We start from the raw sequence: 144,179 nt of genomic DNA, 5'->3' as shown, positions 1-144,179 counted from the left end.
TTATAATTCAAGTGCCTCTTATATTAGCTCACCAGGGGGGAGCGGCAGTAGTGGAGCGGCTCAGGAAGGTCACAGGAGGCAGAGTTGGTGATACTGCGGGCTCGGAGGAGGGGGTGTCGCGGCTCAGGAGGGTTGGAAATACTGTGGGCTAGGAGGAGGGTGTGTCGCGGCTTAAGAGGGTGAGTGTGCAGAGAGTTGGTGATACTGCGGGCTTGGGGGTGTCACGGCGGCGGGCGCCATTGATCTGCCAGCAGGCTCGGAGGAAGGGGTGTCGTGGCTTGAGGATCAGCATGCAGCAGTGGAGGGTTGTCAAAACTGTGGGGTCATGGGGTGTCACTGCGGTGAGCACCATTGATCTGCTGGCTGACTGTGTGCACCATTGAATTGCCAACCGTTAATGCAATGGACTTCAAGAAAATGGCCGCAGAGGCAGCACATGCGAATTATTGCCTCCGCAGCCATTTTCTTGAAGTCCATCGCATCAACCACCAACAACTCAAAGCAGTCAGCAGATTAATGGCACCTGCCGCCACGACACAACACGAGTTCGCAGTATTCGCAGTATTGCAGACCCTCTGCTGGCACATGCTAACCCTCTTCAGCCGTAACACCCCCTTCTCCGCGTCCGCCGACAGATCAATGGCGCCCACCACTGTGACACCCCATGAGCCCGCAGTATTGCCAACCCTTTACTGCCGCACAATGACCCTCCTGAGCTGCTCCACTGCAGTGACACTATCTAAAAGCTCTCTGAATTGCTGACCGTATGCAGTTTGTAAGACGCACCCCCATTTTTCCGCAGTTTTGGGGGAAAAAATGCATCTTACAAACCGGAAAATACGGTACATCTTTTTATATAAACATGCAATATAAGCTTCCCATGTTTAATGTACCTGAAGTAGAGGTGAGCACAATGGAGGACTGAGTTCAAGTCAAATTTTCTGAATTTTACAGGTTCACGTGAATTTGAACATTCTGAGATTTGATTGAGGTTCACAAATAAAAACAAAACTTGCTCAGCACCATTTCTCACAGGGCTGAAGTATCAGAGTTAATGTTAGCTTGTTAAATAAAGCCTATATAAGAAGATACCAAAATCAAAACCCAAAGGAAATGTATTAAGAATGCACGCAACATATGATGACAAGCACCATTAAAGAACACAACACACAAAGGAAATGATAAAAACCACTATAAAATAAGAAGGAAAGACGTTGTGCCATGATTAGAATATTTGTTCTTCAAAAATATACGGAATAAAAATAAGATTTTTGTACAGACACTGCATAGAAAAATATGAGAAAATATGTACAATAATATATTACAAAAATATTCTGAAATATACATAAATTACTAAATCAATGTGAATTTATAAATTATTAAATATGATTATTAAATATAATTATAAAAAGTCATATATACGACTTAAAGTTCCTAAATATCCCAGTGATAAAGATCAGACAAAATTTGGTTAATAAGTAGTGCATAAGCCCTACACTAAGATCCCATGTCAGGAATCTAAAAAATGATGATCAGAGTAAAGGAATAATTCTGACCAAAGATGTTATACCACAATCCACTCTCACCACTCCAATGTGCGTTTCACTTCTGCTTTGTCAGGAAGTGCAGTGGAGGGAGAGAAACAACAAGGTTATAGATAACTAAATGGAGAACGTAATCTTACTGGGTGCTGCTACATGCACATTCATGTGTCATCACCCAAATACCGTGGGCAAGACCAACGTTACTGAAGTGTGATAGTTTCACAGTGACAAGATACGATGCCAAGACAACCAGTGCGTGAGCTAGCCTAGACGAATTCTCAGAGTAGTGCTCAACGTACCCCACAGCCATAGAAAGAAGGGGAAAACACATGCTTATATTATGAAATGACATAATAGCAGAATGTGTATGAGACAAAGTAGACAAAGATAAAGAGGTTGTTTATTATAAACCTCGTAGTCTTTTAATGAAAAGTATCTAAATCTAAAAATATAAGTAATGTTCAGCTGGATATGTGGTACTAAAGAATGTAAAATTAAAGTTCTATGATAACTGAACAAAATAAATGTGTAAAAATATAAAACAAAGTGCATATAATGGAGAAAATACATGTAAGGTGTCACGCTTCCCGGTCCCCGTGCCCCGCTCTCCGGTCCCCGTGGTCTGCCTCCCGGTTCCCGGCGGCGTTCCCTGCTCACCACCCCGGTCCCGGCCTCTTCTTCCTCATCTGCGCCCCCCATGTGTCCTGCTTCCCGCTCCCGGCGCCCCTCTGCGACATGGGACACTCACCCGGGCACTCCTGCTTCCTCTGCACCGCTCCCTGGACTGGCTTCTGGCACACGGGCCTCGCGCATGCGCATTAGGGCGCGCGCGCGGTCATTGACCCTCTCTTAAAGGGCCAGCACCTAGAAACAGGAAATTGCATAGACAGGTACAGGGTATATTAGGATTCTCTTTTCCTGGTGGGCGGGGCCTGTTCTACGTGTTTAGTAAGCTAGGAGTTCAGGTCCCCGTATTGCTGTGTCCAGTATTAACCCCTGTCTGTCTCGCAGAGCCTGTCCTGCCACGCCAGCCGGTCCTGACCACGTCTGTTCCAGTCCTACTGACGGTGACTTCGGCGGAACTTCCACCACCTCTGCAGCTCCGCCAGTCTCCAGTCCCTGGCTCCGTTTGGTGACCCGTCCCCTCGCTCAGCAGGTTCTGGATTCCGCCTGACCCTTCAACCTAGCCTCGGACCCTGAGCCTCGTCACCCGGACTGCCTTCTGGAACTCCGTGTTCTCAGCGACAGCTACTTTCCCGCTTCCTACGGACTGTCTTGCTACCAGTAGTGCTTCGGCTGCCGTGCATCAAGACCCTCTGGCGGGGTGACCGGCCTGGCTGCCTCACCAAGGGAACCCGGTGTACGGTCCAGTGTTTCCACCACCCGGACGTAAGAGCTAGAACAGGCCATGGATCCCGCCGAAGCACTAGCGGCCCAGCCGGGCAACTTGCAGCAGGAACTCGGACGACAGCGCGAGACCCAGTCCCGCATGCTGGCCTTCATGTCCTCGGTGGATACCCGCCTGAACACGCTGCAAGCAACAGCCACGTCCCTGGCATCTCAGGCTTCTACAGCACAGTCCACGGCCGCTGTTCCCGTGGCGGCTTCCTCGGAATCTTCTAAACTCCGCTTGGCCTCTCCACCCCGATATGCTGGAGATCCTAAGACCTGCAGAGGATTCTTGAATCAGTGCTCCCTCCACTTTAAGCTGCTTCCACACCTGTTTGCCTCCGACCAAGCCAAGGTGGCGTTTGTGATGTCCCATCTGGAGGGAGAAGCACTGGCCTAGATGAACCCTTTATGGGAGAAGGAGGATCCGGTAACCACCAACATCCAGGAATTCCTGCAGGCTTTTCGTATTACCTTTGACAAGCCCGGACGCGCCTCCGCCTCATCGCTCCTCAGGCTACGTCAGGGGACTTTGACGGTGGGCCAATATGCTATCCGCTTCTGCACCTTGGCCTCAGAATTGGGGTGGAACAATGAGGCCCTAACCGCCGCCTTCTGGGAGGGACTCTCGGGCCGTATTAAAGATGGGCTGGCTGGTCGTGACGTGCCTTCCACCCTGGATGCCTTGATCGCTCTAGCGACCCGAGTGGATCTTCGCTTCCAGGAACGATCCAAAGAGGTGTCCCGCGAGAGGCGTCCGATACGGCACTCCTCCCCACCACTGAACCCCATCGCTCCCCAGTCGGCATCACCTGGCGCTTCTACCTACGAGCCCATGCAGATTGACCGCCTGAGGCAGTCTGAGCAACGCAGAGCAGAACGACTAGCAAAGGGTCTCTGCTTCCACTGCGGAGATGGCACACACCTGCTACGTTCCTGTCCCGAGAAGCCGGGAAACTCCAAAGCCTAGGATTGGTAGGAGAGGCCACCCTAGGTGCTGGGACTCTCTCAGACTCCGTCACATGGACTGTTCAAGTGACTACAGAAGAGACCCGGTTCACGGCAGAGGCATATCTCGATTCCGGAGCAGCAGGCAACTTCATCCAGCAGGCCACGGTGGATAAGTACCAGGTGCCTGTCCTCCCACTAGAGAAACCGCTGGTGATCGCCTCTGTAGATGGGAGACCCCTCTCTGACACCGTCTCGATGATCACCCAGCCTGTGGAATTACGGATCGGTGCCCTGCACACTGAAAATATTACCTTCTACTTCCTCCCACGCATGTCTCATCAGATCCTTCTGGGACTCCCATGGTTACGGGCACACGAACGGTCGGTCAGCTGGAGTACAGGTGAAATTACCCGATGGGGCTCCTCGTGTCACGAGAGATGCCGAAAATCCATACAGCCCATCCGACGACCTCCGGTTCCAGAGTCTCTACCAGGACTGCCTTCTGCTTACTGGTCCTTCACGGACGTGTTTGATAAAAAGGAGTCAGAGGTACTACCCCCTCATCGTTCCTACGACTGTGCCATCGACTTACTGCCGGGAACTACGCCTCCTAGAGGTAGGATATACCCCTTGTCCCCTGCTGAAACACGGGCCATGTCTGCCTATATCACCGAGAGCCTGGCAAAGGGGTTCATTCTGAGGTCCTCGTCCCCTGCCGGAGCAGGGTTTTTCTTTGTCAAAAAGAAGGAAGGTGATCTGCGCCCCTGCATTGACTACCGAGGATTAAGCCAGATCACCGTAAAAAACAAATACCCTCTGCCACTCATCCCCGAACTCTTCGATCGGCTCCGAGGAGCTCGTGTATTCACCAAGTTGGACCTCCGTGGGGCCTATAACCCGGTTCGCATTCGCTCTGGAGACGAATGGAAGACCGCATTCAACCCTCGGGATGGGCACTACGAGTATTGTGTCATGCCCTTTGGTCTGTGTAATGCTCCGGCAGTCTTCCAAGAATTGGTGAACGACGTGTTCAGAGACCTCCTCTATGTTTGTGTCGTGGTGTATCTTGACGACATCCTGGTCTTCTCTCCGGACCTACAGACCCACAGAGAGAACGTGCAGCTAGTACTCCAAAGGCTTAGAGAGAACCGTCTGTACGCCAAGTACGAGAAGTGCGTCTTTGAAAAGTCGTCCCTTTCCTTCCTGGGTTATGTAATCTCGGACACTGGCCTGCAGATGGACCCAGAGAAAGTGTCTTCCATCCTCAACTGGCCTCCTCCTTCTGGACTGAAGGCCATCCAACGCTTTCTCGGCTTTGCAAACTATTATCGTCAATTCATCCCGCACTTCTCTGCCCTGACTGCGTCTCTCTCTGCCTTGACTAAGAAGGGAGCTAATCCTAAGGACTGGCCACCTGCGTCCGATGCCACGTTCTGCTCTTTGAAACAGGCGTTTGCTTCTTCCCCGGTTCTCCATCGCCCTGAATTGAACCGACAGTTCACCTTGGAGGTGGATGCCTACCCCTCAGGGGCCGGGGCAGTGTTGATGCAGAGATCCTCCACCGGGAAGATGGTCACGTGCGGATTCTTCTCCAAGAGCTTCTCAGCACCCGAACGCAACTACACCATCGGTGATCGGGAGTTACTGGCCGTCAAGCTGGCCTTGGAAGAATGGCGCTACCTCTTGGAGGGAGCAGTATACCCCGTGATCATCTACACAGACCACAAGAATCTGGAGTACCTACAGTCAGCCCAAAGACTGAACCCACGACCAGCCCGCTGGTCCTTGTTTTTTGCTCGATTTGATTTCCAACTCCATTTTCGGCCCGCGGATAAGGACGTGCGGGCAGACGCCTTGTCTAGGTCCTTCGTGCCCGTGGAGCTGGAGGAGGAGACGTTCCAGCCCATCATCATCCCCAGTAAAGTTATTCCAGTGGCTCCTGTCGCTCTGACTCAGATACCCCCAGGGAAAACCTATGTCTCAGATATTGACAGACAGAGAGTCCTGCACTGGGGTCATGCCTCGAAGATCGCCGGCCATTCTGGTCAGAAGAAGACTTGGAGCATGATTGTCCGTCACTATTGGTGGCCGTCCCTCCGTAAAGACATCGCAACCTTCGTCTCAGCCTGTCCATCCTGTGCCCGGAACAAGACACCCAAGCACCTACCATATGGACGTCTTCTGCCCCTGCCCATTCCTTCCGTTCCATGGCAACATATTGCAATGGACTTCATTACAGACTTACCCTTGTCCTCTGGACACACGGTCATATGGGTTGTGGTGGACCGTTTCTCAAAGATGGCTCACTTCGTTCCCATGGCCAGGCTGCCCTCTGCCCAGGAGCTAGCTGACTCCTTCATACAACACATATTCCGATTGCATGGCTTTCCTGCACACATTGTGTCCGACAGAGGAACTCAGTTTACCTCGCGCTTCTGGAGGGCTCTCTGCAAACATCTGGGAGTATCCTTGGACGTTTCTTCGGCCTACCACCCTCAGTCGAATGGCCAAGTGGAACGGGTCAATCAGATCCTGACTTCCTTCCTGCACCACTACGTCAACACCCATCACGACGATTGGTCCACGCTTCTTCCTTGGGCTGAAGTCTCCCACAACCAACACATCAGCGAGTCCACCTCCAGCTCTCCTTTCCAGGTCGTTTACGGACTTCAGCCTTCTGTCCTGTTGCCAGTATCCTCGGCTTCCGATGTCCCCGCGGCAGATGCTCTGGTTCGGGACTTCTCAGCTATATGGAGCTCTGTCAAGACTTCCCTAGAGCGTGCTTCTTTGCGGATGAAGAGACATGCGGACAAGAGGCGCCTGGATCCCCCGTGTTTCTCCCCAGGTGATCTGGTCTGGCTTGCATCCAGATATGTCCGATTGAAGTTGCCATCGTACAAGTTTGGTCCTCGTTACATCGGGCCGTTTAAAGTCATCAGCAAGATTAATGCTGTCTCCTACAAGCTGCAGCTTCCGGCCACGATGCGGATACCCAACTCCTTCCATGTCTCCTTGCTCAAGCCTGTTGTCCTTGGTCCCTTCTCCGCTGGTGCCGGTACTGCTCCTCCTCCCATCGCTGACGATGACATCTATGCGGTAAGGGATATCGTGGCCATGAAGACCGTGCGAGGTCGGCAATACTTCCTGGTGGACTGGGCGGGTTATGGTCCCGAGGATAGGTCCTGGGAGCCCCGGGAGAATGTTGGCATCCCTCTGATTTGTGCCTTTCTGTCCCGGTTGCGGGGAGGGGGGCGTGGGGGAGGGGGTACTGTCACGCTTCCCGGTACCCGTGCCCCGCTCTCCGGTCCCCGTGGTCCGCCTCCCGGTTCCCGGCAGCGTTCCCTGCTCACCACCCCGGTCCCGGCCTCTTCTTCCTCATCTGTGCCCCCCATGTGTCCTGCTTCCCGCTCCCGGCGCCCCTCTGCGACATGGGACACTCACCCGGGCACTCCTGCTTCCTCTGCACCGCTCCCTGGACTGGCTTCTGGCACACGGGCCTCGCACATGCGCATTAGGGCGCGCGCGCGGTCATTGACCCTCTCTTAACCCCTTAACGACCCATGATGTACTAGATACGTCATGGATCGTGTGCCGGTAAGCCCCGCCCCCTGCCGCCGGCAGGCGGCGGCGAGACGCGCACATATCAGCTGTTATCAACAGCTGATATGTGTGCCTGCTAGCCGCGGGTGGAATCGCTTCCACCCGCGGCCATTAACCCCTTACATTTCGCTGCCAAAGTCTTGGCAGCGATATGTATATGGGCGCCGCCATGACAGTGACTTACCCCGCCCCCACCGGAAGTCACGTGACATGATCACGTGACTTTCGGCGGTTGCCATGGTAGCACAGGGTCATGTGATGACGCCTGTAGCTAACATGAGTCACTTCCTCTCAATGCCGGAATACAGCCGGCATTGAAAGTGAAGCAGCAAATCTGCAGTTCTCAGCTCTGTAGCTGAGATCTGCAGATAGTGCAAAGCGATCGGATTGCTGATCGCAATAGCCCCCTAGGGGGACTAGTAAAATAAAAAAAAAAAGTAAAAAAAAAAGTAAAAAAAAATTAAACAACCTAAAAGTTCGAATCACCCCCCTTTCACCCCATTGAAAATTAAAGGGTTAAAAAAATAAAAAACACACACATATTTGGTATCGCCACGTTCAGAAATGCCCGATCTATCAAAATATAAAATCAATGAATCTGATCAGTAAACGGCGTAGCGGCAAAAAAATTCCAAAAGCCAAAATTACGTTTTTTGGTCGCCGCAAATTTTGCGCAAAATGCAATAACAGGCGATCAAAACGTAGCATCTGCGCAAAAATGGTATCGTTAAGAACGTCAGGTCGAAATGCAAAAAATAAGCTATCACTGATCCTCAGATCCTGAAAAATAAGAACGCTACAGGTTTTGGAAAATGGCGCAAAACGTGCGCCACGTTTTTTGGACAAGCTTGTGAATTTTTTTTAACCCCTTAGATACAAGAAAACCTATACATGTTTGGTGTCTACAAACTCGCACCGACCTGAGGCATCATACCACACATCAGTTTTACCATATAGTAAACACGGTGAATAAAATATCCCAAAAACTATTGTACAATCCCACTTTTTTGCAATTTTTCCGCACTTGGAATTTTTTTGCCGTTTTCCAGTACACTATATGGTAAAACTTATGGTTTCATTTAAAAGTACAACTCGTCCCGCAAAAAACAAGCCCTCATATGGCAAGATTTATGGAAAAATAAAAAAGTTACGCCTCTCGGAAGAAGGGGAGCAAAAAACAAAAACGCAAAAACGGAAAGTGCCCGGGGGCTGAAGGGGTTAAAGGGCCAGCACCTAGAAACAGGAAATTGCATAGACAGGTACAGGGTATATTAGGATTCTCTTCCCTGGTGGGCGGGGCCTGTTCTACATGTTTAGTAAGCTAGGAGTTCAGGTCCCCGTATTGCTGTGTCCAGTATTAACCCCTGTCTGTCTCGCAGAGCCTGTCCTGCCACGCCAGCCGGTCCTGACCACGTCTGTTCCAGTCCTACTGACGGTGACTTCGGCGGAACTTCCACCACCTCTGCAGCTCCGCCAGTCTCCAGTCCCTGGCTCCGTTTGGTGACCCGTCCCCTCGCTCAGCAGGTTCCGGATTCCGTCTGACCCTTCAACCCAGCCTCGGACCCTGAGCCTCGTCACCCGGACTGCCTTCTGGAACTCCGTGTTCTCAGCGACAGCTACTTTCCCGCTTCCTACGGACTGTCTTGCTACCAGTACTGCTTCGGCTGCCGTGCATCAAGACCCTCTGGCGGGGTGACCGGCCTGGCTGCCTCACCAAGGGAACCCGGTGTACGGTCCAGTGTTTCCACCACCCGGACGTAACATAAGGTACTGAGCATAAATGAGTACAACCACTTTGAAAAGTAAGATATTAACCCCTTAACGACCCATGACGTACTAGATACGTCATGGATCGTGTGCCGGTAAACCCCGCCCCCTGCCGCCGGCAGGCGGCGGCGAGACGCGCACATATCACCTGTTATCAACAGCTGATATGTGTGCCTGCTAGCCGCGGGTGGAATCGCTTCCACCCGCGGCCATTAACCCCTTACATTTCGCTGCCAATGTCTTGGCAGCGACATGTATATGGGCGCCGCCATGACAGTGACTTACCCCGCCCCCACCGGAAGTCACGTGACATGATCACGTGACTTTCGGCGGTTGCCATGGTAGCACAGGGTCATGTGATGACGCCTGTAGCTAACATGAGTCACTTCCTCTCAATGCCGGAATACAGCCGGCATTGAAAGTGAAGCAGCAAATCTGCAGTTCTCAGCTCTGTAGCTGAGAACTGCAGATAGTGCAGAGCGATCGGATTGCTGATCGCAATAGCCCCCTAGGGGGACTAGTAAAATAAAAAAAAAAAGTAAAAAAAAAAGTTTTAAAAAATTAAAAAAAAATAAAAAAACCTAAAAGTTCAAATCACATCCCTTTCACCCCATTGAAAATTAAAGGGTTAAAAAAATATAAAATACACACATATTTGGTATCGCCACGTTCAGAAATGCCCGATCTATCAAATTATAAAATCAATGAATCTGATCAGTAAACGGCGTAGCGGCAAAAAAATTCCAAACGCCAAAATTACGTTTTTTGGTCGCCGCAAATTTTGCGCAAAATGCAATAACAGGCAATCAAAATGTAGCATCTGCGCAAAAATAGTACCGTTAAGAACGTCAGGTCGAGACGCAAAAAATAAGCCATCACTGAGCCTCAGATCCTGAAAAATGAGAACGCTACGGGTTTTGGAAAATGGCGCAAAACGTGTGCCATGTTTTTTGGACAAGCTTGTGAATTTTTTTTAACCCCTTAGATACAAGTAAACCTATACATGTTTGGTGTCTACAAACTCGCACCGACCTGAGGCATCATACCCACACATCAGTTTTACCATATAGTGAACACGGTGTATAAAATATCCCAAAAACTATTGTACAATCCCACTTTTTTTGCAATTTTTCCGCACTTGGAATTTTTTTGCCGTTTTCCAGTACACTATATGGTAAAACTTATGGTTTCATTTAAAAGTACAACTCGTCCCGCAAAAAACAAGCCCTCATATGGCAAGATTGATGGAAAAATAAAAAAGTTACGCCTCTCGGAAGAAGGGGAGCAAAAAACAAAAACGCAAAAACGGAAAGTGCCCGGGGGCTGAAGGGGTTAAACAATATGTCACCAAATACAAGAGCAATTTCCAAAATTCTGACCAGACTGAGTTTCAGTGAACATTTTTTTAACTCAAAATATAAAAGTAAGGTTAATAATATGACTTTTATAGCAAAATCTTTAGGTTTAATAGAGTTACGGTTGTTTATGAAAAAAATAAATACATCCTACATTTTAAATGTCTTCATTTTATATATTGTATAATCTCCATGATTATATCTCAAGTCTATGCATCCAGTGAACAAGTTGATGGGCTGTTGCAATATTCATCTTTCTTCATTCTTCAAAAACAACCTCTTTTAGGGCTCTCGCACACCTGCGTGGGAAATATTTCTCAGTTGTTGCTCATGAAACCATCTTTCAGTGAGATATGATTGACATGCAAGTGTTATTCCGTAAGACATGCAAGTGCATTTTTCCCTCTCACCTAGACTCTGTGGGACATCCGTGTGACGTCTGTGTGATGTCAGTGTGATGTCCGTGTAGTGTCCATTAACATAATCTTTTACAGTATATTAGTCAATACTGAATGTACATTTTAGATGTAGCACCAATACCAAGCGTATAAAGTTCTTGATAGCAGATGATCGCTCGATAGATAGATTGATAGATGCTAAATGAAGGTTGAAAACAACTGAAATAATGCCACACTACATGGGCTATGAAAGTCCACTTTTCCTATTTTTTTTTCTGGAGTGCTGCCTGTTTTTTTTTCTAATATATTATCTACCTTTGGATATATTCTATTTTGAGAAGCCTTACACCCATCTCTGATTTTCTAGTGTGTTGTTCCAATTTTCTAGATAGATAGATAGTTAGATATCTAGATAGATAGATAGAGGTCAAACAATATAATGTTCTACCATCCTACATATTCTTAACTTGCACCCTTTAGTGCCTTTAATGTGGCACTAAAAGGTATTTAGCAAACAAAATAAATAATTAAATAAAAAAAAGACATGGGGTCCTCCCTATTTTTGCTAGCCAGTTAAGGTAAAGCAGACCGCTTCAGCCTGTAGACCACAGCTGGCAGCTTTACCTTTGCTGGTAATCCAAAACAGAGATCACCCCATTTTGTATTTCTAAATTAATTATTTTTAAATAATACATTTTTTAAAAAAAATGTGGGGTCCCCCTCAAATTGGATCACCAGCCAAGGTGTAGCTGACAGCTGGGGTCTGGTATTCTAAGGGTGGGAAGGGCCATGGTTGAGTGCGGTTCATGGTTCGTGGTTCTCCAGTTCGCGGTTCGAGTGATTTTGGGGGCTGTTCTAGATCGAACTAGAACTCGAGCTTTTTGCTAAAAGCTCGATAGTTCTAGTTACATTCGAGAACAGTTCTGGCAGCAAAAAGCCAAGCTAATTACTAGCTGGCTTTTGCTGTAATAGTGTAAGTCACTCTGTGACTCATACTGTTATGAAATTTCAGTGTATAGTGTGCGGGGACAGCGCGTTCAGATCACTGCTGCTGGGATAATGGCGATCGCCATTTTTTTTTTTTTCCTTGTCTTCCTTCCCTAAGCGCGCGTCTAGTGGGGTAGGCCAGCATGTCAGCCAATCCCAGACACACACACAGCTAAGTGGACTTTTAGCCAGAGAAGCAACGCCATGTGTGATAGGATGTCCATGTCACATGTCCCTGCATTATAAATACGGGCATCTGCCCGTCTGGACGCCATTATCTGCCTTCTGCGTCTGGGTGTCAGTCACCGCAGGTGCATCTCCTGTCTCCGATACTGCTGTGTATGCTCTACACACAGCGCTATACAGAATAGGGATAGAAGTTTCTTTCAGCCCTTGCAAGGGCTAATAACAGCAGGCTCAGAGCCATAGGTGACAGTCAGGTCCGTGGAAAGAGGTTTTAACAGCTACAGATAAGAGCGTCTGTGTAGCTAAGGTCAGGGAGTTCCTTGCTGTATTTAACCATTAGGAGGGATAGAAAGTGAGGCTTCCTTTCCTCTACACTGACCCACAACCCGGCCACTGTACCCTCCTGCCCTTTGCACACTCAAGCTCATTGTTACTAAGCCATTATACTAGCAAACACTGAGGAAACTTAGTGGCATACTAAAAGTGGGTCTTGGACTTCCATTAGTGTCCTACTAGTGCAAATCTATTTGCAGCATCTCTGCATTGCACACTCAAGCTCATTGTTACTAAGCCATAATACTAGCAAACACTGAGGAAACTTAGTGGCATCCTAAAAGTGGCTGTTGGACTTCCATTAGTGTCCCACTAGTGCAAATCTATTTGCAGCACCTCTGCATTGCACACTCAAGCTCATTGTTACTAAGCCATTATGCTAGCGAACACTGAGGAAACTTAGTGGCATCCTAAAAGTGTCTGTTGGATTTCCATTAGGTGGGGTTTGCACACTACGACATCGCAGGCCGATGCTGCGATGCCGAGTGTGATAGTCCACGCCCCCGTCGCAGCAGCGATATGTGGTGATAGCTGGCGTAGCTTTTGCGCTCGTTAATCGTATCATCCAGCCTTTACACACTGCGATGTCGCATGCGATGCCGGAAGTGCGTCATTTTCAATTTGACCCCACCGACATCGCACCTGCGATGTCGCAGTGTGCAAAGTGCCCCTTAGTGTCCCACTAGTGCAAATCTATTTGCAGCACCTCTGCATTGCACACTCAAGCTCATTTTTACTAAGCCATTATACTAGCAAACACTGAGGAAACTTAGTGGCATCCAAAAGTGGCTGTTGTACTCCATTTGTGCAACACTGGTGCCAAGCTATTTCTACCACCTCTGCATTACACCCTCCTGCACCTTTTTGTAAAGCCATTTTAATTTAAAAGAGTGCTGCCAGTTAGTGGCATCCAAAAAGTGGCTGTTGTACTCCATTTGTGCTACACTGCTGCCAAGCTATTTCTAGCACCTCTGAATTACACCCTCCTGCTCTGTTTTTAATAAGCTATAATAATAGCAAAAAATGCTGCCAGTTAGTGGCATCCAAAAAGTGGCTGTTGTACTCCATTTGTGCGACACTGGTGCCAAGCTATTTCCAGCATCTCTGCATTACACCCTCCTGCTCATTTTGCTATGCAAATTTTATAGCAAACTATAAAACTATATAACTATAGCCAACAAGAAGGTGCCCAGTCTTTAATTATGCTCCGAAAGAGCACACCTCCATATGTTGAACCCATTGCGGCTTTAGGCCAGAGGTAGGCAGGGAGAGGGCATCGATGCAGGCCACCACCACAGTTGGTAACGCAGAATGTTTAAGAACAGCTCCTGTCCTTTCAGTCCTGCTAGTGCAACCCAGTGGCATAAACAGGCCTGCTGCTGCTGATGCGCCTGCTGTCCACAGGTGTGTCCCCTACGCACACGGACAGCGTACCCAATGGCCCCTGTGTTGGTAACAGTGAGTTCCGGGGCTGGGTGGTCATGTGGACCCTGTCACGCTAACAGGGCTCCCAGTCTCCAGATCTGAGTGGCGTCTAACTCGGTTCAGGCTACTATTTGTTTCAGAATCAACCTGCTCTGTATCCTCCACCTAACCTTCCAGTTGTCAACCTCTCCTTTTCCATCTGTGAGCATGGTGGACACCGAATGGCGATTGGGATATCTACCTTTCTCTTTCTTTTATTCTTAATATTTTTTATATAGCGGTAACATAGTATATACCACCCTATCCAAATCTGCCAGTCCCACCATACCAGATGTTGTTTCTTCAGCAAATGTTAATGTTGCTTAACCACCAAACCCACGGCACAAACTTTTTTACCCTTTCCAACACACCTGTTCCCCTTTTCACCAGCATCTGTCCTTTTTCAACTCAGTTTGTATATGAGCAAAAATGCAAATCTGTAGAGACACCGTACTCAACGCCGTCTCAGCACAGCAGCCAGCCCTCGGTCCCTCAGATGTGGACAAGTAAGACCATTTCCTCCTATCGATGAAAAAGCGTTGAGATTCACTCTGTGCACCACTGGTGTTTAGTGGAAAAGCAGATGTAAGATTGCGTAACACCTTCTGCTGATACTCCTGCATACGTGCGTCCCTTTCTATGGCAGGAGTTATTTCGCAAAATTTTGTGTTGTACCGGGGATCTAACAGTGTGGCAACCCAGTAGTCAGCATGACTTGGAATTCGTACAATCCGAGGGTCATGTTGTAGGTAGTGCAGCAAGAAGGCGCTCATGTGTCTTGAGCATCCAGGAGGACCAAGTCCTTGGCGTGTTGGTGGCGGAGAGGTGAGTATCGTGCCTCCTTTCTCTGCCCTTTCCCCACAACCTCGCGCAACCGAAATGTGAGCAAGCTCTCACTAATCTGCTGAGTCTTCCATGCCCATCGCCAGTTCGTCCTCCATTTCTTCCTGGGCTCCTGCACCTTCCTCAACTGTTTTGCTGATACTATGCGCCCTTGATAATCCCTCTCCCCCACCGTACCATGACTGCCGCCAAGGTGCCGCTGACCGTCTGGACCTTGTAGATTTTGTTATCCCTTCCGCATATGACTCCTCCAGTACTTCCTCCCTTCCTCTTGGACCAACACCTGACTCCGAATAATGCTTACAGTGTGCTCCATCATGTAGATGACCAAAATTGTCACGCTGAGAATGTCATCGCCAGTGTTAAACATCTGCGTCAACATTTGTAAACTGTGTAGAACGGTGCATATGTCCTTGATCTGACACCACTCCAGCAGCATGATCTGCACCACCTCTGGATCAAGTTAGCCCAGGGTATACGTCATAACGTATTTCAGCTGGGCTCTGCGGTGCTGCCACAGACGCTGCAACATGTGCAGATTCCAATTCCTGCGTGTCGGAACATCGCATTTCAGACGTTTAACCGCCAGACATTAAGACTTCAGGAGCGATGAAAGTTGTTGAGCTACTGGGTGCGAACGATGGAAGTGAGCACATAGCGAGCGTGCCCGCTGTACAAGGCCATGTAGGCTGGGATGTTGTTTTAAAAATTGCTGGAGAATCAGATTAAACACGTGAGCCATACAAGTCACGTGTGTCACATTGGCCTGACGAAGGTATGCTGCCATGTTTGCATCATTGCCGCACACGGCTGTTAAGTCACCACCGTAGTCCGCTACGTCAATTTGTACTCCTGTCGCAAGGTGACAACGTGTTCCTTTCGTGCATAGTGCTGATGATGAGAGAGGAATCGACACCAGCGGCGCAGGTGGACGCAGGTTATGCTCACCCACTGGGCTGCATTACCTTGACAGATGCAGAATCTCTGGCTGAATGTAGCTGGTGGGTATCTCACAGATGAAATACCATCATTCAGCTACAACCAATGGGAAGACACCACACCCTTTTTTATGCACATCCTGTCTGCAGACCACTGCCAGGCATAGCTATGAACCTCTGGTTAATTTTACCCCCAGTTCAGTTTTATGATTTTGTGTGCTTGTTACCTGACTACTTTTCCTGCTTGCTGTTTATGTACCTTGTTGGCCGATCCGCATTTCACCTCTGCTTGTTTTCTGATTAAGTCCTGGCCGTCCCATTCTGTTCCTGTTCCTCAATTAATGTTTTGACCCTGCCTGACTACTATTCTCTGGAACTGCAGCCTTCCACAGGTATTAATCACCTTGGGCCCTGTGCAATTCCTAATCCCTGTATAGGGGTTAAAGGGTTTCAGGGTTCTAGGGGTCCAGCTTGGTGAGTGGCTTCCCTCTAGCCTATCATTAACAGCCCATCTGAGTGTGTGGATCAAGGAAGGCGTTACACAGAGCTATGATTCCTAAACCCTTTCTCCGATTTGGATGTGAAAACTCTCATATTGCACCTGGGAGTGTGCACTTTCAGCCCATATTAAATATATAATTGTATTTCTGAACATGTTTTTGTAAACAGCTAAAATAACAAAACTTGTGTCACTGTCCAAATATTTCTGGACCTAACTGTAGCTATGAACCTCTGGTTACTATTACCCCCAGTTAAGTTTTATGAGTTTGTGTGCTTGTTACCTGCCTACTTTTCCTGCTTGCTGTTTAGGTACCTCGTTGGCCGATTTGCATTTCACCTCTGCTTGTTTTCTGATTAAGTCCTGTCCCTCCCATTCTGTTCCTCTTCCTCAATTAATGTTTTGACCCTGCATGACTACTATTCTCTGGAACTGCAGCCTTCCACAGGTATTGATCAACTTGGGCCCTGTGTCATTCAAAATCACTGTATAGGGGTTAAAGGGTTTCAGGGTTCTGGGGGTCCAGCTTGGTGAGTGAGTTCCCTCTAGCCCATCCTTTACAGCCCGTCTGAGTGTGTCAATCCAGGCAGGCGTTACACAGGGCCCTCGACAGAAGGACATGTAGGCCGGGATAGTGTTTTAAAAATTGCTGGAGATTCGGATTCAACACGTGAGCCATACAAGGCACGTGTGTCACATTGCCCTGAAGAAGGGCCGCAGACTGTTTAGCATAATTGTCGCGCCCGGCATTCCCTGGCTGCTGGTTGAGTGGAGACAACCATTGATGAAACTCGGTCTCACTCTACACAGCTAACCGTCCACAACTCCTCAGCGGTGTCTCACATTTCCCCTACATTTCAAAGTAAACATTTGACCGCCTGATGGCCTTGACCTCTGCAGCCAGCATAGTAAGGAGGTGTGTGGGATTCCTTGGGCGCAGTTACAAGGAAGGGTGGCCTGACCACACAGGGTCTGGGCTGAGGTGCAGGAACAACACGAGGTTGATGAGGCAGAAGCAGTGGAGGAACTTGTACATACAGAGGAAGGATTGAAACACACAACTCGTGGGGACTGAAAGACTTGTACAGCAGACACTTCTCCATCTATCATCATAGTTACCCAGTGCCCAGTCAGCGACATGTAACGCCCCTGTCCATGCTTACTGTTCCAAGTATCTGTGGTGAAATGCACCCTGTCACACACAGAGTTTCTCAAGGAAGCGGTGATGTTGTGTGCGACCTTCTGTGTTAGAGCGGGCACCCCTTTCTTGGAGAAGGAGTGGAAAATGGCCATCGGCTCTTGGGGCACTGCAATGGGCATAAGGCCTCTAAAATCCTTGGTGACAAAAGGGTGTAAAGGCAGCCTTTCTGTAGCCAACAAGTTTGAGATGCTGAAACTAAACCTCTTAGGCATGTCATGCACTTCGAAAATCATGTAAGAAACAGCGAGGGGACTCCAACCACAGTCTCCCTCGTTGCCACTAATTGGGCCACACACACCCCACTTGACTGTCATCAGTTGATCCCCCTTTTCAAAATGAAAAAGATGCTTTGCATGAAGCACTCTCAAAAATACGCGTGCCTTTCGCCTCCCCTGGATGACCCAGGGGTAGAAAAGTCCTCTGAGAGCCATGACTTGTTCATCTTGGTTCTTTGAGAAACACAGCGAGGGGACTCCAACCACAGTCTCCCTTGTTTCCACTAATTGGGCCACACACACCCCACTTGACTGGCATCAGTTGATCCCCCTTTTAAAAATGAAAAAGATGCTTTGCATGAAGCACTCTCAAAAATACGCGTGCCTTTCGCCTCCCCTGGATGACCCAGGGGAAGAAAAGTCCTCTGAGAGTCATGACTTGTTCATCTTGGTTCTTTTAGAAACACAGCGAGGGGACTCCAACCACAGTCTCCCTCGTTTCCACTTATTGGGCCACACACTCCCCACTTGACTGGCATCAGTTGATCCCCCTTTTCAAAATGAAAAAGATGCTTTGCATGAAGCACTCTCAAAAGTACGCGTGCCTTTCGCCTCCCCTGGATGACCCAGGGGATGAAAAGTCCTCTGAGAGCCATGTCCACATTGTCAGTGGACAGACGCGTGTGCTTATCTGTCAGCAGACCCCCAGCAGCAGTGAAGACAGGTTCCGAGAGAACACTGGCTGCAGGACACGACAAGGTCCCCAAGGTGTACGTGGCAAGCTCAGGCAATTTATCCAGATTGGAAGCCTAAAATGAGCAAGGCTCAAGTTGCACAGAAATGGTATTGATGTTCCCTTGCATATACTCATATATCTGTGTCTCCTCCTCTTTTTCCTCGTAACGCTGTTTTGTTTTCGCATGAGAATTTGTTCTTGTCACTTTCCCATGTGTTTGTGTTGTGTTGTGAGTTGTTTGTCACCTTTTGGACACCTTTGAGGGTGTTTTCTAGGTGTTTTTATGTGTTTGTGATTGCCTCCCATTGTTTCCTATGCGGTTCGAGCGGTTCGCCGAACCGAACTCGAACGAGACCTCCGTTCGGCGAACCGAACTCGAGCCGAACCATGACCGGTTCGCTCATCTCTAGTTATTAGTCCCTTCTCAGCCTAAAAATAGCAGGCCACATGGACCTCAAAATTTAAGCATCCATTAGATGCACCAATCCTGGCACTTTACTTTTAGCTCTTACCTTTGCCCTGGTACGGTGGCAAACGAGGTAATATATGGAGTTGATATTGGCTGTAAAATGACAGATGGTATCAAGACCTGGTATTAATAATATGTGGGCATCTATCAAACACTCCACTTACTAACCCAGTAAATGTAAACAGTAAAAACATACAAAAAATCTTTTTATTGCCAAAACCACAACGCTAGCCCTCATTCACCAATTTATAATAAAAAAATAAAAAGCCTTGAAGTTCTGCCCTATTCCGCATGGAGGTCCCAAGAAATTCCTCAACTCGAATGAGCATTAGGGTGCTCGAGTGCTATGCTCGAGTCCCCACCATGCATGTTTCTTGGCTGTCAGACAGCAAATCAACATGCGTGGTTTGCTTGTCATACGCGGTAATGCCATAACCATGTTGGCTATTTGCATTACTGTGATTGGCTGGCCACATCGTGTCTTTGAATTTTGTATGAAAGCTGGGGGCACAATGCTTGACACACTGTCCTCTGAAAGCAGTTCAGGAGAGTTGACGTAGGATGGAGAGTTTAGATTATAGCAGGCTTTTTACACTTACACCCTTTAGTGCCACAAGAAAAGTGAGTGCGATGCCCCTTGACTGTGCATAGCAAACATGTGGGAGAAGGTGCTCTGGTCAGATGAAACCAAAATCGAACTTTTTGGGCACAATGCCAAACGAGATGTTTGGCGTAAAAGCAACACAGCTCATCACCCTGAACACACCATCCCCACTGTCAAACATGGTGGTGGCAGCATCATGGTTTGGGCCTGCTTTTCTTCCGCAGTGACAGGAAAGATGGTTAAAATTGATGGGAAGATGGATGAAGCCAAATACAGGACCATTCTTGAAGAAAACCTGTTGGAGTCTGCAAAAGACCTGAGACTGGGACAGACAATGATCCAAAACATAAAGCAAAATCTACAATGGAATGGTTCACAAATAAACGTATCCAGGTGTTAGAATGGCCAAGTCAAAGTCCAGACCTGAATCCAATCGAGAATCTGTGGAAAGAGCTGAAACCTCCTGTTCACAAACACTCTCCAGCCAACCTCACTGAGCTCGAGCTGTTTGCAAAGGAAGAATGGGCAAGAATTTCAGTCTCTCGATGTGCAAAACTGATAGACACATACCCCAAGCGACTTACAGTTGTAATCGCAGCAAATGGTGGCGCTTCAAAATATTAACTTAAAGGGGCTGAATAATATTGCACGCCCCAATTTTCAGTTTATTATTTTTTACAAAAGTTTAAAATAAGCAATAAATTTTGTTCAACTTCACAATTGTGTCTCACTTGTTGATTCTTCACCATAAAATTTAATTTTTTTTATCTTTATGTTTGAAGCCTGAAATGTGGGAAAAGGTTGAAAAATTCAAAGGGGCCAAATACTTTCACAAGGCACTGTATCGGTCAGGACATTTTTGCCCAATTTCCTCACAGCTCGGATCCTCTTCCCTGTTGAACCTCAAGTTCACTTTCCATCTTTGAACTTGTCACAGAAAAAAAGCTATCAGGCTCTTTGCTTCTTCTTATTCTTCAACCAGTATCAATGACCTTATTCCCTATTAGTCCCTCTCCCCAGCTGACAATGCCAGCTAACAATGCCAACATAACTAAAATATTTGACCTCTTCCTTCCGGAAGTGTTCCCTCAATTATTCAAACATGATATAACCTCTTTACTAAAAAAAGTCATCAACCAGAATTGCACTACTAAATACAGACCTGTTGCTAATTGCCCCTTAATTTTTAAAATCCTGAAATGCTTGTCCCGCTATCATCTAATCCCCTGCTGGCTCTCCTCGATTTCTCAGTTGTGTTTGACGCAGGGGATCACCAGCTACTTCACATTATTTTCCAGTATTTGACCTCAAAGAAACTACTCTCTTTTGGTTCTCCTGTATCAGACTGCTCCTTCATTGTATCACCATCAGTCTTCTTCCACTCTCTTCCCCTTATTGTAGGGGTTACTCAAAGTTTGGTCTTTTCTCTCTAAAAACTGCTCCAATTGGACAAACCATCAGCAGATTTGGTTTAGAGTACAATCTATCTATACGCTCATGCAAATAAGACCCAATTATACACATCTTCTTCTGATAACACCTGCACCTTAATTTAAAAACAACAAAAACTAACATAATGTCCTCCTTTTATCTTAAATTGAATCTTTCAAAAAGTGAACTTCTATTTCTCTCCTTTACTAATCTACTTATACCCAATAATGCAATTTTCTAGAGGGGTTCAACCATAACTCCTAAGCAGCACACTTGCTGTCTTCCAGTCATATCTGACATAGAAGTTTTCTTTATTCTCTATATCATCCACTTCACTTGCTCATGTCACGTGATCATCTCTAGATAGAAGTAAGACTTTTGTTTGGAATTTTTTGCCTCATAGTATAGAGTTAATACAGGAAAGTGTATTATGTAGAAATATGTAATATAAATTGCTACCTTTGGCATGTGTTAAAATGTATTCACCCTCTACATGCTTAAATTATAAAGAACATTATATTCACATAACATTCTCATGGAACCACAGAGAGATTTGTCCCTAGATTGGGTAAATTAAAGTTTTGAATAGCTCGCTGCCTGTTCAGATTTGCTTCACTGTTGTTATACAGTTAGGTCCAGAAATATTTGGACAGTGACACAAGTTTTGTTATTTTAGCTGTTTACAAAAACATGTTCAGAAATACAATTATATATATAATATGGGCTGAAAGTGCACACTCCCAGCTGCAATATGAGAGTTTTCACATCCAAATCGGAGAAAGGCTTTAGGAATCATAGCTCTGTAATGCATAGCCTCCTCTTTTTCAAGGGACCAAAAGTAATTGGACAAGGGACTCTAAGGGCTGCAATTAACTCTGAAGGCGTCTCCCTTGTTAACCTGTAATCCATGAAGTAGTTAAAAAGTCTGGGGTTGATTACAGGTGTGTGGTTTTGCATTTGGAAGCTGTTGCTGTGACCAGACAACATGCGGTCTAAGGAACTCTCAATTGAGGTGAAGCAGAACATCCTGAGGCTGAAAAAAAAGAAAAAATCCATCAGAGAGATAGCAGACATGCTTGGAGTAGCAAAATCAACAGTCGGGTACATTCTGAGAAAAAAGGAATTGACTGGTGAGCTTGGGAACTCAAAAAGGCCTGGGCGTCCACGGATGACAACAGTGGTGGATGATCGCCGCATACTTTCTTTGGTGAAGAAGAACCCGTTCACAACATCAACTGAAGTCCAGAACACTCTCAGTGAAGTAGGTGTATCTGTCTCTAAGTCAACAGTAAAGAGAAGACTCCATGAAAGTAAATACAAAGGGTTCACATCTAGATGCAAACCATTCATCAATTCCAAAAATAGACAGGCCAGAGTTAAATTTGCTGAAAAACACCTCATGAAGCCAGCTCAGTTCTGGAAAAGTATTCTATGGACAGATGAGACAAAGATCAACCTGTACCAGAATGATGGGAAGAAAAAAGTTTGGAGAAGAAAGGGAACGGCACATGATCCAAGGCACACCACATCCTCTGTAAACCATGGTGGAGGCAACGTGATGGCATGGGCATGCATGGCTTTCAATGGCACTGGGTCACTTGTGTTTATTGATGACATAACAGCAGACAAGAGTAGCCGGATGAATTCTGAAGTGTACCGGGATATACTTTCAGCCCAGATTCAGCCAAATGCCGCAAAGTTGATCAGACGGCGCTTCATAGTACAGATGGACAATGACCCCAAGCATACAGCCAAAGCTACCCAGGAGTTCATGAGTGCAAAAAAGTGGAACATTCTGCAATGGCCAAGTCAATCACCAGATCTTAACCCAATTGAGCATGCATTTCACTTGCTGAAATCCACACTTAAGACGGGAAGACCCACAAACAAGCAAGACCTGAAGGCTGCGGCTGTAAAGGCCTGGCAAAGCATTAAGAAGGAGGAAACCCAGCGTTTGGTGATGTCCATGGGTTCAAAACTTAAGGCAGTGATTGCCTCCAAAGGATTCGCAACAAAATATTGAAAATAAAAATATTTTGTTTGGGTTTGGTTTATTTGTCCAATTACTTTTGACCTCCTAAAATGTGGAGTGCTTGTAAAGAAATGTGTACAATTCCTACAATTTCTATGAGATATTTTTGTTCAAACCTTCAAATTAAACGTTACAATCTGCACTTGAATTCTGTTGTAGAGGTTTCATTTCAAATCCAATGTTACATAGTTACATAGTTACATAGTTACTTAGGTTGAAAAAAGACCTAGGTCCATCTAGTTCAACCTTCCTCCACCAGTTCTACATTTAGTCACTAAGTCATTTATAACCAACAATGTTATGTGTACTGAGGAAATCATCCAGCCCTTTTTTAAAAGCTGTTATAGTATCTGCCATTACTACCTCTTGTGGTAGTGTATTCCACAGTCTGACCGCTCTAACTGTAAAGAACCCTTTCCTATTTAGGTTTCGGAATCGCTTTTCTTCCACTCGCAGTGAGTGCCCCCTGGTCCTTAGTACTGTCTTTGGAAGGAATAAGTCATGTGCCAGTCCTTTATATTGACCACACATGTATTTATACATATAAATGAGATCTCCTCTGAGACGTCTTTTTTCTAAGCTAAACATATCTAACTTTTTCAACCTGTCATCATATGGGAGGCCTTCCATTCCTTGTAATAGTCTAGTTGCCCGCCTTTGAACTGACTCTAACTTCTGAATGTCCTTTTTAAAATGTGGAGCCCAAAACTGGATCCCGTATTCCAGATGTGGCTTTACAAGTGATTTATAGAGGGGTAACAATACGTTGGGATCACGGGATCTAATCTCTCTTTTTATACACCCTAAAATCTTGTTTGCTTTAGCAGCTGCTGCTTGACATTGAGTGCTGCTGCTCAGCTTATTTGTAATGAGAATACCCAAGTCCTTCTCCTGTTCTGTAGTCCCGAGTTTACTTCCATTTAATGTATACGCATTAAATGTGGTGGCATGCAGAGCCCAACTCGCGAAAATTGTGTCACTGTCCAAATATTTCTGGACCTAACTGTATATATATATTGACTACTATCATTGTAGGTTCATTCTATTTTCTTGCTCTCTTTTACCCCCTCACTTGTCTTTCTCTCACCTTGTTACTTGTCTGTCTTTATTCTCATCTGTGATTTAAACTGAATCCAGTGTCCTGACATCCTCGATGGACCTTTAATCTTTTTTTACGATCTCCCAGATGAGAAAATACAATTTTGTCTGTACAACCTATCAATGACTTTAGTGGAAGGAAAGACTATAATGAAATATGTTGTGATGTAAGGTAAATGTAAAGTAAATCATAAAGTTTGTATTTATAAATATAGATAACTTTTTTTCAGGGAGCTTTGAGCAATGGTTTACTTATTTTCTAGAATAATTATATATACTAAATAAACAATACATTGTGTAAATAGTGTAAAAATAATTGAACATAAAATGTGACCAAAATACATACATAGCAGATTTCAGTATATCTTGGTAGCTGTATTGTTATTACTCCTGGTTCTGGTCTGACATGTGCGTTTTGTTTGGCTAATTATTTGCATTATATGTAGGGTTGAGGAGACTGGTGGAAATTCAGGTTCTCTGGAGTTGGCTGGACTTTAGTTAAAAGTTCAGTTTGGGACCTGGACTTGTCTCAAAGTTGACTTTGGACATTGAACTCCATATAAGTCAATTGGGACCAAAATGTCTGTGCTGTAAAATGGCTGTAAAATGGTCATATTTAGGGCTAGATGGCTGCAAAAGGAAACACAATGGGGTTAAGAGCAGGAAAATTGCCCCAAAATGGGGATAAGGATTAAATTTTAAAAACAATACTTGGGGTTCCCCTATTTCTGATAACAAGTCCAGGTAAAGCAGACAGCTGAGTTTTTCAACCTGCAACTGTCTGCTTTACTTGGGCTGGTTATGAAAAATAGGGGAATCCACAAGTAATTTTTTTTTATTTATTCCCTATCCACATTTACCTTGGCTGGTTATCAAAAACAAAGGGGATTTCATGATGTTTTCTAAATTATTTAAATAATGTAAAAAAAAGCTTGGGTTCACCCCTGTTTTGATAACCACCCAAGGTAAAGCAGACAGCTGGGGGTTGGTTGTCCATGGTTATGGAGTTTTGTTCTGAGAGTGTTCTAAGAATGACGTCACTGCCGGTCAATGGCAGACTCAAAATTTCTCATGAGAAACTTTGGGTTTGCCACTGACTAGGAGTGATCTATTGGGCTACATTATGAGAACGTTCTCAGTGCAAAGCTCTATAGGAATCGATTGGCATTGTTGGACATTACACCATTAGATTATGTTAGAAATTCCAGGATTTCTTTTTAATTAATAAATTAATGGAGGAGGGATTGAGGGGGGAGTCTTTATTCAACTTTTTCCCTGTGTGTCTTTCTTTACTCTACACTAATTGGGATAGTAATGCGGTTGTCTGATAGATGCTTCTCTATTACTAACCCCTGTGCTTAATGCCAGATGTCAATTCACAGCTGACATTAACACCAAAAGTATTACCCCGATTACCACTGCACCTGGGCAATCAGGAGGAGTTGGGCAAAGTGCCAGAATTGATGGATGTATTGGATGTGCTACTTCTGGGGGGGATGCAAGCTGCTATTTTTAGATGGGAAGGGCCCAGTAATAATGGGCCTTCTCAGCCTGATGATACCAGCCTCCAACTGTCTGTTTTAGCTTGGTTGGTTATCAAAAATAGGGTGAATCCCTCATCATTTTTAAAAATGATTTATTTAAATAATAAAAAAACGACATGGGATCCCCTCTATTGTTGATAACCAGCCAAGACCGCTGTCTGCTTTACCAGTGCTGGTTGTCAAAAATAAGCTTGAGCCATATCTTTTGTTTTCTTTATTGTTCATAACAATGCACAGGCATCTTCTGCATGCAATAAACCTTGTTGATTGGCTGCGCTGCAGCCTTTCAGCAAACCTTATTAGCATACAAACAGTACCCGAACTCTAAACTCGGACACAGACTTTGTTTAAAAGTCTGTGTTTGAGTTGGAGCACCGGCCATCCAGTGTTTGGTGTGAACCCTGATATTTACCGTTCTGGTTCGCTTATTCCTAGTTTTGTCTTTCATAGTATCATAGTATCATAGTTTTTAAGGTTGAAGGGAGACTCTAAGTCCATCTAGTTCAACCCGTAGCCTAACATGTTGATCCAGAGGAAGGCAAAAAAAACCCAATGTGGCAAACAAGTTCCAATGGGGAAAAAATGTCCTTCCTGACTCCACATCCGGCAATCAGACTAGTTCCCTGGATCAATACCCTGTCATAAAATCTAATATACATAACTGGTAATATTACATTTTTCAAGAAAGGCGTCCAGGCTCTGCTTAAATGTTAGTAGTGAATCACTCATTACAACATCATGCGGCAGAGAGTTCCATAGTGTCACTGCTCGTACAGTAAAGAATCCTCGTCTGTGATTATGATTAAACCTTCTTTCCTCAAGACGTAGCGGATGCCCCCGTGTTCCAGTCGCAGGCCTAGGTGTAAAAAGATCTTTGGAAAGGTCTCTGTACTGTCCCCTCATATATTTATACATTGTGATTAGATCCCCCCTAAGCCTTCGTTTTTCCAAACTAAATAACCCCAAGTTTAATAACCTGTCTTGGTATTGCAGCCCACCCATTCCTCTAATAATCTTGGTCGCTCTTCTCTGCACCCTCTCCAGTTCTGCTATGTCCTTCTTATATATCGGTGACCAGAATTGTACACAGTATTCTAAGTGCGGTCGCACTAGTGACTTGTACAGAGGTAGAACTATATTTTTTTCATGAACACTTATACCTCTTTTAATACATCCCATTATTTTATTAGCCCTGGCAGCAGTTGCCTGACACTGTCCACTAAAGTGAAGTTTACCATCCACCCATACACCCAAGTCTTTTTCTGTGTCTGTTTTACCCAGTGTTCTACAATTAAGTACATAATCATAAATGTTATTTCCTCTACCCAAGTGCATGACCTTACATTTATCTACATTAAACTTCAATTGCCACTTCTCAGCCCAATCCTCCAATTTATATAAATATCCCTGTAATATAAAATTATCCTCCTCTGTATTGATTACCCTGCAGAGTTTAGTATCATCTGCAAATATTGAAATTCTACTCCGCATGCCTCCAACAAGGTCATTTATAAATATGTTGAAAAGAAGCGGGCCCAATACTGACCCCTGTGGTACCCCACTATGAACTGAGACCCAGTCCGAGTACGTACCATTATTAACCACCCTTTGTTTCCTATCACTGAGCCAGTTTTTAACCCAGTTACACATATTTTCACCTATCCCCATTATTCTCATTTTATGTACCAACCTTTTGTGTGGCAATGTATCAAAAGCTTTTGAAAAGTCCATATACACAACATCCACTGGATTTCCCTGGTCCAGGCTTGAACTTACCTCTTCATAGAAGCTGATCAAATTAGTTTGACAGGATCGATCCCTCATAAACCCATGTTGATACTCTGTCATAAGGTTATTTTTCTTGAGATACTCCAGTGTAGCATCTCTCAAGAAACCCTCAAGGATTTTACCAACCGTAGAGGTTAAACTTACCGGCCTATAATTTCCCGGCTCAGTTTTTGTCCCCTTTTTGAATATTGGCACCACATTTGCTATGCGCCAGTCCTGCGGTACCGACCCTGTTATTAAGGAATCTGAGAAGATTAAAAATAATGGTCTATCTATCACAGAACTCAATTCCTGTAGTACTCTGGGGTGTATGCCATCCGGGCCCAGAGATTTGTCAACCTTAGTGATTTCGAGGCGGCGGCGTACTTCCTGCTGGGTTAAGCAGGTAATATTCAAGGGTGAATTTATGGTATCACTGGTCATGTCATCTGCCATGGCATTTTCTTGTATAAAAACCGTAGAAAAAAAGTCATTCAGCAGGTTGGCTTTACCCTCATCCCCTTCCACCATTTCACCAAGACTATTTTTAACGGGGCCAACACTATCGCTTTTCAGTTTTTTACTGTTTATGTAGTTAAAGAATATTTTAGGATTATTTTTACTTTCTCTCGCAATGAGTCTCTCTGTCTCAAACTTAGCTAACTTAATTTGCTTTTTACATATTTTATTTAATTTTCTATAATTATATAATGCCTCATCACTACCTACCCTCTTTAATTCTTTTAAGGCTTTCTGTTTTTCTTTTATTGCTTCCCTTACAGCTCTATTTAGCCATAGGGGTTTCCTCCTATTTCTAGCATGTTTGTTCCCATAGGGTATATTTTCTGCACAAGCCCTATTCAGGATGCTCATAAAAGTCTCCCATTTGCTTTGTGTACTTTTATTACTTAGTACATCATCCCAGTTTATTGCACTAAGATCATCTCTCAACCGTTTAAAATTTGCTTTCCTGAAGTTTAGTGTCCTTGTAGCCCCTCTACTATACATCTTACTAAAGAATACATGAAAACTTATTATTTTGTGATCACTATTCCCCAAGTAACCCCCAACTTGTATATTTAATATGCGGTCTGGCCTATTGGTTAGTACAAGGTCTAGTAGTGCTCCCCCTCTTGTGGGGTCCTGTACCATTTGTGAAAGGTAATTATCTTTCATTGTTATCAAAAATCTATTTCCTTTGCTGGAACTGCAAGTTTCTGTTCCCCAATTTATATCAAGATAGTTAAAGTCCCCCATAATAATTACCTCTCCGAGACTCGCTGCTTTATCAATTTACTTTATGAGGAGATTCTCTACCTCTTCCATAATATTCGGCGTCTTATAACACACCCCTATCAGTATTTTATTATTCATTCTCCCCCCCCTTATCTCCACCCATAGGGACTCTACATTCTCAGTACCCTCACATATGTTGTCACGCAGGATGGGTTTTAAGGATGATTTTACATATAGACACACACCTCACCCTCGCTTATTTGTACGGTCATTCCTGAATAGGCTATAACCCTGTAAATTAACAGCCCAGTCATAGCTCTCATCCAGCCATGTCTCTGATATCCCCACTATATCATAATTTTCTTCCAACAATATTAATTCTAATTCCTCCACCTTATTTGTGAGGCTTCGGGCATTAGTGTACATGCACGTTACGTATGACTCTGTACCCGTATTCCTGCTTACTGTATTAACTGTCCTAACCCTTCCCCCCGTACCACCCCCAATTTCATTACTTGTGCCCTGGTCACTATCTGCACTACATTCCCCTTCTATAAAGTGAATACCCTCGCCCCCCATTCCTAGTTTAAACACTCCTCCAACCTTCTAGCCATTTTCTGCCCCAGCAGAGCTGCACCCTCCCCATTAAGATGCAGCCCATCCCTAGCATAGAATCTGTAGCCAACTGAAAAGTCGGCCCAATTCTCCAGGAACCCAAAACCCTCTTTCCTACACCAATTCCTGAGCCACCTGTTAACCTCCCTGATCTCCCTTTGCCTCTCTGGTGTGGCTCGTGGCACAGGTAGTATTTCCGAAAATACCACCTTTGAGGTCCATGCTTTAAGCTTACAACCTAATTCCCTGAAATCATCTTTAAGGACCTTCCACCTACCTCTAACTTTGTCATTTGTGCCAATGTGTACAATGACCGCTGGGTCCTCCCCAGCCCCTCCCAGTAATCTGTCAACCCGATCAGCGATGTGCCGAACTCGAGCGCCAGGAAGACAACACACTGTTCGGCGATCCCTGTCTTTGTGACAGATTGCCCTATCTGTCCCCCTAATAATTGAGTCCCCCACTACCAGTACCTGTCTTGCCTGCCCTGCACTCCTATTCCCCCCCTTACTGGAGCAGACACTCCTCTGGCGTTCAGAGGTCATGCCTTGCTGCAGCAATGCTACCCCTGTAATGACATCCCCCTCATCTGCCAAGTTTGCAAACCTATTGGGGTGTGTCAGTTCACGACTAGCCTTCCTAGCACTTTTCCCTTTACCCCCCTTTCTAACTGTCACCCAGCTACCTACCTCACCGTCCTGCCGCTCCCTACTACGATCCTCCCCCACATCTGACCCAGCAAGCTGCTGCTCAGTGAGCAGCAAACTCCTTTCCATATTGCTAATGCATCTCAGAGTTGCCAGCTGCTCATTTAGATCCAGTATCTGGGCTTCCAAACGTGCAACTTGCGCACATCTCGAACAACAGTATGCACCCTCGAACGGATTTTCAAAGACTGCATACATGAGACAAGATGTACACTGGATCGCATTAGCAATAGTTGAGCACATTTTCTAATGGGGATAGCACTAAACAAATGTTAAGTAATTAAACAACTAAATACAAACAATTCTACTCACACTTACTTTTGCTCACACTTTGCTCACTCACGCTCACAATGAAGAAGACAGGCTAAAATTTTTCAGAAGTCTTCCTTCCGGCTGTAACGGCCAAAACCCGGTTCTCCTTGAGCTCGCGGTGACTCTTCACTTATCCCAGAAGGCACTGGGAATATGCAAATTATCCTCGCAAGACTCCTTCCCTGGCTTTTTGAAGAACAAAAAGTTGAGTAGTCGATGTGCAATTAGAATAAAAGAGGTTTGGGTTTAAAAAATCCAATGTGGCCAAATATTTTCTGTATTTGAATAGAAAACAGTTTGTGGTTTCTTGGTTTCAATGAGAGTGACAGTAGCCATGGATGACTTAAGAACCCACAGACAGATGGCTGTTGGACAAATGATTCCTTGTATGATTGTCTGGCCGGCAGCAATTGTGCCCAGTTCGACTAAGTGCTTGTGTGTCCTCAGTGAGAAAATAGCTAGTTGACTTGTCTGTTGGTGACTTATCTCCGGGAGAACAGTACAGACATGAAGATCAACATCTCCCTCCACCATCATCCAGTGCCACCACACATGTAAGGTTGGTTTCACATTTGCGTCTTTTTGTCGGAAACGGAATCCAGCACAGATGCAGTACAGTTCATTTATTTACAGTGGAAAAGCAACACTATGTGGTTGTGTGCTTCATACACAGCCGCATGTGTCCACATGGTGTCGCGCTTCCACTGTAAATAAATGAACTGTACTGCATCTGTGCTGGATTCAGTTTCTGTCAAAATGACACAAATGTGAACCCGTCCTAAGACTGTTGGCCAAATCTGTTGATGTTTACTTATGTGACTTGATAAAGGAAGCATAATAATATTTTTTTTCCTATAGCGCCAACATGTTCTAGAGCACTTTACAATTCTTAAGGGAAATATACAGACAACATCAGGCATTAAGGTCCAGTCACACTAAACAACTTACCAGCGATCCCAACAACGATAGGGATCGCTGGTAAGTTGCTAGGAGGTTGCTGGTGAGATGTCACACTGCGACGCTCCAGCGATCCCACCAGCAACCTGACCTGGCAGGGATCGCTGGAGCGTCGCTACACGAGTTGCTGGTGAGCTCACCAGCAACCAGTGACCAGCCCCCAGCGCCGCGTGGAAGATGCTGCGCTTGGTAACTAAGGTAAATATCGGGTAACCAACCCGATATTTACCTTGGTTACCAGCGCATGCAGCTACATGTGCAGAGAGCAGGGAGCAGCGCACACTGAGCGCTGGCTCCCTGCTCTCCTAGTTACAGCACACATCGGGTTAATTACCCGATGTGTGCTGCAGCTAAATGTGCACAGAGCAGGGAGCAGCGCACAATGCTTAGCGCTGGCTCCCTGCTCTCCTAGCTACAGCACACATCGGGTTAATTAACCCGATGTGTCCTGCAGCTACATGTGCACAGAGCAGGAGCCGGCACTGACAGTGAGAGCGGCGGAGGCTGGTAACAAAGGTAAATATCGGTTAACCAAGGACAGGGCTTCTTGGTTACCCGATGTTTACTGTTGTCACCAGCCTCCGCAGAAGCCGGCTCCTGCTGCCTGCACATTTAGTTGTTGCTGTCTCGCTGTCACACACAGCGATGTGTGCTTCACAGCGGGACAGCAACAACTAAAAAATGGCCCAGGACATTCAGCAACAACCAACGACCTCACAGCAGGGGCCAGGTTGTTGCTGGATGTCACACACAGCGACATCACTAGCAACATCGCTGCTACGTCACAAAAGTAGTTCGTTAGCAGCGATGTTGCTAGCAATGTTGCTTAGTGTGACGGGGCCTTTAAAGAGTAACACAATTCACCAGAAACCAAGAGCAGTGAGAGCCCTGCTCACAAGCTTATAATCTATGAGGAAATAGGGGAGGCATAAAAGGTAAATAGTAAAAAGTGATTGTATTGCATGGGTCAGCCATCAATAGGGTTTTCAAACAATGCTGTATGAACCGGTCACCAACTGATAAAACATTTATTGATCATGCTAACAATGTGATGGCTATTTGTTTGTATTCTGTAAATTTTAAAATGTTATATTTTTTTGGGCTTATCGATAATGATCACATTTTTATACGATTGAATACAAGTCAATAAATGTATGGTATACAAATGTGAATACATTTTTGAAATATCAATTGTTCTAGACTTAAGATTATTATTTAGTTTTTTATGTTTTCAAAAGAAAATAAAGCAATTACAGCAAAATAATGAATAAAGTAAGTCACACACTATATCGTTCTTCATGTAACTCTGGCATTATGATCTTAAATAAAAAAAAGAAAATATTATAAAAAAAATCCTCAAAAAGTACGATAATAAGATAGAATTCATCATCTCATATGCGGTAATATATTCCTTCCATTCAACAGTTTAATGTATTTTTAATTTAAGAAAGGGGCATCTCAGGTGTATTATAATAAATATTGAATTATACTTAATGTCTTTGTATCTACTGGTGCAGAGAATGTACTGGTCACAGTATCTCCTCGTTATACATGTCGCATCAGTTTGACAGTGATGGATGTCATATTAATGGAAGACACAGTCACTCTCACATTGTTACTGAACATTAGACAAATGAGTGATTACAATGTGTGCCCTTCCTCCAGCCATTGTAGCCTAACAGAAGTGCCAGGATTAGTAATTACTGTTAATATACTTTATTTGAACCACGGTGAAGCATCTACAAAAAAAGAACCGAGGGCCTCAAATGTCCATCAAGACGGAGAGTGTAGGCGATTGCTCAAAACTGGTGACAGATATTTCTAAATACTATCAACCAATTTTGTAACTGTGCTGTGCTTAATATATATAGGTACCATTTATCTCTGAGATCACATTACTTTACATTAGTGCCAAGATTCAGAAAATAATAATTTAATATGTCATAGTTATATCCAGAAGGTGTATTGACCAGCTGAGGAACTCTGTCAGGCTTATTTAATAAGGCAAAATAAGTTCAGAATGCAATGCATTGTTCTTCATAGAGATCACAAAAGAGTAGTAGAGGTTTAACTTGTGTATACAAGTATAAAAATACATCCACAGTACTTGGAATACCAATAACTGATTTATTTTGTTGTCTTTGAAGTGTAGCCTTAAACATTTTAGGGACTTTCTTTTAATTACTTTTTAGTATTCATTTCACTTGAATGAAAAGACTTGCAACCAAAGTGCTTTGTGCCAGCTCTTCCATTAGAAGACACTATCTTTAGAGAGCAGGTTTCATGTCATGCAATATCTTATGAAGTAAAAGAAGATTAATTACCCCTATACAATGAAGGAAATAATTATTTGATCTTTTGCTGATTTTGCAAGTTTGCCCACTTACAAAGACATTAACAGTCTATAATTTTAAGGGTAGGTTAATTTTAACAGTGAGAGATAGAATATCCAAAATAAAATTCAGAAAATCCTATTGTATAAATTATATAAATATATTTGCATTTTACAAAGAGAAATAAGTATTTGATCCCCTACCAAGCATTAAGTTCTGGCTCTTACAGACCAGTTAGACTCTCCTAATCAACTCATTATCTGCATTAGAGATGGCTGTCTTAAATTGTCACCTGTATAAAAGACTCCTGTCCACAGACTCAATTATTCAGTCAAACTCTAACCTCTACAACATGGGCAACACCAAAGAGCTTTCTAAGGATGTCAGGGACAAGATCATAGACCTGCACAAGGCTGGAATGGGCTACAAAACCATGAGTAAGACACTGGGTGAGAAGACAACTGTTGGTGCAATAGTAAGAAAATGGAGGAAGTATAAAATGAGTGTCAATCGACATCGATTTGGGGCTCCATGCAAAATCTCCCCTCCTGGGGTATCTAGGATCATAAGGAAGGTGAGAGATCAGCCTAAAACTACACAGAGGAAACTTGTTAATGATCTCAAGGCACCTGGGACCACTGACACCAAGAAAACCATTGGTAACACATTATGCCGTAATGGATTAAAATCCTGCAGAGCCCGCAAAGTCCCACTGCTCAAGAAGGCACATGTGCAGGCTCATCTGAACTTTGCCAATGAACTGCTGGGTGATTCTGAGAGTGATGGGGAGAATGTTCTATAGTTAGATGAGACAAAAATTGAGCTCTTTGGCCTTAACTCAACATGTTTGGAGGAAGAGAAATGCTGCCTATGACCCAAAGAATACCATCCCTACTGTCAAGCATGGAGGTGGAAACATTATGTTTTGTTTTTCTCTGCTAAGAGCACAGGACTACTTCACTGCATCAATGGGGCAATTGATGGAGCCATGTACTGTAAAATCCAGAGTGACAACCTCCTTCCCTCCACCAGGACATTAAAAATGGGTTGTGGCTGGGTCTTCCAGCACAACAATGACCCAAAACATACAGCCAAGGCAACAAAGTAGTGGCTCAAAAAGAAGCACATTAAGGTCATGGAGTGGTCTAGCCAGTCTCCAAACCTTAATCCCATAGAAAACTTGTGGAAGGAGCTGAAACTACAAGTTGCCAAACAACAGCTTCAAAATCTTAATGATTTAGAGATGATCTACAAAGAGGAGTAGACCAAAATTCATCCTGACCTTTGCGCTGACCTCCTCATCAACTACAAAAATGTCTGACTGCTGTGCTTGCAAACAAGGGTTTTGCCACCAAGCATTAAGTCTTGTTTGCCAGAAGGATCAAATACTTATTTCTCTCTGCAAAATACAAATAAATTTATAGAATTTATACAATGTGATTTTCTGAATTTTATTTTGGAAATTCTTTTTCTCACTGTTAAAATTAATCTACCCTTAAAATTATAGACTGCTCATGTCTTTGTCAGTGGGAAACTTACAAAATCAGCAAGGGATCAAATACTTATTTCCTTCACTTTACACGTTAGACTTAAAACAGCTGAACCCGTGATACTGAAGGGTTGTGCCTATGGTGTAATGTGCATAAGAGCACTAGCCAACAGATGATTGTGAGAGATGTCATGCACACATGTCTGATTTTGGACTGCCAATCGTATTTTCTCCCTCAGATAAGCCACTGGCCAATGATTCAGTCATCGGATTTATCATAGAGAACACAGGAGCGCTTGGCCGAATGAGAGCTCTTGTATATGAGACAATTGGCTGAGATGAATGTTATCCATACGATTGGCTGAAGCATCATTCCGCTAACAGACATCTAGTGTGTACAGCCAGCTTAAAGGGAAGGTGTCGTGGTTTTTTATTTTTGTATTAAAAATAGAGTATGAAATCAAGTATTTTTAATACAAAATTAAAATCAGTCCTTATTTAGTTTTTAATAAATTTTAATTTTACTGAAGGCACTGGGGGCTGCCTTGCTGGATTTGCTGTGTGTGTAACAACAGTTACTCACTCCTTTATGGCAGCCCCTGTGCATAGTGAACAGTAGTCAGGATCCGACCACATTTAGTAACGTTAGAGTAGGCATCTGCTGTGGCCTGGAAGTGCTCCCGGGGCTGTGCAAATCACAGCAGAGGGAGGAGATCGGCACCATCATTGTGGAGCTCACAGCGTATGCTGCTTGCTCCACTGTACCCCTGTCACCCGCCGGGATGTGTGAGTATGGGCCGCCTACCACCCCCTTCCCCCGCTGTTATCATCTCCAATGAAACCCCCTCCCTCCGCTCTACCCTGACTCCGCTACTGCTGCCGCTGCCACCGCCCCTCCCGCTGCCGTTACCGTCTCTGTCTCCAAAAACACCCCATCCCCCACCACCGCTGCCGCCGCCGCCTCCCCCGCCACTACCGTCTCTGTCTCCAAAGACACCCCCTCCCCCCACCACCGCTGCCTCCCCCTGCCATTACCATCTCTGTCTCCAAAGACACCCCTTCCCCCCGCCACCGCTGCCGCCGTTACCGTCTCCAATGACACCCCCTCCCTCCGTGACACATGACATGACCAGATCAAAGAATCGGGACTTCACTGAAGAACTGACGGGTGTCTGGATCCTAATCTGTCATATCTGCAAAATGTCTGCACCCAAGGGGAAAAAACCATCAACACCTGCCCGTGTGCAACTGGTGTAACTAAGCCCCATGTGTGATACTGTCTGCAAAACTACTGTATCTAATCTCTCCATATTCAATACTGTCTGGTGAGCTGTGTATCTAATACTATCCTGTGTGATACTGTCTGCTGAGCCATGTATCTAATCCTCTCCTGTGTGATACTATCTGCAGAGCTGTGTAACTAATCCTATCCTGTGTGATACTGTCTGCTGAGCCGTGTATCTAATCCTATCCTGTGTGATACTGTCCGCTGAGCCATGTATCTAATCCTAACCTGTGTGATCCTGTCTATTGAGTGCTGAGCCATGTATCTAATCCTCTCCTGTGTGATACTATCTGCAGAGCTGTGTATATAATCCTATCCTGTGTGATACTGCCTGCTGAGCCGTGTATCTAATCCTCTCCTGTGTGATACTGTCTGCAGAGCTGTGTAACTAATCCTATCCTGTGTGATACTGTCTGCTGTGCCGTGTATCTAATCCTATCCTGTGTGATACTGTCTGCTGAGCCATGAATCTAATCCTATCCTGTGTGATACTGTCCGCTGAGCCATGTATCTAATCCTCTCCTGTGTGATACTGTCTGTTGAGCCGTGTATCCAATCCTATCCTGTGTGATACTGTCTGCTGAGCCATGTATCTAATCCTTTCGTGTGGGATTCTATCTGCAGAACTGTGTATCTAATCCTATCCTGTGTGATACCGTCTGCTGAGCCATGTATCTAATCCTCTCCTGTGTGATACTATCTGCAGAGCTGTGTACCTAATCCTATCCTGTGTGATTCTGCCTTCTGAGCTGTGTATCTAATCCTCTCCTGTGTGATACTGTCTGCAGAGCTGTGTATCTAATCCTATCCTGTGTGATACTGTCTGCTGAGCCGTGTATCTAATCCTGTCCTGTGTGATAGTATTCTGAGCTGTGTATCCAATCCTATCCTGTGTGATACTGTCTACAGAGCTATGTATGTAATCCTATCCTGTATGATACTGTCTGCTGAGCCATGTATCTAATCCTCTCCTGTGTGATACTATCTGCAGAGCTGTGCATCTAATCCTATACCATGTTATACTGTCTGCTGAGCCATGTATTTAATCCTATCCTGTGTGATATTGTCTGCTGAGCTGTGTATCTAATCCTATCCTGTGTGATACTGTCTACAGAGCTATGTATCTAATCATATCCCATGTGATACTGACTGCTGAGCTGTGTATCTAATCCTGTCCCGTGTGATACTGTCTGCTGAGCTCTGTATCTAATCCTGTTTCGTGTGATACTGTCTGCTGAGTTGCTGTATCTAATCCTATCCTGTGTGATACTGTCTGCTGACCTGCGGTATCTAATCCTATCCTGTGTGATATGCCTGCTGTCCTTGGTGACACTTTAGGCATTTCTAGTCACCAACAAAATGGCTCTGCACTGTGTCCCTACATTTCATCTTCCCTTATCCTTTGGAAACACCCAGATTGGGAGGGGGGGTGACATCACACACAGGGGAGCAGATTCTGCCCACTTTACTGCAGCTGTAAGCCAGGTTATTTCTACAGTAGGATTTCTGTACGATTTTAGCAGCTGCTCCCCCCAGTGTTTAAGAGTGGAAAATATCAAACTTTTTTTTTTTTTATATTTTGCTCAATTAAAAACAAATAATAATATTTAAACAAAACATTAAACATTAATACTTTGCATTTTTTCAGTTATTGATTTTTTTTTTTTTGACAACACCTTCCCTTTAAGTAAAAGCCTTTTTCAAACACTGTATTCACAATTAGGAAAATTCAGAAAATTTTAAATTTCCTTATTTAGTCTTATAAAAGATAAAGCTTGGACAAAAGTTGGGCATTTCGCTGCTCCACTTTTTTGACAGCTGTGTAAGACATCCTGCTTCAGAATGTTTGAAGCATGTAAACTTTGACATTTTCCACTGCAGCCGCAAGTTTTGCTAATATATTTAAATTAAATTTTGAGGAGAAATACGTTTTTTTTCCTAGTGATTTCAATGTGTACATCAAATTGTTGGCATGAACCATGGGTGATATTTTTATTTTTTGTATGGGCTCTGTTGAGGACATTTTTTTTGAATCTTAGTTGTCATTTACTGTCAAGTACACAGCTGGGGGGTTCCATAGATATCCCACTGCTGCCACCAATTTGTCACTGGTTAGTCAAGGGGATCCCGCATTTTTCTGGAAACCCCCCCACGAGGGCTGGGGATATGCTAAAATCTCTAATAAGGGCAGAAGCAGCACTCAAATGAAATGGAAGAGCATGGCTAAAATGCCTGTACACAACTCTGACTACCAGGTCATTGCTGGGAACAATGTTGTCAAAGTATTAAGCCACTTTTACAGACTGATAACCAAACATACAAAACTGAAGATAAAATGGAATTTACTAGAAAAAAAATGTTAAGAAACTTTCTTTCCTGTATAATAACTTGTATATAAGGCAAAATAAAAAAGAGGAAAAAAAACGCCTACTCCGTGCCTTAGGCTGTAGTCGCACATAGTGTTGTTGCACTGTTTTTGCACTTTCTCATTGCTTTCAATGTTGAAAAAATTATGCAAAAAAATGCAAAAAAAAATGGTGAACAAAATGGCATGTTGCTTCTTTCAAAAACATAGCAGTTTTCTACTTCTGTCAGGAAAAACAAACAATTGTGTGATAGATTTATGAAATCTCCAAGGTTTTGCTGATACTATAAAAATCAGCTCTTTATTTGTATATAATACTAAGCCCTTTGGCTGGGTTCTGGATATGGGGAGATAAAAGGGAGAGTGTGGGCGCAGATCTCAGTGTAGATGTTAGAGTTCATTTCACACATATAAAATATATTGCTCACCTTTCTCAGGTCTTTATAAGGCTTATAGTAAGACTTCAGTAGTTCTTGTGTAAATCTGGTCTGCATCTTGGCCACGGAGTATCAGACATCACACAGGGCGGGTCTGTCAAGAGCAATCAGTTTCATAGAGAAATCCCAGTTTGTTGGCCTGGCGCTCCCAGAATTATTTCAAGATCCTTATTCTTTCAGAATTTTTATTGAATTCAAAGGTATAAAACAATATCCATCTGTTGGTCCAAACATTGATGTGGACCAACAGACGGATATTCTTTTATACCTTACAGCTCAATAAAAATTCTGATAGAATAAAGATTTTGAAATAATTCTGGGAGCGTCAGGCCAACAAACTGAGATTTCTCTATGGAACTGATTGACTGTTTATTTGTATGAAACTCATGAAAAATTACTACAAAAAAATGCAACTTGTGAACATAGCCCTCTTAGCAGGGTCGTCTCTCATCGCATTTTCCTGTCGCCTATGACTACAGTTGATGACATAGTAGAGGACGAAATAAAACTACACTCGCTGGTAATTTTAACATTTTAATACCTTATCTGGGCAAGTGGTGTGTGTGATATGGTCAGACACATCCTGCTTAATTTATGTAGTAGGAAATCTGAACCTCACTAAGCCTATGTAGATAATACAAGAACTGCCAAAAAATGAAGAGGGACTGCATTGCACCTTTATGAAACTTAAAGGAGGGCCTCATACACATTCTGTTAAAATTGTTAGATAGATACTGGGACTCATAGATTCTGAATGCAAGTGTTGCCAAAAATTAGAAGGTGGTACTGCAATACACCCTGGAAGACACATATAGGAGGGCCTCAGAATTAATTTCCCATTATTAAGAGTGGGACTCATAGACTAATAAATTTTATGCATGATATGCAAGGGCTGCGTAAAATTAGAAGAAGGGACTCAAATACAACCTGGAAGACATGTAGAGGAAGGACTCAGATTTTTTTTCCTCCTTACTAAGAGTGTGACTCCTTGACTAGTAAGGCCTATGCACTATGTTCTAAGGCTGCCAAAAATTGAAAGGAGGTACTCCAATATACCCTGGAAGACACGTATTGGAAGGACTCCTAGATAGAGATGAGCGAACCGGTCGCGGTTCGGCTCGAGGTTGGTTCGCCGAACGGACCTCCCGTTCGAGTTCGGTTCGTCGAACGTTCGACGAACCGAACTCGAACTGCATAGGAAACAATGGCAGGCAATCACAAACACAGAAAAACACCTAGAAAACACCCTCAAAGGTGTCCAAAAGGTCACAAACAACTCACAACACATGGGAAAGTGACAAGGACATATACTCATGCGAAAACAAAAGAGCTGGACAAGGAAAAAGAGGAGGACACACAGATATATGAGTATATGCAAGGAAACATCGATTCCATTAATGTGCAACTTGAGCCCTGCTCATTCTTGGCTTCCAATCTTGATAAATTGCCTGAGCTCGCCACGTACGTCTTGGGGATCTTGTCGTGTCCTGCAGCCAGCGTTCTCTCGGAACCTGTCTTCAGTGCTGCTGTGGGTCTGCTGGCAGATAAGCACACGTGTCTGTCCACTGACAATGTGGACATGGCTCTCAGAGGACTTTTCTTCCCCTGGGTCAGCCAGGGGACGGGAAAGGCACGCGTATTTTTGAGAGTGCTTCATGCAAAGCATCTTTTTCTTTTTCAAAAGGGGGCTCAACCGATGCCAGTCAAGTGGGGTGTGTGTGGCCCAGTTAGTGGAAACGAGGGAGACTGTGGTTGGAGTCCCCTCGCTGTGTCTCTAAAAGAACCAAGATGAACAAGTCATGGCTCTCAGAGGACTTTTCTTCCCCTGGGTCAGCCAGGGGACGGGAAAGGCACGCGTATTTTTGAGAGTGCTTCATGCAAAGCATCTTTTTCTTTTTCAAAAGGGAGCTCAACCGATGCCAGTCAAGTGGGGTGTGTGTGGCCCAGTGAGTGGCAACGAGGGAGACTGTGGTTGGAGTCCCCTCGCTGTGTCTCTAAAAGAACCAAGATGAACAAGTCATGGCTCTCAGAGGACTTTTCTTCCCCTGGGTCAGCCAGGGGACGGGAAAGGCACGCGTATTTTTGAGAGTGCTTCATGCAAAGCATCTTTTTCTTTTTCAAAAGGGAGCTCAACCGATGCCAGTCAAGTGGGGTGTGTGTGGCCCAGTGAGTGGAAACGAGGGAGACTGTGGTTGGAGTCCCCTCGCTGTGTCTCTAAAAGAACCAAGATGAACAAGTCATGGCTCTCAGAGGACTTTTCTTCCCCTGGGTCAGACAGGGGACGGGAAAGGCACGCGTATTTTTGAGAGTGCTTCATGCAAAGCATCTTTTTCTTTTTCAAAAGGGAGCTCAACCGATGCCAGTCAAGTGGGGTGTGTGTGGCCCAGTGAGTGGAAACGAGGGAGACTGTGGTTGGAGTCCCCTCGCTGTGTTATACATGCTTTTAGAAGGGCATGACATGGCTTGGAGGTTGACTTTCATAAAATGCAAACTGTTGGCTACCAAAATGCTGCCTTTCCAACAACTGTGGTTATAGGCAATGAGGAACATACTGATGAAGATGAGACGCAGATACCCGATTGGGATGACAACTTAAATATTCGGTCAGGGCAAGAAGAGGCTCGGTCTGAGGGGGAGGGGAGTGCAAACACAACAATTGATGATGAAGTTCTAGATCCCACCTACTGTCAACCCCCAGTCAGGCACTCGAGGAGGTCAACAGAGGCGGTGGAGGAGGATGCAACCGACGACGAAATTACCTTGCGCCTTCCTGGACAGAGTCGGAGCACTGGTAGCACGTCTACAACTGCATCCTCAGCCACCACTCTGCCTATGAGCATTATTCGGGGTGCATCAACAGGTCGCATGGCCTCTAAGCCTTGCCTAGCCTGTTCCTTTTTTGACATAGAAAAAGATCGCCCAAATCATGTGATATGTAAAATTTGTCATGATTCTCTTAGTAGAGGTCAAAACCTCAGCAGTTTGACAACTTCTTCCATGAATCGTCACATGAATAAATATCATAGGTCCCGGTGGGAAGCTCACTGTGCTGCAATGCGGCCTAGCGGAGCGAACCATCCACCGCCCGCCCCTTCCAGTGCATCCGCGCGCTCTTCATCTTCTAGGACTGTGGGGACAGCTGTCACACCTGTTTTTCCACGCAAAACTTCCACCACTGTAACCGCAACAGGCAGTTTGCTTGGTAGGTCGTCAGTTGGTTTGGAAGGGGAAACAAGTGAGTGTGTACAGCTCTCTCAGACATCGATAGCACCTACGTTGGATGAAGGCAACATCATGTCTCCGCCTGCACTTTCCTCACAAACCTGCATTTTTCCAGGGACACCCTACTCAACACCGTCTACACACAGCAGCCAGATCTCTGTCCCTCAGATGTGGTCAAATAAAAGGCCACTTCCTCCGACCCATGACAAAGCTAAGAGGTTGACTCTATCCCTCTGTAAGCTGTTGGCTACCGAAATGCTGCCTTTCCGCCTAGTGGACACACAGGATTTTAGAGACCTTATGTCTGTCGCTGTGCCCCAGTACCAGATGCCTAGTCGCCACTACTTCTCTAAGAAAGGTGTGCCCGCGCTACACCAGCATGTCGCACACAACATCACCGCTTCCTTGAGAAACTCTGTGTGTGAACGGGTGCATTTCACCACCGATACTTGGACCAGTAAGCATGGACAGGGACGTTACATGTCGCTGACTGGGCACTGGGTAACTATGTTGATAGATGGTGAAGGGTCTGCTGCACAAGTCTTGCCGTCCCCACGACTTGTGTGTCAATCCTCTGTCTGTCCAAGTTCCGCCACTGCTTCTGCATCCTCCACCTCATCTGGGTCCTCCACCTCCGCCCCAAGCCTGCCTGGTCAGGCCACCAGCGTTCTCACTGCGCAGAAGGAATCACGCACCCCTCATTACTATGCTGGCAGCAGAGCGCAACGGCATCAGGCGGTCTTTAGCTTGACATGTCTTGGGAATAAGAGTCACACAGCTGAGGAGTTGTGGTCAGCTCTGCGGTCCGAGTTTAATAAATGGTTGTCTCCACTCAACCTGCAGCCTGGTAAGGCCGTGTGCGACAATGCTGCAAACCTGGGTGCGGCCCTTCGCCTGGGCAAGGTGACACACGTGCCTTGTATGGCTCACGTGTTGAACCTTGTTGTCCAGCAATTTTTAACACACTATCCCGGCCTAGATGGCCTTCTGACCAGGGCACGTAAACTGTCTGCAGTGCTCACTTCCGCCGTTCAACCGCCGCAGCTGAGCGACTTGCATCGCTCCAGAAGTCTTTCGGCCTGCCGGTTCATCGCCTGAAATGCGATGTGGCGACACGCTGGAATTCAACTCTCCACATGTTACAGCGACTGTGGCAGCACCGGCGAGCCCTGGTGCAATACGTCATGATGTATAGCCTGGGCCAACGAGATGCAGAAGTGGGGCAGATCACCCTGATGGAGTGATCTCAGATCAAGGACCTATGCACCGTTCTGCACAGTTTCGACATGGCGACGAATATGTTTAGCGCTGACAATGCCATTATCAGCATGACGATTACAGTCATTTACATGCTGGAGCACACGCTAAACACTATTCGGAGTCAGGGGGTGGGACAACAGGAAGGGGAGGAACTACAGGAGGATTCATATGCGCAAGACACAACAACATCACCAAGGTCCAGACGTTCATCATCACCAACGCGGCAGGCATGGGACCATGGGGGACAGGGATCAACAAGGGCGCATGGTAGCAGGCGAGATGTTGAGGAAGGTGCAGGAGGACATGAAGATATGGAGGACGAACTGTCCATGGACATTGAAGACTCAGCGGATGAGGGAGACCTTGGTCAAAATTCAGTTGAAAGAGGTTGGGGGGAGATGTCAGAGGAAGAAAGAACGGTTAGCACCTCTATGCCACAAACACAGCGTGGACTTGGTCCGCATGGCTGCGCAAGACACATGAGTGCTTTCTTGTTGCACTACCTCCAACATGACCCTCGGATTGTCAAAATTAGAAGTGATGATGACTACTGGCTTGCCACACTATTAGATCCCCGGGACAAGTCCAAATTTTGTGACATAATTCCACCCATAGAAAGGGACGCACGTATGCTGGAGTATCAGCATAAGCTGTTACTCGATCTTAGCTCGGCTTTTACACCAAACAACCGTGCAGGTGAAGGGAGTGATTCTCCCAGTTGTAACTTGACAAACATGGGACGGCATCGTCATCTTCAACAGTCTACCCGTACCAGTAGGACCGTATCTGGTGCTGGTAACAGCAATTTTATGGAATATTTTCATAATTTTTTTAGACCCTCCTTTGCAAGGCCACCAGAGACAACAAGTCTGACACATAGTCAACGGATGGAGAGGATGATACAGGAGTATCTCCAAATGAACATCGATGCAATGACTTTGCAAATGGAGCCTTGCTCCTTTTGGGCTTCAAATCTAGAAAAATTGACAGAGCTCTCCAGTTACGCCTTGGAGATTTTGTCGTGTGCAGCTGCCAGCGTTGTCTCTGAACGTGTCTTCTTCAGTGCTGCTGGGTGTGTGCTGACAGATAAGCGCACGCGTCTGTCCAGTGACAATGTGGACACACTGACGTTCATCAAAATGAACAAGTCATGGATCCAGAAGGAATTTACTACCCCTGTGTCAGCCTGGGGAGAGTAAATGCTTGTGGATTTGGAATGTGCTTGATGCAAATCAAAACATCCTGTTTGCAACTAGGGCACAAGTGCTGCCACTGATGGGGTGTCTGTGTGCCCAATGTTGGGAAAAAAGGTAGACTCCGCTTGGAGTAACCCTTGCTTGATGTGTTTTTTAAAAATGATACAAGATGAACAGATCTGAAGGCAAGATGAAGGCAACATCATGTCTCCGCCTGCACTTTTCTCACAAACCTGCATTTTTCCAGGGACACCCTACTCAACACCGTCTACAGACAGCAGCCAGATCTCTTTCCCTCAGATGTGGTCAAATAAAAGGCCACTTACTGCGACCCATGACAAAGCTAAGTGGTTGACTCTATCCCTCTGTAAGCTGTTGGCTACCGAAATGCTGCCTTTACGCGTAGTGGACACACAGGATTTTACAGACCTTATGTCTGTCGCTGTGCCCCAGTACCACATGCCCAATCACCACTGCTTCTCCAAGAAAAGCATGCCCGCGCTACACCAGCATGTCGCACACAACATCACCACTTCCTTGAGAAAATCTGTGTGCGACAGGGTGCATTTCAACACAGATACTTGGACCAGTAAGCATAGACAGGGTCATTACATGTCACTGACTGGGCACTGGCAAACTATGGTGAGAGATGGAGAAGGGTCTGCTGTACAAGTCTTGCCGTCCCCACGAGTTGTTTCAATCCTTGTTCTGTATGTAGAAGTTAATACACTGCTTCTGCCTCTTCAACCTCGTGTGGGTCCTCTACCTTGGCGCAAACCCTGTGTGGTCAGGCCACCCTTCCTTGCAACTGCGCACAAGGACTACCACACACCTCCTTACTATGCTGGCAGCAGAGCTCAATGCCATCAGGCGGTCAAAGCTTTACTTTGAAATGTATGGGAAATGTGAGTCACACCGCTATTACAGAGAATAGTAGTCAGGCAGGGTCAAAACATTAATTGAGGAACAGGAACAGAATGGGACGGCCAGGAAAGAATCAGAAAACAAGCAGAGTTGAAATGCGTATCGGCCAACAAGGTACATAAACAGCAAGCAGGAAAAGTAGTCAGGTAACAAGCACACAAAATCATAAAACTGAACTGGGGGTAAAATTAACCAGAGGTTCATAGCTATGTCTGGCAGTGGTCTGCAGACAGGATGGGCATAAAAAAGGGTGTGGTGTCTTCCCATTGGTTGTAGCTGAATGATGGTATTTCATCTGTGAGATACCCACCAGCTACATTCAGCCAGAGATTCTGCATCTGTCAAGGTAATGCAGCCCAGTGGGTGAGCATAACCTGCGTCCACCTGCGCCGCTGGCATCGACTACTCTCACATCATCAGCACTATTCATGAAAGGAACACGTTGTCACCTGGCAACCGGAGTACAAATTGACGGAGCGGACTACGTTGGTGACTTAACAGCCGTGTGCGGCAATGATGCAAACCTGGCTGCGGGCCATCCTCAGGGCAATGTGACACACGTGCCTTTTAGGGCTCACGTGTTGAACCGAATTCGCCAGCAATTTTTAAAACACCATCACGGCCTACATGGCCTTGTGCAGTGGGCACGCTCGCTATGTGCTCACTTCCATCGTGCGCACACAGCAGCTCAACAACTTTCATCACTCCGGAAGTCTTAGGGTCTGGCAGTTAAACGCCGTAAATGCGATGTTTCGACACGCAGGAATTGGAATCTGCACATGTTGCAGCGTGTGTGGCAGCACCGCAGAGCCCTGCTGAAATACGGTAAGACATATAGCCTGGGATAACTTGATCCAGAGGTGGTGCAGATCACGCTGCTGGAGTGGTGTCAGATCAAGGACCTATGCACCCTGCTACACAGTTTTGAAATGTCGACGAAGATGTTTAGCACTGGCAATGTCATTCTCAGCGTGACAATTCTGGTCATCTACATGATGGAGCACACTGTAATTATTATTCTGAGTCAGGTGTTGGGACAAGAGGAAGGGGAGGAAGTACAGGAGGAGTCATATGCGGAAGGGATAACAAGATCTACGAGGTCCAGATGGTCAGCGGCACCTATGCGGCATTCATGGTGAGGGAGAGGGATTAACAAGGGCGCATAGTATCAGCAAAAAGTGTTGATGAAAGTGCAGGAGCCCATGAAGAAATGGAGGACGAACTGGCGATGGGCATGGAAGACTCAGCAGATGAGTGAGAGCTTGCTCACATTTCGGTTGTGCGAGGTTGTGGGTAGAGGGCAGAGGAAGGATGCACGATTCTCACCTCTCTGCCACCAACACACCAAGGACTTGGTCCTCCTGGATGCACAAGACACATGAGCGCCTTCTTGCTGCACTACCTACATGACCCTCGGATTGTATGAATTTGAACTAATCCTGAATACTGGGTTGCCACACTGTTAGATCGCCGGTACAAGACAAAATTTGGCGAACTAATTCCTGCCATAGAAATAGACGCACGTATACAGGAGTATCTGCAGAATGTGGTACGCAATCTTAGATCTACTTGTCCACTAAACACCAGTGCTGCACAGAGTGAATCTCAACGCTTTGTCATGGATAGGAGGAAATGGTCTTTTACTTGTCCACATCGGAGGGACCGAGGGATGGCTGCTGTGCTGAGATGGCGTTGAGTACGGTGTCCCTGCACAGTTGCACTTTTGGTCATATCCCAAAATGAGTTGAAAAAGGACAGATGCTGTTGGAAAGGGGAACAGGTGTGTTGGAAAGGGGAAAAAAGTTTTGGTCCGTGGATTTGGTGGTTAAGCAACTGTAACATTTGCTGAAGAAACAACATCTGTTACAGTGGGACTGGCAGATTTGGATAAAGTGGTATATAATCTGTGACCGCTATATAACGAAAATTAATAAGAAAAGAAAGAGAAAGGTATATATCCCCATCAGCAGTCAGTGTCCACCGTGCTCCCAGTTGGAAAAGGAGAGGTTGGCAACTTGAAGGTTTGGTGGAGGATACAGAGCTGTGTGGCTATGAAACTAATAGTAGCCTGAACCGAGTTAGACGCCATTCGGATCTGGAGACTGTGAGCCCTGTTAGCGTCACAGGGTCCACATGCCCACCCAGCCCAGGAACTCCCTGTTAACAACACAGGGGCCATTGAGTACGCTGACCGTGTGCGTAGGGGCCACACCTGTGGACAGCAGGCGCATCAGCAGCAGCAGGCCTGTTAATGCCACTGGGCTGCACAAGCAGGACTGTTAGGACAGGAGCTGGTCTTAACCGTTCTGCGTTACCAACTGTGGTGGTGGCCTGCATCCACCACCCGATCCCTGCCTAGCTCTGGCCTAAAGCCGCAATGGGTTCAACACATGGAGGTGTGCTCTTTCGGAGCATAATAGAAGACTGCGCACCTCCTTGTTGGCTCCAGCCCCTTTTATAACCTGGGTCCGCCCCAAACCAGGGTGAACCACAATGCACCTCCTGGAGACAAAAGTAGAGTGACACGTCATGAGTGGCATAACTAGCGTCCTATTTGGAAACGCAACTTCAATGATGACCTCATGGCTGCCATGACCCAAACACCTCACCAGTCATCGTCTGAGCATCAATAATGCGGTGACAAGTCATAGGTGTGGGCCTCTGCAAGCCATTTGGGAGGACACCTGATGCCCTGTGGTCTATATGGGACCCCCACATCAGGGCCAGGGCCAAAGAGTTCATTACCGGACCTAGTCTCTGATGCAGGAAGTGCCTGAGCATGCTCAGTAGCATGAAATACAGTCTCTGAAAAAAGACTATCAGCTTTAGCATGGTGTCTATGCCCAAAACAGGACTTAGACCCGGCACGGAATGCAAGCACCTGTGCAAAGAGGCTTTTCACACTTAGTGTGGGAGCATGCGCTGTATCCCGAAATGAAAACTTAGCGTCAGGAATGGCACAGTCAGGCTGAGCATACTCACTAGGCGAAACACTGTAATTATGCTGCAGCTGGGGTACATCGGCACACGCATGCGCACTAGCTGCCTCTCCACACTTAGACGTGGAGGGGAAATTTGTCTTGGAGATGCTGTCTATGAACAGAAGGAAAAGCTAAAGGAAGCCTGACTTTCTATCCCTCCGAATTATGAAATGCAGCAATGAATTCCATGAGTTTGCTATAACATTAGCGTAGCAAAATGTGCATGAGGGTGTGATGTAGAGGTGCTAGAAATAGCTTGTCACCAGTGGGGCACTAATGGAATACAACAGCCAGTTCTATGATGCCACAAAATGGCAGTATTTTGTGCTATCATTATAGCTTATTAAAAACAGAGCACGAGGTTGTCATGCAGAGGTGCTGCACATAGATTTGCAGTAGTGTGAATTGACAAAAGTACAATAGCCACGTTTAGGATACAACTAGGTACAGTGAGTGTTTGCTAGTAAAATTGCTTAGTTTAAAAAAGTTGTAGTGTGCAATGCAGGCAGACGTGCTATGCAAATGTCTTTGCACTAGTGGGACTATAGCAAAGTCCAATAGCCACGTATAGGATGCCACTAGGTACACTGAGTGTGTGCTAGTATAATGGCTTCGTTATAATTTGTTGGAGTGTGCAACGCAGGCAGATGCGCTCTGCAAATGTCTTGGCACTAGTGGGACTATAGCAAAGTCCAATAGCCACGTATAGGATGCCACTAGGTACACTGACTGTTTGCTAGTATAATGGCTGAGTTTAAAAAAGTTAGAGTGTGCAATGCAGGCAGACGTGCTGCAAATAACGTTCCAATACTGTGAATTGACAAAAGTACAATAGCCACGTTTAGGATGCCACTAGGTACACTGACTGTTTGCTAGTATAATGGCTGAGTTTAAAAAAGTTAGAGTGTGCAATGCAGGCAGACGTGCTGCAAATAACGTTCCAATACTGTGAATTGACAAAAGTACAATAGCCACGTATAGGATGCCACTAGGTACACTGACTGTTTGCTAGTATAATGGCTGAGTTTAAAAAAGTTAGAGTGTGCAATGCAGGCAGACGTGCTGCAAATAACGTTCCAATACTGTGAATTGACAAAAGTACAATAGCCACGTTTAGGATGCCACTAGGTACACTGACTGTTTGCTAGTATAATGGCTGAGTTTAAAAAAGTTAGAGTGTGCAATGCAGGCAGACGTGCTGCAAATAACGTTCCAATACTGTGAATTGACAAAAGTACAATAGCCACGTTTAGGATACAACTAGGTACAGTGAGTGTTTGCTAGTATAATGGCTGAGTTTAAAAAAGTTAGAGTGTGCAATGCAGGCAGACGTGCTGCAAATAACGTTCCAATACTGTGAATTGACAAAAGTACAATAGCCACGTTTAGGATGCCACTAGGTACAGTGAGTGTTTGCTAGTATAATGGCTGAGTTTAAAAAAGTTAGAGTGTGCAATGCAGGCAGACGTGCTGCAAATAACGTTCCAATACTGTGAATTGACAAAAGTACAATAGCCACGTTTAGGATGCCACTAGGTACACTGACTGTTTGCTAGTATAATGGCTGAGTTTAAAAAAGTTAGAGTGTGCAATGCAGGCAGACGTGCTGCAAATAACGTTCCAATACTGTGAATTGACAAAAGTACAATAGCCACGTTTAGGATGCCACTAGGTACACTGACTGTTTGCTAGTATAATGGCTTCGTTATAATTAGTTGGAGTGTGCAACGCAGGCAGATGCGCTCTGCAAATGTCTTGGCACTAGTGGGACTATAGCAAAGTCCAATAGCCACGTATAGGATGCCACTAGGTACACTGAGTGTTTGCTAGTATAATGGCTTCGTTATAATTAGTTGGAGTGTGCAACGCAGGCAGATGCGCTCTGCAAATGTCTTGGCCCTAGTGGGACTATAGCAAAGTCCAATAGCCACGTATAGGATGCCACTAGGTACACTGAGTGTTTGCTAGTATAATGGCTTAGTTATAATGAGTTGGAGTGTGCAACGCAGGCAGATGCGCTCTGCAAATGTCTTGGCACTAGTGGGACTATAGCAAAGTCCAATAGCCACGTATAGGATGCCACTAGGTACACTGAGTGTTTGCTAGTATAATGGCTTAGTTATAATGAGTTGGAGTGTGCAACGCAGGCAGATGCGCTCTGCAAATGTCTTGGCACTAGTGGGACTATAGCAAAGTCCAATAGCCACGTATAGGATGCCACTAGGTACACTGAGTGTTTGCTAGTATAATGGCTTCGTTATAATTTGTTGGAGTGTGCAACGCAGGCAGATGCGCTCTGCAAATGTCTTGGCACTAGTGGGACTATAGCAAAGTCCAATAGCCACGTATAGGATGCCACTAGGTACACTGAGTGTTTGCTAGTATAATGGCTTCGTTATAATTAGTTGGAGTGTGCAACGCAGGCAGATGCGCTCTGCAAATGTCTTGGCACTAGTGGGACTATAGCAAAGTCCAATAGCCACGTATAGGATGCCACTAGGTACACTGAGTGTTTGCTAGTATAATGGCTTCGTTATAATTAGTTGGAGTGTGCAACGCAGGCAGATGCGCTCTGCAAATGTCTTGGCCCTAGTGGGACTATAGCAAAGTCCAATAGCCACGTATAGGATGCCACTAGGTACACTGAGTGTTTGCTAGTATAATGGCTTCGTTATAATTTGTTGGAGTGTGCAACGCAGGCAGATGCGCTCTGCAAATGTCTTGGCCCTAGTGGGACTATAGCAAAGTCCAATAGCCACGTATAGGATGCCACTAGGTACACTGAGTGTTTGCTAGTATAATGGCTGAGTTTAAAAAACTTGGAGTGTGCAATGCAGGCAGATGTGCTCTGCTAATGTCTTTGCACTAGTGGGACTATAGCAAAGTCCAATAGCCACGTATAGGATGCCACTAGGTACACTGAGTGTTTGCTAGTAAAATTGCTTAGTTTAAAAAACTTGGAGTGTGCAATGCAGGCAGATGTGCTCTGCAAATGTCTTTGCACTAGTGGGACTATAGCAAAGTCCAATAGCCACAGATAGGATGCCACTAGGTACACTGAGTGTTTGCTAGTATAATGGCTTACTTAGAATGAGTTGGAGTGTGCAGAGGACAAGAGGGTACAGTGGCAGGATTGTGGTGCTCTGGGTAGAGGAATGGAAGCCTGCCTTTCTATTCCCTCCTAATGGTGAAATGCAGGGAGGAAATCCCTGACCTGGGCTACACAGACGCTGTTGCTGTTTGCAGGACCTGTCACCTATGGCTCTCTGACCCTGCCGGTACGAGCCCTTAAAAGGACTGCTAGAATGTGCTCTCCCTAAGCTGTCTAACGCTGTGTATGCAGCGCATACAGCTGTATCGGCGATAGGACAAAGGACGGAACTGCGACAGTGATGTCTGACACCAAAGACGCAGAAGGCAGATAATGGCGATCGTGAAGAAAATGTCCGGTTTTATAATGCAGGGACATGTGACATGCAGATCCTATCACACATGCCGTTGCTTCTCTGCCTCAAAGTCCACTTAGGTGTGTGTGTGTCTGTGATTGGCTGACATGCTGGCCAGCCCCACAAGACGCGCGCGCTTAGGGAAGGAAGACAAGAAAAAAAAAAAAAAAATGGCGATCGCCATTATAGAAACAGCAGTGATCTGAAGGCGCTGTTCACGCACACTATACACTGAAATGTGATAATAGTTTGATTCACAGAGTGACTTACACTATTACAGCAGAAACCAAGCTAAGATTTAGCTGTTTTTTGGCTGCTAGAACCGTTCTCGAACGTTTCTAGAACTATCGAGCTTTTGCAAAAAGCTCGAGTTCTAGTTCGATCTAGAACATGCCCCAAAATCACTCGAGCCTAGAACTGGAGAACCACGAACCACGAACCGCGCTCAACTCTACTCCTAGACAGGTAAAGCCTACGCACTAAGAGCAAGGGCTGAAAAATATTTACCCCCAGAGGCATAAATAAATATATATATAGATTTTTTGAAACAAGCTATCTCCACCCACACCAGGCTCTGCCTATAAACAGTAAAAAGCTGAAAGCTGCTAAACACAGCAGGGGGCATGCCAGACATGTGACTTTATGCCTGCTGATTACACCAATGATAATTTACAGGTGCTTACACAAACTTAGCAGGTAAACAACAGTACACTGTGATAGGAAATGCATAGCTGGATTCTTTGGCTTAACTCTCAGGGCTGCCACCAGTAATTTCAGGGCCCCATATTGGCAAAATGTTTGAGCACTCTTGAGACTCCGCACAGGCTCCACCCCAGCTCTATCTCCACCCAACAAACTTTCCATGGTCCCTATAACCCGTTGTTCTGCATACTCATTGCTAGAGATAAGCCAGCCTCTAGAGGCTCGAGTTCAGTTCGTCGAACGGAGGCCGCATTCGAGTTCGGTTTGGCAAGCCGTTCGACGAACCTCTCGAACCCCTTTGAAAACAATGGGAGGCAATCACAAACACATAAAAACACATTATAAATGTACACATACAGTTAATAAACATTGCCATTACACTTACCGGTCCCCACGACGCGTCCTGCACTCTGTCTCCTGCCGCTGTTCCTTCCGATAATTGCTGCGTCCTCCCGGTAACCAGCACTGATGATAGGACCTTCCGTGACGTCAAAATAGCCATGGGACCAGTCACGTGTCTATTATCTCATTGGCTACAGACTGGTCACATGACTATGACGTCATGCTAGGTCCTGTCAGTGCATCTCTCCGGTAAGTGATGCTCGTTTGAGCATGTCTTTTTACCGGCGAGATGCTCTGGCACATGATGGGCTTCCCCGTCCATGCATGTCGGCACTCTTTACAGAGTCAACCCACATGCAGGGACTAGCTGATACAGCCGGTAAATAGCGGCACCGGGAATCACGTGATCGGAGCACTGTTGCTATGGTAACCCATCTGTCAGTGGTGACATCACCGCTTACAGCCAGCAGCCTCTGATCACTCACGGAGTGAAAAGACTGCACGGAAATCAGCAGCGTCTTCCTCCCATGCAGTGCTGTCTGATGTAGCAGAGCTGCATGGGTTGAAGGGGAAAGAAGACAGAAGAGCAGGATCATGGAGGGCTGACAGGGAGTAATAAACACGGAGTCTCTAAGTGTCTGTGTATTTATTTCTATTAAAGAATTTTTTCTCTGTGTGGTGTTTTTAACCCTTTATTGGAGATTCTTAATGCCCGGGTCAAACTTGCCTGACATTAAGAATCTCTGGCTTAATACAAGCTAGTAAAACAAAGCTAGTATTAACTCATCATTATCCAGCAAGCCATCTGGCTTTAGGCAGCTGGAAGAGTTGGATACAGCGCCAGATGATGGCGCTTCTATGAAAGCGCCATTTTCTGAGGTGGCTGCGGACTGAAATTCGCAGCAGAGGTGACCAGAAAGCTCGAGCTAACCTGTGCTGCGGATTCCAATCCTCAGCTGCCTAGTTGTACCTGGCTGGACACAAAAATGGGGCGAAGGCCACGTCGTTTTTGTTTGTTTTTTAATATTTTATAAAATTCATGAAATAATTAAAAAAAAGGCTTCCCTATATTTTTAGTTCCCAGCCGGGTACAAATAGGCAGCTGGGGGTTGGGGGCAGCCGTACCTGTCTGCCGTACCTGGCTAGCATACAAAAATATGGCAAAACCCACGTCATTTTTTTTTTTTTAGTTTTTTGGCAAAAAAAATAAAAAATGCTTCCCTGGATTTTCCATTGCCAGTGAAGGTAACACCATACAGTGGTGGTTAGCAGCCAGTAGCTGCTTGGATTACCCTTATCTAGCAATACAAAAAATGCAGCAGGAGCCCAAATATTTTTTTTTTAATTATTTATTTAAATAACTAAAAAAAAAAAAATGGGCTTCCCTGTATTTTGATTGCCTGACATCACAGTACTGTAAAAATAAATCATTAAAAAAATGATATCGCGCTCCGCGGTATTTTTGATTCTCAGCGCAGATCAAGCAGACAGCTACAGGTTGCCACCCCCATCTGCCTGGCGTTACCTTGACTGGCAATCAAAATACGGGGAAGCCCATTAATTTTTTCTATTTAAAAAAATAGTTTAATTACGGAGGGTCCCCCCATTTTTGATAGCCAGCTAGGGTAAAGCAGACGGCTGTAGCCTGAAAACCACAGCTGGCAGCTTTACCGTGGTTGGGGATCCAATGTGGAGGTCACAACAGGCTCTTTTTATAATTATTTTATAAATAATAATAATTACAAAAAAAAAGTAGGGTCCCCCCCAAATTGGATCATCAGCCAAGGTAAAGAGGACAGCTGTGGTCTGGTATTCTCAGGGTGGGAAGGTCCATAGTTATTGGCCCTTCACAGCCTAAAAATAACAGGCTGCAGGCGACCCAGAAGTGGCGCATCACCCCAGCTCATCCCGTGCCCTGGTGCAGTGGCAAACGAGGTAATAAATGGGGTTGATACTAGTTGTAAGGTCACCTGACATCATGCCCAGCAGTTTGTGATGTCATGGTGTCTATCAGATACCCGACATCACAAACTGTCAGTACTAACAAAAAAAATAGACAAAATAATATTTATTTGAAAAAACACTCCCCAAAACATTTCCTCTTTCACCAATTTATTGTAAGGAAAAAAAATAATGGGGTCCCACGACGACTCTGGACCGTCTAGAATATGGGGTGACACGCTCAGGGAATGTATCCCCCATTTTCTAGGAGTGCAGACCCTCCATGTGAGGAGTGTGTGTGCAGTGAATCTGCACCCACTCTCCCCGGGTCCACAACAGCAGAGTCCATGTCGTAACTGTTGCTATCAAAGCTGCAATGCCCTGCTCATGAGGTAAGGGCATGCCTAATCAGGAGAACTATTCTACATTTCCAAATATTGGTATTTGCTGATATTATTGCTATTCCACCTACTGTATATTGGGGATAGGATTTTGGAGATGGAATACTCCTTTAAGTCCAGTTATCCAGCTGAATGAATACTAAACAACAGAGCTCGATATTTAGACATGTTTTCTTGTGGCGTATAACGGACTCTCATGTTTGGTAGTCATTCAGCAGGGCAACTATAAAATCAAATACCTCCATTTGGAAATGTAGTATAGCTCTCCTGATCAACTATGTTCCTTACCTCATGAGCAGGGCATTGCAGTAGCTTACAGATGCATGGTTACCGCCACTCACTGTGTCTGAACACAGGAAGCTGAGCTGACAGCCGCTCTGTGCATGCGGCAGCGTCTATTGTGAAGGAGGTGGCCGTGGGGATCAACACTGCATTGGTACCGTAGGACACCGGGGAACTCCGGTGGGGTTATAGGGGGTGACCTGGCAGGGCCTGGGGAGGAGTTTTCTGTCACATGTGTCATAGCATATGCGACAGAAATCAGAGGAGTAGGGTGAATGCTGCCGGCACGCTGCTGTGCGTGCGGCCATCTTGGATTTCCGGGAGAGGGTCAGGGGGGGAACTATGGCAACACTGGGGGACCGGAGGGGACCGAGGAGGAGATTTATCTCCCATCTGAGATGTTTGTTCATGCCAGATGGGAGATCAATAATTTTTTACCGGCGCTACTGGTGATCACGTGAGTGGGAACCGGAAAAACTGGCCTGAATCATGATCTCCAGGGTCTCAGCTACCCCCTGAAACCCCGGAGATTTTCTGAAACTGGGGGGTGCTATTCACTTATTTATGCCACCTGTTTATAAATGGCAGATCAGAATAAGGCTACATTCACATGACCAATCCGTTTTTGTGGTCCTCAAAAAACGGTCCGTTTTTTCACGGGTGGATCCGCATGGCATCCGTTTACGTTCCGTATACGGTCTGTATGTCATCCATTTGTTATCCGTGTGCCTTCTGTTTTTTTCTGTACTGCAAAAAAACTGAAGGAGGGAAAATAAATAAATTTACCCAGGATCCATAGCTTCAACCTACATGAGGCGGTCACGAGTTCACTCCAGTGCCATTTTCTACTGCTTTTCACAGTGTAGAGCACTCTGGTGATTTTCTTGCGCTTGTACACTTCATATCAGTCTTTTCTGTCATTATAATGGCAGAAAGACACATAATGTCCCACTCTCCTGCATTTTGTAATTTTGCACCGTTTGGTGCCTTTCATGTGGCACTAAGTGGTGCTTAGCCTTGTATTTAGCAAAAAAAATAAATAAATTTAAAAAAAAAATGACGTGGGGTTCCCCCTATTTTTGTAGCCAGCTAGGGTAAAGCAGACGGCTGCAGCCTGCAGACCACAGTTGGCAGCTTCACCTTGGCTGGTAATCCAAAACTGAGGGCACCCCACGATTTTATTTTAAATTAAATAAATAATTAAAAAAAAAAAAAACTTGTGGGGGTCCCCCCAAAATTGGATCACCAGCCAAGGTAAAGCGGACAGCTGGGGTCTGATATTCTCAGACTAGGGAGGTCCATGGTTATTGGACTCTCCCCAGCCTAAAAATACCAGGCTGCAGCCGCCCCAGAAGTGGCGCATCCATTAGATGCGCCAATCCTGGTACTTCGCTCCAGCTCATCCCGTTGCCCTGGTGCGGTGGCAAACAGGGTAATATATGGGGTTAATACCAGATGTGTAATGTCACCTGGCATCAAGCCCTGGGGTTCGTGATGTCAGGCGTCTATCAGATACCCGACATCCCCAACCCCGTCAGTAATAAAAAAAAATAGATGACAAACATTTTTATTTGAAAAAACACTCCCCAAAACATTCCCTCTTTCACCAATTTATTAGAAAGAAAAACAAATCCAGGCCTGGTATAATCCAAGGGGTTCCCATGACGATCCATACCATATTCAATGTCCCAGTCAATGAAGAACAGAATGTTCCATATTGACTGGGAGAGCAATGCAGTGACCTGAGCTAACATCAATAGGTCAGCTCAGGTCATTGCAGGGCATGACGAGTGCTGCTGTCAGGAGGATAGCAGGTACATTACCTGCGGTGATCTCTGCACTCCTGATAGCAGCGCTGTCACTGAGTTCAATGACCACCACCTTCACAAACCAAGTATCGCTGGAGCCTGTGACGTCACCGCTAGTGACAGTCTCGGGCCGGCAGCGAGAGGAGATCTGACAAGCGGCAGCCATGGAGGACAGTGACAGCGCTAATGTCGGGAGGGCAGGACTTCATCACCGCAGGTAAGGCTAGGTTCACATTTACGTTGTTTTGCATCAGTCACATGCGTTTCTTGACGCTTGTGACTGATGCATTGTACAACGGATGACAAGAATAGAATTCAATGTCGGACTCCGTTGTAAAAGAGAGAACGATTAGCTGATCGCTCTCATTAGCCGGCCGGCTTTTGAGAACGAACATATGATCTCCCGGCGTCCGGCTAATGAGAGCGATCAGCTGATCATTCATAATAGCCGGCCGCCGAGAATGTGTGCAGACGGCGGAGTGCGGGATGGGTGGAGCCGAGCGGGGCCATGTGTGTGGGCGGCGGAGTGCAAGGTGGGTGGAGCAAAGCGGGGCCATGTGTGCGGGTGGTGGAGTGAGAGGTGGGTGGAGCCGAGCGGGACCATGTGTGCGGGCGGCGGAGTGCGAGGTGGGTGGAGCCGAGCAGGGCCATGTGGCGCTGAGGACGTCAGTGCTGGGGACTGCATGGCTGCAGACAACTGAATGTGAGTGTGAGTGTGTGTGTGTACATGCCGAGTGCAGAAGGGGGCGGAGCTGAGCGGGGAAGGGTCGGCTCCCTGCACACGTAGCCAGGGTAAATATTGGGTTACTAAGCAAAGCGCTTTGATTGGATACCCAATATTTACCTTGGTTACCAGCTTACCGCAGGCTGCCAGCGATTGCTCCCTGCACGCTGTAGCTGTAAACAGCCATGCTTTTGGTGTTTGAACCGTTCTTGAACGTAATTTGAACTGTTGAGCTTTTAGCAAAAAGCTCGAGTTCGTGTTTGATCTCGAGCATCCCCCAAAATCACTCGAACATGAAATTGGCGAACCTCGAACATCGCTCAACTCTACTCATTGCTGCCTTGCTGTTGAATGGGAGACATGAAAGAAGCAGCCGCCATGGATATTCAACAGAATGTTAGCATGGCTGCCCATGCCAAATGTCTGCTTGAAGATCCGCCATGTGAACTGACCCTAATAATTATCCCATATGTTGTGTATAGGGGATAAGAATTACGTTACTAGAATATCACTTTTTAGACAGGCAACTGTACCTTATTGCAGGCAGGCAGACAGGCAGCAGTCAGTAGGCTTGAATTTGTTGTAATATTACTTAGTAGCTTGACAGCAGACAGCAGATAGAGACTTCAAACTGCAAGAGCATAGAGGGGGGTCACAAGAAGAGTAGCAGGTGGGTGAACGGGACATCGAATGGGCAAATTGGAGGTTAGATGGGATGGGCTCCTGCATATACAGTATTTTTCAGACTGTAAGATTCACCAGACCATAAGACGCAGCTATGTTTTAGAGGAGGAAAATATGTACAAATTTGAAGCAAAAAATGTGATCATAACTAGAGTTGAGCGCGGTTCGTGGTTCGTGGTTCTCCAGTTCTAGGCTCGAGTGATTTTGGGGCATGTTCTAGATCGAACTAGAACTCGAGCTTTTTGCAAAAGCTCGATAGTTCTAGAAACGTTCGAGAACGGTTCTAGCAGCCAAAAAACAGCTAAATCTTAGCTTGGTTTCTGCTGTAATAGTGTAAGTCACTCTGTGAATCAAACTATTATCACATTTCAGTGTATAGTGTGCGTGAACAGCGCCTTCAGATCACTGCTGTTTCTATAATGGCGATCGCCATTTTTTTTTTTTTTTTTCTTGTCTTCCTTCCCTAAGCGCGCGCGTCTTGTGGGGCTGGCCAGCATGTCAGCCAATCACAGACACACACACACCTAAGTGGACTTTGAGGCAGAGAAGCAACGGCATGTGTGATAGGATCTGCATGTCACATGTCCCTGCATTATAAAACCGGACATTTTCTTCACGATCGCCATTATCTGCCTTCTGCGTCTTTGGTGTCAGACATCACTGTCGCAGTTCCGTCCTTTGTCCTATCGCCGATACAGCTGTATGCGCTGCATACACAGCGTTAGACAGCTTAGGGAGAGCACATTCTAGCAGTCCTTTTAAGGGCTCGTACCGGCAGGGTCAGAGAGCCATAGGTGACAGGTCCTGCAAACAGCAACAGCGTCTGTGTAGCCCAGGTCAGGGATTTCCTCCCTGCATTTCACCATTAGGAGGGAATAGAAAGGCAGGCTTCCATTCCTCTACCCAGAGCACCACAATCCTGCCACTGTACCCTCTTGTCCTCTGCACACTCCAACTCATTCTAAGTAAGCCATTATACTAGCAAACACTCAGTGTACCTAGTGGCATCCTATCTGTGGCTATTGGACTTTGCTATAGTCCCACTAGTGCAAAGACATTTGCAGAGCACATCTGCCTGCATTGCACACTCCAAGTTTTTTAAACTAAGCAATTTTACTAGCAAACACTCAGTGTACCTAGTGGCATCCTATACGTGGCTATTGGACTTTGCTATAGTCCCACTAGTGCAAAGACATTAGCAGAGCACATTTGCCTGCATTGCACACTCCAAGTTTTTTAAACTCAGCCATTATACTAGCAAACACTCAGTGTACCTAGTGGCATCCTATACGTGGCTATTGGACTTTGCTATAGTCCCACTAGGGCCAAGACATTTGCAGAGCGCATCTGCCTGCGTTGCACACTCCAACAAATTATAACGAAGCCATTATACTAGCAAACACTCAGTGTACCTAGTGGCATCCTATACGTGGCTATTGGACTTTGCTATAGTCCCACTAGTGCCAAGACATTTGCAGCACGTCTGCCTGCGTTGCACACTCCAACGAATTATAACTAAGCCATTATACTAGCACACACTCAGTGTACCTAGTGGCATCCTATACGTGGCTATTGGACTTTGCTATAGTCCCACTAGTGCAAAGACATTAGCAGAGCACATCTGCCTGCATTGCACACTCCAAGTTTTTTAAACTCAGCCATTATACTAGCAAACACTCAGTGTACCTAGTGGCATCCTATACGTGGCTATTGGACTTTGCTATAGTCCCACTAGTGCCAAGACATTTGCAGAGCGCATCTGCCTGCGTTGCACACTCCAACTAATTATAACGAAGCCATTATACTAGAAAACACTCAGTGTACCTAGTGGCATCCTATACGTGGCTATTGGACTTTGCTATAGTCCCACTAGTGCCAAGACATTTGCAGAGCGCATCTGCCTGCGTTGCACACTCCAACAAATTATAACGAAGCCATTATACTAGCAAACACTCAGTGTACCTAGTGGCATCCTATACGTGGCTATTGGACTTTGCTATAGTCCCACTAGTGCCAAGACATTTGCAGAGCGCATCTGCCTGCGTTGCACACTCCAACAAATTATAACGAAGCCATTATACTAGCACACACTCAGTGTACCTAGTGGCATCCTATACGTGGCTATTGGACTTTGCTATAGTCCCACTAGTGCCAAGACATTTGCAGAGCACATCTGCCTGCATTGCACACTCCAAGTTTTTTAAACTCAGCCATTATACTAGCAAACAGTCAGTGTACCTAGTGGCATCCTAAACGTGGCTATTGTACTTTTGTCAATTCACAGTATTGGAACGTTATTTGCAGCACGTCTGCCTGCATTGCACACTCTAACTTTTTTAAACTCAGCCATTATACTACCAAACAGTGAGTGTACCTAGTGGCATCCTATACGTGGCTATTGTACTTTTGTCAATTCACAGTATTGGAACGTTATTTGCAGCACGTCTGCCTGCATTGCACACTCTAACTTTTTTAAACTCAGCCATTATACTAGCAAACAGTCAGTGTACCTAGTGGCATCCTAAACGTGGCTATTGTACTTTTGTCAATTCACAGTATTGGAACGTTATTTGCAGCACGTCTGCCTGCATTGCACACTCTAACTTTTTTAAACTCAGCCATTATACTAGCAAACACTCACTGTACCTAGTTGTATCCTAAACGTGGCTATTGTACTTTTGTCAATTCACAGTATTGGAACGTTATTTGCAGCACGTCTGCCTGCATTGCACACTCTAACTTTTTTAAACTCAGCCATTATACTAGCAAACACTCACTGTACCTAGTTGTATCCTAAACGTGGCTATTGTACTTTTGTCAATTCACAGTATTGGAACGTTATTTGCAGCACGTCTGCCTGCATTGCACACTCTAACTTTTTTAAACTCAGCCATTATACTACCAAACAGTCAGTGTACCTAGTGGCATCCTAAACGTGGCTATTGTACTTTTGTCAATTCACAGTATTGGAACGTTATTTGCAGCACGTCTGCCTGCATTGCACACTCTAACTTTTTTAAACTCAGCCATTATACTACCAAACAGTCAGTGTACCTAGTGGCATCCTAAACGTGGCTATTGTACTTTTGTCAATTCACAGTATTGGAACGTTATTTGCAGCACGTCTGCCTGCATTGCACACTCTAACTTTTTTAAACTCAGCCATTATACTAGCAAACAGTCAGTGTACCTAGTGGCATCCTAAACGTGGCTATTGTACTTTTGTCAATTCACAGTATTGGAACGTTATTTGCAGCACGTCTGCCTGCATTGCACACTCTAACTTTTTTAAACTCAGCCATTATACTAGCAAACAGTCAGTGTACCTAGTGGCATCCTAAACGTGGCTATTGTACTTTTGTCAATTCACAGTATTGGAACGTTATTTGCAGCACGTCTGCCTGCATTGCACACTCTAACTTTTTTAAACTCAGCCATTATACTACCAAACAGTCAGTGTACCTAGTGGCATCCTAAACGTGGCTATTGTACTTTTGTCAATTCACAGTATTGGAACGTTATTTGCAGCACGTCTGCCTGCATTGCACACTCTAACTTTTTTAAACTCAGCCATTATACTAGCAAACAGTCAGTGTACCTAGTGGCATCCTAAACGTGGCTATTGTACTTTTGTCAATTCACAGTATTGGAACGTTATTTGCAGCACGTCTGCCTGCATTGCACACTCTAACTTTTTTAAACTCAGCCATTATACTAGCAAACAGTCAGTGTACCTAGTGGCATCCTAAACGTGGCTATTGTACTTTTGTCAATTCACAGTATTGGAACGTTATTTGCAGCACGTCTGCCTGCATTGCACACTCTAACTTTTTTAAACTCAGCCATTATACTACCAAACAGTCAGTGTACCTAGTGGCATCCTAAACGTGGCTATTGTACTTTTGTCAATTCACAGTATTGGAACGTTATTTGCAGCACGTCTGCCTGCATTGCACACTCTAACTTTTTTAAACTCAGCCATTATACTACCAAACAGTCAGTGTACCTAGTGGCATCCTAAACGTGGCTATTGTACTTTTGTCAATTCACAGTATTGGAACGTTATTTGCAGCACGTCTGCCTGCATTGCACACTCTAACTTTTTTAAACTCAGCCATTATACTAGCAAACAGTCAGTGTACCTAGTGGCATCCTAAACGTGGCTATTGTACTTTTGTCAATTCACAGTATTGGAACGTTATTTGCAGCACGTCTGCCTGCATTGCACACTCTAACTTTTTTAAACTCAGCCATTATACTAGCAAACAGTCAGTGTACCTAGTGGCATCCTAAACGTGGCTATTGTACTTTTGTCAATTCACAGTATTGGAACGTTATTTGCAGCACGTCTGCCTGCATTGCACACTCTAACTTTTTTAAACTCAGCCATTATACTAGCAAACAGTCAGTGTACCTAGTGGCATCCTATACGTGGCTATTTGACTTTGCTATAGTCCCACTAGTGCCAAGACATTTGCAGAGCGCATCTGCCTGCGTTGCACACTCCAACTAATTATAACGAAGCCATTATACTAGCAAACACTCACTGTACCTAGTTGTATCCTAAACGTGGCTATTGTACTTTTGTCAATTCACAGTATTGGAACGTTATTTGCAGCACGTCTGCCTGCATTGCACACTCTAACTTTTTTAAACTCAGCCATTATACTACCAAACAGTCAGTGTACCTAGTGGCATCCTATACGTGGCTATTTGACTTTGCTATAGTCCCACTAGTGCCAAGACATTTGCAGAGCGCATCTGCCTGCGTTGCACACTCCAACTAATTATAACGAAGCCATTATACTAGCAAACACTCACTGTACCTAGTTGTATCCTAAACGTGGCTATTGTACTTTTGTCAATTCACAGTATTGGAACGTTATTTGCAGCACGTCTGCCTGCATTGCACACTCTATCTTTTTTAAACTCATCCATTATACTAGCAAACAGTCAGTGTACCTAGTGGCATCCTATACGTGGCTATTGGACTTTGCTATAGTCCCACTAGTGCCAAGACATTTGCAGAGCGCATCTGCCTGCGTTGCACACTCCAACAAATTATAACGAAGCCATTATACTAGCACACACTCAGTGTACCTAGTGGCATCCTATACGTGGCTATTGGACTTTGCTATAGTCCCACTAGTGCAAAGACATTTGCATAGCACGTCTGCCTGCATTGCACACTACAACTTTTTTAAACTAAGCAATTTTACTAGCAAACACTCACTGTACCTAGTTGTATCCTAAACGTGGCTATTGTACTTTTGTCAATTCACACTACTGCAAATCTATGTGCAGCACCTCTGCATGACAACCTCGTGCTCTGTTTTTAATAAGCTATAATGATAGCACAAAATACTGCCATTTTGTGGCATCATAGAACTGGCTGTTGTATTCCATTAGTGCCCCACTGGTGACAAGCTATTTCTAGCACCTCTACATCACACCCTCATGCACATTTTGCTACGCTAATGTTATAGCAAACTCATGGAATTCATTGCTGCATTTCATAATTCGGAGGGATAGAAAGTCAGGCTTCCTTTAGCTTTTCCTTCTGTTCATAGACAGCATCTCCAAGACAAATTTCCCCTCCACGTCTAAGTGTGGAGAGGCAGCTAGTGCGCATGCGTGTGCCGATGTACCCCAGCTGCAGCATAATTACAGTGTTTCGCCTAGTGAGTATGCTCAGCCTGACTGTGCCATTCCTGACGCTAAGTTTTCATTTCGGGATACAGCGCATGCTCCCACACTAAGTGTGAAAAGCCTCTTTGCACAGGTGCTTGCATTCCGTGCCGGGTCTAAGTCCTGTTTTGGGCATAGACACCATGCTAAAGCTGATAGTCTTTTTTCAGAGACTGTATTTCATGCTACTGAGCATGCTCAGGCACTTCCTGCATCAGAGACTAGGTCCGGTAATGAACTCTTTGGCCCTGGCCCTGATGTGGGGGTCCCATATAGACCACAGGGCATCAGGTGTCCTCCCAAATGGCTTGCAGAGGCCCACACCTATGACTTGTCACCGCATTATTGATGCTCAGACGATGACTGGTGAGGTGTTTGGGTCATGGCAGCCATGAGGTCATCATTGAAGTTGCGTTTCCAAATAGGACGCTAGTTATGCCACTCATGACGTGTCACTCTACTTTTGTCTCCAGGAGGTGCATTGTGGTTCACCCTGGTTTGGGGCGGACCCAGGTTATAAAAGGGGCTGGAGCCAACAAGGAGGTGCGCAGTCTTCTATTATGCTCCGAAAGAGCACACCTCCATGTGTTGAACCCATTGCGGCTTTAGGCCAGAGCTAGGCAGGGATCGGGTGGTGGATGCAGGCCACCACCACAGTTGGTAACGCAGAACGGTTAAGACCAGCTCCTGTCCTAACAGTCCTGCTTGTGCAGCCCAGTGGCATTAACAGGCCTGCTGCTGCTGATGCGCCTGCTGTCCACAGGTGTGGCCCCTACGCACACGGTCAGCGTACTCAATGGCCCCTGTGTTGTTAACAGGGAGTTCCTGGGCTGGGTGGGCATGTGGACCCTGTGACGCTAACAGGGCTCACAGTCTCCAGATCCGAATGGCGTCTAACTCGGTTCAGGCTACTATTAGTTTCATAGCCACACAGCTCTGTATCCTCCACCAAACCTTCAAGTTGCCAACCTCTCCTTTTCCAACTGGGAGCACGGTGGACACTGACTGCTGATGGGGATATATACCTTTCTCTTTCTTTTCTTATTAATTTTCGTTATATAGCGGTCACAGATTATATACCACTTTATCCAAATCTGCCAGTCCCACTGTAACAGATGTTGTTTCTTCAGCAAATGTTACAGTTGCTTAACCACCAAATCCACGGACCAAAACTTTTTTCCCCTTTCCAACACACCTGTTCCCCTTTCCAACAGCATCTGTCCTTTTTCAACTCATTTTGGGATATGACCAAAAGTGCAACTGTGCAGGGACACCGTACTCAACGCCATCTCAGCACAGCAGCCATCCCTCGGTCCCTCCGATGTGGACAAGTAAAAGACCATTTCCTCCTATCCATGACAAAGCGTTGAGATTCACTCTGTGCAGCACTGGTGTTTAGTGGACAAGTAGATCTAAGATTGCGTACCACATTCTGCAGATACTCCTGTATACGTGCGTCTATTTCTATGGCAGGAATTAGTTCGCCAAATTTTGTCTTGTACCGGCGATCTAACAGTGTGGCAACCCAGTATTCAGGATTAGTTCAAATTCATACAATCCGAGGGTCATGTAGGTAGTGCAGCAAGAAGGCGCTCATGTGTCTTGTGCATCCAGGAGGACCAAGTCCTTGGTGTGTTGGTGGCAGAGAGGTGAGAATCGTGCATCCTTCCTCTGCCCTCTACCCACAACCTCGCACAACCGAAATGTGAGCAAGCTCTCACTCATCTGCTGAGTCTTCCATGCCCATCGCCAGTTCGTCCTCCATTTCTTCATGGGCTCCTGCACTTTCATCAACACTTTTTGCTGATACTATGCGCCCTTGTTAATCCCTCTCCCTCACCATGAATGCCGCATAGGTGCCGCTGACCATCTGGACCTCGTAGATCTTGTTATCCCTTCCGCATATGACTCCTCCTGTACTTCCTCCCCTTCCTCTTGTCCCAACACCTGACTCAGAATAATAATTACAGTGTGCTCCATCATGTAGATGACCAGAATTGTCACGCTGAGAATGACATTGCCAGTGCTAAACATCTTCGTCGACATTTCAAAACTGTGTAGCAGGGTGCATAGGTCCTTGATCTGACACCACTCCAGCAGCGTGATCTGCACCACCTCTGGATCAAGTTATCCCAGGCTATATGTCTTACCGTATTTCAGCAGGGCTCTGCGGTGCTGCCACACACGCTGCAACATGTGCAGATTCCAATTCCTGCGTGTCGAAACATCGCATTTACGGCGTTTAACTGCCAGACCCTAAGACTTCCGGAGTGATGAAAGTTGTTGAGCTGCTGTGTGCGCACGATGGAAGTGAGCACATAGCGAGCGTGCCCACTGCACAAGGCCATGTAGGCCGTGATGGTGTTTTAAAAATTGCTGGCGAATTCGGTTCAACACGTGAGCCCTAAAAGGCACGTGTGTCACATTGCCCTGAGGATGGCCCGCAGCCAGGTTTGCATCATTGCCGCACACGGCTGTTAAGTCACCAACGTAGTCCGCTCCGTCAATTTGTACTCCGGTTGCCAGGTGACAACGTGTTCCTTTCATGAATAGTGCTGATGATGTGAGAGTAGTCGATGCCAGCGGCGCAGGTGGACGCAGGTTATGCTCACCCACTGGGCTGCATTACCTTGACAGATGCAGAATCTCTGGCTGAATGTAGCTGGTGGGTATCTCACAGATGAAATACCATCATTCAGCTACAACCAATGGGAAGACACCACACCCTTTTTTATGCCCATCCTGTCTGCAGACCACTGCCAGACATAGCTATGAACCTCTGGTTAATTTTACCCCCAGTTCAGTTTTATGATTTTGTGTGCTTGTTACCTGACTACTTTTCCTGCTTGCTGTTTATGTACCTTGTTGGCCGATACGCATTTCAACTCTGCTTGTTTTCTGATTCTTTCCTGGCCGTCCCATTCTGTTCCTGTTCCTCAATTAATGTTTTGACCCTGCCTGACTACTATTCTCTGTAATAGCGGTGTGACTCACATTTCCCATACATTTCAAAGTAAAGCTTTGACCGCCTGATGGCATTGAGCTCTGCTGCCAGCATAGTAAGGAGGTGTGTGGTAGTCCTTGTGCGCAGTTGCAAGGAAGGGTGGCCTGACCACACAGGGTTTGCGCCAAGGTAGAGGACCCACACGAGGTTGAAGAGGCAGAAGCAGTGTATTAACTTCTACATACAGAACAAGGATTGAAACAACTCGTGGGGACGGCAAGACTTGTACAGCAGACCCTTCTCCATCTCTCACCATAGTTTGCCAGTGCCCAGTCAGTGACATGTAATGACCCTGTCTATGCTTACTGGTCCAAGTATCTGTGTTGAAATGCACCCTGTCGCACACAGATTTTCTCAAGGAAGTGGTGATGTTGTGTGCGACATGCTGGTGTAGCGCGGGCATGCTTTTCTTGGAGAAGCAGTGGTGATTGGGAATGTGGTACTGGGGCACAGCGACAGACATAAGGTCTGTAAAATCCTGTGTGTCCACTACGCGTAAAGGCAGCATTTCGGTAGCCAACAGCTTACAGAGGGATAGAGTCAACCACTTAGCTTTGTCATGGGTCGCAGTAAGTGGCCTTTTATTTGACCACATCTGAGGGAAAGAGATCTGGCTGCTGTCTGTAGACGGTGTTGAGTAGGGTGTCCCTGGAAAAATGCAGGTTTGTGAGAAAAGTGCAGGCGGAGACATGATGTTGCCTTCATCTTGCCTTCAGATCTGTTCATCTTGTATCATTTTTAAAAAACACATCAAGCAAGGGTTACTCCAAGCGGAGTCTACCTTTTTTCCCAACATTGGGCACACAGACACCCCATCAGTGGCAGCACTTGTGCCCTAGTTGCAAACAGGATGTTTTGATTTGCATCAAGCACATTCCAAATCCACAAGCATTTACTCTCCCCAGGATGACACAGGGGTAGTAAATTCCTTCTGGATCCATGACTTGTTCATTTTGATGAACGTCAGTGTGTCCACATTGTCACTGGACAGACGCGTGCGCTTATCTGTCAGCACACACCCAGCAGCACTGAAGAAGACACGTTCAGAGACAACGCTGGCAGCTGCACACGACAAAATCTCCAAGGCGTAACTGGAGAGCTCTGTCAATTTTTCTAGATTTGAAGCCCAAAAGGAGCAAGGCTCCATTTGCAAAGTCATTGCATCGATGTTCATTTGGAGATACTCCTGTATCATCCTCTCCATCCGTTGACTATGTGTCAGACTTGTTGTCTCTGGTGGCCTTGCAAAGGAGGGTCTAAAAAAATTATGAAAATATTCCATAAAATTGCTGTTACCAGCACCAGATACGGTCCTACTGGTACGGGTAGACTGTTGAAGATGACGATGCCGTCCCATGTTTGTCAAGTTACAACTGGGAGAATCACTCCCTTCACCTGCACGGTTGTTTGGTGTAAAAGCCGAGCTAAGATCGAGTAACAGCTTATGCTGATACTCCAGCATACGTGCGTCCCTTTCTATGGGTGGAATTATGTCACAAAATTTGGACTTGTCCCGGGGATCTAATAGTGTGGCAAGCCAGTAGTCATCATCACTTCTAATTTTGACAATCCGAGGGTCATGTTGGAGGTAGTGCAACAAGAAGGCACTCATGTGTCTTGCGCAGCCATGCGGACCAAGTCCACGCTGTGTTTGTGGCATAGAGGTGCTAACCGTTCTTTCTTCCTCTGACATCTCCCCCCCAACCTCTTTCAACTGAATTTTGACCAAGGTCTCCCTCATCCGCTGAGTCTTCCATGTCCATGGACAGTTCGTCCTCCATATCTTCATGTCCTCCTGCACCTTCCTCAACATCTCGCCTGCTACCATGCGCCCTTGTTGATCCCTGTCCCCCATGGTCCCATGCCTGCCGCGTTGGTGATGATGAACGTCTGGACCTTGGTGATGTTGTTGTGTCTTGCGCATATGAATCCTCCTGTAGTTCCTCCCCTTCCTGTTGTCCCACCCCCTGACTCCGAATAGTGTTTAGCGTGTGCTCCAGCATGTAAATGACTGTAATCGTCATGCTGATAATGGCATTGTCAGCGCTAAACATATTCGTCGCCATGTCGAAACTGTGCAGAACGGTGCATAGGTCCTTGATCTGAGATCACTCCATCAGGGTGATCTGCCCCACTTCTGCATCTCGTTGGCCCAGGCTATACATCATGACGTATTGCACCAGGGCTCGCCGGTGCTGCCACAGTCGCTGTAACATGTGGAGAGTTGAATTCCAGCGTGTCGCCACATCGCATTTCAGGCGATGAACCGGCAGGCCGAAAGACTTCTGGAGCGATGCAAGTCGCTCAGCTGCGGCGGTTGAACGGCGGAAGTGAGCACTGCAGACAGTTTACGTGCCCTGGTCAGAAGGCCATCTAGGCCGGGATAGTGTGTTAAAAATTGCTGGACAACAAGGTTCAACACGTGAGCCATACAAGGCACGTGTGTCACCTTGCCCAGGCGAAGGGCCGCACCCAGGTTTGCAGCATTGTCGCACACGGCCTTACCAGGCTGCAGGTTGAGTGGAGACAACCATTTATTAAACTCGGACCGCAGAGCTGACCACAACTCCTCAGCTGTGTGACTCTTATTCCCAAGACATGTCAAGCTAAAGACCGCCTGATGCCGTTGCGCTCTGCTGCCAGCATAGTAATGAGGGGTGCGTGATTCCTTCTGCGCAGTGAGAACGCTGGTGGCCTGACCAGGCAGGCTTGGGGCGGAGGTGGAGGACCCAGATGAGGTGGAGGATGCAGAAGCAGTGGCGGAACTTGGACAGACAGAGGATTGACACACAAGTCGTGGAGACGGCAAGACTTGTGCAGCAGACCCTTCACCATCTATCAACATAGTTACCCTGTGCCCAGTCAGCGACATGTAACGTCCCTGTCCATGCTTACTGGTCCAAGTATCGGTGGTGAAATGCACCCGTTCACACACAGAGTTTCTCAAGGAAGCGGTGATGTTGTGTGCGACATGCTGGTGTAGCGCGGGCACACCTTTCTTAGAGAAGTAGTGGCGACTAGGCATCTGGTACTGGGGCACAGCGACAGACATAAGGTCTCTAAAATCCTGTGTGTCAACTAGGCGGCAAGGCAGCATTTCGGTAGCCAACAGCTTACAGAGGGATAGAGTCAACCTCTTAGCTTTGTCATGGGTCGGAGGAAGTGGCCTTTTATTTGACCACATCTGAGGGACAGAGATCTGGCTGCTGTGTGTAGACGGTGTTGAGTAGGGTGTCCCTGGAAAAATGCAGGTTTGTGAGGAAAGTGCAGGCGGAGACATGATGTTGCCTTCATCCAACGTAGGTGCTATCGATGTCTGAGAGAGCTGTACACACTCACTTGTTTCCCCTTCCAAACCAACTGACGACCTACCAAGCAAACTGCCTGTTGCGGTTACAGTGGTGGAAGTTTTGCGTGGAAAAACAGGTGTGACAGCTGTCCCCACAGTCCTAGAAGATGAAGAGCGCGCGGATGCACTGGAAGGGGCGGGCGGTGGATGGTTCGCTCCGCTAGGCCGCATTGCAGCACAGTGAGCTTCCCACCGGGACCTATGATATTTATTCATGTGACGATTCATGGAAGAAGTTGTCAAACTGCTGAGGTTTTGACCTCTACTAAGAGAATCATGACAAATTTTACATATCACATGATTTGGGCGATCTTTTTCTATGTCAAAAAAGGAACAGGCTAGGCAAGGCTTAGAGGCCATGCGACCTGTTGATGCACCCCGAATAATGCTCATAGGCAGAGTGGTGGCTGAGGATGCAGTTGTAGACGTGCTACCAGTGCTCCGACTCTGTCCAGGAAGGCGCAAGGTAATTTCGTCGTCGGTTGCATCCTCCTCCACCGCCTCTGTTGACCTCCTCGAGTGCCTGACTGGGGGTTGACAGTAGGTGGGATCTAGAACTTCATCATCAATTGTTGTGTTTGCACTCCCCTCCCCCTCAGACCGAGCCTCTTCTTGCCCTGACCGAATATTTAAGTTGTCATCCCAATCGGGTATCTGCGTCTCATCTTCATCAGTATGTTCCTCATTGCCTATAACCACAGTTGTTGGAAAGGCAGCATTTTGGTAGCCAACAGTTTGCATTTTATGAAAGTCAACCTCCAAGCCATGTCATGCCCTTCTAAAAGCATGTATAACACAGCGAGGGGACTCCAACCACAGTCTCCCTCGTTTCCACTCACTGGGCCACACACACCCCACTTGACTGGCATCGGTTGAGCTCCCTTTTGAAAAAGAAAAAGATGCATTGCATGAAGCACTCTCAAAAATACGCGTGCCTTTCCCGTCCCCTGGCTGACCCAGGGGAAGAAAAGTCCTCTGAGAGCCATGACTTGTTCATCTTGGTTCTTTTAGAGACACAGCGAGGGGACTCCAACCACAGTCTCCCTCGTTTCCACTCACTGGGCCACACACACCCCACTTGACTGGCATCGGTTGAGCTCCCTTTTGAAAAAGAAAAAGATGCTTTGCATGAAGCACTCTCAAAAATACGCGTGCCTTTCCCGTCCCCTGGCTGACCCAGGGGAAGAAAAGTCCTCTGAGAGCCATGACTTGTTCATCTTGGTTCTTTTAGAGACACAGCGAGGGGACTCCAACCACAGTCTCCCTCGTTGCCACTCACTGGGCCACACACACCCCACTTGACTGGCATCGGTTGAGCTCCCTTTTGAAAAAGAAAAAGATGCTTTGCATGAAGCACTCTCAAAAATACGCGTGCCTTTCCCGTCCCCTGGCTGACCCAGGGGAAGAAAAGTCCTCTGAGAGCCATGACTTGTTCATCTTGGTTCTTTTAGAGACACAGCGAGGGGACTCCAACCACAGTCTCCCTCGTTTCCACTCACTGGGCCACACACACCCCACTTGACTGGCATCGGTTGAGCTCCCTTTTGAAAAAGAAAAAGATGCTTTGCATGAAGCACTCTCAAAAATACGCGTGCCTTTCCCGTCCCCTGGCTGACCCAGGGGAAGAAAAGTCCTCTGAGAGCCATGACTTGTTCATCTTGGTTCTTTTAGAGACACAGCGAGGGGACTCCAACCACAGTCTCCCTCGTTTCCACTCACTGGGCCACACACACCCCATTTGACTGGCATCGGTTGAGCTCCCTTTTGAAAAAGAAAAAGATGCTTTGCATGAAGCACTCTCAAAAATACGCGTGCCTTTCCCGTCCCCTGGCTGACCCAGGGGAAGAAAAGTCCTCTGAGAGCCATGACTTGTTCATCTTGGTTCTTTTAGAGACACAGCGAGGGGACTCCAACCACAGTCTCCCTCGTTGCCACTCACTGGGCCACACACACCCCACTTGACTGGCATCGGTTGAGCTCCCTTTTGAAAAAGAAAAAGATGCTTTGCATGAAGCACTCTCAAAAATACGCGTGCCTTTCCCGTCCCCTGGCTGACCCAGGGGAAGAAAAGTCCTCTGAGAGCCATGACTTGTTCATCTTGGTTCTTTTAGAGACACAGCGAGGGGACTCCAACCACAGTCTCCCTCGTTGCCACTCACTGGGCCACACACACCCCACTTGACTGGCATCGGTTGAGCTCCCTTTTGAAAAAGAAAAAGATGCTTTGCATGAAGCACTCTCAAAAATACGCGTGCCTTTCCCGTCCCCTGGCTGACCCAGGGGAAGAAAAGTCCTCTGAGAGCCATGACTTGTTCATCTTGGTTCTTTTAGAGACACAGCGAGGGGACTCCAACCACAGTCTCCCTCGTTGCCACTCACTGGGCCACACACACCCCACTTGACTGGCATCGGTTGAGCTCCCTTTTGAAAAAGAAAAAGATGCTTTGCATGAAGCACTCTCAAAAATACGCGTGCCTTTCCCGTCCCCTGGCTGACCCAGGGGAAGAAAAGTCCTCTGAGAGCCATGACTTGTTCATCTTGGTTCTTTTAGAGACACAGCGAGGGGACTCCAACCACAGTCTCCCTCGTTTCCACTCACTGGGCCACACACACCCCACTTGACTGGCATCGGTTGAGCTCCCTTTTGAAAAAGAAAAAGATGCTTTGCATGAAGCACTCTCAAAAATACGCGTGCCTTTCCCGTCCCCTGGCTGACCCAGGGGAAGAAAAGTCCTCTGAGAGCCATGACTTGTTCATCTTGGTTCTTTTAGAGACACAGCGAGGGGACTCCAACCACAGTCTCCCTCGTTTCCACTCACTGGGCCACACACACCCCACTTGACTGGCATCGGTTGAGCTCCCTTTTGAAAAAGAAAAAGATGCTTTGCATGAAGCACTCTCAAAAATACGCGTGCCTTTCCCGTCCCCTGGCTGACCCAGGGGAAGAAAAGTCCTCTGAGAGCCATGACTTGTTCATCTTGGTTCTTTTAGAGACACAGCGAGGGGACTCCAACCACAGTCTCCCTCGTTGCCACTCACTGGGCCACACACACCCCACTTGACTGGCATCGGTTGAGCTCCCTTTTGAAAAAGAAAAAGATGCTTTGCATGAAGCACTCTCAAAAATACGCGTGCCTTTCCCGTCCCCTGGCTGACCCAGGGGAAGAAAAGTCCTCTGAGAGCCATGACTTGTTCATCTTGGTTCTTTTAGAGACACAGCGAGGGGACTCCAACCACAGTCTCCCTCGTTGCCACTCACTGGGCCACACACACCCCACTTGACTGGCATCGGTTGAGCTCCCTTTTGAAAAAGAAAAAGATGCTTTGCATGAAGCACTCTCAAAAATTTGCGTGCCTTTCCCGTCCCCTGGCTGACCCAGGGGAAGAAAAGTCCTCTGAGAGCCATGACTTGTTCATCTTGGTTCTTTTAGAGACACAGCGAGGGGACTCCAACCACAGTCTCCCTCGTTGCCACTCACTGGGCCACACACACCCCACTTGACTGGCATCGGTTGAGCTCCATTTTGAAAAAGAAAAAGATGATTTGCATGAAGCACTCTCAAAAATACGCGTGCCTTTCCCGTCCCCTGGCTGACCCAGGGGAAGAAAAGTCCTCTGAGAGCCATGTCCACATTGTCAGTGGACAGACACGTGTGCTTATCTGCCAGCAGACCCACAGCAGCACTGAAGACAGGTTCCGAGAGAACGCTGGCTGCAGGACACGACAAGATCCCCAAGACGTACGTGGCGAGCTCAGGCAATTTATCAAGATTGGAAGCCAAGAATGAGCAGGGCTCAAGTTGCACATTAATGGAATCGATGTTTCCTTGCATATACTCATATATCTGTGTGTCCTCCTCTTTTTCCTTGTCCAGCTCTTTTGTTTTCGCATGAGTATATGTCCTTGTCACTTTCCCATGTGTTGTGAGTTGTTTGTGACCTTTTGGACACCTTTGAGGGTGTTTTCTAGGTGTTTTTCTGTGTTTGTGATTGCCTGCCATTGTTTCCTATGCAGTTCGAGTTCGGTTCGTCGAACGTTCGACGAACCGAACTCGAACGGGAGGTCCGTTCGGCGAACCAACCTCGAGCCGAACCGCGACCGGTTCGCTCATCTCTAATCATAACCCACTGTTATGGGGGGATCATCTGATGACACTGTATATGGGGTAATGTTCCCCAATACTGTACTAATGTCCCTCATACTGGGCCCCTTCCAGGAATATATGTCCTCCATCCTGGTGTATATGTCCCTCATTCTGATATACTGTTGTGCTCAAACGTTTACATACCCCAGCAGATTTTTTGCTTACTTGGCCTTTCTTTCAGAGAATATGAATGATAACACAAAATCTTTTTTTCCACTCATGGTTAGTGGTTGGGTCAAGCCATTTATTGTCAAAATACTGTGTTTTCTCTTTTTAAATCATAATGACAACCAAAAACATCCAAATGACCCTGATTAAAAGTTCACATACCCCAGTTATTAATACTGTGTATTGCCCCCTCTAACATCAATGACAGCCTGAAGTCATTTGTGGTAATTGTGGATGAGGCTCTTTATTTTCTCAGATGGTAAAGCTGCCCATTCTTCTTGGCAAAAAGCCTCTATTTCCTGTAAATTCCTGGGCTTTCTTGTATGAACTGCATGCTTGAGTTCTCCCCAGTCTTGCTCAATTACATTGAGGTTAGGAGACTGAGATGGCCACTCCAGAACCTTCACTTTGTTCTGCTGTAGCCATTGACAAGTTGACTTGGCCTTGTGTTTTGGATTGTTGTCATGTGGGAACGACCAAGTACACCCCATGCATATCTTAAGGACTGATGAGTGCAAATTTGCCTCCAGTATTTGCTGATAACATGCTACATTCATCTTTCCTTCAACTTTGACCAAGTTTCCTGTGCCTTTGTAGCTCACACATCCCCACATCATCAGCAATCCACCTCAGTGCTTTACAGTAGGAATGGTGTTACTTTTATCATAGGCCTTGCTGACACATCTCCAAATCTAACGTTTATGGTTGTGGACAAAAAGTTCAATTTTGATCTCATCACTGCAAATTACCTTGTTCCAGAAGTTTGGAGGCTTGTCTCTGTGCTGTTTGGTGTATTGTAGGTGAGCTATTTGTGGCATTTGCACAGTAATGGCTTTCTTTATGCAACTCAACCATGCAGCCCATTTTTCTTCAAGTGCCTCCTTATTGTGCATTTTGAAACAGCCATAACACTAGTTTTCATGGAGTCCTGTATTTGAGCTGATGTTATTAATTTTTTTTGGCCTACCTGATAATGGTTTGGTTCTTACAGAGCCCCTGATTTTCCATTTGTTGATCACAGTTTGAACACTGCTGACTGGCATTATCAATTCCTTGGATATCTTTTTGTATCCATTTCCTGTTTTATACAGTTCAACTATCTTTTCCCGTAGATCCGTTTACAATTCTTTTGCTTTCCCCATGACTCACAATCCAGAAATGTTAGTGGCTGGATGAAAGATGAAAGAGTCTGTCTGAATCCCAGAAACTCCTTCAGCTTTTATGCACACACACACTGATTACAGCAAACAAGTCACAGGTGAGGATATTACCTTTATTAGCCAGTCAAACCCATTTGTGTCAACTTCTATGCATGTTTTCAGGCCAAAATCACCCGGGTATGTGAACTTTTGATCAGGGTCATTTTGGTGTTTCTGGTTGTCCTTATGATTTAAAAACAGAAAACACAGTAGTTTGACAATAAATGGCTTCACCCAACTACTAACCATGAGTGGAAAAACTGTTGTGTTATCATTCTAAAAGTGGCTTTACACGCTAGTAGTGCTACGAGATCGCTAAAACGATCTCGTTGGGGTCACGGAATTTGTGACGCACATCCAGCGATGTTGCAGCGTGTAAAGCGGCCTTAAATCTCTGAAAAAAGACAAGAAAACAAAATATCTGCTGGAGTATGTAAAATTTTGAGAACAACTGTATATGTTTCCCATCCTGGTGTATATGATCCTCATCCTAGTAAATACAGTATGTCTCCCATCCTGATATATATGTTCCCCATTCTGGTATATATGTCCCCTATCATGGGCCCATCCTGGTATATATGCCTCCCGTTATGACACTTTTTTTTAACACAAATAAAAAATAAACAATTCTACTCACTTTCCCTCTGCTCCACCAGTGCGTGGCATCCTCTTCTGATGCCAGCAACTGACTTTGGCGTGAAATCAACGTGCAATACATGATGTCACTGCCATGCAGTCTCTCTCACTGTCCCACACCAAAATCAGCTGCTGGCTAATCAAAACAGGATATTCACTGCTGGCCACACCCATATTCCCGCTCACCACGTGGCGCCAGCTTTAGTGCTGAAAAGTAGGAAGAATTATGGATGTGGTGAGCTTTGAATATTCATTTTCTTTAGTAGCAGATACACATGTTTGCCACAGTCTCTGGCTTCCTGTAGCGGCGACCTTGTTTGTGCCGCTTGTGACTTGCTCCACCTCTGCCACCACCCTTCCTCCCACAGTGAGCCAGGTACATTTGGACTATAATAGTAATAATAATAAATAAATAATATATTTATTTTTTTTTCCCTCTAAATATTGTATTTCTATAACTGTTACTTGTTTGTATATGATCCTCCTGAATTGTAAAGCGCTACGGAATATGTTGGCGCTATAGAAATAAAGATTATTATTATTATTATAATAGGCACCACCTCACTTTTTCCTTAAATTTTTTGGGAAAAAAGTATGTCTTATAGTCCAAAAAATACAATAATATGCCGCAAGGGCCCAGTTTGTGCTTAGGAACAGAGGGCGAGTCAGCAGTATCTGACGCTACTGATGTTAGAAATGACTAGCCCCCTCTGCTGCAGCCATTTAATGTAAGTAGCTGCGGCTGTGATTTGGAACCCAGGGATTAATAAAGCAAAGTAAAGAAATTCCTAGACCCCAGCATGACACGCAGTCTGCCAGGCCATTTGTACAGTGGCTCTGCCTCAAAGCAGGCTGCACAGTGTGTCTGCCCCAGTCAGGACCCCCTCTTTGCTTCTGCTTACCAGGGCTTATATACCAGTTATGGCAGTAATGCCCTAATGGTAGCCCTGTTAAACTTTACAGCATGTTGTCCCAATCTGCTTACTCTAGCCCACTGATTTCTATACAGCAATTCACTGTTCACATTCCCCCCACACCTGATATCTTATATTTTGAAGAGGGGTGCTGTTATAAATCTTGCAAAATCACCAGCTTGCAGCTTTCACTTCAGGTCTGCTAATCTTGTCTCTCTGCCCTTGCTGGTTGGAATATACATCACATCAATCACCTAAGTAACAACAGGATGATGTTACCTCTGACTGCAACATCATTAACAGGAGTCAGTGCTTTGCTGTGTCTATCTTCAACAGCACCATAAAGTTTAATTTTTTACAAAACGGAATTTCAGTCACATCAATGACATTTGTATCTTATCAGCCCTTAGTCCCCTAACCTACAGCACCCAGTGCAGATATTTCACGAGAGCAACATCCTCCAGTTGATTTATTGGAAAAGATAAATAGTTCGCTTTTGAGCCTTTGCACTTGGTGTGATGGGGTCCTTCTCCATATCACACAATCAACAGAGCAAGAGATGGATGAACAATCCAATAAGCATTTATTCCTAGCAAATCAAATGGTCCATAAGATAATCCACAAAACAGAGGGAAAAATTAGTCAAGCAATAAATGTCCAGGTCTCTCTGAGAAGTCTCAGCTTCTCCCAGAGGATCAATCTTTCTCTCTTCAAGTTCTCAAACAGACTGACACTTACCCCCAGGTAAGCAGAGAGTTTACAGTAGGTGGATTCCACGCCCACCTCCCCCCACACCTAGGGATAGAAGCGCTTCAAGAAGCTATAACCTTGTACTATAGGGGTACACAAACAGTACAAATAATGGACAGTGAGCCAAGTTTAAAATAGGAATCTGCACAACATGATACACCTCCCCCAATATTCCACCATCACAACCTCTCCCTCCTTCTGAATAAGTGAGTATGCCATGAGGTCTACACAGACTTCTGGCCATCTCACTTACGTGCATGTTGCTCAGCTGTGGATAGTTTATGGTTCTTCTTGCTGGGACAGTCCATCAGGATTCTGGTGTTGGCTTCCACGCTTGTATTGGATGGAGCAGCTGTAGATAGTCCCTTGAACAGCGGTAGGGTTGGAAGGACAAGCTTCCCTTTGTGTCCTCCTTCACTCAAACTGTGTTTCCTGCACCCACAAATCGGCATTGTAGATTTCCCTCATCATTTCCTAGGAGAATATCTGCAGGTAGGCTGCTCATCACCCCAACCACACATTGCTTGTCCTCAAAGCCAAAGTCCATATCTACAGTCGCCTTTGAGATATTCCTCCTTTGTCCTTCAGCCAATTCAATAGCAATCCCTGGTCCATGATGTATTGCCTCTCGCCAAACAACTCGGGGATTAGCTCTTATGAAAAATGTCCCAAAGTCACAAAATCCAATGAATCTCTATCCATCCAGCACAACCCCCTGAAAGTGTTTGCTTTGATGGTAAGAGGAACTTGGGGCTGTGGTTCGCATTCCATAAACCCCTAGTAGCCGACCACGAGTGTATGAATCATTAGGCAACTAAACTTGAAGGGGTGAGAATGCTTCCCCCATTGTTTTCGGCTGTAGAGAATGAACAGGTCGATTTGGTGCAAGGTCATTCCTCAATCGACCAACAAAGCAAGTGTTTTGAAAATGCCCAGGCTGTCCACATTGATAAAATCATCTCTGTGTTGTACTCCTTCCAGTTTGCATTCTGGAGAAGGCAGTAGGAGAACCTGGTGACAAAGGACGGAGGCCATACACTCCAACAGGGACATCTATGGTGCAGGGGTCAGTAGTACACTCCGGTGGAGGTGATAGTAACTCTTCCTCAGGTGGGATGGACTGCACAAAATGCACCGGACAAGATGTAGGTGCGTGGGGATCCCTCCGAATCCTTGCAGGACAACTGGATTGCAGGTGCACAGGTTACCTGCACCCATAACATCTCCTCTCTGTGATTCCCCCAGGGCGTGGTCGGAATTGTTAGTGCCCAAAATTGTGAGACATAGATGTCATCGGCCTGCAGCTGGGTGGAGGGGCAGATATAACTGGAGAGGGCCAAGGCGCAGGAGGATCAGACTGTGGCTTATTGTCCATAAGCCTCTTCCATTGCGGTCAGATAGTAAGGGCCTCATCAGCCAGGGCTGGAGCTCTATCCAAGGTGCACGGCATGTGCTCTCTGACCCATTCCCGTATTTCTGAAGGACACTTTTAAAGAAATTGTTCTATAAGAAATACCTGTATAACGTCTTCCACAGTAAAGGCATCTTCCTCTTCCAGCCATCTCCAACATGCCTCGGACATCTTATGGGCATACATCCTAAACGATCCCCCTGTGGTGCATGGGAGGTCTCGGAACTGTGCCCTATGTGAGTCTGGAGTGACAGCATGGTAATCCAGGATAGTCCACTTTACAATGTTGTAATCCCTGTTCTGCTGTGGATCAATGATGCGATAAGCTTCTGCCAGGCTTCCGTTCAGGAGTCCCACTAATAAAGGCATCCAGACAGTGTGGGGCACTTCTATCACAGCACACTGCTGCTCAAAGTCCTTGAAGAACCCTTGCAAATCTCCAGAAGCCTCATCAAATGGCTTGAAGTCTGCCCGACTGATCCGCACAGGCTCCTAGATCGCTGGGTTTACACTCCAACTCACATTACTCCCTCTGTCGGACTCCATTGCTTCTTGTCTACTCTGTGCTTGGCGAGCAGCCTGCTCCTTATATTCCTGAGATACACGGGGGCCAATAGCTGCCATCTCTTCTTCGAACCACACCACCCACTGGCTTTTTGGGGCTGGGCTCCCCGTCCCCAGTGTTTGTCCATCATACATCTGGGAGGAGGTAGACTGGCTTGCACCCACCAGTAGATTAATTAAGGCTTCTTTACTCAGTCCCTGGTAGATCAGGCCCAGATCTCTGGTTCTCTCCTTTAGACTGGATGCAGTCCAGTTTCTGTACTCACTCTGTGGGTTGATCTCCATTAAGCAGTGCTCTGTTGCTCCCACTGCTGCTACCAGTTGTGACGGGGTCCTTCTCCCATATCACACAATCAACAGAGCAAGAGGTGGGTGAACAATCCAATAAGCATTTATTCCAAGCAAATCAAATGGTCCATAAGATAATCCACAAAAAAGAGGGTAAAATTAGTCTAGCGATAAATGTCCCCATCTCTCTGAGAAGTCTCAGCTTCTCTCTTCAAGTTCTCAAACAGACTGACACTTCCCCCCAGGTAAGCAGAGAGTTTACAGTAGGTGGATTCCACGCCCATCTGCCCACACACCTAGGGATAGAAGCACTTCAAGAAGCTATAACCTTACACTAAAGGGGGTGATTACCTACAGACAATACAATGTACACACAAGCAGTACTAATAATGGACAGTGAGCCAAACTTAAAATAGGAATCTGCACAACATGATACACCTCCCCCAATATTCCACCATCACACTTGGGTAATATGAAACAAAGGCTATGTTCACACAGTGCATCTTTTATTGCGTTTTTAGTGAGATTTTGAGGTCACAAAGATGCAGCAAAATTCTTGGCTTTCCTTCCCCCAGCAAAGTCTATGAGATTTATATTTTGCTGTCTACACGGGACATCTTTTTTTTGTCTGCATCTTGGCTGCATTTTTGAAGGTGCAGCATGTCAATCCTTTTTGTGTTTTTCCAGCAGTTTTGAGCCCTTCCAGTCAATAGATTTGACTTAAAAAATGCATTGGGAAAAACCCAGTAAAAACGTGTCAAAGAAGCTTGCGTTTTTTGATGCATTTTTGCTACGGGTGTGTTTTTTGTGCATTTTTGGGGCCAAAAACGCTGCATCTTTGTGGTTAGAAAAGATGCACTGTGTGAACATAGTCATAAGCAGATAACTTAAACAACTAGCAGTGTTGCTGGCTCTGAAAGCCGGGTATCTGCGTCTCATCTTCATCAGTATGTTCCTCATTGCCTATAACCACAGTTGTTGGAAAGGCAGCATTTTGGTAGCCAACAGTTTGCATTTTATGAAAGTCAACCTCCAAGCCATGTCATGCCCTTCTAAAAGCATGTATAACACAGCGAGGGGACTCCAACCACAGTCTCCCTCGTTTCCACTCACTGGGCCACACACACCCCACTTGACTGGCATCGGTTGAGCTCCCTTTTGAAAAAGAAAAAGATGCTTTGCATGAAGCACTCTCAAAAATACGCGTGCCTTTCCCGTCCCCTGGCTGACCCAGGGGAAGAAAAGTCCTCTGAGAGCCATGACTTGTTCATCTTGGTTCTTTTAGAGACACAGCGAGGGGACTCCAACCACAGTCTCCCTCGTTGCCACTCACTGGGCCACACACACCCCACTTGACTGGCATCGGTTGAGCTCCCTTTTGAAAAAGAAAAAGATGCTTTGCATGAAGCACTCTCAAAAATACGCGTGCCTTTCCCGTCCCCTGGCTGACCCAGGGGAAGAAAAGTCCTCTGAGAGCCATGACTTGTTCATCTTGGTTCTTTTAGAGACACAGCGAGGGGACTCCAACCACAGTCTCCCTCGTTTCCACTCACTGGGCCACACACACCCCACTTGACTGGCATCGGTTGAGCTCCCTTTTGAAAAAGAAAAAGATGCTTTGCATGAAGCACTCTCAAAAATACGCGTGCCTTTCCCGTCCCCTGGCTGACCCAGGGGAAGAAAAGTCCTCTGAGAGCCATGACTTGTTCATCTTGGTTCTTTTAGAGACACAGCGAGGGGACTCCAACCACAGTCTCCCTCGTTGCCACTCACTGGGCCACACACACCCCACTTGACTGGCATCGGTTGAGCTCCCTTTTGAAAAAGAAAAAGATGCTTTGCATGAAGCACTCTCAAAAATACGCGTGCCTTTCCCGTCCCCTGGCTGACCCAGGGGAAGAAAAGTCCTCTGAGAGCCATGACTTGTTCATCTTGGTTCTTTTAGAGACACAGCGAGGGGACTCCAACCACAGTCTCCCTCGTTTCCACTCACTGGGCCACACACACCCCACTTGACTGGCATCGGTTGAGCTCCCTTTTGAAAAAGAAAAAGATGCTTTGCATGAAGCACTCTCAAAAATACGCGTGCCTTTCCCGTCCCCTGGCTGACCCAGGGGAAGAAAAGTCCTCTGAGAGCCATGACTTGTTCATCTTGGTTCTTTTAGAGACACAGCGAGGGGACTCCAACCACAGTCTCCCTCGTTTCCACTCACTGGGCCACACACACCCCATTTGACTGGCATCGGTTGAGCTCCCTTTTGAAAAAGAAAAAGATGCTTTGCATGAAGCACTCTCAAAAATACGCGTGCCTTTCCCGTCCCCTGGCTGACCCAGGGGAAGAAAAGTCCTCTGAGAGCCATGACTTGTTCATCTTGGTTCTTTTAGAGACACAGCGAGGGGACTCCAACCACAGTCTCCCTCGTTGCCACTCACTGGGCCACACACACCCCACTTGACTGGCATCGGTTGAGCTCCCTTTTGAAAAAGAAAAAGATGCTTTGCATGAAGCACTCCCAAAAATACGCGTGCCTTTCCCGTCCCCTGGCTGACCCAGGGGAAGAAAAGTCCTCTGAGAGCCATGACTTGTTCATCTTGGTTCTTTTAGAGACACAGCGAGGGGACTCCAACCACAGTCTCCCTCGTTGCCACTCACTGGGCCACACACACCCCACTTGACTGGCATCGGTTGAGCTCCCTTTTGAAAAAGAAAAAGATGCTTTGCATGAAGCACTCTCAAAAATACGCGTGCCTTTCCCGTCCCCTGGCTGACCCAGGGGAAGAAAAGTCCTCTGAGAGCCATGACTTGTTCATCTTGGTTCTTTTAGAGACACAGCGAGGGGACTCCAACCACAGTCTCCCTCGTTGCCACTCACTGGGCCACACACACCCCACTTGACTGGCATCGGTTGAGCTCCCTTTTGAAAAAGAAAAAGATGCTTTGCATGAAGCACTCTCAAAAATACGCGTGCCTTTCCCGTCCCCTGGCTGACCCAGGGGAAGAAAAGTCCTCTGAGAGCCATGACTTGTTCATCTTGGTTCTTTTAGAGACACAGCGAGGGGACTCCAACCACAGTCTCCCTCGTTTCCACTCACTGGGCCACACACACCCCACTTGACTGGCATCGGTTGAGCTCCCTTTTGAAAAAGAAAAAGATGCTTTGCATGAAGCACTCTCAAAAATACGCGTGCCTTTCCCGTCCCCTGGCTGACCCAGGGGAAGAAAAGTCCTCTGAGAGCCATGACTTGTTCATCTTGGTTCTTTTAGAGACACAGCGAGGGGACTCCAACCACAGTCTCCCTCGTTTCCACTCACTGGGCCACACACACCCCACTTGACTGGCATCGGTTGAGCTCCCTTTTGAAAAAGAAAAAGATGCTTTGCATGAAGCACTCTCAAAAATACGCGTGCCTTTCCCGTCCCCTGGCTGACCCAGGGGAAGAAAAGTCCTCTGAGAGCCATGACTTGTTCATCTTGGTTCTTTTAGAGACACAGCGAGGGGACTCCAACCACAGTCTCCCTCGTTGCCACTCACTGGGCCACACACACCCCACTTGACTGGCATCGGTTGAGCTCCCTTTTGAAAAAGAAAAAGATGCTTTGCATGAAGCACTCTCAAAAATACGCGTGCCTTTCCCGTCCCCTGGCTGACCCAGGGGAAGAAAAGTCCTCTGAGAGCCATGACTTGTTCATCTTGGTTCTTTTAGAGACACAGCGAGGGGACTCCAACCACAGTCTCCCTCGTTGCCACTCACTGGGCCACACACACCCCACTTGACTGGCATCGGTTGAGCTCCCTTTTGAAAAAGAAAAAGATGCTTTGCATGAAGCACTCTCAAAAATTTGCGTGCCTTTCCCGTCCCCTGGCTGACCCAGGGGAAGAAAAGTCCTCTGAGAGCCATGACTTGTTCATCTTGGTTCTTTTAGAGACACAGCGAGGGGACTCCAACCACAGTCTCCCTCGTTGCCACTCACTGGGCCACACACACCCCACTTGACTGGCATCGGTTGAGCTCCATTTTGAAAAAGAAAAAGATGATTTGCATGAAGCACTCTCAAAAATACGCGTGCCTTTCCCGTCCCCTGGCTGACCCAGGGGAAGAAAAGTCCTCTGAGAGCCATGTCCACATTGTCAGTGGACAGACACGTGTGCTTATCTGCCAGCAGACCCACAGCAGCACTGAAGACAGGTTCCGAGAGAACGCTGGCTGCAGGACACGACAAGATCCCCAAGACGTACGTGGCGAGCTCAGGCAATTTATCAAGATTGGAAGCCAAGAATGAGCAGGGCTCAAGTTGCACATTAATGGAATCGATGTTTCCTTGCATATACTCATATATCTGTGTGTCCTCCTCTTTTTCCTTGTCCAGCTCTTTTGTTTTCGCATGAGTATATGTCCTTGTCACTTTCCCATGTGTTGTGAGTTGTTTGTGACCTTTTGGACACCTTTGAGGGTGTTTTCTAGGTGTTTTTCTGTGTTTGTGATTGCCTGCCATTGTTTCCTATGCAGTTCGAGTTCGGTTCGTCGAACGTTCGACGAACCGAACTCGAACGGGAGGTCCGTTCGGCGAACCAACCTCGAGCCGAACCGCGACCGGTTCGCTCATCTCTAATCATAACCCACTGTTATGGGGGGATCATCTGATGACACTGTATATGGGGTAATGTTCCCCAATACTGTACTAATGTCCCTCATACTGGGCCCCTTCCAGGAATATATGTCCTCCATCCTGGTGTATATGTCCCTCATTCTGATATACTGTTGTGCTCAAACGTTTACATACCCCAGCAGATTTTTTGCTTACTTGGCCTTTCTTTCAGAGAATATGAATGATAACACAAAATCTTTTTTTCCACTCATGGTTAGTGGTTGGGTCAAGCCATTTATTGTCAAAATACTGTGTTTTCTCTTTTTAAATCATAATGACAACCAAAAACATCCAAATGACCCTGATTAAAAGTTCACATACCCCAGTTATTAATACTGTGTATTGCCCCCTCTAACATCAATGACAGCCTGAAGTCATTTGTGGTAATTGTGGATGAGGCTCTTTATTTTCTCAGATGGTAAAGCTGCCCATTCTTCTTGGCAAAAAGCCTCTATTTCCTGTAAATTCCTGGGCTTTCTTGTATGAACTGCATGCTTGAGTTCTCCCCAGTCTTGCTCAATTACATTGAGGTTAGGAGACTGAGATGGCCACTCCAGAACCTTCACTTTGTTCTGCTGTAGCCATTGACAAGTTGACTTGGCCTTGTGTTTTGGATTGTTGTCATGTGGGAACGACCAAGTACACCCCATGCATATCTTAAGGACTGATGAGTGCAAATTTGCCTCCAGTATTTGCTGATAACATGCTACATTCATCTTTCCTTCAACTTTGACCAAGTTTCCTGTGCCTTTGTAGCTCACACATCCCCACATCATCAGCAATCCACCTCAGTGCTTTACAGTAGGAATGGTGTTACTTTTATCATAGGCCTTGCTGACACATCTCCAAATCTAACGTTTATGGTTGTGGACAAAAAGTTCAATTTTGATCTCATCACTGCAAATTACCTTGTTCCAGAAGTTTGGAGGCTTGTCTCTGTGCTGTTTGGTGTATTGTAGGTGAGCTATTTGTGGCATTTGCACAGTAATGGCTTTCTTTATGCAACTCAACCATGCAGCCCATTTTTCTTCAAGTGCCTCCTTATTGTGCATTTTGAAACAGCCATAACACTAGTTTTCATGGAGTCCTGTATTTGAGCTGATGTTATTAATTTTTTTTGGCCTACCTGATAATGGTTTGGTTCTTACAGAGCCCCTGATTTTCCATTTGTTGATCACAGTTTGAACACTGCTGACTGGCATTATCAATTCCTTGGATATCTTTTTGTATCCATTTCCTGTTTTATACAGTTCAACTATCTTTTCCCGTAGATCCGTTTACAATTCTTTTGCTTTCCCCATGACTCACAATCCAGAAATGTTAGTGGCTGGATGAAAGATGAAAGAGTCTGTCTGAATCCCAGAAACTCCTTCAGCTTTTATGCACACACACACTGATTACAGCAAACAAGTCACAGGTGAGGATATTACCTTTATTAGCCAGTCAAACCCATTTGTGTCAACTTCTATGCATGTTTTCAGGCCAAAATCACCCGGGTATGTGAACTTTTGATCAGGGTCATTTTGGTGTTTCTGGTTGTCCTTATGATTTAAAAACAGAAAACACAGTAGTTTGACAATAAATGGCTTCACCCAACTACTAACCATGAGTGGAAAAACTGTTGTGTTATCATTCTAAAAGTGGCTTTACACGCTAGTAGTGCTACGAGATCGCTAAAACGATCTCGTTGGGGTCACGGAATTTGTGACGCACATCCAGCGATGTTGCAGCGTGTAAAGCGGCCTTAAATCTCTGAAAAAAGACAAGAAAACAAAATATCTGCTGGAGTATGTAAAATTTTGAGAACAACTGTATATGTTTCCCATCCTGGTGTATATGATCCTCATCCTAGTAAATACAGTATGTCTCCCATCCTGATATATATGTTCCCCATTCTGGTATATATGTCCCCTATCATGGGCCCATCCTGGTATATATGCCTCCCGTTATGACACTTTTTTTTAACACAAATAAAAAATAAACAATTCTACTCACTTTCCCTCTGCTCCACCAGTGCGTGGCATCCTCTTCTGATGCCAGCAACTGACTTTGGCGTGAAATCAACGTGCAATACATGATGTCACTGCCATGCAGTCTCTCTCACTGTCCCACACCAAAATCAGCTGCTGGCTAATCAAAACAGGATATTCACTGCTGGCCACACCCATATTCCCGCTCACCACGTGGCGCCAGCTTTAGTGCTGAAAAGTAGGAAGAATTATGGATGTGGTGAGCTTTGAATATTCATTTTCTTTAGTAGCAGATACACATGTTTGCCACAGTCTCTGGCTTCCTGTAGCGGCGACCTTGTTTGTGCCGCTTGTGACTTGCTCCACCTCTGCCACCACCCTTCCTCCCACAGTGAGCCAGGTACATTTGGACTATAATAGTAATAATAATAAATAAATAATATATTTATTTTTTTTTCCCTCTAAATATTGTATTTCTATAACTGTTACTTGTTTGTATATGATCCTCCTGAATTGTAAAGCGCTACGGAATATGTTGGCGCTATAGAAATAAAGATTATTATTATTATTATAATAGGCACCACCTCACTTTTTCCTTAAATTTTTTGGGAAAAAAGTATGTCTTATAGTCCAAAAAATACAATAATATGCCGCAAGGGCCCAGTTTGTGCTTAGGAACAGAGGGCGAGTCAGCAGTATCTGACGCTACTGATGTTAGAAATGACTAGCCCCCTCTGCTGCAGCCATTTAATGTAAGTAGCTGCGGCTGTGATTTGGAACCCAGGGATTAATAAAGCAAAGTAAAGAAATTCCTAGACCCCAGCATGACACGCAGTCTGCCAGGCCATTTGTACAGTGGCTCTGCCTCAAAGCAGGCTGCACAGTGTGTCTGCCCCAGTCAGGACCCCCTCTTTGCTTCTGCTTACCAGGGCTTATATACCAGTTATGGCAGTAATGCCCTAATGGTAGCCCTGTTAAACTTTACAGCATGTTGTCCCAATCTGCTTACTCTAGCCCACTGATTTCTATACAGCAATTCACTGTTCACATTCCCCCCACACCTGATATCTTATATTTTGAAGAGGGGTGCTGTTATAAATCTTGCAAAATCACCAGCTTGCAGCTTTCACTTCAGGTCTGCTAATCTTGTCTCTCTGCCCTTGCTGGTTGGAATATACATCACATCAATCACCTAAGTAACAACAGGATGATGTTACCTCTGACTGCAACATCATTAACAGGAGTCAGTGCTTTGCTGTGTCTATCTTCAACAGCACCATAAAGTTTAATTTTTTACAAAACGGAATTTCAGTCACATCAATGACATTTGTATCTTATCAGCCCTTAGTCCCCTAACCTACAGCACCCAGTGCAGATATTTCACGAGAGCAACATCCTCCAGTTGATTTATTGGAAAAGATAAATAGTTCGCTTTTGAGCCTTTGCACTTGGTGTGATGGGGTCCTTCTCCATATCACACAATCAACAGAGCAAGAGATGGATGAACAATCCAATAAGCATTTATTCCTAGCAAATCAAATGGTCCATAAGATAATCCACAAAACAGAGGGAAAAATTAGTCAAGCAATAAATGTCCAGGTCTCTCTGAGAAGTCTCAGCTTCTCCCAGAGGATCAATCTTTCTCTCTTCAAGTTCTCAAACAGACTGACACTTACCCCCAGGTAAGCAGAGAGTTTACAGTAGGTGGATTCCACGCCCACCTCCCCCCACACCTAGGGATAGAAGCGCTTCAAGAAGCTATAACCTTGTACTATAGGGGTACACAAACAGTACAAATAATGGACAGTGAGCCAAGTTTAAAATAGGAATCTGCACAACATGATACACCTCCCCCAATATTCCACCATCACAACCTCTCCCTCCTTCTGAATAAGTGAGTATGCCATGAGGTCTACACAGACTTCTGGCCATCTCACTTACGTGCATGTTGCTCAGCTGTGGATAGTTTATGGTTCTTCTTGCTGGGACAGTCCATCAGGATTCTGGTGTTGGCTTCCACGCTTGTATTGGATGGAGCAGCTGTAGATAGTCCCTTGAACAGCGGTAGGGTTGGAAGGACAAGCTTCCCTTTGTGTCCTCCTTCACTCAAACTGTGTTTCCTGCACCCACAAATCGGCATTGTAGATTTCCCTCATCATTTCCTAGGAGAATATCTGCAGGTAGGCTGCTCATCACCCCAACCACACATTGCTTGTCCTCAAAGCCAAAGTCCATATCTACAGTCGCCTTTGAGATATTCCTCCTTTGTCCTTTAGCCAATTCAATAGCAATCCCTGGTCCATGATGTATTGCCTCTCGCCAAACAACTCGGGGATTAGCTCTTATGAAAAATGTCCCAAAGTCACAAAATCCAATGAATCTCTATCCATCCAGCACAACCCCCTGAAAGTGTTTGCTTTGATGGTAAGAGGAACTTGGGGCTGTGGTTCGCATTCCATAAACCCCTAGTAGCCGACCACGAGTGTATGAATCATTAGGCAACTAAACTTGAAGGGGTGAGAATGCTTCCCCCATTGTTTTCGGCTGTAGAGAATGAACAGGTCGATTTGGTGCAAGGTCATTCCTCAATCGACCAACAAAGCAAGTGTTTTGAAAATGCCCAGGCTGTCCACATTGATAAAATCATCTCTGTGTTGTACTCCTTCCAGTTTGCATTCTGGAGAAGGCAGTAGGAGAACCTGGTGACAAAGGACGGAGGCCATACACTCCAACAGGGACATCTATGGTGCAGGGGTCAGTAGTACACTCCGGTGGAGGTGATAGTAACTCTTCCTCAGGTGGGATGGACTGCACAAAATGCACCGGACAAGATGTAGGTGCGTGGGGATCCCTCCGAATCCTTGCAGGACAACTGGATTGCAGGTGCACAGGTTACCTGCACCCATAACATCTCCTCTCTGTGATTCCCCCAGGGCGTGGTCGGAATTGTTAGTGCCCAAAATTGTGAGACATAGATGTCATCGGCCTGCAGCTGGGTGGAGGGGCAGATATAACTGGAGAGGGCCAAGGCGCAGGAGGATCAGACTGTGGCTTATTGTCCATAAGCCTCTTCCATTGCGGTCAGATAGTAAGGGCCTCATCAGCCAGGGCTGGAGCTCTATCCAAGGTGCACGGCATGCGCTCTCTGACCCATTCCCGTATTTCTGAAGGACACTTTTAAAGAAATTGTTCTATAAGAAATACCTGTATAACGTCTTCCACAGTAAAGGCATCTTCCTCTTCCAGCCATCTCCAACATGCCTCGGACATCTTATGGGCATACATCCTAAACGATCCCCCTGTGGTGCATGGGAGGTCTCGGAACTGTGCCCTATGTGAGTCTGGAGTGACAGCATGGTAATCCAGGATAGTCCACTTTACAATGTTGTAATCCCTGTTCTGCTGTGGATCAATGATGCGATAAGCTTCTGCCAGGCTTCCGTTCAGGAGTCCCACTAATAAAGGCATCCAGACAGTGTGGGGCACTTCTATCACAGCACACTGCTGCTCAAAGTCCTTGAAGAACCCTTGCAAATCTCCAGAAGCCTCATCAAATGGCTTGAAGTCTGCCCGACTGATCCGCACAGGCTCCTAGATCGCTGGGTTTACACTCCAACTCACATTACTCCCTCTGTCGGACTCCATTGCTTCTTGTCTACTCTGTGCTTGGCGAGCAGCCTGCTCCTTATATTCCTGAGATACACGGGGGCCAATAGCTGCCATCTCTTCTTCGAACCACACCACCCACTGGCTTTTTGGGGCTGGGCTCCCCGTCCCCAGTGTTTGTCCATCATACATCTGGGAGGAGGTAGACTGGCTTGCACCCACCAGTAGATTAATTAAGGCTTCTTTACTCAGTCCCTGGTAGATCAGGCCCAGATCTCTGGTTCTCTCCTTTAGACTGGATGCAGTCCAGTTTCTGTACTCACTCTGTGGGTTGATCTCCATTAAGCAGTGCTCTGTTGCTCCCACTGCTGCTACCAGTTGTGACGGGGTCCTTCTCCCATATCACACAATCAACAGAGCAAGAGGTGGGTGAACAATCCAATAAGCATTTATTCCAAGCAAATCAAATGGTCCATAAGATAATCCACAAAAAAGAGGGTAAAATTAGTCTAGCGATAAATGTCCCCATCTCTCTGAGAAGTCTCAGCTTCTCTCTTCAAGTTCTCAAACAGACTGACACTTCCCCCCAGGTAAGCAGAGAGTTTACAGTAGGTGGATTCCACGCCCATCTGCCCACACACCTAGGGATAGAAGCACTTCAAGAAGCTATAACCTTACACTAAAGGGGGTGATTACCTACAGACAATACAATGTACACACAAGCAGTACTAATAATGGACAGTGAGCCAAACTTAAAATAGGAATCTGCACAACATGATACACCTCCCCCAATATTCCACCATCACACTTGGGTAATATGAAACAAAGGCTATGTTCACACAGTGCATCTTTTATTGCGTTTTTAGTGAGATTTTGAGGTCACAAAGATGCAGCAAAATTCTTGGCTTTCCTTCCCCCAGCAAAGTCTATGAGATTTATATTTTGCTGTCTACACGGGACATCTTTTTTTTGTCTGCATCTTGGCTGCATTTTTGAAGGTGCAGCATGTCAATCCTTTTTGTGTTTTTCCAGCAGTTTTGAGCCCTTCCAGTCAATAGATTTGACTTAAAAAATGCATTGGGAAAAACCCAGTAAAAACGTGTCAAAGAAGCTTGCGTTTTTTGATGCATTTTTGCTACGGGTGTGTTTTTTGTGCATTTTTGGGGCCAAAAACGCTGCATCTTTGTGGTTAGAAAAGATGCACTGTGTGAACATAGTCATAAGCAGATAACTTAAACAACTAGCAGTGTTGCTGGCTCTGAAAGCCATGTTGATGGGGATCTGGCAGTGACAGCAGCAATCAGGGCCACAATAAGGAGGGAATGGTGGACATTAAGCTCATGACAATTTCCATAATGAGGCAACTGTCAGTGAAGTCATGAATGATTATGATGATAAGAAATATGGGATGGACAAGAGCTAGGAATTAAATAGAGGTGCAGGGGAGATGATGTCATCAAGATGTAGATTGTTGGCCTCAGCGACAGTTGGAAGAAACATGCAGCTAATAGGATTCTCCAGGGCAAAATCTGATTTTTCTGTGGTAGGCTGAGAAGCAGGTTAAACTGCACTTGCTGTTGGTAAAGGTGACTCAATAGCTCCTAAAAGCTCTGGTTGTGGTGGTGGCGAGTCGTACATGTGTGCATATTAGGTGTGGGAGTTTTTTTTGCAAATTGTCGATAGATGAATCTTAGGCAGTCTTCAGACTCTGAGTAAAAAACACAAGTCGTGTACATACATGCTCACATAGACTAGGAACTATGGTCTCCATGAGCTCTCCATGATATCTCTTGTTCTATTGGGAAAAACAAGCCTGCAAGCAATCTAAGCAAGCCTAAAGTGGTCCTCCTACCTTTTTTCTTCACAATCTTATTTCTGTCAGCAAGGCTGCAACTTCTGCATTAATTGGTTGGTATCATCATCATCATTCATCATCATCATCATCATTCATCCATCATCATTCATCATCATCATTCATAATTCATCATCATTAATCATCATAATAATCATCATTCATCATCATTCATTGATTGATCATCATCATTCATCATCATCATTTATCATCATCCATCATCATTCATCATCATCATTCATCATCATATTCATCATCCATTCATCATCCATCACTACTGCTTGTTATATTCCAAGTAATCTTCCTCATTTGCCATGGCATCGCCAGATATTAGTGATGAGCGAGTACTAAAAAGCTCGGGTGCTCGAAGCTCGGGCCGAGCCTCCCAAGATACTCGTGTACTCGGGCCGAGCAACGAGCCCAATGTTATCCTATGGGAGACCCGAGTATTTTTGTGAAATGACCCCCCGGCAGCATGGAGAAACCCTAAAAATGGCACAAAAGTCTCAGAAGAGTGCTCAAATGACATGGCAACAGCATGGGGAAGACCCCTTGAAGCATTTATCACTCAAAAGTCACAGCTGTGAACAATTTTGTCCGCGTTTAACGCCATTTTTACGGACTCACCAGAAAACCTTCCAAAATGACCCCAAAATGATTTTTCATGGCAGAAATGTTAAGGGCACATACCCAATAGTGAGATAGAGCTGGTGTATGTTACTTTTTGAGATTAATACATGAAAGATTTTACGTGAAAACATTGTGTGGCACTCCGATGTCCCTGAGAAGAGACGTACATGAAGGCCTCTTGAGTCTAATGTGCCCATTTTGAGGAAGTGAGTCTTTGTAGTATTTTCCTTTGCCAGGGCAGCCAAAAATTGGGAGGCTCCACATTGTCCCTGGATAGAGACGTGCATGATGGCCTGTAAACCTGAAGTGCCCATTGTAAGGAAGTGGGTCTATTTCAGTATAGCCCTTTGCCAGGGCAGCCAAAAATTGGGAGGCTCCACATTGTCCCTGGATAGAGACGTGCATGATGGCCTGTAAACCTGAAGTGCCCATTGTAAGGAAGTGGGTCTATTTCAGTATAGCCCTTTGCCAGGGCAGCCAAAAATTGGGAGGCTCCACATTGTCCCTGGATAGAGACGTGCATGATGGCCTGTAAACCTGAAGTGCCCATTGTAAGGAAGTGGGTCTATTTCAGTATAGCCCTTTGCCAGGGCAGCCAAAAATTGGGAGGCTCCACATTGTCCCTGGATAGAGACGTGCATGATGGCCTGTAAACCAGAAGTGCCCATTGTAAGGAAGTGGGTCTATTTCAGTATAGCCCTTTGCCAGGGCAGCCAAAAATTGGGAGGCTCCACATTGTCCCTGGATAGAGACGTGCATGATGGCCTGTAAACCTGAAGTGCCCATTGTAAGGAAGTGGGTCTATTTCAGTATAGCCCTTTGCCAGGGCAGCCAAAAATTGGGAGGCTCCATATTGTCCCTGGATAGAGACGTGCATGATGGCCTGTAAACCTGAAGTGCCCATTGTAAGGAAGTGGGTCTATTTCAGTATAGCCCTTTGCCAGGGCAGCCAAAAATTGGGAGGCTCCACATTGTCCCTGGATAGAGACGTGCATGATGGCCTGTAAACCAGAAGTGCCCATTGTAAGGAAGTGGGTCTATTTCAGTATAGCCCTTTGCCAGGGCAGCCAAAAATTGGGAGGCTCCACATTGTCCCTGGATAGAGACGTGCATGATGGCCTGTAAACCTGAAGTGCCCATTGTAAGGAAGTGGGTCTATTTCAGTATAGCCCTTTGCCAGGGCAGCCAAAAATTGGGAGGCTCCACATTGTCCCTGGATAGAGACGTGCATGATGGCCTGTAAACCTGAAGTGCCCATTGTAAGGAAGTGGGTCTATTTCAGTATAGCCCTTTGCCAGGGCAGCCAAAAATTGGGAGGCTCCACATTGTCCCTGGATAGAGACGTGCATGATGGCCTGTAAACCAGAAGTGCCCATTGTAAGGAAGTGGGTCTATTTCAGTATAGCCCTTTGCCAGGGCAGCCAAGAATTGGGAGGCTCCACGTTGTCCCTGGATAGAGACGTGCATGAGGGCCTCAAAACATTAAGTGTCCATTTTAAGGAAGTGGGTGTATTATAGTATAGCCCTTAGGCAGGGCAGCCAAAAATTGGGAGGCTCCACGTTGTCCCTGGGTAGAGACGTGCATGATGGCCTCAAAACATTAAGTGTCCATTTTAAGGAAGTGGGTGTATTATAGTATAGCCCTTAGGCAGGGCAGCCAAAAATTGGGAGGCTCCACGTTGTCCCTGGATAGAGACGTGCATGAGTGCCTCAAAACATTGTGTCCATTTTAAGGAAGTGGGTGTATTATAGTATAGCCCTTAGGCAGGGCAGCCAAAAATTGGGAGGCTCCATGTTGTCCCTGGGTAGAGACGTGCATGAGGGCCTCAAAACATTGTTCCCATTGCAAAGGAGCGGGTCTCCTGTCGTTGTAATGTCCATTCTGCAAAGAATGGGCGAAAAAATTTACCACTGGGGGTATACCTGAAACAAAGGCCTAAGTATTGCAATTTGTAACGGTCATCATCATGGTGGCGCATGAGGAGAAGGAGGAGCAGTCCAGCGATTATCCAAAGTACAGAAGTGTGTACCCATGGGTGAGTGGAGGTACATGGCAAACTTTAAATTCCGCTCTCATTTGCTGGTGGTGTGGTGAAGTCTGGCCCAATCCAACCTTTGTTCATCTTGATCAGAGTCAGCCTGTCAGCATTTTCAGTTGACAGGCGGGTGCGTTTATCTGTAATGATTCCACCTGCGGCACTAAAAACACGCTCTGACAAAACGCTAGCAGCAGGGCAGGCCAGGACTTCCAAGGCGTAGAGAGCCAATTCATGCCACGTGTCCAGCTTGGATACCCAATAATTGTAAGGCACAGAGGAATGTCGGAGTACAGTTGTTCGATCTGCAAGGTACTCCTTCAGCATCTGGGCAAACTTAGGATTTCTTGTGGCACTACCCCGCACCTCAGGGGCTGTGGTACGTGAGGGGCTGAGAAAACTGTCCCACATCTTAAAGACTGTTCCCCTACCTCTGGCGGATTGGACTTGTGCCTCTCTCGGCTGTACGCCTCGGTTGTCCACTGATTCCTGACCTATGCCGCTAGCGTTTTGTGAGGGGAATGCTTTGCCTACTTCCGTGAGTATGGCCTTCCGGAACTGCTGCATTTTGGTTGACCTCTCCTCCACGGGAATAAGAGACAAAAAGTTCTCCTTGTAGCGTGGGTCTAACAGTGTTACCAACCAGTAATGATTGTCGGCCAAGATGTTCTTAACGCGAGGGTCACGAGACAGGCAGCTTACCATAAAGTCAGCCATGTGCGCCAGACTCTTAACAGCCAGGACTTCAGTAGCCTGACCAACAAGATGACTGAACATGCTGTCCTCCTCCTCCTCCTCCTCCTCCTCCTCCTCATCTACCCTGTCCTCTGGCCAGCCACGCTGAACCGAGGATATGACTGGTGTGCATGTCATATCCTCAATTTGGCCGGAGAGTTGCCCCATGTCTTCATCCTCCTCCTCGTCATAGTCCTCCACTGCACGTTGTGATGAGACGAGGCTGGGCTGTGTGTTATCATCACCCACACCCACTACTGTTTCTTGCTGCAACTCATCGCGCTCCGCCTGCAATGCATCATGTTTGTTTTTCAGCAGAGACCGTTTTAGAAGGCAGAGTAGCGGTATGGTGACGCTACTAATGGCGTCATCACCACTCACCATCTTGGTGGAGTCCTCAAAGTTTTGGAGGATGGTACATAGGTCTGACATCCATCTCCACTCCTCAGGTGTTATGTGTGGAGTTTGACCCATTTCCCGACGGCTTAGGTGATGCAGGTACTCAACAACTGCCCTCTTCTGCTCACATATCCTGACCAACATGTGCAGAGTTGAATTCCAACGCGTGGGGACATCACACACCAGTCTGTGAGCCGGAAGATGCAAACGGCGCTGAAAGCCGGCAAGGCCGGCTGAAGCAGTAGGTGACTTTCGAAAATGTGCAGACAGGCGGCGAACTTTTACCAGCAGATCAGACAGCTCTGGGTATGACTTTATAAACCGCTGAACCACGAGGTTGAGCACATGGGCCACGCATGGAACATGTGTCAGCTGGCCTCGCCTCAAAGCCGCCACCAGGTTCCGGCCATTGTCACACACGACCTTTCCTGGCTTTAGGTTCAGAGGTGTGAGCCATTGATCTGCCTGCTGTTTCAGAGCTGTCCACAGCTCTTCTGCATTGTGGGGTTTGTCACCTATGCAGATTAGCTTCAGCACAGCCTGTTGCCGCTTCGCCGAGGCAGTGCTGCAGTGCTTCCAGCTTGTGACTGGTGTGGAGGGCACAGTGGATGAGGATGCGCAGGAGGAGGAGGAGGCTGAAGAGCATGACATTCCGGAGCTGTAGAGTGTGGGTGAAACACTGACTGAGGTAGGGCCTGCAAACCTTGGTGTGGGAAGGACGTGTTCCGTCCCTCGCTCAGACTGGGTCCCAGCTTCCACAATATTAACCCAGTGTGCCGTCAACGAGATGTAGCGGCCTTGCCCACAAGCACTTGTCCACGTGTCTGTGGTTAGGTGGACGTTGGGTGAAACAGCGTTGTTCAGGGCACGTGTGATGTTTTGTGACACGTGGTTATGCAACGCGGGGACAGCACACCGGGAGAAATAGTGGCGGCTGGGGACCGAGTAACGTGGGACAGCTGCCGCCATCAGGTCACGGAATGCTTCTGTCTCCACCAGCCTAAAAGGCAACATTTCCAGCGCAAGCAGTCGCGAAATGTTAGCATTTAGAACTGTGGCATGTGGGGTGTTGGCAGTGTATTTGCGCCTGCATTCAAAGGTTTGCTGAATGGATAACTGAACACTGCGCTGGGACAAGGACGTGCTTGATGATGGTGTTCTTTCTGCGTAGGCAACTGCAGGTGCAGGAGTGGAGGAGGCTTGTTCGCAGGCAGCATGGACAGAGGATTGGCTCGCATGCACAACCAGCGAAGACGTAGCAGTGACATCAGCAAGCACTGCTCCTCGACTCTGTTGTACTTCCCACAAAGTCGGGTGCTTGGCTGACATGTGCCTGATCATGCTGGTGGTGGTCAGGCTGCTAGTTTTGGTACCCCTGCTGATGCTGGCACGGCAGGTGTTGCAAATGGCCTTTTTTGAATCATCTGGATCCAACTTAAAAAACTGCCAGACTCGGGAAGACCTAACATTTGTACAGGCACCTTGTGTCGTCGTGTTGTTCCGGGGAACGGTTGCCTGACTTCTGCCTGGGGCCACCACCCTGCTTCTTACTGCCTGTTGTGATGCTACGCCTCCCTCCCCCTGTGCACTGCTGTCCTCGCTCTGCATATCCTCCTGCCAGGTTGGGTCAGTTACTGGATCATCCACCACGTCGTCTTCCTCTTCCGCACCCTGCTCCTCCTCCTGACTTCCTGACAATTGTGTCTCATCATCGTCCACCACTTGTTGGGACACGTTGCCAACTTCGTGAGAACGTGGCTGCTCAAATATTTGGCTATCTGTACAGACGATCTCCTCATGACCCACTTCAATATGAGCTGGCGAGAGGCCAGAATGTGTGAATGGAAACGTGAACAGCTCTTCCGAGTGTCCAAGTGTGGGATCATTAATGTCCGAGGAGGACGTGTACTCAGCCTGGTGGTAGGAAGGAGGATCAGGTTCAGAAATGTGCGGTGCAGTATCACGGCTACTGACACTTGACCGTGTGGAAGACAGAGTGTTTGTGGTGGTGCCAATCTGACTGGAAGCATTATCTGCTATCCAACTAACAACCTGTTGACACTGGTCTTGGTTCAAGAGCGGTGTACTGCTGCGGTCCCCAAGAATTTGGGACAGGACGTGCGAGCGACTAGATGTGGCCCTTTGTTGTGGCGAAATTAGAGCTTGCCCACGACCTCGGCCTCTGCCTGCACCACCATCACGTCCACTTCCTTGTTCCTTGCCAATGCCCTTGCGCATTTTGCAATGCTGTGCACTGCTGACGTGTATATTCACTACTTGTGCGTTATATCAAAGTTTGTGGAAATTGCACACAAGTGCACCTGTACGCTGCCACCAACAGGCACACACGTGCGGTTTTAAAAACCAAGCACGGACGCAATAAGAACCTAACAGGTTTTTTTGGGGAGCGACAATTACAGACAAGTCAGACACTATCTGGACTGTATTACACTGTGTACACCAGCCCCAGATATGATGAAGGCTGGTATACGGTCACCACTACCCTGCCTGCCTGCCTGCCTGTATACTGGTACAATAGTCCTGACAAGGACTCTTTTGGTCACTAGCCTGTATTCAGACCTGGCTATACCCTGCCTGTATATAGCAACAATAGTCCTGAGAAGGACTCTGCTACTGTACTCCGACCTGGCTATACCCTGCCTGCCTGTATACAACTAGAATAGTCCTGAGAAGGACTTTTGGTCACACTGTTTGCAGCCCTGCAACTGAAAAAGCTATAAAGGGCCGCAAAGCTTTCCCTGAATCAGCGACACTCTCCCTGCACTGACAGTCTGGATAGCTGTGAGCACAGCACAGCGCGCCGGCCGATATAAAGGCTCGGTCACGCTGTGCAGGCCGGCCAATCACTGCAATTCCACAACTAACAGGGCTGTGGCATTGCAGTGGTCTGCCAGCCAATCCCTGCATGAGGGCTGGCTCTCAAAAGAGCGCCAACATGCAGAAATGAAGACCACGAGTACAGCACGAGTATCGCGAGATTACTCGGTCCCCGCCGAGCAGCCCGAGTACAGCGATACTCGTGCGAGTACCGAGTAGTGACAAGCATGCTCGCTCATCACTACCAGATATCCATCCTTGATTGTGAATGTTGACGAAACAAGCAAACACTTCCAATCATCCACTTGTGTGCTAACTAGAGATGAGCGAACCGGTCCCGGTTCGGCTCGAGGCCGGTTCGCCGAACGGGGGTCCCGTTCGAGTTCGGTTCGTCGAACGTTCGACGAACCGAACTCGAACGTATAGGCTATAATGGGAGGCAATCACAAACACATAAAAATGCATTATAAATGTACACAAACAGTTAATAAACATTGCCATAACACTTACCGGTCCTCGCGATCCCTTCTGCACTCTGTCTCCTGCCGCTATTCCATCCGATGATCGCTGAATCCTCCCGGTGACCTGCACTGCCAGCAGAGAAGCAGGACCTATCGTGACGTCAAAATAGCCATGTGACCAGTCACGTGGCTATTATCTCATTGGCTACAGACTGGTCACATGACTATGACACGTCATGTAGGACCTGCGAGTGCATCTCTCCGGTACACGGTGCACATATGTGTATCGCCGTGTACCGGCGACATGCTCTAGCACACGGTCGACTCCCCGTTCCGTTAGGGACCGGCTGACACAGCCGGTCATTAACGGAGATCACCATTGCCATAGCAACGCAGTTAGCGGTGACGTCACCGCTAACCGCGGCTCCGGGAGCACCGTTGCTATGGTAACGCGTCTGTCAGCGTTACCGCTAGCAGCCAGCAGTGATCACTCACGGAGTGAAGGCTGCACGCTGCTTCCCGATTGTAGTGAGCATTGTAGTTAGGATGGAGGTTCCCCAGCCCCAAGTGATGCCCCTCACTACAATCGTCACTACTACTACACTAGAAAGAAAGAAGACAGAAGAGCAGGATCGTGGAGGGCTGACAGGGGTAATAAAGATGGAGTCTCTAATGTGTCTGTGTATTTATTTCTATTAAAGTATTTTTTCTCTGTGTGGTGTCTTTTTTTTTAACCCTTTATTGGAGATTCTTAATGGCCGGGTCAAACGTGCCTGACATTAAGAATCTCTGGCTTAATACTGGCTGGTAAAACAAAGCCAGTATTAACTCATGATTACCCAACAAGCCACCCGGCTCCAGGGCTGTTGGAAGAGTTGGATACAGCGCCAGATGATGGCGCTTCTATGAGAGCGCCATTTTCTGGGACGGCTGCGGACTGAAATCCGCAGCAGAGGCGCCCACAAACCTCGGGCTAACCTGTGCTGCGGATTCCAATCCCCAGCTGCCTAGTTGTACCCGGCTGGACACAAAAATAGGGCGAAGCCCTCGTCATTTGTTTTTTAATTATTTCATGAAATAAGTGAAATAATTAAAAAAAACGGGCTTCCCTATATTTTTGGTTCCCAGCCGGGTACAAATAGGCAACTGGGGGTTGGAGGCAGCCCGTGGCTGCCAGCTGTACCTGGCTAGCATACAAAAATATGGCGAAGCCCACGTCATTTTTTTGGTGGGCAAAAAACTTCTGCATACAGTCCTGGATGGAGTACATTGCTGAGCCTTGTAGTTCTGCAGCTGCTGTCTGCTCTTCTCCATACAGACAGACAGCAGCTGCAGAACTACAAGGCTCAGCATACTCCATCCAGGACTGTATGCAGAAGTTTTTTGCCCCCTGAAAAAATTATGTGGCTTCGCCATATTTTTGTATGCTAGCCAGGTACAGCAGGCAGGTACGGCTGCCCCCAACCCCCAGTTGCCTATTTGTACCCGGCTGGGAACCAAAAATAAAGGGAAGCCCTTTTTTTATTATTTCATGAATTTCATGAAATAATTAGAAAACAAATGACGTAGGCTTTGCCCCATTTTTGTGTCCAGCCAGGTACAACTAGGCAGCTGGGATTGGAATCCGCACCACCGGTTGGCCTGAGCTTTCTGGGCCCCACTGCTGCGAATTGCAGTCTGCAGCCACCTCAGAAAATGGCATTTTCATAGAAGCGCCATCTTCTGGCGCTGTATCCAACTCTTCCAGCACCTGCCTGCTATACCTGGCTAGCATACAAAAATATGGCGAAGCTCACGTCCTTTTTTTGTAGCTTTTTGGCAAAAAAAAAAAAAAAATGCTTCCCTGGATTTTCCATTGCCAGTGAAGGTAACACCAAGCAGTGGGGGTTAGCAGCCAGTAGCTGCTTGGATTACCCTTAGCTAGCAATACAAAAAATGCAGTGGGAGCTAACATATATTTTTTTTAATTATTTATTTAAATAACTAAAAATAAAATGGGCTTCCCTGTATTTTGATTGCTGGACATCACAGTGCTGTAAAAATAAATCTTTAAAAAAATGACGTAGCGCTCCGCGGTATTTTTGATTCTCAGCTCAGATAAAGCAGACAGCTATGGGTTGCCACCCCCATCTGCCTGCCGTTACCTTGGTTGGCAATCAAAATACAGGGAAGCCCATTAATTTTTTCTATTTAAAAAATAGTTAAAAAAAAAAAAATACGTTGGGTCCCCCCATTTTTGATAGCCAGCTAGGGTAAAGCAGACGGCTGTAGCCTGAAAACCACAGCTGGCAGCTTTACCGTGGTTGGGGATCCAATGTGGAGGTCCCCTCAGGCTCTTTTTTATAATTATTTTATAAATATTAATAATTACACAATAAAAGTAGGGGACCCCCCAAATTGGATCACCAGCCAAGGTAAAGCGGACAGCTGTGGTCTGGTATTCTCAGGGTGGGAAGGTCCATAGTTATTGGGCCTTCACAGCCTAAAAATAGCAGGCCGCAGGCACCCCAGACGTGGCGCATCCACTAGATGCGCCAATCCTGGCGCTTCATCCCAGCTCATCCCGTGCCCTGGTGCAGTGGCAAACGGGGTAATAAATCGGGTTGATACTAGCTGTAAAGTCACCTGAGATCAAGCCCAGCAGTTTGTGATGTCATGGCGTCTATTAGATACCCAACATCATAAACTGTCAGTACTAACAAAAACAAAAAATCGACAAAAGAAATTTATTTGAAAAAACAGTCCCCAAAACATTTCCTCTTTCACCAATTTATTGTAAGAAAAAAAATAAAGGGGTCCCACGACGACTCTGGACCGTCTAGAATATGGGGGGGAGACACTCAGGGAACGTATCCCCCATTTTCTAGGAGTGCGGACCCTTCATGTGAGGAGTGTGGGTGCAATGAATCTGCACTCACTCTCCCCGGGTCCACAGCAGCAGAGTCCATGTCGTAATGGTTGCTACCAAAGCTGCAATGCCCTGCTCATGAGGTAAGGGCATGCCTAATCAGGAGAACTACTGTAGAGGAAGCTCTGCTCACTGGTATATAGGTGCTCAGAGGTAATAATAGATAAAATTAGTGAGTAACCTCGGCACTCTATATCTCCCAGACTAAGTCAGTAAGTCACAACGGATAGTAATGCAAAATCACTCTTTATTGGTCCGTATTAAGAAAATTTTTTTTTCATAAGCATATATGTTTTTGTCCAAAACAAGTTACAAATGACGTTTCGGCCTGAGCCTTCGTCAGATTGGACTTATCTGCATGTAATCATGAAAAATGACAATAATCAGTATCACATAAGAGTGAGAGAACAATAACATAAACTCGAACAATGTAGAGGTACAATTGGGATGCAGCAAAAAAATTGCAACACAGCAAGAAATGAAACACATGATACAAATGTCATAATACAGTACAAGGACAATATAGTAATGACAAATATGGGGTCAGAGTAGACTTAGACAGCTCTGGTACGAAAGAGATGTCAATCATAAAGTAACATGTGCAGTAGGTGTAGAGCTACACTATGCATGGCAGAGCTAATGGGTAGACCGACCATAGAAAAAGTAGAGAAAAAGTGGAGAAAAAGTGGAGAATAAGTGGAACATAAGAGGAGAAAAAGTGGAGAAAAAGTGGAGAAAAAAGTGGAGAAAAAGTGGAGAAAAAGTGGAGAAAAAGTGGAGAAAAAGTGGAGATTAAGAGGAGAAAAAGTGGAGAAAAAAGTGGAGAAAAAGTGGAGAAAAAGTGGAGCATAAGTGGAGAAAAAGTGGAGAAAAAGTGGAGAAAAAGTGGAGAAAAAGTGGAGAAAAAGTGGAGCATAAGAGGAGAAAAAGTGGAGCATAAGAGGAGAAAAAGTGGAGAAAAAAGTGGAGAAAAAGTGGAGAAAAAGTGGAGCATAAGAGGAGAAAAAGTGGAGAAAAAGTGGAGAAAAAGTGGAGCATAAGAGGAGAAAAAGTGGAGAAAAAGTGGAGAAAAAGTGGAGCATAAGAGGAGAAAAAGTGGAGATTAAGAGGAGAAAAAGTGGAGAAAAAGTGGAGCATAAGAGGAGAAAAAGTGGAGAAAAAGTGGAGAAAAAGTGGAGAAAAAGTGGAGAAAAAGTGGAGCATAAGAGGAGAAAAAGTGGAGAAAAAGTGGAGAAAAAGTGGAGAAAAAGTGGAGAAAAAGTGGAGCATAAGAGGAGAAAAAGTGGAGAAAAAAGTGGAGAAAAAGTGGAGAAAAAGTGGAGATTAAGAGGAGAAAAAGTGGAGCATAAGAGGAGAAAAAGTGGAGAAAAAAGTGGAGAAAAAGTGGAGAAAGTGGAGAAAAAAATGGAGAAAAAGTGGAGAAAAAGTGGAGAAAAAGTGGAGAATAAGAGGAGAAAAAGTGGAGAAAAAGTGGAGAAAAAGTGGAGCATAAGAGGAGAAAAAGTGGAGATTAAGAGGAGAAAAAGTGGAGAAAAAGTGGAGAAAAAGTGGAGAAAAAGTGGAGCATAAGAGGAGAAAAAGTGGAGAAAAAGTGGAGAAAAAGTGGAGAATAAGAGGAGAAAAAGTGGAGAAAAAGTGGAGAAAAAGTGGAGAATAAGAGGAGAAAAAGTGGAGAATAAGTGGAGAAAAAAATGGAGAAAAAGTGGAGAAAAAGTGGAGAAAAAGTGGAGCATAAGAGGAGAAAAAGTGGAGAAAAAGTGGAGAAAAAGTGGAGAAAAAGTGGAGCATAAGAGGAGAAAAAGTGGAGAAAAAAGTGGAGAAAAAGTGGAGAAAAAGTGGAGAAAAAGTGGAGAAAAAGTGGAGCATAAGAGGAGAAAAAGTGGAGAAAAAAGTGGAGAAAACGTGGAGAAAAAGTGGAGAAAAAGTGGAGAAAAAGTGGAGCATAAGAGGAGAAAAAGTGGAGATTAAGGAGAAAAAGTGGAGAAAAAGTGGAGAAAAAGTGGAGAAAAAGTGGAGAAAAAGTGGAGCATAAGAGGAGAAAAAGTGGAGAAAAAAGTGGAGAAAAAGTGGAGAAAAAGTGGAGAAAAAGTGGAGATTAAGAGGAGAAAAAGTGGAGCATAAGAGGAGAAAAAGTGGAGAAAAAAGTGGAGAAAAAGTGGAGAAAGTGGAGAAAAAAATGGAGAAAAAGTGGAGAAAAAGTGGAGAAAAAGTGGAGAATAAGAGGAGAAAAAGTGGAGAAAAAAGTGGAGAAAAAGTGGAGAAAGTGGAGAAAAAAATGGAGAAAAAGTGGAGAAAAAGTGGAGAAAAAGTGGAGAATAAGAGGAGAAAAAGTGGAGAAAAAGTGGAGAAAAAGTGGAGAATAAGAGGAGAAAAAGTGGAGAATAAGTGGAGAAAAAAATGGAGAAAAAGTGGAGAAAAAGTGGAGAAAAAGTGGAGCATAAGAGGAGAAAAAGTGGAGAAAAAGTGGAGAAAAAGTGGAGAAAAAGTGGAGCATAAGAGGAGAAAAAGTGGAGAAAAAAGTGGAGAAAAAGTGGAGAAAAAGTGGAGCATAAGAGGAGAAAAAGTGGAGAAAAAGTGGAGAAAAAGTGGAGCATAAGAGGAGAAAAAGTGGAGAAAAAGTGGAGAAAAAGTGGAGAAAAAGTGGAGCATAAGAGGAGAAAAAGTGGAGAAAAAGTGGAGAAAAAAGTGGAGAAAAAGTGGAGAAAAAGTGGAGAAAAAGTGGAGAAAAAGTGGAGATTAAGAGGAGAAAAAGTGGAGAAAAAGTGGAGAAAAAGTGGAGCATAAGAGGAGAAAAAGTGGAGAAAAAAGTGGAGAAAAAGTGGAGAAAACGTGGAGAAAAAGTGGAGAAAAAGTGGAGAAAAAGTGGAGAAAAAGTGGAGAAAAAGTAGAGCATAAGAGGAGAAAAAGTGGAGAAAAAAGTGGAGAAAACGTGGAGAAAAAGTGGAGAAAAAGTGGAGAAAAAGTGGAGCATAAGAGGAGAAAAAGTGGAGATTAAGAGGAGAAAAAGTGGAGAAAAAGTGGAGAAAAAGTGGAGAAAAAGTGGAGAAAAAGTGGAGCATAAGAGGAGAAAAAGTGGAGAAAAAAGTGGAGAAAAAGTGGAGAAAAAGTGGAGAAAAAGTGGAGATTAAGAGGAGAAAAAGTGGAGCATAAGAGGAGAAAAAGTGGAGAAAAAAGTGGAGAAAAAGTGGAGAAAGTGGAGAAAAAAATGGAGAAAAAGTGGAGAAAAAGTGGAGAAAAAGTGGAGAATAAGAGGAGAAAAAGTGGAGAAAAAGTGGAGAAAAAGTGGAGAATAAGAGGAGAAAAAGTGGAGAATAAGTGGAGAAAAAAATGGAGAAAAAGTGGAGAAAAAGTGGAGAGAAAGTGGAGAAAAAAATGGAGAAAAAGTGGAACACCCTTTGGTACCTTTCATGTGGCACTAAGGGGTGCTTAGCTTTGTATTTAGCCAAAAAAATGAAAAAAAAATGACATAGGGTTCCCCCTAGTTTTGTAGCCAGCTAGGGTAAAGCAGACGGCTGCAGCCTGCAGACCACAGCTGGCAACCTCACCTTGGCTGGTAATCCAAAACTGAGGGCACCCCACGCTGTTATTTTAAATTAAATAAATAATTAAAAAAAAAAACACGTAGGGGTCCCCCAAAATTGGATCACCAGCCAAGGTAAAGCAGACAGCTGGGGCCTGATATTCTCAGACTAGGGAGGTCCATGGTTATTGGAATCTCCCCAGCCTAAAAATAGCAGGCCGCAGCCGCCCCAGAAGTGGCGCATCCATTAGATGCGCCAATCCTGGTGCTTCGCCCCAGCTCATCCTGCGCCCTGGTGCGGTGGCAAACGGGGTAATATTTGGGGTTAATACCAGATGTGTAATGTCACCTGGCATCAAGCCCTGGGGTTGGTGAGGTCAGGCGTCTATCAGATACCCGACATCACCAACCCAGTCAGTAATAAAAAAAAAATAGACGACAAACACATTTTTATTTGAAAAAACACTCCCCAAAACATTCCCTCTTTAACCAATTTATTAGATTGAAAAACAAATCCAGGTCTGGTGTAATCCAAGGGGTTGCCATGACGATGCACACTGTCTCAGTCAATGAAGAGCAGGATGTTCCCCATTGGCTGGGAGAGCAGTGCAGTGACCTGAGCTAACATCAATGGGTCAGCCCAGGTCACTGCAGGGGGGTGACAAGTGCTGCTGTCAGTGAGGTACATTACCTGCGCTGATCTCCAGCACACTGACAGCCCCTGTCACTGAGGTCAATGACCGGCGCCTTCACATCAAGTATCACGAGAGGTCCGTGACGTCACCGCCAGTGTCAGTCTCGGGTCGGAAGCGATAGGTGATGTGACAAGCGGCGGCCATGGAGGACAGTGACAGCGCTGAGGTCGGGATGGCGGGACTTCATCACCGCAGGTAAGCCGAGCGAGCGAGCGAGCGAGCGGGCGGGGGGGGGGGGGGGGTGGATGTGTGTGTGTGTGTGTGTTTGTGTATGTGTATGTATGTGTACATGCCGCGGGCAGGAGGGGGTGGAGCGAGCTGAGCGGGAAAGTGTGGGCTTCCTGCACGTAACTAAGATAAACATCGGGTTACTAACCAAAGCGCTTTGCTTGGATACCCGATGTTTATCTTGGTTACCAGCTTGTGGCAGGCTGCCAGCGATGGCTCCTGCTCACTGTAGCTGTAAAAAGCCCTGCTTTTTGCTGCTAGAACCGTTCTCGAACGTATCTAGAACTATCGAGCTTTTAGCAAAAAGCTCGAGTTCTAGTTCGATCTCGAACAGCCCAAAAATCACTCGAGCCTAGAACTGGAGAACCACGAACCGCGCTCAACTCTAGTGCTAACTAAATTCCCATCTGGTCAAGCTAATAGTGGGGCAATTGCTGTCATACCACGTAGTGAAGTCAGAAGCATTTTAAGAAATTATAGTGTACTCAGCCTAGCTGGCAGATACTCAGCCACTATTATTACCACCCACAGCTCCATGATCTCATGCACAGGAAAATGTGGGCACTCACAGGACTTTTCTTTGAGCTCAAAAGTGCATTACATTGTAGACACCTGGAGTAGTCAATGTTAGCAGTTCAATACATTAGCTTTAAGCCTAATGAGTGGATGTTTTGAGTGACAGTAATTGTGTCGCCAGGGGTTAAGGGGATACCCAGAACCGAACCAAGGGGTCGCTTCTGGAAAGGGGATCACGGTGTCGTGACCCGGTCTGTGATCCCTGGTTCCGCAATAAAAAGGGGGGTTATGTTCGTGACGCCACCCGTGGAATGTGATCAGAGATGACCACCGCCGCTGCAGAACCTCTGAGGTGATGGATGGCAGCTTGAGATGGGACGGCTCCCCATGGGTAGAGCCTTCTCCCCGAGGCAGTGTGATAATCTATGGGGAGGTGCAGGAAACGAGCACAATAAACAAGCAGACTCACGGTTTTGCAGTTTTTTTGTCTTTTATTGATGATGGTATTCAGCAGAGTACTATCCATGGAGTCTGTGAAGGGTTCAGGGTTTCTCCCACCCAGCCAGGCCATTTTGGCTCCCTTTTCTGCACTGTGCTTGTGTTGCCCTGCTGCTGTGTAAACTAGGCAGACGGCCCTGTTCTCCTCCCGGGTACTGACCTGACAGGCAACTCGACTCCTTACTTGTATTTTCCTGAACTCTGCAGTGTTGCTGTGTCTTTGGTACAGATGAAGAATGTGGAATCTTCACTTCTCCGGTGTTGGCTGTGTGATGTATAATCTGCACAGCCTCGGATCCGGCATCCGTTCTGTGTGCTCCACTAGGGTGAGTTCAGCAATACTCTGTCTCCCAGGTATGTTCCTCTGTGTTATCTGTCTCCTCTCCTCAGACCCTCGGCTTAGGCCTGGAATTTGTTAGCGGACCCTGTGGTGAGCTTGAGCCAGCTCCAACCTACAGATCCTCCTTTCTCAGTCCTCTCAGGAACTGCACTGAACAGACTGCACTGACTGAACAAACAAATTGAACTGACCACTTCCTCTCCACACCAGAATATACAGGGAAGCAGCTTGGTCTCCCCCTTCTGGCCAGGAGGTGCTAGTGTTGTGTGGGGAGTTAACCCTTTGTGTTGTTTCTGTGGCATATGAACCCTGGGGTGCTACATAATGAACTACCTCAACCAGGGCAAGGGGTGAAACCTACACGAATTGGAGCACTTGGTGATGTGAATCATTTGGAGATAAGATCATCCTGATTGGATAGACCTTGTCGTGGTGAGATGGATTTAACACTGTTTTGATCAAAATCATGTCAACTAAGCACCGTATGTAATGTACATTATATTGTTACTAGTTATTTATTTATTTACTTACTGCTGGGTATTTGATCTTTGTTTCATTCTTGATTTGTCTGTTAATGGCCACAATGTGGACATGCTCCTACACATAACACTAAAGCCTGCTTTACACGGTACGATCTATCGTGCAATTTCACGATCGATCGTACCCGCCCCCGTCGTTTGTGCGTCACTGGCAATTAATTGCCCGTGGCACACAAAGTCATTAACCTCCATCAAACGCACTTACCTGCTGTGCGACGTCGCTGTGGGCGGCGAACATCTTCTTCCTAAAGAGGGAGGGACGTTCGGCGTCACAGCGACGTCACACAGCGGCCAGCCAATAGAAGCAGAGGGGCGGAGATGAGGGGGACGTAAATATCCCGCCCACCTTCTTCCTTCCGCATAGCCGGCGGGTGCCGCGGGACAGAGGTAAGTTGTTGTTCATCGTTCCCGGGGTGTCCCACGGAGCGGCGTGTGCTACCCCGGGAACGATGAGCAACCGGCGCCATTTTAATTAAACGAGATTATGAAACCAAGCGATGAGTACACGACTCATGATTTGTGAGCAATACTGCATCGCTCGGAAGTGTCACACAGCTCGACGTCGCAAGCGATGCCGGATGTGCTTCACAAAAACCGTGACCCCGACGATCTATCGCACGATAGATCGTCTCGTGTAAAGCACCCTTAATACCAACATGTGTGCTGGTACCTTTTATTTGCAAGATTTGCTTTAGTTTCTTGTACTTTGTACAAATAAGGCTGCTTTCACACTACGTCTTTTTAACATGCGTCAGGAACGTTTTTTTGCTGCAAAAGCGGATCCTGCTTTTACAGCAAAAAACGCATGCTAACGCATGTGTTATTTTGCAGGATCCTGTCACTGGATGTTTAGGGGCGGGCATTGGAGTCATGTGATTGGGAGTGAGGGGAACTAAACGTGCCAGACTGGGAGCCGGCATCTGACAGCTGCAGACGCTCGTAACCAAGGTAAACATCGGCCTTGGATACCCGATATTTATCTTGGTTACAAGTGTCTGCAGCTGCTAGGAGCCGGGCTGCCTGCACACGTAACCAACGTAAACATCGGGTAACTAAGAGAAGTGGTTACCCGATATTTACCTTGGTTACGAGTGTCCGCAGCTCTCAGGTGGGAGAGAGAGGGAGGAGAGGAAGGGGGAAAGACAGAGATAGAGAGGGTGAGGGAGGGAGGAGGAGAGAGAGACGGATCACGCGAGACTGGTTCTGGGCATGCTCAGTACTTTCTGGGCATGCTCAGTACAAAAGCAGGATCCTGTTACAACGCAACTCAACGCTATCTGCTAGGCAGGATCCGGCGCTCATTGAAATGCATTGCAGCTCGCGGCGCAATGTGAAGGATCCTGTGAGATGCGCTATTTTGACAAAGGTAAAAAACGCTACAAGTAGCGTTTTTGAAACATGTTAAAATAACGCAAAAGTACGGATCCTGTGTCTAACGCACGCAAACGCATGCGACCGCAGGTGGACGCGAGTCCATTGCAAATGCATTGAAGTGAAAACGCATTTGCACTGGATCCGTTTTTCCGCTAAAAAAACGTTATGGACGGATGTTAAATAAACGTAGTGTGAAACCAGCCTAAGCATGTGGTTCCCCCTTTTTGGGTTGTGCATTTTGTTTATGTGTACAGATGCAAAGCGGTCAGGCTTTGGTCTTGCTCTGTCCCATCCATTGATGGTTTCCTACTGACATCTGGTGAGAAATTCATGTCAGTAGCACCTTTAGAAATATATTTACTTAGATAATTAGTGATGTATTCAATATGTATTTCTCCCTCTGTATTTTGAGCCCTACCGTTGCAGTTTTGGGAAACCTGAAAGTTCTTACTCCATGCAGCATGATGTGAAGGAGGGGGGCCCAGGAAGAGGGGGAGCAGTGGCAGAATGTAGATGTTGAATGGAACATTGAGTTATCCCAAACAGAGGTAAAGGATAATGCTGACAGACAGATTGAAAATGACGATGCCAATGCTAGCCATGATGACCACATCTAGCAGTGTGTGCAAAAAGCGATAGGGTATGTGCGCACTAGGCGTTTTTTTCACGCTGCGTTTTTATGTGCGTTTTTGTCTAAAAAACGCACCCGCGGCTAAAACGCGGCAAAAACGCATGCGTTTTTGCCGCGATTTGGTGTGTTTTTTGCTGCGTTTTTGCTCACTGCGTTTTTAATCAGTGCACAATGCCATTAAAGATTGTTGATGAAAAAAAAAAAAAAAAAAGGTCTGATGTCATTTCCTTCTTCAAAATGTTCATTGTATGCAGGAGAGCAGACAGCTGCAGAACTAGTGTATGCAGGGGAGAGCAGACAGCAGCTGCAGAACTACAAGTCTCAGCATCCTCCATTCACTAGTGTATGCAGGAGAGCAGACAGCAGCTGCAGAACTACAAGTCTCAGCATCCTCCATTCACTAGTGTATGCAGGAGAGCAGACAGCAGCTGCAGAACTACAAGTCTCAGCATCCTCCATTCACTAGTGTATGCAGGAGAGCAGACAGCAGCTGCAGAACTACAAGTCTCAGCATCCTCCATTCACTAGTGTATGCAGGAGAGCAGACAGCAGCTGCAGAACTACAAGTCTCAGCATCCTCCATTCACTAGTGTATGCAGGAGAGCAGACAGAAGCTGCAGAACTACAAGGCTCAGCATCCTCCATCCAGGACTGTATGCAGTTTTTTGCCCAAAAAGAAAAAAAAATGACATGGGCTTCGCCATATTTTTGTATGCTAGCCGGGTACAGCAGGCAGGTATGGGCTGCCCCCAACCCCCAGCTGCCTATTTGTACCCGGCTGGGAACCAAAAATATAGAGAAGCCCTTTTTTTTTAATTATTTCATGAAATAATTAAAAAAAAAAAAAATGACGTGGGCTTCGCCTAATTTTTGAGTCTAGCCGGGTACAACTAGGCAGCTGGGGATTGGAATCCACAGTGCAGGGTGCCCATGCTTTCTGGGCACCCCCACTGCGAATTGCAGTCCGCAGCCACCCCAGAAAATGGCGCTTTCATAGAAGCGCCATCTTCTGGCACTGTATCCAACTCTTCCAGCTGCCCTGAAGCCGGGTGGCTAGCCGGGTAATAATGGAGTTAGGGCTAGCTGTATATTATCAGCTAGCCCTAAGCCCGAAATTCATGGTGTCACGCCAATATTAGACATGGCCACTATGAATTTCTAGTAATGATAAAAAAAACCACAACACACAGAAAAATATTTTTATTAGAAATAAAACACAACACAATTAGTGACTCCATCTTTATTGAAATAAACCCCCCTCCGCAGTAATCCTGGGTCAGGGTCCCGCGCCGTCCAATCAGGATCCAATATCATCTGATCGGTTTGCTGGAAGGCAAAGCGATCAGATGATGTGTCAGGATCAAGTGCCTGAATCCCATCACACATCAGCTGATTGTATAAAAGCCGATTATACAATCAGCTGATGCATCGGTAGGGAAAAAAAAAAAAAATAATACTCACTTATGTGCTGTGCTGATTACCGGCAGCTCATGGAGCGATCGATTGGACAGGAGTCTGATCCCGTCCGATCGCAGCTGCCGGTAATCAGCTGATGAAGTCCCCTAACGGCAGGATCAGCTGATAGCCGGCCGGGCGCAAAAAAGCCGGCGAGACTACGATCAGCTGATGCGTCAGGTGACTGCATCAGGTGATCCACCGCCAGGTCCTGCAAGCAAGGTCCTGCCCCGGGGAGACTGCACACAGCCAGAGCGGCGGTACCGGGAGGAGATGGGAGCGGGCATGGCACCGGGACCCTGCAGACAGGTGAGTATATATGACATTTTTTTTTTTTCTACTGTTCACTTTGGTTTTCGCCGCTGCCTCCACCTCCCGCCCAGACATGGCGCCGCACGGAGCTGACATGCACAGGACGGGAGGTGGAGGCAGCGGTGACGGTACCGGGAGGATTCATGCTTCTGTGTTTACCAACAGAAGGAATCCTCTTCCTGTACACGTCACTGCAGTACCCACCCCTTGCGTTTATAGCTGCGTTTTTAGTCCTAGAAACACGGCTATATGCGTTTTTCATTGCGTTTTTAACATCTCATTGAATTCAATGAGTGAAAAACGCAGTGAAAAACGCAGAAATAATTGACATGCTGCGTTTTTGTGGTCACCACAAAAACGCAGCTAAAAAAAAACGCTGTGTGCGGACAGCACTTATGAAAACCCATTGACATTGCTGGGGAAGCAATGTCACTGCGTTTTCAGCACAAAAACGCGGTAAAAAACGCCGCTAAAAACGCGGCAAAAACGCCTAGTGCGCACAAGGCCTTAATGGGGCCCTCGGTTGTGCTGAGAAGCATGGGAGTCTGTATGCTGAAATACTTGCAAGATGACAGGTCTAGAATTACTGTCTAGCAAAGAGATGACTACTGCATTGAATAGCTGTATTATTAGATTATTGCTATAAAAGCAAAGCGGTGGAATATTATTGCCGAAATATATTCCGAAATATACACATATTGGCACATTACCAGTATAGGCTGTGTTCCTTTCTCAGAAAATTTACCTCTGATCTAACGTCCAATAAATACATGATAAGCCTGTGCCAGCACTCAGTTTAGAACATGTAGCTAACGCAGCAGCAGTGACTACATTGTATTTGACATGATGAATCAGATGTTTTATCTGCTGTTGCACCATCCTTACATACTTCAGCATATAGAGCTGAAATGAGAATCACACCTGGACTATCTTTTTTTCTGATGGATACTTTGTGCCCCTATCCCATGGACTTCTGAATAAGTGGCAGTGGCAGGAGCGAGCCCAGTATGCTATAGGTATACTCTCATGTCCATTCCAACCTCCACATTGCCATAGAGGTTAATCAATGCGGCAGTGTCCCCATCAAAAAGGACACTGCAAAGAAAACATGTTGAACCGTAGTAATTTCACTGTATAAGGTATTGATACCCCCAATTATTTACCCTGGCTTGCACTGATTGTTCTCTGTATTTTACATTATGGGCCACACAAGTTTCTACTATGAATGGATAGGAATTTTTTTTCATTTTGATTTTCTTCGTTAACTTCACTTATGTAATGTGTATTATCTTAATCTCCATAAGCATCATTCGAGGCATTTGCTGTGTCTCTTATGAAACATTCTTCTTTAGAATCTTTATATCTTTTTGCACTCTTATTAAACTTATTTAATAAATAACCTATGGTTCTCTTCCTTTTCCCTGGAATTTAATATATTATTTTCAGGCTGTGGTTGTTTTATGGATATGAAGAGAGGAGTATTGCTTGATATAGACACTAGAACAGAGATCTCAAACACGTGGCCTGCGGGCCGTATGCGGCCCCTGAGGATGCTTGTTGCGGCCCGCAGACCCCCTGATGATCGCGGCCCTATGCTGGGGGCCAACGTTGGCAGGACTTCACTACAGTTGACTCATTTGCAGTCCTGTGCAGAGGAGCTGTCTGCACTATACTGATGGTATACTCTACTCTATGACGTCAACTCCTTGCATCTGATTGACGGGTGGCAGCCCTTGGTACAGCGCAGACATATCCTCTGTGCGTTACCGCAAATGAGTCAACTGTAGTGAAGTCCTGCTGGCGCCGACCCCCAGCATAGTGCCGCGATCGTCACGTGCTGCAACAAGCAGGTAAGGTATGTGGTCATGATCATGACCCGCTGTGTCCTGGACACAGCGTGTCCTGACCTGCTGGGGTCCAAGTCTCCTCTGCAGGAGGCCGCAGCGGCCCATGCCCACAATCAGTGTTTGGGGCGCCGCGGTCTCCTCACTGTGTTCTCCCTAGGGAGGATGCATGCAGCTTCGCAGCAAAGAACTGACATGCTGTGGCCTCTGAAAGCCACACTGCAGGTCAGTGTTTGCTGTGGGCTGCACACGCACAGTGGGTATGGTATTTTTAGAAATCCCATCCACTATGCTTGTATTGTACATCAGTGTTTTGGTCACAGCTGAAACACGCTGCCTCCAAAACACTGCTAACACTGATCAAGGGCATGTAGCCTTGGAACGAAGGAAAGGTAAGGATAATTTTTTTTTTGCCTAAAGGATGGGCAGAATACTACAGGGCACAATACTACAGGGTACAAGGATGGGCAGAATACTAAAGGGCACAATACTACAGGGCGCAAGGATGGGCACAATACTACAGGAGACAATACTACAAGGATGGGCACAATATTACAGGGCACAATACTACAAGGATGAGCCCAATACTACTGGGCACAATACTACAAGGATGGGCACAATACTACTGGGCACAAGGATGGGCAAAATACTACAGTGCACAATACCACAAGGGTGGGCGCAATACCACTAGGCACAAAAAAACAAGGATGGGCACAATACTACTGGACACAAGCATGGGCACAATACTACAGTGGACAATACAACAAGGATGGGCAAAATACTACTAGGCACAATACCACAAGGATGGGCACAATACTACTGGGCACAATACTACAAGGATGAGCACCTTACCCCAGGGCACACGGATGGGGACATTACTACAAGATGTTGGCTAAGATTATTATATGCTGCCAACTGTGAAAAAATATTACAAAAAGGTGATAAAATGTAAAAAAAAATTCAAAATAAAGCATGAATTTTTTTGCCAATAAAATTGATTTTTTTATATATAAACTTAACTAGACAAAAATGTGCAGGTCAGTTATAATAAACAAGAAAAACAATTTTCAAAAAAGTGATCCAAAAGGTGTATAGAAAAAAAACATGAAATCATTAAAATATATCATTTTGTCCTGCAAAGAATGCGGCCCCTCTCAATTTTTTTTTTATATGCGGCCCATACACCCAGCTGAGTTTGAGACCCCTGCACTAGAAGGACTGAGTTTGTGATATATACTGTACCATTGAAGTGGTCTAAAAACCATATTGCTAATTTACAAAAATGTAATGGCTTGACCATTATGTAGATTGCAATTACCAGATGATTTAAGGGCTTGTGCACTGAAGTAAAGTTATCAACTATCCACAGCCTTTAGGATAACTTTATCAATGGAGATCCAACAGCAATCAGCATAACAATCAACTTTTATTCCCGTTAGAATGGAGCAGTAGTGCATATGCTCGACTACTGCACTAGTTATTACCTATGGGACTGGCTAGTGCCACACACGCCTTTTCCAACAGCCGTATAGGGAATTAATGGTGCAAAGGTTGGGCTTCTGACCTCTATTTTGTAAAGGTATGGAAGTTTCTGGTTGCAGATAAAATTCCTCAATTTGAGAGTTCCTTAGGTAGGACACCCATTGATCAGTAAGTTGTCACTTACCCGATGGATAGGTGATAACTTGGTTTTACTGGACAGCCTCTTTAATATTCTAAATATTCTGATTTAATTGTCATGCTCAATTTTTCCCAGGTCATTTCCATTAATTTAACCCAAGAACCCAAAACCATTCCTTAAATACTTAAAGCCGATCTCTCACCATATTTCACAATATGAACTAGATACAGTACATTATTAAATAGATTTCTCAGACCTGATGGTGTATTTCCTTTGAAAATCCATTTCCAAATGGCTGCATAATCCATTTTACCCCTTGATGTTAAACGGGAATATGAGTCTAGCCAGAACTGTATTTATAAAAGACTCAGTTTATTATTAGGATCAGCTATAGATTTTAACAGCAAGAACATCCTACCACATCCTCCTCATCAGTAATAAGAAATCTATTTAACAAAATCTGGTGCCATATTTGCTTAATAAAGCAGCTCTTTCATTTGCCTTAGGTGCATGTAGCAGCAGAGGAAGTGGAAAATGTCACGATTCCTTTGTGCAGGGCATCCTGCACACAGGTGATGCTCTGCCGTGCCTTACTGAACTACAGAGCCGTAAGTGACATGTGCAGAGCATCTTGCATTTGGAGATGCTCTGCTGTGTTTCTTTGAACACTAGCTAACCGTTTTTTTGACAGCACAGAACTCCATGCAGATTCTGGGAGGTTCTTTCACTCAGGTGTTACACCTTCTTGGTAATTGCTCTGTTTCATTACTGAGCATGCTCTCCCAGAACCTCACCAGGTGTACTCTCTGGTTCTGCAGTTGTGCTCTTGGCTTGTGCTTGTGTACTGAGCTACGTTTCTTGACCCTGGACAATTCATTGACTCCTCTCTGCCCACTTCCTGTGTTTGTCTTTACCTTCTAGCTTCTGACCTCGGATGGTTACCTGACTACGTCTCTGTCTGCTCCCTGAATCTATATGTACGCTCCTGGAACTCTCACCCTCGGACTGTGACTTGACTGCATTTCTGCTTACTCCCTGTGTGCTGTCGTGCCTTCCTGTTTCCTGATCCCAGGATACCTGAATACCCTTCCGTCTGTACTATCCATAAGTAGTGACTAGCATCACAGAAGAGATCTGGATTTAAACTTTAGTTTCCCCTCTTTGGCCCATCCTTCTTCTACTGATATTACTCTTCTGGTGCTAATTTCATGAGATTATGCTGCAGATGCCATTCTTACTATAGTCATATTTAGACAAGGACAGATTGGATAAGGTTCTTGTTCTTTGGACACTGGGTGGTCCAAACAGTCAAGTTGTCCATATATTAATTAGTTTCAATCTCAGTAGAAGAAAAAAATAATGATTTTGGATTGTGGAATGAAGGGGAGCACTAATTGTGGCAACTTCTGCAGGAAAAGGCTCTAAAATTCAACATGCCAGAACTTTTACCCTTATTTATCTGTGTAGGTAAAGTCAAGAGGTACAGATACACATTAGAATTGACCAGTCCAGTAAAATCAGTGGGTTTAGACGAGTTCGTTATTGACAATTTTTTAATTAAAATGAGAATGCCTTGGATCTCAGCAAATGTATTGACACAAAGATTTTACTAGAACTGTCAGACGAGTAAATTGTTTCCTCTATGTCTTACTTGCATGACTATGTTTTCCACTTATCCCAATTTCTGAATTGAACATCCAACTTCTAAGACCTATGCATTGGATAGGAACAACTAAGCATTAGGAGCTTAAAGACTGTCCTCAATTCTACTCTTCTGAACAAAAAATGTGTATGATTTGCTTTCTCATCTCCTGTAATTTGGCAGACATTCAGGCTTGCTTTTACAAACTTAAGTATCAAGTATGCTCCTTTTGGTGTATACACCTTTTGATGTATTTATAAAGAGAAATGTCTGAAATAGAAAATTCCAAATGTGCAAGTGCAAACCACTTTTTCTTACAGTCTTCTATTATCACGCTAAAAAGTTAATATGCAGTACGCGTACGTCTTTTATTTTGATGGAATGATGAGCGTCGGCACTTGAAAACTAGTAAGTAGTGCACCTGTTTTACTTTAAGTATCTATTTGAACAGTGTTATCACATGAAATTATTTTTTTTTCATTAATTATTTTGTTTACCTAATAGCTAACTTGATAAGATTGGTATTTAGTCTTGTTTTGGCAACACTAAATTAGGCTTAACTCCTTAATTACATTGAGGGTACAATCACCTTTTTAAATTCCTTCAATTATAGGGAAACAGCTGTTAAAATATAATTAAAAATTTACATGGATCATTTAGGGTCTTGGAGTGTTTCCATTTAATATCAAAACGTTGGCATACACATATTTTTCATATGTTTTGGAAAGAATTAGGCAATTGTAGATATTGTTCTCTAAACACTTTTCCATTAAGATCTGAATGACAGAACGAACATTAGTAAAATGGATTAAAGGGCATTCAGTATTTTTACTGTGTGTGACTCTAACATTATATTTCAACCTCACAGACCTCAGGGTATAGTCATAAGAGCTTCTTTTTTCCTCTCACATGAGATAAGATGCCTTCCAACATTATTCTCCAAAGATTATTCACCAAAATGTCTAGAGTAGCTTGATTAATACGCCCTGATAAAGAGAAGTAAGCTCTGAGGTTTAAGCTGGAGAGAGTATCTCAATCATTAAAATACAGCTATTATGTCATATAGGTTACTAGATTGATGGTAGTGTCATGTATCTTCAATGTCATTGATTTAGACTTTCATTTATTTATTATACTATATTATTTGGTCAGAAAAATGAAACCTTTGTGATTGCATACTGTATTCACAACAGGTAGGTTTATATTCAATGTTATTGTCCAAAATTAGTAATAAACGCATTTTTATGCAAATAAGGCAAGTGTGTGGCATATTTATAAATTATAGGAAATTTAAATTTCCTTTTTCTTGCTGCTAAAAAGGATTTTCTAACATACTGATTTATTTGTGTTAAAAAAGTAGTTTCAAGAGTACATTTGTCCAGGTCAGTAGAGATGAGCCTTTCAATTTGAGGTGAATCCTGTTCAGTAAAGTAGAAACTCATCAGGTGTTAACATGCTGCAGTTTTTTAGTGTTTTTTTTTAAATGCTTTGAATAAAGATTTTTTTGTTTTACTCATCGCTCCTTGGAAGATGCCGTTCCTTCAATCTTCCATTTCTACTTTGAATAAAAATTTGGAATTTACTAGAATGATGCAAAATGGTCAAACCTGAAAGCGGTTAATAAGTAAAGAAATTTATGTTCATCTAGTTCCTCAACTTTCTTAGCAGCCAACTGCCCAGTCCTCCACTGGTTCATTTCTTCTCTATGACTGGTCTTCTCTAATATTTTCACTCTACATCATCTCTGTCACTGAGAAGGCCTCAGCTGACGTTGCAAAGTGACGGCATGACATTGCATGAAGCCAAGTGGGCACCAAAGGAACCTAAAAGTAAAGAGAATTGAAGAAAGATGAGAAAAATGCAGCCGAATGGAGGAATAGATACAATCTATGACTGAGGTGAGGTGAATATAATATGGTTTAATTACTCTGTTTATTATGTTATAGGGTATAGAGAGACCTCAGGACATATTAATTGTTTTTTATCAGCAATTTTATCTACATCTAATAAATTTAATGAAAATTGAGTCCACAATTTGGAATGTTAGCAAGTTTAGCTACTTGAAATGAATCTGATTCACTCATCTCTACAATTTGCTGAAGAAAAGATCACAAACCTGACACATGGGAGCCACAATGCTTCACTGAAGTTCAATGGAATTATGAGGCCCTTCCAGTGCCAATTTCGTAAATGCCTTTTCGACACTCCTAAGGATGCTCTGGCTTTTTATTCTCCTCCTTATTCTTTGGGCGAGGCCATGATCCAAGCCATATGAATGGATCACAGAATTTATGAGAGACATGGTGTTCATTGAAGTCCTCCTGAACATGTCCATTTATCTGAAGTGGATCCAATGGAAGTGGGAGCTGTCAGTTCTTGTGATGTAGAAAGGAAAAGTGGATGCAATCCCCAACTCTGTCTCTACTGTGGTCTGATGGACTTTTTAATGGACTGTCCAACTCACCCTCAAGCAAGCAAGCCATCAGGTAAACACCTAAGGGGTACTTTGCACGCTGCAACATCGCAAGCCGATGCTGCAATGCCGAGCGCGATAGTCCCCGCCCCGTCCAGCTGCGATATCCTTGTGATAGCTGCCGTAGCGAACATTATCGCTACGGCAGCTTCACATGGACTCACCTGTCCTGAGACGTCACTCTGGCCGGCGACCCTCCTCCTTATTAAGGGGGCGGGTCGTACGGCGTCACTGCGACGTCACACGGCAGGCGGCCAATAGGAGCGGAGGGGCGGAGATGAGCGGGATGTAAACATCCCGCCCACCTCCTTCCTTCCGCATATCCTACGGAAGCCGCGGTGACGCCGGTAGATGTTCCTCACTCCTGCGGCTTCACACACAGCGATGTGTGCTGCCGCAGGAACGAGGAACAACATCGGACCGTCGCGTCAGCGTAATTATGGATTACGCCGACTCTATACTGATGATACGATAACGACGCTTTTGCGCTCGTTAATTGTATCATCTAGGCTTTACACACTATGATGTTGCCTGCGATGCCGGATGTGCGTCACTTTTTAATTTGACCCCACCGACATCGCACCTGCGATGTCGTAGTGTGCAAAGCCTGCCTAAGTCTGATTGAATGTCAAAGACGTCACTCAGACTTCGAGGTATGCTTTGTCTCCTCCAATAAAGTACTGCTTAGAGTGGATCTACTTTTCAAGAACTAAGGGGTACTTTACACGTTGCAACATCGCTACCACTATATCGTTGGGGTCACATCATCAGTGACGCACATCCGGCACCAGTAGCGACATCGCAATGTGTAAATCCTAGATGGAACAATGAACGAGCACAGAAGCGTACAATCTCGCTGATCTGTGTAACATCGTTCATTTCCATAATGTCGGGTCGACCGCAGGTACGATGTTGTTTGTCGTTCCTGCAGCTCCACACATCGCTGTGTGTAAATCCGCAGGAGTGACAAACATCTCCTTACCTGCGTCCCGACGGCAATGCGGAAGGGAGAAGGTGGGCGGGATGTTATGTCCCGCTCATTCCGTCCCTCCTCTTCTATTGGCCGGCCGATTAGTGACGTCACGGTGACGTCGCTGTGACGCCGAACGCACCTCCCTCCTGAAGGAGGGATAGTTCGGCAGTCACAGCGACGTTACAGAGCAGGTATGTGCATGTGAAGCTGCCATAGCGATAATGTTCGCTACGGCAGCAATCACCACATATCGCATGTACGACGGGGGCGGGTACTATCGCGCTGGACATCACTAGCCGATGCTAGCGATGACGCAGCATGTAAAGTACCCCTAAGTGTTACCAACATTGGCTTTTTTGACTTCCAGTCTGCTGGTAACTTTATTGATGGATGGAGAGAGGGATGGATGGATGGAGAGAGGGATGGATGGATGGAGAGAGGGATGGAGAGAGGGATGGATGGATAGAGAGAGGGATGGAGAGAGGGATGGAGAGAGGGATGGATGGATGGAGGGAGGGATGGATGGATGGATGGATGGAGAGAGGGATGGGGAGAGGGATGGATGAATGGATGAATGCAGAGAGATGGATGGATGGATGGATGAATGGATGGAGAGAGGAATGCAGAAGGGGATGGATGGATTGATGGATGGAGAGAGGGATGACTGGATGAAGAGAGGGATGGATCGATGGAGAGAGGGATGGATGGAGAGAGGGATGCATGGATGGATAGAGAGAGATGGATGGATGGATGAATGGAGAGAGGGATGGATGGATGAATGGAGAGAGGGATGGATGCATGGATGGAAAGAGGGATGGATGGATGGATGGAGAGAGGGATAGATGGATGGAAAGAGGGATGGATGGATGGAGAGAGGAATGGATGGATGGAGAGAGGAATGGATGGATGGAGAGAGGGAGGGATGGATGGAGAGAGGGATGGATGGAGAGATGGATGGATGGAGAGAGGGATGGATGGATGGATGGATGGAGAGAGAGAGGGATGGATGCATGGAGAGAGGGATGGATGCATGGATGGATGGAGAGAGGGATGGATGGATAGAGGGATGGAGAGAGAGATGAAGAGAGGGATGGATGGAGAGGGGGATAGATGGATGGAGAGAGGGATGGATGGATAAAAAAGGATAGATAGATAGACAGACAGACCGATGTCAAACACATATATTATGTCCCACCTCCCTGCATATTCTAAGCTGGCACCCTTTTGTGACTTTTATGTGGCACTAAAGGGTGCTTAGCCTTGTATTTAACCAAAAAAATGATTAATTAAAAAAAAAGCAATGTGGGGTCCCTCATTTTTTATAGCAAGTTAGGGTAAAGCAGATGGCTTCAGCCTGGGGCCACAGCTGGGAGCTTTACCTTGGTTGGAGATGCAATTTGGAGGGCCCCCAGGCTCTTTTTTATAATTATTTATAAATAAATTATTAAAAAAAAGTGAGGTTCCCCCAATTAGTTCACCAGCCAAGGTAAAGCGGACAGCTGTGGTCTCGTATTCTCAGGGTGTGGGAAGGTCCATAGTTATTGGCCCTTCCCAGCCTAAAAATAGGAGGCCACAGCTGCCCCAGAAGTGGCGCATCCATTGGATGTACCAATTCTGGCGCTTCGTCCCAGCCCATCCTATTGCCCTGGTGCGTTCGCAAATGAGGTAATAAATGGGGTTGATACCATATGTGTAATGTGAGCTGACATCAAGCCCAGCAGTTTGTGATGTCATGGCGTCTATCAGATACCCGATATCACGAACTGTCAGTAATAAAAATAGAAAAAAAATAGACGACAAAAAAAAATAATTTATTTGAAAAATCACTCCCCAACACATTCCCTCTTTCACCAATTTATTGTAAAGAAAGAAAATCCCCTGTAATCCATTTTGATACTCTGGACCTTCTAGAATATGGGGGGCACGCTCAGGGAACATATCCCCCATTTTCTAGGAGTGCAGACCCTGTGAGGAGTGTGGGTGCAAATAATCTGCACCTATCCTCCCCGGGTCACAGCAGCAGTGTCCGTGCAGCCAGCACAGCTCTCACTGAACACAGGAAGCTGAGCTCAGCTGACAGCCACTCTCTGCGCATGCGCGCAGCATTTATTGTGAAGGAGGAGGGAGCGCGGGGGATCAACGCTGCAAAAAAGGTAAAGACACCGGGGAACACCGGGAAACATCGGGGGTGGTATAAGGGGGTGACTTAGCTGAACCCTGGGAGGAGTTTTCTGTCGCATGTGTCATGGCACATGCGACAGAAATCAGAGGAGAGGGTGAATGCGGGTGGCGCGTTGGTGCGCACCGTGCCATCTTGGATGAATCTGGAGGGGGCAGAAATGCAGTGAGGCACCATCTAGAGGCTGTGCCCATACTGTTTCTGTTTTTCCCATCCATTTCAGCCTCTTCGTCAGTCACTACAGGTCACAGACAGGTCCAACATGAAATTATTCTGGTTTCCCATAGACTTACATTGGGGGTTCGAATATTCGCGAATACTCGAATACCAGTGAGTTTTTCGCTATATATATTCGGCGAAATGAATAATAGGGTATTCGATCATCCCTAATGAGTACCAGACATACAATTATTGATGAGGTTTTTGAAGAAAAAGTTAAGTTCTGAGATAGATGGACTTTTAATACATACACTTCAGAGATATTTTTATAAAGTAAACACAAGCTAAACCTACAAATGAAATGGGTAAGACAGAGAACAAACTACAGTAAGCCTGTAATACTTTATAGAAATATTTTTCAGAAACCTAGCTCAAATATTAAATTATTGACTTGTACTCCACTCCATTCAAGTTAGCAATCAACAAAGCTGCGAAGCTAGGTGATACCTTGTCTGTCAGGTCTAAGACAGAAAACGTGAAGGTTCATTTTGTGGTAAGCTGTTTTCTTACTAGGGATACATTTGATATATGTTCTAGAAAAAAGAGGGAAAATGAATAAAGCACTCCAATGTCACTAATAATAATAATAATCATCAACTTGAACATATTGTTAAGAACTTGATATTAACAATAACATAGTAAAACATTTTTACTCTGTCTCTGCATTTGAAATGTAATCTAAGAAATAATGTAACATATAAAAAAGTGGAAAAGAGAATAGTGACTTTAAATTTTCTTGCCTTTTTTTTACATTCCAATAAACGATGTGTGCATTTTTTTAATCTCTACACTTACTTGATTAGTAATGGGGGTGTCTGATAGGTGTCTCTTCATTACTAACCCCTGCTCTTGATGCCAGGTGATATTAACCCCAAAAGTATTATTCACATTGCCACATCATCCGTCGCCAGGGCAATCATGAAGAGCCTGGCAAAACACCACTTCTGGGGTGGCTGTGGGCTGGTCTTTTTAGGCATGGAAGGGCAAAATAAACATTGACTCTCCCTGCCTGATAATACCCACCCCCAGATGTCAGCTTTACCTTGGCTGGTTGTGAAAAATAGGGGGGACCCCATTCCATTTTTTTAAAATGATTTATTTAAATAGTTTTAAAAAACATTGTGGGATGCTCACTCTTTTTGATAACCAGTCAAGGAAAAGCTGACAACTGAGGGTTGCAGCCCGCAGCTGTTTGCTTTACCTGTGCTGATTATCAAAAATAGGTGGGAAACCAAGACATTTTTCTTTCTTTACTGTTCAGAGCAGTATACAAGACACTTCTATGCAGAATACACAAACTTTATTAACATATGAACAGTACCAAACTCAGACCTCAGACACAGACTTTTTTAAAAGCACGTGTTTGAGTCTGAGACCCGAACACCCAGTGTCCAGTTCGAATACCAAATTTTACAGTTCAGGTTTGCTCATCTCTACATATAAGCTCATCCAGGGCATCTTTTAGTCTGGTGTCCTGAGTAACCATCCTCTAGATCTTTGGCAAAAATTTAGGGATTAACAAACAAATATTCCAATATCCCCAAAAAATTGTTATTGAAAATTCTTGTTAAAAATCATGAAGATGTGCATCTTGAAAAAATAAAGAAAACTCTGAAATGTTTCGGAGCAAGAGTGATCCTTACTCTTAGCTAGCTAGATCTATAAAGCATTACAAGGCAAAAAATACTTTGCAAAAAAGTCTCTTTTTTAAATTAGGCAGGTAATGAGACAATCTTTTGTACACTGATCAAATAAAGCATGAAATGGAGTCTTTAATATCAATAATATCTTCACTCTGTGGGTTTTTCCAGCGTTTGTTCTTTCTGTAACTCAGAACCCAGCAAAACCTTTTATTTTACAGATTCTCAAAAAACATACAATAAATATGTGTTGTATATGTGTTGGATGTACAGAAAGGTACAATATGGTCCCATACATATATATAAGCTATACATATTTTTAACACTTTGAGTAGAAGAGCAATTCCCATTAAATTGGATTTTCAGGTGTCTGTGACACCTTTAGTACCTTAAGTGTTAAAAAGACAACTGGAGAATATTTGATTTTTTTTTTAACATTTTTTTTAAATTTAAATATAGCTGGAAAATTCCCCAGCTAGTTGGGCTTAAACATTGCAGATGAGTGAATAAGGATATTTTACATTGGTTACAGCACTGTCCTTTTTTATTTTTGTTGTTATTTTGGATGCTAAATCAGGAGCTGTTTTTTTTTTCATAACACAATTTTTTTCCTCATTAAAAAGTTGGAAATATATAAACTACATAGCAAATATCACTGTAGGCTTTGTAGGTATTATGGATTGTACTCCTAATTATTTATTGTCTTGAAATACATAAAAATTTAAATTTTACCTACCGTATGTAATGCTGTAGTTAATTTGTGAGTTAATACTGTACATTGTGCAGAATATCATGAACTTTGACCAGAAATAGAACAGTGGTGCTGATTTACTACTTTGAACGTACATAAAAGTAGACCCACCAAGCAATTTACCAGTTTGTACGGGTGAAAGGGGCACATGTTTCTTCTTGTAGTATAGAAAGGAAATAGATGTGGCACATCTCTGATGTCAGCATAGCCATCACCCCTCTCACAGATGATGTAGATTTTAATTGCACAGAGGGATGAATCTTCTCTTGCCAGTTTCTACGTGACATTGAGATAGATGAAGCCATTTGTTGGCATTATTAGAGCCAGCTGTGTGCTTGGCTCCAACTACTGTAGATCTTGCATCACATGCATAATCTTTACTTTCAGATGGGATCACAAGTTTGAACCATATGGTAAATCATTTTATTATGTCAAAAGCCACTTGAAACAGCTTAAATAGAAAAGTCCTTCAGAAGTGTCTTTTTATGTGCTACCACATTATGTGCATAAGAAAGGTGTACAGATTAAACATTTTACAGAAGGAGAAAAATGTCAAAGCTATTTATATTACTATAATATGTGATCTAACCAACTTGGGAATTTTCTTTGAAATATAGAAAAGAAAAATAAAAAATGTTTTCACCTGCTGAAATTAGATTCTCATACCGTCATGGGGAAAAGAAACTGTATCACCATTATTGTTATTATTTATTGGGGCATCATTAACAATTGTCTGATCCTCACCAATTTATATATAGACATAACCACAAGTGACAACATGATACATATTTCAATACGAATTCATATTTTGCCCCCCCCCAAAAAAAAACAAATCTCAACATTTAAGTAGTGGCTAAAAAGAAATAAAGTACACCAGTAATCGCTTCCATACATCTGAATGGAATTATGCAAGTCCCATTACTAGTGATGGGCAGACCCGGACTGTAAAAGTCTGTATCCACGCGGCTTCAAAGGTATCTGGGTGCCGGACCCGGGCTCAGGATTCCGGATATTGATCCGGATACAGCACTCAGGAAACTAAAAAAAAAAAAATAAAGGAAAAATAAAGAAAATAAGAATGAAGCAAGCGCTTCACACTTACCAAGGCTCTGTCGTGTATGTATGTTGCTCCAGCTCCTGCAGTCTCTCCTTCACTTCCTTGGCTGCTCATCATTGCTTATCCGTATGCACTGATTTCCCCACCCACCAGCCGTCCTGGTATTTGTGATTGGTTGCAGTCAGATGCACCCCCATCCTATGTGACAGCGTCTGACTTTGACCAATCACAGGCGCCAAGACAACCGGTGGGCGGGGAAAGCAGTGCAACTGTCTGCGGGTCAGTATCATGGTATAAAAACAAATAAATAAATAATACAATTGGCGTAGAGTCCCATCATATTATGATAACCATCACAGATAAAGCCTACAGCTATGGGATGCAGCCCCCAGCCATGCGCCTATCTTAGCTGTGTATCAAACTAAGAGGAACCGCACATGGCTTTTTTTTGTTTTTTATTTTAATTATTTAAATAAATAATTAAAAAAACGGAGTGCAATTCCCCTTAATTTTGATACTCAGCCATGATAAACCCCAACAGCTGGGGGCTGGTATTCTCAGCATGGGGAGTCCCATAGTTATTGGGACCCCCCAGGCTGAGAATAGCATCCTACAGATGTCCCGGAATTGTGATATCCATTAGATGCGACAATCCCAAGGATTTACCTGGGTCTTCCCAATTGCCCTGGTATGGTGGCAATCGGGATAATAGAGGTTAATGACAGTGCACAACTATCATCAAGCCCAGAATTAGTGATGGGTAGGAGTCTATAAGACCGCCCCATCAGTAATCCTATAAGTAAAAAGATGTAAACACAAAAACAGAGAAAAATCCTTTATTTGAAATAAAATACAGCACCCTCTTTTACAAACCCCAAAAAGACCCTTGAAGTTCTGCCGTAATCCACACAACATCCCACGACGGTGCTGGCTCAGCTATGAGGCTCGAGAAACTGAAAACATGTCCAATCTCTACAGGCTCCTGGAAACACTGGCAGCAGTGACATCACTCACTTCATCGGAGGTCATCGGCCTCACTGATAATCGGCCTCATCAGAGGTCATAGCTGGACCTGAAGCACTCTGGATTAAAGTGTGGGACATGCCCCGCACCCAGCCAGCCTTTTAACACTGTCTGTGCTGGCCGGTCGTCGGGAATTGTGAGGCATCCCTAAACCCCCTGCCCCCAGCAGACACTGTCACTATTAAAGTGCAGGGCCATACCTCGCACCCCGCCAGCTCTTTAACACTGACAGTACCGACCTCCAAACACAAAGTATTGTCACCACTAGAGTTGAGCGCGGTTCGTGGTTCGTGGTTCTCCAGTTCTAGGCTCGAGTGATTTTGGGGCATGTTCTAGATCGAACTAGAACTCGAGCTTTTTGCAAAAGCTCGATAGTTCTAGAAACGTTCGAGAACGGTTCTAGCAGCAAAAAAACAGCTAAATCCTAGCTTGGTTTCTGCTGTAATAGTGTAAGTCACTCTGTGAATCACACTATTATGACATTTCAGTGTATAGTGTGCGTGAACAGCGCCTTCAGATCACTGCTGTTTCTATAATGGCGATCGCCATTTTTTTTTTTTTTTCTTGTCTTCCTTCCCTAAGCGCGCGCGTCTTGTGGGGCGGGCCAGCATGTCAGCCAATCCCAGACACACACACAGCTAAGTGGACTTTTAGCCAGAGAAGCAACGGCATGTGTGATAGGATGTCCATGTCACATGTCCCTGCATTATAAAAACGGACATTTTCCTCCAGGACGCCATTATCTCTTCTGCGTCTTTGGTGTCAGACATCAATGTCGCAGCTCCGTCTTGAGTCCTATCGCTGATACAGCTGTATGCGCTCCATACACAGCGCTGGACAGCATAGGGATAGCACTTTCTAGCAGTCCTTTTAAGGGCTCAAACCGGCAGGGTCAGAGTTAAGGTGACAGGTCCTGAAAACAGCGCCAGCGTCTGTGTAGCCAAGGTCAGGGATTTCCTCCCTGCATTTCCCTATTAGGAGGGATAGAAAGGCAGGCTTCCATTCCTCTACCCAGAGCCCCAAAATCCTGGCACTGTACCCTCCTGTCCTCTGCACACTCCAACTCATGATAACTAAGCCATTATACTAGCAAACACTCAGTGTACCTAGTGGCATCCTATACGTGGCTATTGGACTTTGCTATAGTCACACTAGTGCAAAGACATTTGCAGAGCGCGTCTGCCTGCATTGCACACTCCAACTCATGATAACTAAGCCATTATACTAGCAAACACTCAGTGTACCTAGTGGCATCCTATACGTGGCTATTGGACTTTGCTATAGTCACACTAGTGCAAAGACATTTGCAGCACCTCTACCTGCATTGCACACTCCAACTCATGATAACTAAGCCATTATACTAGCAAACACTCAGTGTACCTAGTGGCATCCTATACGTGGCTACTGGACTTTGCTATAGTCACACTAGTGCAAAGACATTTGCAGCACCTCTACCTGCATTGCACACTCCAACTCATGATAACTAAGCCATTATACTAGCAAACACTCAGTGTACCTAGTGGCATCCTATACGTGGCTATTGGACTTTGCTATAGTCAAACTAGTGCAAAGACATTTGCAGAGCACGTCTGCCTGCATTGCACACTCCAACTCATTATAACTAAGCCATTATACTAGCAAACACTCAGTGTACCTAGTGGCATCCTATACGTGGCTATTGGACTTTGCTATAGTCACACTAGTGCAAAGACATTTGCAGCACCTCTACCTGCATTGCACACTCCAACTCATTATAACTAAGCCATTATACTAGCAAACACTCAGTGTACCTAGTGGCATCCTATACGTGGCTATTGGACTTTGCTATAGTCACACTAGTGCAAAGACATTTGCAGAGCGCGTCTGCCTGCATTGCACACTCCAACTCATTATAACTAAGCCATTATACTAGCAAACACTCAGTGTACCTAGTGGCATCCTATACGTGGCTATTGGACTTTGCTATAGTCACACTAGTGCAAAGACATTTGCAGCACCTCTACCTGCATTGCACACTCCAACTCATTATAACTAAGCCATTATACTAGCAAACACTCAGTGTACCTAGTGGCATCCTATACGTGGCTATTGGACTTTGCTATAGTCACACTAGTGCAAAGACATTTGCAGAGCGCGTCTGCCTGCATTGCACACTCCAACTCATGATAACTAAGCCATTATACTAGCAAACACTCAGTGTACCTAGTGGCATCCTAAACGTGGCTATTGGACTTTGCTATAGTCACACTAGTGCAAAGACATTTGCAGCACCTCTACCTGCATTGCACACTCCAACTCATTATAACTAAGCCATTATACTAGCAAACACTCAGTGTACCTAGTGGCATCCTATACGTGGCTATTGGACTTTGCTATAGTCACACTAGTGCAAAGACATTTGCAGCACCTCTACCTGCATTGCACACTCCAACTCATGATAACTAAGCCATTATACTAGCAAACACTCAGTGTACCTAGTGGCATCCTATACGTGGCTATTGGACTTTGCTATAGTCACACTAGTGCAAAGACATTTGCAGAGCGCGTCTGCCTGCATTGCACACTCCAACTCATTATAACTAAGCCATTATACTAGCAAACACTCAGTGTACCTAGTGGCATCCTATACGTGGCTATTGGACTTTGCTATAGTCACACTAGTGCAAAGACATTTGCAGAGCGCGTCTGCCTGCATTGCACACTCCAACTCATGATAACTAAGCCATTATACTAGCAAACACTCAGTGTACCTAGTGGCATCCTATACGTGGCTATTGGACTTTGCTATAGTCACACTAGTGCAAAGACATTTGCAGCACCTCTACCTGCATTGCACACTCCAACTCATTATAACTAAGCCATTATACTAGCAAACACTCAGTGTACCTAGTGGCATCCTATACGTGGCTATTGGACTTTGCTATAGTCACACTAGTGCAAAGACATTTGCAGCACCTCTACCTGCATTGCACACTCCAACTCATGATAACTAAGCCATTATACTAGCAAACACTCAGTGTACCTAGTGGCATCCTATACGTGGCTATTGGACTTTGCTATAGTCACACTAGTGCAAAGACATTTGCAGAGCGCGTCTACCTGCATTGCACACTCCAGCTCATGATAACTAAGCCATTATACTAGCAAACACTCAGTGTACCTAGTGGCATCCTATACGTGGCTATTGGACTTTGCTATAGTCACACTAGTGCAAAGACATTTGCAGCACCTCTACCTGCATTGCACACTCCAACTCATTATAACTAAGCCATTATACTAGTATTTTTGCTGCCAGTTTAAGGGCTGTAGTTGCATTGTCAGGGATATTTATTCTTTATTATTCTGCTGTTAATAAAGTTAGACCACCACTGCAATCTACACCACCTCTCAATTTTTACTACCACATTTTCAGTGCACAATCTTGTCGCAATCAACATGAGTGGCAAAAAAACAGATGCTGGTGGAAAGGGGAAGAGGCGTGGTGGAAAAGGCAAAAAAGGTTTTGTCCGTGGGGAAGGTGGCAAAGCTCCATTATCATCTGCTGAAGATAGACCATCTACCAGCAAAAGTAAGATGTCTACTACTTACCGTGGACAATCCGATGTGCTCCCTTTTTTACGGACACGAACAACAGGAACAAAGGTAGATGATGGCCAAAAAAGGAAAATGCTTGAATGGATCTCAAGTGGTCCAACAAGTGCCCTCTCAGCCATTTCAAGTACCGCATCCAAAAAACACCAGTCCTCTGAGTTGTCATCCCAATCAAACTTGCTTTCTCCCAGCTCTGAAGTCTCCATCAGCCCTGCACAGTATGGTGGAACTGAGATGGCTGAGTCTGCAGAGCTGTTCAGTCACACTATAGCCTGGGAATCAGAGGTCTGCTCCCAAGCTACAGTGAGTACAGAACAGGAAATGGTCTGCAGTGATGCCCAGAACCTTTGTGACTCTGATTCAGGCCGTGAGGACCAAGTTTCTGAGCATAATGTTGACCCTTTGTCACAAACTGTAACACCTGTGGTTATAGACAATGAGGAACATACTGATGAAGATGAGACGCAGATACCCGATTGGGATGACAACTTAAATATTCGGTCAGGGCAAGAAGAGGCTCGGTCTGAGGGGGAGGGGAGTGCAAACACAACAATTGATGATGAAGTTCTAGATCCCACCTACTGTCAACCCACAGTCAGGCACTCGAGGAGGTCAACAGAGGTGGTGGAGGAGGATGCAACTGATGACGAAGTTACCTTGCGCCTTCCTGGACACAGTCAGAGTACTGGTAGCACGTCTACAACTGCATCCTCAGCCACCACTCTGCCTCTGAGCATTATTCGGGGTGGATCAACAGGTCGCATGGCCTCTAAGCCTTGCCTAGCCTGGTCCTTTTTTGACATAAAAAAAGATTGCCCAAATTATGTGATCTGTAAAATTTGTCATGGTTCTCTTAGTAGAGGTCAAAACCTCAGCAGTTTGACAACTTCTTCCATGAATCGTCACATGAATAAATATCATATGGCCCGGTGGGAAGCTCACCGTGCTGCAATGCGGCCTAGCGGAGCGAACCATCCACCGCCTGCCCCTTCCAGTGCATCCGCGCGCTCGTCATCTTCTAGGACTGTGGGGACAGCTGTCACACCTGTTTTTCCACCCACAACTTCCACCACTGTAACCGCAACAGGCAGTTTGCTTGGTAGGTCGTCAGTTGGTTTGGAAGGGGAAACAAGTGAGTGTGTACAGCTCTCTCAGACATCGATAGCACCAACGTTGGATGAAGGCAACATCATGACTCCGCCTGCACTTTCCTCACAAACCTGCATTTTTCCAGGGACTCAACACCGTCTACACACAGCAGCCAGATCTCTGTCCCTCAGATGTGGTCAAATAAAAGGCCACTTCCTGCGACCCATGACAAAGCTAAGAGGTTGACTCTATCCCTCTGTAAGCTCTTGGGTACCGAAATGCTGCCTTTCCGCCTAGTGGACACACAGGATTTTAGAGACCTTATGTCTGTCGCTGTGCCCCAGTACCAGATGCCTAGTCGCCACTACTTCTCTAAGAAAGGTGTGCCCGCGCTACACCAGCATGTCGCACACAACATCACCGCATCCTTGAGAAACTCTGTGTGTCAACGGGTGCATTTCACCACCGATACTTGGACCAGTAAGCATGGACAGGGACGTTACATGTCGCTGACTGGGCACTGGGTAACTATGGTGATAGATGGTGAAGGGTCTGCTGCACAAGTCTTGCCGTCCCCACGACTTGTGTGTCAATCCTCTGTCTGTCCAAGTTCCGCCACTGCTTCTGCATCCTCCACCTCATCTGGGTCCTCCACCTCCGCCCCAAGCCTGCCTGGTCAGGCCAACAGCGTTCTCACTGCGCAGAAGGAATCACGCACCCCTCATTACTATGCTGGCAGCAGAGCACAACGGCATCAGGCGGTCTTTTGCTTGACATGTCTTGGGAATAAGAGTCACACAGCTGAGGAGTTGTGGTCAGCTCTGCGGTCCGAGTTTAATAAATGGTTGTCTCCACTCAACCTGCAGCCTGGTAAGGCCGTGTGCGACAATGCTGCAAACCTGGGTGCGGCCCTTCGCCTGGGCAAGGTGACACACGTACCTTGTATGGCTCACGTGTTGAACCTTGTCGTGCAGCAATTTTTAACACACTATCCCGGCCTAGATGGCCTTCTGACCAGGGCACGAAAACTGTCTGCTCACTTCCGCCGTTCAAGCGCCGCAGCTGAGCGACTTGCATCGCTCCAGAAGTCTTTCGGCCTGCCGGTTCATCGTCTGAAATGCGATGTGGCGACACGCTGGAATTCGACTCTCCACATGTTACAGCGACTGTGGCAGCACCGCCGATCCCTGGTGCAATACGTCATGACGTATAGCCTGGGCCAACGAGATGCAGAGGTGGGGCAGATCACCCTGATGGAGTGGTCTCAGATCAAGGACCTATGCACCCTTCTGCACAGTTTCGACATAGCGACGAATATGTTTAGCGCTGACAATGCCATTATCAGCATGACGATTCCAGTCATTTACATGCTGGAGCAGACGCTAAACACTATTCGGAGTCAGGGGGTGGGACAACAGGAAGGGGAGGAACTACAGGAGGATTCACATGCGCAAGACACAACAACATCACCAAGGTCCAGACGTTCATCATCACCAAGGCGCCAGGCATGGGACCATGGGGGACAGGGATCAACAAGGGCGCATGGTAGCAGGCGAGATGTTGAGGAAGGTGCAGGAGGACATGAAGAAATGGAGGACGAAGTGTCCATGGACATGGAAGACTCAGCAGATGAGGGAGACCTTGGTCAAATTTCAGTTGAAAGAGGTTGGGGGGAGATGTCAGAGGAAGAAAGAACGGTTAGCACCTCTATGCCACAAACACAGCGTGGACTTGGTCCGCATGGCTGCGCAAGACACATGAGTGCCTTCTTGTTGCACTACCTCCAACATGACCCTCGTATTGTCAAAATTAGAAGTGATGATGACTACTGGCTTGCCACACTATTAGATCCCCGGTACAAGTCCAAATTTTGTGACATAATTTCAGCCATAGAAAGGGACGCACGTATGCAGGAGTATCAGCAGAAGCTGTTACTCGATCTTAGATCGGCTTTTCCACCAAACAACCGTGCAGGTGCAGGGAGTGAATCTCCCAGTTGTAACTTTACAAACATGGGACGGTCTCGTCATCTTCAACAGTCTACCCGTACCAGTAGGACCGTATCTGGTGCTGGTAACAGCAATTTTATGGAATCTTTTCATAATTTTTTTAGACCCTCCTTTGCAAGGCCACCAGAGACAACAATATGGGGAGATAAGGTATGCACACCAGTGACTATGGAAGGGGAATACATGGAATAGCAGAAACTGCTGTGTGAATACTGACATGAAAAATTCAATAGCTATTTGTAAGAATGAAATGTGAAAAATGGAACCTGCATTACTGCCATGAATATATGAATAAAGAGAAATTTAGCTACTGAATTGATCAATGCAGAAGAGCCCCAACACTACGCCAAAGTATTTCTCTACGTTGGGGTCCCTAGCTTGTGTGTGTCCTCTCATGCAGTTAAAAAACTTACCGTGTATGGGACGCTGAGACCCAGGCTATATATGCGTATAATGTGGATTGGCAATAGGTGTGTATGGGGAGGGTTCACAAACGAAAAACTACTAACATTAAGGAATAACGTTTGGAACTCCATTCTATGTCTGAACTGGGTGCAAAAAACCTAAAAAACATCACTATGGGGAGATAAGGTATGCACACCAGTGACTATGGAAGGGGAATACATGGAATAGCAGAAACTGCTGTGTGAATACTGACATGAAAAATTCAATAGCTATTTGTAAGAATGAAATGTGAAAAATGGAACCTGCATTACTGTCATGAATATATGAATAAAGAGAAATTTAGCTACTGAATTGATCAATGCAGAAGAGCCCCAACACTACGCCAAAGTATTTCTCTACGTTGGGGTCCCTAGCTTGTGTGTGTCCTCTCATGCAGTTAAAAAACTTACCGTGTATGGGACGCTGAGACCCAGGCTATATATGCGTATAATGTGGATTGGCAATAGGTGTGTATGGGGAGGGTTCACAAACGAAAAACTACTAACATTAAGGAATAACGTTTGGAACTCCATTCTATGTCTGAACTGGGTGCAAAAAACCTAAAAAACATCACTATGGGGAGATAAGGTATGCACACCAGTGACTATGGAAGGGGAATACATGGAATAGCAGAAACTGCTGTGTGAATACTGACATGAAAAATTCAATAGCTATTTGTAAGAATGAAATGTGAAAAATGGAACCTGCATTACTGCCATGAATATATGAATAAAGAGAAATTTAGCTACTGAATTGATCAATGCAGAAGAGCCCCAACACTACGCCAAAGTATTTCTCTACGTTGGGGTCCCTAGCTTGTGTGTGTCCTCTCATGCAGTTAAAAAACTTACCGTGTATGGGACGCTGAGACCCAGGCTATATATGCGTATAATGTGGATTGGCAATAGGTGTGTATGGGGAGGGTTCACAAACGAAAAACTACTAACATTAAGGAATAACGTTTGGAACTCCATTCTATGTCTGAACTGGGTGCAAAAAACCTAAAAAACATCACTATGGGGAGATAAGGTATGCACACCAGTGACTATGGAAGGGGAATACATGGAATAGCAGAAACTGCTGTGTGAATACTGACATGAAAAATTCAATAGCTATTTGTAAGAATGAAATGTGAAAAATGGAACCTGCATTACTGCCATGAATATATGAATAAAGAGAAATTTAGCTACTGAATTGATCAATGCAGAAGAGCCCCAACACTACGCCAAAGTATTTCTCTACGTTGGGGTCCCTAGCTTGTGTGTGTCCTCTCATGCAGTTAAAAAACTTACCGTGTATGGGACGCTGAGACCCAGGCTATATATGCGTATAATGTGGATTGGCAATAGGTGTGTATGGGGAGGGTTCACAAACGAAAAACTACTAACATTAAGGAATAACGTTTGGAACTCCATTCTATGTCTGAACTGGGTGCAAAAAACCTAAAAAACATCACTATGGGGAGATAAGGTATGCACACCAGTGACTATGGAAGGGGAATACATGGAATAGCAGAAACTGCTGTGTGAATACTGACATGAAAAATTCAATAGCTATTTGTAAGAATGAAATGTGAAAAATGGAACCTGCATTACTGCCATGAATATATGAATAAAGAGAAATTTAGCTACTGAATTGATCAATGCAGAAGAGCCCCAACACTACGCCAAAGTATTTCTCTACGTTGGGGTCCCTAGCTTGTGTGTGTCCTCTCATGCAGTTAAAAAACTTACCGTGTATGGGACGCTGAGACCCAGGCTATATATGCGTATAATGTGGATTGGCAATAGGTGTGTATGGGGAGGGTTCACAAACGAAAAACTACTAACATTAAGGAATAACGTTTGGAACTCCATTCTATGTCTGAACTGGGTGCAAAAAACCTAAAAAACATCACTATGGGGAGATAAGGTATGCACACCAGTGACTATGGAAGGGGAATACATGGAATAGCAGAAACTGCTGTGTGAATACTGACATGAAAAATTCAATAGCTATTTGTAAGAATGAAATGTGAAAAATGGAACCTGCATTACTGCCATGAATATATGAATAAAGAGAAATTTAGCTACTGAATTGATCAATGCAGAAGAGCCCCAACACTACGCCAAAGTATTTCTCTACGTTGGGGTCCCTAGCTTGTGTGTGTCCTCTCATGCAGTTAAAAAACTTACCGTGTATGGGACGCTGAGACCCAGGCTATATATGCGTATAATGTGGATTGGCAATAGGTGTGTATGGGGAGGGTTCACAAACGAAAAACTACTAACATTAAGGAATAACGTTTGGAACTCCATTCTATGTCTGAACTGGGTGCAAAAAACCTAAAAAACATCACTATGGGGAGATAAGGTATGCACACCAGTGACTATGGAAGGGGAATACATGGAATAGCAGAAACTGCTGTGTGAATACTGACATGAAAAATTCAATAGCTATTTGTATGAATGAAATGTGAAAAATGGAACCTGCATTACTGCCATGAATATATGAATAAAGAGAAATTTAGCTACTGAATTGATCAATGCAGAAGAGCCCCAACACTACGCCAAAGTATTTCTCTACGTTGGGGTCCCTAGCTTGTGTGTGTCCTCTCATGCAGTTAAAAAACTTACCGTGTATGGGACGCTGAGACCCAGGCTATATATGCGTATAATGTGGATTGGCAATAGGTGTGTATGGGGAGGGTTCACAAACGAAAAACTACTAACATTAAGGAATAACGTTTGGAACTCCATTCTATGTCTGAACTGGGTGCAAAAAACCTAAAAAACATCACTATGGGGAGATAAGGTATGCACACCAGTGACTATGGAAGGGGAATACATGGAATAGCAGAAACTGCTGTGTGAATACTGACATGAAAAATTCAATAGCTATTTGTAAGAATGAAATGTGAAAAATGGAACCTGCATTACTGCCATGAATATATGAATAAAGAGAAATTTAGCTACTGAATTGATCAATGCAGAAGAGCCCCAACACTACGCCAAAGTATTTCTCTACGTTGGGGTCCCTAGCTTGTGTGTGTCCTCTCATGCAGTTAAAAAACTTACCGTGTATGGGACGCTGAGACCCAGGCTATATATGCGTATAATGTGGATTGGCAATAGGTGTGTATGGGGAGGGTTCACAAACGAAAAACTACTAACATTAAGGAATAACGTTTGGAACTCCATTCTATGTCTGAACTGGGTGCAAAAAACCTAAAAAACATCACTATGGGGAGATAAGGTATGCACACCAGTGACTATGGAAGGGGAATACATGGAATAGCAGAAACTGCTGTGTGAATACTGACATGAAAAGCGTCCCATACACGGTAAGTTTTTTAACTTGCACCCAGTTCAGACATAGAATGGAGTTCCAAACGTTATTCCTTAATGTTAGTAGTTTTTCGTTTGTGAACCTTCCCCATACACACCTATTGCCAATCCACATTATACGCATATATAGCCTGGGTCTCAGCGTCCCATACACGGTAAGTTTTTTAACTGCATGAGAGGACACACACAAGCTAGGGACCCCAACGTAGAGAAATACTTTGGCGTAGTGTTGGGGCTCTTCTGCATTGATCAATTCAGTAGCTAAATTTCTCTTTATTCATATATTCATGGCAGTAATGCAGGTACCATTTTTCACATTTCATTCTTACAAATAGCTATTGAATTTTTCATGTCAGTATTCACACAGCAGTTTCTGCTATTCCATGTATTCCCCTTCCATAGTCACTGGTGTGCATACCTTATCTCCCCATAGTGATGTTTTTTAGGTTTTTTGCACCCAGTTCAGACATAGAATGGAGTTCCAAACGTTATTCCTTAATGTTAGTAGTTTTTCGTTTGTGAACCCTCCCCATACACACCTATTGCCAATCCACATTATACGCATATATAGCCTGGGTCTCAGCGTCCCATACACGGTAAGTTTTTTAACTGCATGAGAGGACACACACAAGCTAGGGACCCCAACGTAGAGAAATACTTTGGCGTAGTGTTGGGGCTCTTCTGCATTGATCAATTCAGTAGCTAAATTTCTCTTTATTCATATATTCATGGCAGTAATGCAGGTTCCATTTTTCACATTTCATTCTTACAAATAGCTATTGAATTTTTCATGTCAGTATTCACACAGCAGTTTCTGCTATTCCATGTATTCCCCTTCCATAGTCACTGGTGTGCATACCTTATCTCCCCATAGTGATGTTTTTTAGGTTTTTTGCACCCAGTTCAGACATAGAATGGAGTTCCAAACGTTATTCCTTAATGTTAGTAGTTTTTCGTTTGTGAACCCTCCCCATACACACCTATTGCCAATCCACATTATACGCATATATAGCCTGGGTCTCAGCGTCCCATACACGGTAAGTTTTTTAACTGCATGAGAGGACACACACAAGCTAGGGACCCCAACGTAGAGAAATACTTTGGCGTAGTGTTGGGGCTCTTCTGCATTGATCAATTCAGTAGCTAAATTTCTCTTTATTCATATATTCATGGCAGTAATGCAGGTTCCATTTTTCACATTTCATTCTTACAAATAGCTATTGAATTTTTCATGTCAGTATTCACACAGCAGTTTCTGCTATTCCATGTATTCCCCTTCCATAGTCACTGGTGTGCATACCTTATCTCCCCATAGTGATGTTTTTTAGGTTTTTTGCACCCAGTTCAGACATAGAATGGAGTTCCAAACGTTATTCCTTAATGTTAGTAGTTTTTCGTTTGTGAACCCTCCCCATACACACCTATTGCCAATCCACATTATACGCATATATAGCCTGGGTCTCAGCGTCCCATACACGGTAAGTTTTTTAACTGCATGAGAGGACACACACAAGCTAGGGACCCCAACGTAGAGAAATACTTTGGCGTAGTGTTGGGGCTCTTCTGCATTGATCAATTCAGTAGCTAAATTTCTCTTTATTCATATATTCATGGCAGTAATGCAGGTTCCATTTTTCACATTTCATTCTTACAAATAGCTATTGAATTTTTCATGTCAGTATTCACACAGCAGTTTCTGCTATTCCATGTATTCCCCTTCCATAGTCACTGGTGTGCATACCTTATCTCCCCATAGTGATGTTTTTTAGGTTTTTTGCACCCAGTTCAGACATAGAATGGAGTTCCAAACGTTATTCCTTAATGTTAGTAGTTTTTCGTTTGTGAACCCTCCCCATACACACCTATTGCCAATCCACATTATACGCATATATAGCCTGGGTCTCAGCGTCCCATACACGGTAAGTTTTTTAACTGCATGAGAGGACACACACAAGCTAGGGACCCCAACGTAGAGAAATACTTTGGCGTAGTGTTGGGGCTCTTCTGCATTGATCAATTCAGTAGCTAAATTTCTCTTTATTCATATATTCATGGCAGTAATGCAGGTTCCATTTTTCACATTTCATTCTTACAAATAGCTATTGAATTTTTCATGTCAGTATTCACACAGCAGTTTCTGCTATTCCATGTATTCCCCTTCCATAGTCACTGGTGTGCATACCTTATCTCCCCATAGTGATGTTTTTTAGGTTTTTTGCACCCAGTTCAGACATAGAATGGAGTTCCAAACGTTATTCCTTAATGTTAGTAGTTTTTCGTTTGTGAACCCTCCCCATACACACCTATTGCCAATCCACATTATACGCATATATAGCCTGGGTCTCAGCGTCCCATACACGGTAAGTTTTTTAACTGCATGAGAGGACACACACAAGCTAGGGACCCCAACGTAGAGAAATACTTTGGCGTAGTGTTGGGGCTCTTCTGCATTGATCAATTCAGTAGCTAAATTTCTCTTTATTCATATATTCATGGCAGTAATGCAGGTTCCATTTTTCACATTTCATTCTTACAAATAGCTATTGAATTTTTCATGTCAGTATTCACACAGCAGTTTCTGCTATTCCATGTATTCCCCTTCCATAGTCACTGGTGTGCATACCTTATCTCCCCATAGTGATGTTTTTTAGGTTTTTTGCACCCAGTTCAGACATAGAATGGAGTTCCAAACGTTATTCCTTAATGTTAGTAGTTTTTCGTTTGTGAACCCTCCCCATACACACCTATTGCCAATCCACATTATACGCATATATAGCCTGGGTCTCAGCGTCCCATACACGGTAAGTTTTTTAACTGCATGAGAGGACACACACAAGCTAGGGACCCCAACGTAGAGAAATACTTTGGCGTAGTGTTGGGGCTCTTCTGCATTGATCAATTCAGTAGCTAAATTTCTCTTTATTCATATATTCATGGCAGTAATGCAGGTTCCATTTTTCACATTTCATTCTTACAAATAGCTATTGAATTTTTCATGTCAGTATTCACACAGCAGTTTCTGCTATTCCATGTATTCCCCTTCCATAGTCACTGGTGTGCATACCTTATCTCCCCATAGTGATGTTTTTTAGGTTTTTTGCACCCAGTTCAGACATAGAATGGAGTTCCAAACGTTATTCCTTAATGTTAGTAGTTTTTCGTTTGTGAACCCTCCCCATACACACCTATTGCCAATCCACATTATACGCATATATAGCCTGGGTCTCAGCATCCCATACACGGTAAGTTTTTTAACTGCATGAGAGGACACACACAAGCTAGGGACCCCAACGTAGAGAAATACTTTGGCGTAGTGTTGGGGCTCTTCTGCATTGATCAATTCAGTAGCTAAATTTCTCTTTATTCATATATTCATGGCAGTAATGCAGGTTCCATTTTTCACATTTCATTCTTACAAATAGCTATTGAATTTTTCATGTCAGTATTCACACAGCAGTTTCTGCTATTCCATGTATTCCCCTTCCATAGTCACTGGTGTGCATACCTTATCTCCCCATAGTGATGTTTTTTAGGTTTTTTGCACCCAGTTCAGACATAGAATGGAGTTCCAAACGTTATTCCTTAATGTTAGTAGTTTTTCGTTTGTGAACCCTCCCCATACACACCTATTGCCAATCCACATTATACGCATATATAGCCTGGGTCTCAGCGTCCCATACACGGTAAGTTTTTTAACTGCATGAGAGGACACACACAAGCTAGGGACCCCAACGTAGAGAAATACTTTGGCGTAGTGTTGGGGCTCTTCTGCATTGATCAATTCAGTAGCTAAATTTCTCTTTATTCATATATTCATGGCAGTAATGCAGGTTCCATTTTTCACATTTCATTCTTACAAATAGCTATTGAATTTTTCATGTCAGTATTCACACAGCAGTTTCTGCTATTCCATGTATTCCCCTTCCATAGTCACTGGTGTGCATACCTTATCTCCCCATAGTGATGTTTTTTAGGTTTTTTGCACCCAGTTCAGACATAGAATGGAGTTCCAAACGTTATTCCTTAATGTTAGTAGTTTTTCGTTTGTGAACCCTCCCCATACACACCTATTGCCAATCCACATTATACGCATATATAGCCTGGGTCTCAGCGTCCCATACACGGTAAGTTTTTTAACTGCATGAGAGGACACACACAAGCTAGGGACCCCAACGTAGAGAAATACTTTGGCGTAGTGTTGGGGCTCTTCTGCATTGATCAATTCAGTAGCTAAATTTCTCTTTATTCATATATTCATGGCAGTAATGCAGGTTCCATTTTTCACATTTCATTCTTACAAATAGCTATTGAATTTTTCATGTCAGTATTCACACAGCAGTTTCTGCTATTCCATGTATTCCCCTTCCATAGTCACTGGTGTGCATACCTTATCTCCCCATAGTGATGTTTTTTAGGTTTTTTGCACCCAGTTCAGACATAGAATGGAGTTCCAAACGTTATTCCTTAATACTGTCACGGCCAGGTGTACGGGCAGGCCCAGGAGGTGGATCCACTGGACCGAACTCCTAGATGGTAGGAAAGAGTCCGGCAGCTGGAACACTAGAAACAGCAGAACAGTCCTTGCACACGGGAATAGCGGAGAAGTCCCTGGGACCACGGAGTTATGGGTGGTGGTCCGGGTGACGCAGCTCAGGTTGGGAAGCCGAGATGATGTCAGGCGGGGTCCGGAACCTTGGGAGCAAGATGACGGGTCACCGCAGGGATCCGAGATGGTGCGGACTGTCAGGATGGCAGAAGGACAGCGTTCGGGGTTCAGGATACGGCAGACTGGATGGCGAGGCAAGCACGGCTCTACAAAGAGAGATAGGTGAGTACATGCACTGAAACACCAGGAGACCTGACTCCTAGCTTAGGGAACACGAAGATCAGGCCCCGCCCCCTTGGACAATACACCCCTCTATACCCTGTACCTGATTAGCCTCATTACCTGTTAATGGACGCTGGCCCTTTAAGAAAGGGTCAGTGACCGC

This window comes from Anomaloglossus baeobatrachus, chromosome 4 (genome assembly GCF_048569485.1).
Source record: "Anomaloglossus baeobatrachus isolate aAnoBae1 chromosome 4, aAnoBae1.hap1, whole genome shotgun sequence".
Lineage (NCBI taxonomy): Eukaryota > Metazoa > Chordata > Amphibia > Anura > Aromobatidae > Anomaloglossus > Anomaloglossus baeobatrachus.
Note: the sequence above shows the minus strand (reverse complement) of the source record.